Source organism: Thunnus thynnus, chromosome 8, assembly GCF_963924715.1.
Source record: "Thunnus thynnus chromosome 8, fThuThy2.1, whole genome shotgun sequence".
In the NCBI taxonomy this organism is placed as follows: domain Eukaryota; kingdom Metazoa; phylum Chordata; class Actinopteri; order Scombriformes; family Scombridae; genus Thunnus; species Thunnus thynnus.
The window spans coordinates 29,789,062-29,910,957 of NC_089524.1; the positions used below are offsets into that span (position 1 = coordinate 29,789,062).

The 121,896-nt window shown below is 39.9% G+C and overlaps 2 protein-coding genes and 1 long non-coding RNA gene across 6 annotated transcripts; 1 reads left to right on the top strand and 2 right to left on the bottom strand.

Moving 5' to 3' along the window:
- Nucleotides 1–21,490: 21,490 nt before the first annotated feature.
- Nucleotides 21,491–93,727, bottom strand: tgfbr3 (transforming growth factor, beta receptor III). The gene is made up of 17 exons (XM_067597875.1): nt 93,452–93,727; nt 89,109–89,290; nt 70,134–70,321; nt 56,516–56,653; nt 48,740–48,923; nt 46,088–46,250; nt 45,520–45,667; nt 43,100–43,289; nt 42,533–42,819; nt 41,069–41,224; nt 39,418–39,567; nt 38,742–38,927; nt 36,367–36,660; nt 35,610–35,727; nt 30,821–30,859; nt 29,891–29,998; nt 21,491–26,058 (listed from the first exon to the last, which is right to left on the bottom strand). Exons 2-17 carry the CDS (start codon nt 89,167–89,169, stop codon nt 25,940–25,942), a joined length of 2,529 nt encoding a protein of 842 aa, XP_067453976.1. The 5' UTR covers nt 89,170–89,290; nt 93,452–93,727; the 3' UTR covers nt 21,491–25,939.
- A 7,921-nt stretch (nt 93,728–101,648) lies between these two features.
- On the bottom strand, nt 101,649–105,004 carry LOC137188284 (uncharacterized). The gene is made up of 3 exons (XR_010929342.1): nt 104,919–105,004; nt 103,526–103,646; nt 101,649–102,341 (listed from the first exon to the last, which is right to left on the bottom strand). It is a non-coding gene; the product is annotated as an uncharacterized lncRNA (long non-coding RNA).
- Nucleotides 105,005–105,010: 6 nt separating this feature from the next.
- Nucleotides 105,011–121,313, top strand: brdt (bromodomain, testis-specific). 4 transcript variants are annotated; one of them, XM_067597877.1, is made up of 21 exons: nt 105,011–105,095; nt 109,141–109,415; nt 109,658–109,795; nt 109,922–110,060; nt 110,339–110,460; nt 110,866–111,216; nt 111,323–111,451; nt 112,181–112,378; nt 112,472–112,650; nt 112,748–113,037; nt 113,196–113,309; nt 113,424–113,561; nt 115,131–115,166; nt 116,129–116,184; nt 116,283–116,463; nt 116,868–116,938; nt 119,690–119,753; nt 119,847–119,953; nt 120,316–120,506; nt 120,743–120,962; nt 121,063–121,313. In XM_067597877.1, the coding sequence occupies exons 2-21, from the start codon at nt 109,224–109,226 to the stop codon at nt 121,126–121,128; spliced, it is 2,982 nt and encodes a 993-aa protein (XP_067453978.1). In that variant the 5' UTR covers nt 105,011–105,095; nt 109,141–109,223; the 3' UTR covers nt 121,129–121,313. The 4 variants fall into 4 exon arrangements, with proteins under 4 accessions (XP_067453978.1, XP_067453977.1, XP_067453979.1 ...); XM_067597876.1 differs by lacking the exon at nt 105,011–105,095 and adding an exon at nt 105,130–105,441; XM_067597878.1 differs by lacking the exon at nt 105,011–105,095 and adding an exon at nt 105,130–105,441 and having other exon boundaries at nt 119,693–119,753.
- The last annotated feature ends 583 nt before the right edge of the window (nt 121,314–121,896 follow it).

Consider the following 121,896-nt stretch of genomic DNA (forward strand, 5'->3'; position numbering starts at 1 on the left):
TGACATGGTTTGGGTCCACTTATCCCCTTAGAGGGAAGGGTCACTGCAAATCAATACAAAGTTGCTCTGAGTCATGATTTCTATCCTGATGGGAGTGGTCTCTTCCAGGATGACAATGTGCCCATCCATAGGGCACAAGAGGTCACTGAATGGTTTGATGAGTATGAAAATGATGTGAATCATATGCTATGGCCTTCGCAGTCACCAGATCTCAACCCAAATGAACACCTATGGGAGATTTTGGACAGATGTGTCAGACAGTGCTCTCCACCACCATCCTCAAAACACCAAATGAGGGAATATCTTTTTGAAGAATGGTGCTCATCCCTCCAGTAGAGTTCAGAGACTTGTATAGCCAATGCCAAGGTGCATTGAAGCTGTTCTGGCAGAACAAGGTGGCCCAACATCTTACTAACACACTATATTGGTTTTTCCTTTAATTTGCCACCCATCTGTATGTGTTGGTTCAATGGTACATGCATGCACAAAATCTATGTCTTATACTGTACTGTGCATCTGTCAAGCAGCTGAGTGCATGCGCACACTTGAATTTGGTGGTTACAACACAGTTGTATAGTGTAACTGCACTGACCTCAGCACATCAACTTCACAGAGAAATAGGATGTTGTGTGTGTTATCTCATCTCACAGTTTGACCTGACAGCCCTGAAAATGAGGTAATCATAACATTTTCACCTCCAGATAATCTTATTTTTCTCTTTCTTTCTCTTGTACTTGTCTCTTGTCTCTATGATGAGGTCTGAGTTACACTTCACTCATCACCTTTTATGAGAAGAGGATTTGGATCAGTCATCCTCTGGGGAAGCTTGGCTCCCCTTCCCTCCCATTGCTCTCTGCTTTTCAGTCTGATAGTTTGTCTGTGCTAAAGCTGCTGCCCTTCTCCCTCCCCATCCCAGATATTACGCACAGTGACCTCAGCCTAATGTTGCGCAACCCTCACTGCTGGTTCTTATCCAACATAAACCTTTTCTGCCTCTACAGTGTGTTACCGCGGCCCTCTGCGGTGCCAATGAATACATCTCAGGCAACACCAGAAACTACACTTTGTGCCATCTGTAATCCCAGGGAGGTTTCTCTGAGCAAGCAAGAACAAGCGATGGCTTCACTGCCCCCTTTTAGTGAGCAGATTTAAATGATCAATAAACAGGGCTCACATTTGTTTATGTTGGAACCTAAGGCATGCTCTTCCCTGACCTTTCATTATGCTGTTAAATAGTGATCATCATCTGTGGTCTTATTAGATCATTTGAGGTGTTGAACGATGCCACTCCTCTTTTGGAGATGTACCAAGCACAACTGACTAGATGGAAACCTTGGTGTACAGCCAGGACACAGTGGAAGAACATCACCTATGGGGAACCCAGGCTGGTGAGCCAATGGGGGGAGAGTTAGGTCCCCAAAAGTGAGGTGCATTACTTCCTTTTCTGCAACAAAAGTATTAAAGCTAATAGGCCTACTGTTACAGTCAATTTGACTCCTTTTTGCACAGAATGAGAAGGTAACAGTACTGTACCTTCTGTGTGAAAAATATGCTATAAGTAATAGAATAAAGATTCATGAAAGCCACATGTTACTGGGCACCTTTATCTTTAGTCAGTATTTTACTATTAGCAAAGATTTTTAAAAAAGTAGGATCCAACTTAATGCTAACATTAAATGTTATTCAGCTAATGTGCTGCCAAAGATTAGCTTGTTGTATATGTTCATTTTGTGTTTTTCAATGAAGTAACGGTACTGTGACCTTTGTACCCAGAGTGGGAATAAAGGATATAAAAAACATGTTTTTCAATTTCTGACTTTATGTATAGGTTTTGACATTGACAAGACAAGAGGGGTGTTTTCAGTTTTATTCCAGAAGATATGTTAGAATCTGTTTCACATGGTTTTATAGGGCGAACATAAATGTTAGCTTGTCCAACAGGCTAACATCACCTGCACTTTACATTACATCAACCAGGTTGTATTTTTTAGGTAATTTAGCATAGCATATGTTTTACTTAACACACTTCAAGAAAGAAAAAACATCATGTTAATGTTAATTAAAGTCTTAAGCAGAGAAACGTGAGTGTTGTCAAAACTGGTTAAATAAAAAGAAAAAAAGGGACTGCTAATGGAAGAGATGCACATCATGCTGGGGGACCCTGCTCACCTTACGTTGGCTCACATTGCTGGGGTCCCCAGACTTTGCAGTTGAACCCCTCTTAAAATGTCTGGGACGCTCTCTTTGCCACCACAACCCTGACCTGGACATTTGTATCCACTATCTCAGGCAACTTTAGCAGGGGTTCCTGGAGTGTAAACCTCCCAAAATCCCATAAAGAGCAGTACAGAGCTGCTAACGTTAGCCTAAACTCTGATAACATGGCCATCACACAGCGGGTAAATACTAAACAATGGATGTGCTGGACATGATGGAGCTTTTTTTATACTAAACCTGTAATCCTACAACTAGTGCAGTGAGTTAATAATGTGTTCTTTGGTATAAGAAGTCTCTTTGCTCTGTAGCTAGTTGGAGCTGTATATGCAATGATGGCAGTTCATGTTAGAGCAGATAAATACACAGTTGTACACAATTCCTTACACTTTTGTGCTTGTGTTTTTAGTTTTGAAAAGGCAAAGGGCAAGTTGGAAAGGCTAGTTTTTCTTTAATTTGTTACCCATCTTCTTAAGGCGACAGTATATGGATGGAGGGGACAGCTAGGTTTATCTGAGGCTGATCACCAGACATCCACAGCAACCCTTTGGCCCAAACACAGTGCAGGCAAGGATGAATTATTCTCCTCCGTCCTGTCTAGAAGAGACACAGCTCCTCTTCCAGGAGTTTCCCCCAGGGAGTCGCTTCCTCCACACATCTGGATGACTGAGCATTTTTTTTTCTGATCCTTGCACACAGGATTATTAGTATTAATCCGCAATGCAACATCTGTGATTCCTTTTTTATTCCTCCATATTTTTTCTCCCTCCCCTCTCTATGATTTGGTCTCTGCTTACTGGGCTTACACCAGGCAGCCAAGTCTCTCCAGGTTGCAGATGTTTTTGCTGCTCTGTGGGGAAGAGCAGGTGGGTGCTGGATAGAAGGTAAACGGCAGCGTCCAGAAGTAGAGCAGTCTGGGATAATGCCATGTACTGTTTTGAGACTGTGAAAGATTTCAACAGGTAACAAGAAACTGAACTTATACCCAGAAACCCTTTTGCAGTAATTTCTGTTGGACATTTGCTTTCTTCAAACAATGAATCCCTCACAGATAGAAATGGAATAATAAACAATACACCTTCATTTTATTATCTGCAACTCATGGAACTCATTAAAAGGATTTGTTACTCTCTTAAGCCATTTCCTGTTTACTGGGTTAAATGTGAGGATACATGTGACAGTAGTGTGTGAAACTGAAGACAGTTGATGTAATTTCCTATACTTAACACCCTTTAAGTCACATGTACTAAAATGGCCTCAACCTGAAAACATCTAGTTCAGATAAGATGGACTACACATGCACATTCAAATCACAGCGTGCAAAGAAGCTCAACAACAACAGCAGTATTTACTGTGTGCATGAATTAATTGTTCGCATACTGTAGATCAACACTGAATCAACATTTTTTTTAAGTGTTCAGTGAAGCAGGCCCTTCCTCACTCCGTGCAAAGATTGTGTTTAAAATTCGAACCAGGCTCATAATGTCTGGGAAAGCCAGCCAAAAGCCTAATTGTCAGTTGTGGCTAATCTAATGGTCTAAATATGCTTTATAAGAGTAGGGGGAGCTTTTTGTGTGTATGCCGCAGTTTTGATCACAACAGAGCCTGAATCTTAATGATTGCCCATGTGATTACGTTTACCCCTGGGAACGGAGATTTGGTGTGGCCCAGCTACCACACAAGCTATGCTGGCGTCATTAACCATGCAGTTTATAGCAAAGAAGGCCCCTATCCGCTTTGAGCCCACCCTACGCACGCGGTCTGCATTTTTACACGAGACACTACATTTCCTTGGCACCACAGTGTATCACTTGCCGTAATCAGGCTCCAGGCTGTAATGCAGACCTGGGCTAAACTGGCATAATGTCAGGGTTTCACACTAAATCCTGTTAATAGTCATGCATAGCCCATATTTTATCAGCATTTTATCACCCCAACTAAAAGGCTATTTATTGCAGAATCTGATCTTCCTGTACAGATAGCACCTTTCCACTGTTTTCTTTTCTTAGTTCAGTACTCTGTAGGCTTGCAAATAACACAGAGAGTGAGCATGACTAGCTTTGTTTAAAAAAAAACAACACTTTTCATCTTAGCAGCTTTTTAAAAGTCCTCGGGGTGAGTTATTTAGGGTTGAGAGGAGACTGGAGATTACTGAAACTATGTACAGTGTGAGTATCAACACCTTTCTTTTCACTTTGTACATCTTAGTTGGATTGTGTAAGATACTTACAGGGAGTTTACAGTGTAACATTTTTTCCGATGAAGTGTCAGACATTCACTAATAAGACTCTAAGATACTATAAGTACAGCCACACTAACAGCTCTGTGAGGTTGCACTTGCTAACATGCTCACAGTGACTCTGCTAACATTCCAATGTTTAGTAGAGACTGCTAGCACCATCATAGTTTAGCGTGTTAGCATGCTAACATTTGCTAATTAGCACTAAACACAAATTACAGCAGAGGCTGATGGGAATGTCATTAGTATTTGGTCCAAACTATTGGACAAATTAAACTTTTGACCTGAATGGCTCTCAATGAAAAGGTAAATGATCACATAACTTCAAATTATTACAATTCATCCTGAGGGGGACATGGAAGTCGGTACCAAATTTCAATGCAATCCATCCAGTAGTTGCAACCTGCTGGTGATGCTAGAGAAAAAGTCAGGGGATCACTAAATTCAGTAGGTTTCATCCTCTGGGGACCATACATGTCTTTATAAAATTTCATGGCAATCTATTGAATAATTTTCAAGATATTTCAGTCTGGACCAAAAGGGTTGACCAACAAAGAAGAGCAAAGCCACTAACATGGCTAAAAACAACCAGTTCATACAGATGATGGTTGGATTAGAGGGAATATGGGCCATGGTTGCTGAATGTTTCATACTGTCCATGAAAGAGACTTATTGCATTGCATGTGTGAGTAACTGACCACTGAAGCCTCTAGATCAACAGCAAGGCGAGAGATGAAGAGCAGGGGTGATACATTTAGGTCCTGGAGGGCACTGAAGGGGCTCTTGAAGGACCAAAGAAACCCGAAAGGGACAGCAGTGAACCTGTCAAATCAAAGTGGACTGTCCATGTCCCTGGTGACATGGACTACAGAGCCCACTGCCCTACAGTTCTCTATTTGCAGCTCTGTGTGTTGCCTCAAAGGGCTGCTTTGAATTCTCAAGTACACATCATACATACATCAATGTGAAGGCGCATACTATCAGGAAAGATCACAGTGTAGGCCAGACTGACATGGTTGTTCTTTTTAGGTTTTCATTTCATCCAAATGTTGGTAGTTGATTGATCATCAGATATTGCTTGTAATTTAGTCATAGAAATAATAATAGAAATATCACTCATATAAGCAATTCCTCTGTTAGTCCAGTCAGTATATATAAACATGAATTCTTTATCACCATAAAAAATTGACAGTGTTTACATGAAAATGTAAAAATAGTACAAAGCCCTAAGAAAAAGAAAAGAATGAAACAATGTCGATCATTTATGGACAGAAAATGTTCCTGTTTCAAATAATCATCATCGCCAGCGTCAAAATGCAAAGATAATTACACAATGATCACTTTTACTTAAGAAAGAAACTACCAGTACAGTTAAAGTTAGCACAGGTGTACCAAATGATACATGATAGCATGACAAACCTGATGCTTTGTTCTAAATGAGAGTCAAAACAGCATTTTACAAATCACATTGATCAAACATTATGACAATAATTCTGCTCTGATCGATATCTATTCTATATCAATAGTTATTAAACAGTGGATGAAATCATAGGCTACATGTAAAGTGAAAGGGGTTACTCGTAGTGAAGGACCAACAGAGAATTAATGTTTGTTACTGTTTTCAGTGAACATAGTGGAACATTTAGCAGCCAAAAAGCCTGTCAAAACTTTCCTCTGACATTGACAAGCAAAGCAGAGAGGGAGAGTGGACAAAAACACGACCACAAATTAATGCTAATGTTGTTTCATGTCTGCAAAAATGAGCTGTTTGCTAACTTGTTCGCCACATCAACTTTATTTTGTGATAATATGTCAATGTTGTGCTTAAGGCTTGTTAGGCTGTCCCCAAGTGGCCAAAGAAATGAATTATGAAATTTAATAATATCGAGTAGAGTTTTTTACAAATCAGTCGCACTAAAGTTATTACATGCACAAATGTGCAAGAGATGTAAACTCCAAGATCACATTACACATGCAAAGACACATGCAAAGACTGACTCATCTTGTGTGGCACCAACAGAGGAAAATTTGAAAAACTAATATTGGTGCTGCTGCAGTGCTTTCAAATGTCATCTACTGTGAAGGAGAAATGATTAATCTTCATGAAAACAAAGGTAAAAAATAAAAATAAAAAAACATTGCTCATTGCACAACAGGACGTCAGAATGAAAATCATTCATGTCAATGTTCATGGTAACTAAACAAAGGAACAGCTGTAGAAGATTCTGACAGAGTCAAGAGAGCTAACCTTGATGAGAGCAGTGTCCACAATAGCAGTGAGGTAAAAATGGAACTCTAGTGGCCCATTCAGTCAGCACTCAGACATTAGGGATTCAACAAATGAAGGAAGTCTTACAGCCAGATATATTGCAACCCTGCAGTAAGGCAAGGTTGCAGTATACATTTATTGTTAGGAGGAAGGACCAAGGTGTGTTTTCTCTTTGGCAATACAGGGCCACTGGATGAAATGTAGAATGAAAGAAACCTAGCTGTAGGGAGTCATGGGCTATGGAGGCAAAATAAGTGTGATTAATTATAGAAGCAACCAGTTATGTGTTATTGTAAGTTAATGACTAGGTCAATACTTTGATTGAGCCATATGTTTATGGCAGCGTGCATTGGATTTTGTCTTTCATAATGTTAACTTCTTAGGCTTGATCCAGTCAGTATTTGTGAACTTAAATTATGTACCTAGAGAGGTACATAGTTGCCTACATGAGACATATAAAAGGCACTGAACACACAGTTCACTGAACTGCCAGTAAAGACATTTTTTAAGTTTTTTTCCATGAAATTGGGATGAGGAGGCAACTTCCTGGAAGAATCGCACATTTTATGGATGCAGGTGCATGAGAGCCAGTCTGTGGCTGAGGAGAAAAGTGTCAGCTTGGGCCTAAAATATGGAAATCTTTCCATGACCAGAGCAGTGATTAAATAGGAAAGCTTGTATGGGCAGACATGAAGAATTTTCAGCTCTATGAATAATTATGTTACATAAGTAAACTTCAGTTCTTGAATTGAAAACAGTAGAACCAGTGAGTCTTATATAAGTCTAATGGGTCTCATTTAATGAAATGCTATGATTGTAGGCACAGTTTTGATAACTAATAACCAATAATTTGGTTATTGGTTATTAATTTAGTGGTTATTTATTTATTCTCAAATATGCTCAAATATCTGGACAATAAATGGTAATTTGGGATGCATAACCTGATTTCTTCTACAGCTATGTAAATTGTTTTTTCAAGTATCTATATTGTTGCCCTGGATTATAGCACAGGAGAGAAGAGAAGATCAATACCACTCTCACACTATGCTGCTACAGCCCCGTGGTGATTAGCTTAGCTTAGCATAAAGACAGGAAACAGCAAGTCAGAAACATCAATTTGTGGTTTTACAGGGAGTTACATGCCATAATTAGAGGCGTATTTATAACTTTGGACAGAACCAGGGTAGTTGTTTCCCACTGCTACCAGTTTTTATGCTAAGCTAAGCTAATCGACTTTTGGCTCTACACTGAATGAACTCACATGAGAGTGGTGTCCGTCTTGTTATCTAACTCGCGGCAAGAAAACAAATAAGCATATATCCTAAAATGTGGAACTATTCCTGCGAGGTTGCTATGTTTCAGATTTGAGAATTACTTAATTTGGGGTCATCCGATAGTAGTATCAAGAATGACACTGTTGGGCCACTTCACCCTACAACCCCCCAACTCAAACGATCAAATCCTAGGAAATAGAATAATATGGAATTATAGATACAGAATTTTCACTGCAATTGTCTCATTTTTCTACAAACAAAAAGGTAAACCATCAGAAGAAAGTGAGGATAAAAAGTGAGAGGATAAAATTCTACACATAGCAACTTTAATATATTTTAAAAAAGAACTTGAATACATATTTCACAGTAGCAAACAACTCAACTTCTATTATTTTTATATAATAATAAGCTAATATTTGCATATATATATATATATATATATATATATATATATATATATATATATTGTGTAATATCTTTTACATAAGATTTTGATAAGACCAACCTTCCAGGACCACTTATATAAAACTTCCATAATAAGAAGGTGGAGGAAGGTGCAGCTGGGTAACACATTAGCAAATCAACCCAAACACTGTCTGTGTCTGTAATAGTGTTCCGCTGCACACTGCCCAGCAAGGTCACAACGTTCTGCTCTGCATCATATCCGTGTCTGATTTATACCAGTGCTGATGTGTTAGCATGCCAGTAAATTCCCCTCATTATTGGAAAATGCTGAACAAATGAAACACATGTGCATGCTTAATAAACCGAACAGCTGATGTAACCTGACGGTGAGCAACATCCGAGGAGGTCTCACAGGTGCTGAACAGCGCGTGGCGTTTTCATGGACGTCAACTCTAATCCTGTTTGTGTGACGTATTGATCGCGAGGGATTTATGACATTGAGATGAGTTGTTAAAGCTGAGTGCACAGATGCACGCTTCCTACGGGGGTTAATGCTTCATTATCCTATGTTTTAAGGGTGAGATTTTGTAAAGCTGGGTTCAAGCAGACGACAGGAACCTTCACAAAAATGTGAAACCTCAAGACGGTGACACTTCCATAAACAGAGGTCCCTGTGAATAATTTGTTTTGAGTCCTAACCCTGAATGTTTTTACTATGCAGACCATATAGGGTGTAGACTCTCTGCAGGGCAGCAGAGCATGGCTGGATCTGCAGAGCTGGGACAGCACTGTTTACACCAGAGCAATCAGGCCAGCAGGACTTTTATAAGAATCAGTGGGCTTCTTTTAATAAATTAGCATGCCTGCTGCCCCTCTTACTCCTGACAGCTTCCAGAGTAAAAGAAGCAGATATCTCGGTGTGAAAGAGGTTCTGTCTCCAAAGCATACAGAGTCGTGATCCTGTGTATGGGGGCCTCATCGTGATCGCTGTTTATGTAATCCTACCATTGCTGTCTGCAGGACATTGTTGATCTTCAGGGGAACTCAAGAGCAAGTCAAGCCCAGCTGTCAGACTGTATAAACTAGTAGATTCGTAATGAGGAGCTCTTAGAATTGCACGACTTGCTTCAAAACACCAGGAATCTCTGTGCCAATGCTGGAAGACAAATTGAAGCAAGCTGGATAGAAAATGAATCAGTAAGAGGGAGAGGGGGCTTGGAAAAGAGGGAGTAAGAGAGCAGATGGAGGAGGAGAGAAGAAGAGACAAACCATGGCCAGGTCTGACCTAACTGTGACTGAGCTGCATGGAAGAGTCTGTTATTAAGATTGAGAGAAGAGATGAAAACTCCTCAGGGAGTCTTTATAGTAACGTGTCTGTGGAATTTAGCTGGGTCCAGCCAACACTGAGGGCCCCTTTAAGGGATACCTTGACGATTTTACTCTGATATCTTGCTTTGCCAGGCACGTGACCATCATTAAAAAAATATTCCACATTTGTCCTTGAGCTACCCTAAAAACACACGTCAGCATCCACCTTTGAAGCTGATTGGTGCCACTTGCTGCAAGTTTATTATGCTGCTAGCTGCTACCAACTGGCTTTCATTTTAATTCCGAAGATGAGCTGCAACTCATTTTTAAGCGAAATGGCAAAACAGAGTGATTTTCCCTTTGCTATGGTTAGCTGATCATTTAACCATTATCACAGATAACATCCTCACATTCCTCCACACTTTACAATAGCTGATACATTCAAGAAACCTTGGCAAAATACATCTCAGTTTAAATCTACTGGTTAAGTTTTGAGATATTTGTCTCTTAGATTTCTGTCTCCTCTCCAAAAAAAAAATGGAGATAAATGCAATTTTGTTGGGCACAAAGAAATAATAAAAAGGCTTCAGCAGAGCTGCGTGTTTGCAGAAACAATATCCTGGTTGCTTTGGATAATCCACAGAACACACTGTCAACAGTTTTCATTGGAACTACATTCGCCTCAAGGGACTCTGAAGGGATAGTCCTGATGTATTGTTTTTTTCTTTCGTAATTTGGGTGAATGAACTCTTTAACCATGTTATGATTCAGGTGAGCAAGGTATGGCTTTAACAGGCAGAAGAGCAAAAAGCAGAAGGAGCAGCAGAGTTCACTGGGGAGTAGACCAGGAAAAGCTCCAACAACACGCTGGAAACAGAACAGAAAGGGCAATCAAGTCCAAGGGGGCACAAGCGGGCAGGCACAGGTCCAAAAAGACAAGCAGGATAACCAGACAGAGGGCTGGAACACTGCGAGTACGATGCACAATAGAGGATCTGGCAGAGCACTGGTGCTAGAGGGCAGGTACATATAATAGCAGAGCTGATGAGGAAATTACGAGCAGGTGGGAGTGGAGATCAGAGCTGTGTCACTCGCTCACCCACCCTTTCACTACTCCCTAAATAACAGACTCAATAGTTAATTCTGTAGTAAGCAGTAAATTGAGCTTTTGTACACTTGTTAATTGTCATCATTTTGCATCATCACTGACTCAATCATTTTTGCACCTATAAAATGTGGCATGTTGCATTGTGGGATTGTTAGCAGAAAGTAGTGTACATGCCATGGACATAACTTTTTTGTTTCATTGCAGAATTTTTGAGGGCTCAATAGTGGATACATTTACACACTAAATTCGGATACTCAAACAAAATGGTGGGGGGTAAATATAGAATATTATATAGTAATGCTCATGACGGAAGTAGCGTTCGTGTCAACATCCAAGTCCTAATTACAACTCAAGAGTTTTTTGAAAGCTCCAATATATCCGACTGAAAACCAGATAAATATGGATGGCTCTCATCAGAAAAGACCAACTCTGTAATCATACAACCGTCTTGGTGACGTGAACGCTCACGAGTCATTAACATGGGATACTTTCTAATCTCTACCATCCATCCCATATGACATGAGCTAAATAGGGAGTGATTTTGGACACAGCCCACATAACATTGGTGAAAGTAAGAAAGTATTAAGTAAGTATTATTGATATGAGGAGGCATCAATAAAATGCTTTTGAGAATAAATAGGGTTAAATATGGTGAACTTTGAGCGCGGCACAACCAGCAGCCCTTGCTCTGGTGAGTTGAAAGGCAGGGATACACTGGTGACAACTGCTGCACAAGGAGAGAATCTCAGGGTCTGAAATGACAGAGGTTAGAGGCCTCACAGACTGACAGAGAAAACAATGCAGAAAATGTACAAACTTGTTGTTGTAATGACAACCCAGGAACTTGACTATTAACTATCAAACTGCAATCTTTGCAATGGTAGCACTCCCAGTTTTATGACATGATTATCATCATTTGCACTCAAATATTCTGTGTGCCACATGGTGCTGAATGGTGAGTTTAAGGCTAGTTGTCAATATAACAGCATACCTCACAACACACACATGTGTCTCACATCTTTATGTGAGAACACTTCTCTCTGCCTCGGGGCTGCCTCAGGCTTTTTGCACCACATTGTGAAATATGATTTGTCGGCACCCATCCTGACCCACAGCGAGGTTGCTAATCTGCCATGTCGTGTCAGCCTGACAACGAGACAGTAAACAAATGTATCTCTCAGACCTGTCAATTATCAATGAGTCTGATGTGGTATTGATTCTGGTGAAAGACTCTCAGTGAACTGAGACTCTCACTCTTTTTTTGTATCATTGTAACAGTAAGTCAAAGGCAGCATTTCCAGCACTGGTAATTAAAACCAGAGTGTGAATTCTTGATTCACAAAATATTTTGTTATTGCCCAGGAAGCCTAAATCAGTTTGATATACACAAATGCAGGTTTTCTTAAAAATAAAAGGTATATTCCTCTTCTCTCAGTTTAAATATCAGCTGCAGGGTTCTGCAGAGCAGCTTTCCTCTCCCTGCTCTATTTTACTTTTCTCTTTAACTACACCTCTGCTCCATTCACCTTTCAGTGCTGCCTCAGGCTGTAACCATAATTCCTACACAGTCTGCACATCTGTTTTCTGGATGACAGCTTTCACTGATCAGCTGGGGCTTCCACTGGACATATCATAGAAAAGGTGTGTATTTTCTCTGATTATTAGTTGAGGGCAAACATCTGGTTGCATTTAGGAGCAGGGTACTTGGACCGGGCTTATTTGGTTTGGTTGCAGCACAGATTTGAACTTTAGAGGCCTGGCGAGGCAGCCCTCTGTGCAGGATCCTGGATGGAAAAACAAATCTTAATGAAGTCTTGCCTTCCCTTTTGCAACTTGTGCTGTGTGTCGCTTGCGGGCCCTGGCAGCAAGGAGGGCTGTATTTTCATCAGGACGGCTAAAGGAAAATTTTGCAGAAATCACACTGTGTGTGGTTATATGAGAAAGATGCTCAGAGAATTGTTGTCCCTTATGTCAAGAGTTATTTACATGCTTTTGCAAGAATGTATAAACTTTAGGTTAAAATCATTTTATCCTATTTCAGACCAATATGGGTTTGGCTTCATTCTAAAATAGTGAGATCAGATGGACCTCAACTGAAAAACATGAACTGAATGCCATTTCAATGAATGTTGCACCATTTCTGAGTAACAAAGAGAAACATTGTGCTATCACTAAGAACCCAATAATACTAAGCAACCTCACTTCATGGCAAGAGGCCCGTTGACTCCTTTGACTGAAAGGGCACCTATTTAGAAACACACCTCTGTGGACCAACCAAAACATCCCAAACCCTATTGTGGACAAAATGAGAATCTATATATCATATATCATATATATATTTGACAGTTTTCAACAGCTTTCCCAAAAGTACAATAATTTTCCTGCAAACAAACTTTTCAAATACTTTCAAATCAGACACTGTATTAAATCAAATTCCATGGAAACATTTCCAGACATTACCATGGAATCTGCTCTGGAAAAACAACTGTTTAACAGTCTGTTTACTATTACCAGAGGACCAATAGCTTCCATATATTCTGCCCCAGTTATGAAAAACCTTGTATAAAGCATAAATGGAAGGTGCAGACTGGAATAATCTCTATTTAAGTTTAATGTTGATTTGATAGAAATAAATAGAACTATGAATACAATGAGACCTTTTTAAAGATTAAATGTGCATTCTCTGTACATTATGAATGCTAGTTGAGAAACCAAAAGGCATAAAAACGGCATTTTGAACTAGTCAGCACACACACAGGCAGGCACCGTCTGCTGCATGACTGTCATCTGCTGCACAGATGATATGCTTGTTTTGGCATGAAGCCAAATGAGAACGGCAAAAGTTCCTTCTATTGAAAATAAACAGCGGCCGTCCCACTCTATGAGTTTTAGACCAATAACAGTCTTTCAAAAGAGTAGTTAAACCATCACTAAATTTCAATTCTGTCTAGGGATCAATGTTTTCTGAAAAAGAGAAAACATTTACTCTTAGGCATCAATCAAATAGCTAAAAAGCCAGGTACATGCAGCCAGATCACATTATGGTTTTGGATTCTAATCTGTTTATCTGTTATACATATACTTTAAAACTGCCTCCCCAGGTGGTTTGAGACACTTTGGGGTTGAGGCCACAAGTCAGGCAAGTGTAAATGAATGATGTGTCTGCAACAGCCACACGCGCCACCATGCTCCTCCTAAAAAGTTACGACTTTAACCACACCAGCGGAAACATAAACTCCCAACCACCGCAAATGAAAAAAGTTATTTTCACAGGAAGCTGTTGGGTCGATGCAATCAGACCTCTGCTGTGTGAAGGAAGATGTGGCCAGGTGTAAATATGACGTGGATGGAGTGGATCTATCTACAGAGTATAATAGTGAGTTTTTGAGTGGATCGTTGGAAGTTGTCTGCCTTAACTGTAGACTGATGCTTATGCAGTAATTTTGTTGGCTGAAGTCCTCCATTTGAAAAGCAGATAGCAGCTTTTTTCAGATTAGACCAAACAGTACAGATTTAGAAACTAGAAGAGTGAAAGCTGGCTCATTTTTCCCAGTTTGTTTTTGTTTTCAGTTTTGATTTGTGGCTTGGGCAGGAAATCATTTTGTAACATTGAGTACAAGGAGTCTGTTTCGTGTGTGTGTGGACATGCACATGAGCATGTGTACTGTATGTCCTTTGCTTTTTGCTTGCAGATAAAGAAAAAGAAGGGCATAGAAAAAGATATTAACATTAATTGATTGGGAGATGTTTGAAGTATAAAGCTAGTTGTGATTGAGCTTTTTCATTATGAGCAGTGTAATTTTAGGCTACATTTTTTTTCTTCCTGGAAACACTCCAGCGTTTTCCAGCAATAAGTACAAGAGGCTCAAATCTCTAAAAAAAACACACATATGCAGTACCCATGTGCCACAATCAAAACAGAGTTTGCAATTCAGCAAAATTACAGTACAATAAACAGTTTTATGGATTCTGGCAGCACTATGAAAAGTAGCGTAGTCATATTTTTGTGCAACATAGGAACCAGCTGTGATGTGAGGCTAAAGTTAGCATGGCTCAGTTGCGGCTACAGTTTCAGCATGGCTGAAAAAGAATTCCCTCAACAGCAAAAGAATGCTAACTGGACCAGATAAGCACTTGTATTGCTCAATATGTTCAATTTGTTGAAACTCAAATTTAAGAAATATTTCACTAGAGCCAAGCAAGGGAGCCATGTGCCTGCAATGATTCTGAAAACAGTAGGCTACTATGTGAGTGGTGGGAATCCTTTGGCTTACCAGGTAGCCTACAAAGATATGTTAAAGCTCCACTAATCAGTATGTTTTATATTAACAATGGTTCAAATGACAATTAGTAATGTAAGAGGTGTGATTTGTAGTGACAAACCCACTAAAAATGTACCACCCAACTCCTCTATGGAGCTATATTAGCTTGTTTTTAAATTAACAACTGCTAGTGAAAAAGCAGTATAGACACAGATATCCTTTTCAGGAGTTGGTGGTGACCAAAACAGAGCTATAAGGAGAGTGAATATTGGACTTAACATTTGTCCGGTGACCAGAAACACCACTTGTGTTTTTGGTTTTATCAACAATGTAATCTTTAGTTTACACTTGTAGCAAGTAACAGAATTAAGAATGTTTCTTACCAAAATGCAGCTTGGAAGTTGTAGTTAACTCAAATTATGTTTTTATGTAGGCTACACGAGCTGGTACCTTCTACTTTTGTTTAAGAACTAGATATTTTCTAACGCATTTTGTACTGAGCTTCTTGTCCATCAAAGCTGTAGAAGTGCTCCAACTGTGAGACACCTAACATTGACTATGCAGAGAGTGAATGGGACTTCAACTTTACTTTGAAATGGCATCTTCCACTTCACAACTCTAAAAGGTGATAATAACTGTGTGTCAGATGTTGTGTTTTCAGGTTGTTGGGAACTTCCTCTGCCTCCAAGTGGCCAAGAAATCAATTAATGCAGCTTTAAAATTCAAGTCCTTTGTTGTTTAAAAGTATTGAATGAAATTACAGTGCAACAAAGACTTGGTTTGCCATTTGTTAAAACTATTACTTTGACCATTTCCATACATGAGCAAACAAAAAAATGGATATTTGAGCCCTCTGTGGAGGCTAACAGGCTTCAACACCATATGTGGCATGGTTGTTTTTTATTGCTCACCATTTATTAGCACTAAGGGAGAGGTAGCAAATACTGTATGACGGGTGTGACTGTGTGCAGAAGAGCAGGTAGGCTATATTCATTTTCACTAATGACAAAGTTCTGTGGACAGTTTGTGAAATGTATTTTCTGTGTAAACTGGGCCAGAATATGAAGCAATGTCTTCAATGTCTGCCCATTTTGTCCCAGCTCATTGCAGGACATGCTGTTATTCTTCCAACCACATTACAGTTATTTGCCATGGGACAGGAAGAGGTGCTGTGAGGGTAGGTGTACACAGCCTGTTAATCTGGTCTCATCCTCCTCTGATGTTGTAAAGCAGCCAAAAGTTCCAAAACGTCTCACTTAACTTAATTCAAGTAATTATGTTTAGGACCAAAGGTCTGTTCTAAATTAGACCAGCCTCCCCAGCGTCAGCATTTGGAGTCCTGTCAGCTAAAAAAAAAAAAAAAAACAGAAAGCCTCTTCTAATTTGAGCCTGTATTTGTCATGCACTATTGTCTGGGGCACATGCAATCAGTGACAAATTGGATTAGTTTCAGAATGTAAAAGCAAAAACACAAATTTGTGTCCCAGGTACCCAAAGGGGAAAGCTAGAAATGAAAATAATTACATCACAATCTACAGTGTGATGAGGATGAGATTTGTTGAAGAAGTCTGTTACATTATTATCTATAATAAGAGACAGAGAGTGATGTTGCAGTTAACACTTTACCTCCTTTAGGAACAAACCACACAACTTCCATACATCTATTGAACATGTATTCTGATTGGCTACATCATTTAACTGTGGTTAACCCTTTATACAACATCTCCCCCTTTTAAGTAAGACACCTTTCTCTTTTTCCCTTTAGCATTTAACATCAACAAAAAATGCTTTGCGTTATTTTTATTCACATTAATGATACCATTCTTTTTTTGTACCATGACTACTTTAACCAAAACCAAGTCATTTTCTACAGTTTCTCCTCAGCAGCCCATGAGGCAAGACCTTGGGGCTGCTGTCTATTGTATGACAGTCCTGTGAGTGTTCTCCATGGTGTCCATACACTCTGGCCTGGGTGCAAGTCAGGTAGGTAGTGTGCTCTGTGATATTTGTTGTAGAGTCCCTTTTGTTTTCTCTTTCCTTGTGTCTCCTTTCTCCAGAACTGCTTGATCTTGGGCCAGTGTGGAGACATGCTTTGGGCACTTGAGGCAGAGTAGTCCTTAGCTGTCTCCCCATGAGAAGCTATGCTGGAGAATAACCATTCTCCACTGGAGTAGCTCAATGACTGAGTAGAGCTTTAGCATGATCTCCCTCTTTCCACAAACCTTTCACTGTGGCCGCAGCACAATCAGCCTCTCCATTGGCTTGTGGGTATCTTGGGCTGCTGGTTATGTGAGTGAATCCATACTCTCTGGTAAAGTATTTGAAGAGAGTACAGACAGACTGTGGGCCGTTGTCTGACATCAGCAGCTCCAGGGCCCCAGGCTGACCAAAGATGTTCTTCAGAGCCGATATGACTGTGTTGGCTGATGCAACATGAAGATGAACGACTTCAGTGTATTGGGAGAAATAGTCAACCACTACAAGGTAGGTGTTCTTGTCCCAGATGAATATGTCTGTCCCAACACCTTGCCACTGTCTCTCAGGTACAGGAGTTGTCAACAAAGGTTCCCTCTGTGTTGTTCTGTGTTTTGTGCATATGGGACAGTTTCCAACTTTCTGGCTAATGTTAGCTGAAAGCCCTGGCCACCAGACCAACTGATGGGCCCTGACTCGGTACTTGACTATCCCTTGGTAGCCCTGATGGGGGATGTTGAGCATTGCATCTCTTAACAAGCGGGGGATGACAATTCATTGTCCTTTCAGGAGAAGAAGACGTTTTGTCTCTCCTTCCATTAAGGTCCTATACCAGGTGGCAGGTGGGCTTTGTCAGGACAATCATTTCGACAGGATTGGATTAGTGTACTGCAGATGGGGTCTTCTTTCTGCCTCTCTGCAAGCTGCTGCAGTCTAGCTTCAGTAGCTGGGAGAGACTGTCTGATTGAGTCTGCAAAGATTTGGACATCTGCTTCCTGCTCTTCCTCTGCCTAAGTGAGTGTGTGCTCCACTGGCACTCGTGACAGTGTTTCTGCAGTGATGAGCAGTTTTCCGGGCACGTGTACAATGTCATAGGAGAATTTCAACAGTCTCAGTCAGAATCTCAGGATCCGAGAAGGAAGCTCGTCCAGCACCTTAGTACTTAGTAGGAGCAGCAGAGGTTTGTGGTCTGTCTCAATTGTAAACTTCAGGAAAAGCAGGTGCGATTGCAGGCCCTCACATGACCAGGTCACTGCTAGTGTCTCCTTTTCAATCTGAGCATAGTGTTTCTCAGCATCAGACACACCTCTGGAGATGAGCACAACTGGCTTCCAGTCGCTACTCTCTGGCCAATTCTGGATCAGAATGGCCCCAAGACTGTCAGCTGACGCATGCGTTTCTGCAATTGGTGAGTATACAGCGAGGACTCTGGGTGAGCTGAGTTCTGACTTCAGCTACTGAAAAGTCTCTCCTTGTAGTGCTACCCAACACCAATCTGTCCTCTCAGACAGTAGATCTTTTGGAGGTTGTGGGAATGATGCTATGTGAGGCACAAACTTGCCCAGGTAATAAGCCATGCCCATCACTCTTCTGATGTCGGCAACACAGGCTGGCTCTGGCATTTCCAGAAGGGCTTTGACCTTGCTTGGGTCAGGGTTGACTCCCTCAGTGGTGATGCAGTGTCCGAGGAACGTAATTTTGCTTCCGGCAAACTCACATTTGTCCTCACTCCTTGACAGCCCCTCCACATTTGTGTCATCCATAGCTGGAAATGTTCTGGCGCTGCGGAGATCCCAAACAGCAGCCTATTGAAACAGTAGCGACCAAATGGGGTTATGAAGTTGGTCAGGAGAGCGCTGTCTTTGGTCAGGAGAATTTTCCAGAATCCTGATGTGGCATCCAGTTTGGTGAAAACTTTCACTCCTGAGAGCATAGCTAGTGTGTGATCCACAGCTGGTAGTATATGTCTCTCCCGTTTGATTCACTTATTCAGGGGTGTCAGATCTACACACAGCCTGAGTTTCTCCTTTGATCTCGCTTTGGGCACAACCACTAGGCTGGCACACCATGGAGTGGGCTGAGTGATCTTAGATATCACTCCCATTGCTTCCATGCAATCCAGTTCTGCCCTGACTTAATGCCACAGGACTCAATGTGGGGCAGACAGGGCAAATGGTGTGGCCTCTGGCTCCAGTTCACTCTTGTATGGCTCCTTCACCTTCCCAAACCTTTGAACGCCATGGGGTAACTATTTCTGATGTCTTCTCCCACCTGAACTGTGTGCACCCGTTTTACAAGAGTCAAGGCCTCAATGGCTGAAAGTCCCAACAGTGGTTTCATCAGTTCAACCATCACATAGAAACTCCAGTTTTCCTTTGAAGTATCCTCTTACATCTAGGAGCTGCCTGTCCAGACCATACAGGGGTATCCTGGGTGGCCGCAGTGTCCCATGCTTGTCTGTGGAGTAGTGGTGGCTTGGAATAGCTGTAACTCCAGCTCCAGTGTCTAATTTGAACTCTTTTGTCTTTCCATTCAACTCAAGAGTTTCTTTCAACTCACGTTCAAGACTGTCAGTCTCAATAAGCACCTCTCCATGAGAGGCGACATTTTCCGCTCCATGGTCTGCAGAATCTTCTGTGATATCATAGATGTCACCAGCTTATCGACATTTCCAGGCAAAATCTCTTTTTTGTTTGCGCTGGCAACATTCTGCATCTTTGGCGGGGCAATCCATCATCTGGTGATTTGTTGCATTTCCACATTTTCCACAACCCGTGTCTCTGTTTTTATTTTCTGGCTTGACTTGTGAGCTGTATTTTTATCCTTGTGTGCCTCTCTGAGTCTGTTGCCTTGCACTTATTGCATCTAAGTCCTCTGACTGCCTCTCATTTAAGCTGCCACGTAGTATTGGCTGCTGCTTCTTTATTTCCTCACTGTGACGCACTCTGGCTATAGTTTTGAGTAATGTGAGTTCAGGATCTAACTGCAATGACTCAGACAGTTTTGCATCTCTTAGGCCAAGAACAATCCTGTCTGATCAGTTCTCCTGTTAGATCTCCAAATGTACAATGCTCAGCTAGGCTATGGACAGCAGTAATAAATGTACTTTCTCCTGGCTCTTGACTGGTGGGGTCAGTTGCACACTGATAGCTGGAGCTGCTGCTTGTGCTGGCTGGCTCATGATTTCTGTCTTTCACTGAGGTTTTTCTGTTTATTTGCTCATTTACGTTTGTCTGACTCACAGGCTCACATGCCTGTTTCCTGTGCTATTCTCCAACTTATCTTGGGCTGGGCTCACTCTCACTTGTTTTATGGTTGGTCAACTTTTTTTTTTTGCTTCGTTGACACTGCTAGCTTGTTTAGCCTGTTTAACTTACGTTACTCGCTAATTCTGTTCTTCACACAGGAGGACTTGCAGTTGACTTTTTTCGGCTATCTTGTGGAGGTGCATCCTTCTCCTCCCCTCTGGTGACTTCATATCTTTTCTGACACCATGTTATGTTATTATCTAAAATAATGAGGCAGAGACTGAAGTTGTGGTTAGCTAGTTTATGTCTCCTCGGATGGCAATGTAAGACCCGCCCCTACTCTGCCTCTGATTGGCTCTGACCCTAATATTCTTACCTTAACCCTTCTCCTCGTGCCTAAACCTGACTTACTTAACCAAAGAAGGTAACGAGTACTAGTCAATCAGAAGCAGAGTAGGGCGGGTCATTCAGTCACCATCCTTGGAAAAAGAAATTGCTTGTGGTTAACACTTTACTTCCTTTAGAATCAAGACACAGAACTTTCGTATATCTGTTGAGCATGTATTCGGATTTGCTAGAACATTTAACTGTGGTTAACCCTTCATACAACAAAGTCAATAAAATAGTCACCAGTTGGACAAGAGTCTCATAGCATGAAGGGTCCCTCAGTGAGGGCAGTCAGGGAGAAAAAAAGAGATAATAAAGATGATAAAGAGAGTTAAACAGATGTGACATTACAGAGGGCTAGAAGGAATCAGAAGGATTTGGGACATGTGGACCAGTCAACCCAAACCTGAGCTGGCATAAATAAAGGCAGCTTCTTTCTCTCATACTATAATCATAGAGCTTACAAAATACTCCAAGGCATGCTGCTTACGGCCGTCTCCAAGGAGCCCTAATCAAAAGCAAAGATGGAGTGAACGCTGGTGGGGAGGGGGAAGACATAAGGAATGAGTGCACGACTGCACTCATCGCAGTGGTCTCCCCCGGAAAATCAGCCAGAGGTCCACATGGTCTGTATCATGTTATGAGCTCACCAGAGACAAGTCATGACTTCACTGCAACAGAGCCAAGCCTAACACATCATTAATACAGCTCATTGTTCTAAACCAAATACATACAGGAGGTATCCACACATATACTGTACCCTCACACATGGCAGAAAAATCATGAAACAATCACAACAGTCTTGTGAATTATGATGTAAAATTTATTGGGCATAATGGATATACAAATATCATGCATATTTACAGCATATAAAAAGACCAAAAAAACAAAACAAAACAGGTAACCAACACATTTACAACACCCAGAAAAGGGCACTCTTGGCATCATGGGAAAGTGCAAACTCTTCATTGTTTGCTTTGAGATTGAAAAAAGAAAAAAAAAACTGCAATAAAACCACAAACAGGTGGGGGCCCCTAATCATCCAACTGCAATATAATCTACAAGCATTTACACTGTTCTTGAGTTCAAACATAGGCACACACATACAGACACACAAATTGTACACAAAAGACACATTCATAGAAAAACACGAGGTAGTCAAATGGTTAAAAAAAATACAATCAACATCTAGACATATGGATCTGTGCTCTGATTACAGCTGTTCTGAGTTCAGCATTAACTACAAATCATGAAGTGAAAGTCTTTTGCTCCTTCAGCACACTTATTGTAACAGTGCCAATATTGTGTAATACAGCATCATTATTTCATATTGATAACTTATTATCTATACTTATTTCTTCATGGTCAGGATTGGGGAAGTGGTGGAGCTTTTCCCAGCATGCACTGGGCCAAAAGGAGGAATGTTGATACTTGAACAACAACTCTCATGAAACGTATCGTTAGTTTGAGTGAAAGAATATCCCCAAATGAGAAGATTAGATCCAGAACATAATTTGAGGCTCGGTCGCGTAACAGCATGACACGAGGGGCGGAGGGGATAATTACATATGGGAGATGGATTTGCCACAGTCGATAAGAGAAACCGCAAAACTACAGGAATGTCAAAAACCCTTAATCCCACAGTGACCGCTGATTATAGGCTGAGGCACATTTCCACTCTGCAGGACATGGATCTTTCACTAAGTATATTCTATATGCAGTGGGAGAGAGTGCTGTTGTTCACAATAATTGTGCTTGATAACAGCAAAAGTGCACTACATATCAATGCTGTATATGTGGAATTGAGTTTCAAAAGGTTTGGGTTTTGGCAGGGGACACACCTGGCAAGAAGCCCAATAAAACAAACAAGTTCTAATGTTGCTCTAAAACCAAGTGGTTCTAATACAACTCAAAATTTATTTCTCAAGTGTTATTGAAAACAGTTGAGTTTCCAGAAACACAATAACATGATAGCTGGATTTATTCCACCCTCCATTCTAACTGAATACATTTACACTTAATATATATTCCACTTCCATATTCCAAATTTGGCTTAACTGCTATCATCAGTGATTGAGCAAAAATTATTTTAAGGGAGTAAAAATAATTGTTGTGACAACAGAAGGACCAAACAGCATTTAATTTGGGATCTGGGTTTCTGTTATTTGGTGATAACTGAATAAATCACTGATTTCATGTGAAACTACATGTAATTATTTACTAATATCAGGATAAAAATATAGTTTAATACGCATTGTTACAGCTTATCTTCAATGATATGAAGTTTGTATTTAAGATATATATTCAAATATATTAATTTCTGATTCACTTCATATGAAACTATTTGAGTAAACCTATTATTTATACAACATAGTAATCAATCTGCAACAGCAAGAATGAGCCAGTATTGCCAAGTGGGGAATTAAAAAAAAGATCAGATGAAAAAATGATAATATTGTTTAAACAAAACATTATGAGTTGTATTCCATGTATAGAAGAATAAAAACTTGCAAGTAATGCTTTGTTTAAAAACGATTTATATATTGTGTTATTATAATTTCATAACATGTTTTATGACATTCCTTGATAATGAAATATACACATATGTCTAATTTATAAATATGTATAAAATGTTTCTAGATGTGATTTCTTTTTAAATTTAGGTATACATATCTATTTTTCAAATTTTGTCAGGAAAATGTTTACTTTTGACTTTTTTTAGTCAGTAAAACAGACTCAACATGTGATTCTTTTAACAATGTGCTGAATAATTTTGTATATATTTCATTTTCATCAGTGAAAGTGTCGTAAAAACATGCCTGAGACTTTTATGAATAAACCAAATAAATCCCCCACAAACGTGTGTTATGAGCACATCCACAATTCACAGTACTTACACACATAGAAGACAATAAATTTCTCTTGGTAAATATATTCCAAAATATAATTTTATACACAAATATATATATTTATACTCTGTTCCCTCTGTAGAAAGCTTTATACATGTTTACATAAGAAAAGAATTTAAAAAATCAAAAGCTTTGAGATAATATACATTCTGTTTTTCTTGTTACTCCTTACTGGAGACACGGTTAAATTGTTACAGGGAAACCTCCCTCTGCAATTCAAAGGCCCCAGTTTGTCCCACACACAGTCTGACAAAAAGAAAACACATACAGGTTAAAGGAAGGCACTACAGCAAACATTCATATTATTCTGAGACGGTGGGGTAGTCGTGGTGTTGCAGTTTGAGGAACACATTGGCAAAACATGAAATTATATGTCCATAATGATGACCTTCAGCTACAGCTTATTCTTTCTAATCAACACATTGTCAGTGCCAAGATTTATACAAAAATAGCTGGGATAAGAAAATCCATATCCATATATATTTGGCTTTATAATGTAATAAAAGTACTCCTCCTCTGGCTCTATCTGATAACAGGACAACTGACTGAATGTGTAAAGTATAGCTGAAATGATTATTCCATCAGTTGATTAGTCAATTAATAGAAAATGATTATGATTTTCATAATTTCCAGACATTTTATAAACTAAATGATTAACTGATTGACCAAAAAAGTAATCAACAGCTTAATCAATAATGAAAATTATGTTGAGTAGCAGCCCTATTGTAAAAGGACAAATACGTGACAATGATTTGAGGGTCATGTCCTTAACTTATACCATATGTTGATCCTGTCATTCAACATTGTGGTTCAAATTTTATCACTTTTAAAGTACACAATAGTATTAACTTGCAAATGTTAATCCTGTCTAATCCAGACAACAGAATCCAACAGCATTTGCACACACTCTGCATCATAATATTTTTGAGTATTTACAATATTTACAAAAAATATACATGTTTTAAAAAAGAATAATTTGACATTTTGGGAAATAAACTCATTCACTTCCTTTCCAAGAGTGAGATAAATAGATTGATACCACTCTCATGTCTGTGTGTTGAGTACAGAGCTGGAGTCAAAAGGATTAGCCTAGCTTAGCATAAAGCACTTAGCACTGGAAGCAGGAGGAAACAGCTAGCTTGGCTATGTCCAATGCTTCTAAAGCTTGCTAATTAACATGTTAAATTGTGTCTGTTTAACCCGTGCATAGACAGAAATGTAAAACAATTTGTGTTTTTATTCTTTAAAATGTTGAACCATTCCTCTGAAAGCAGTTTCCAGCCTTTATGCTAAGCTAGGCTATTCCCCTCTTGCATCCAGTTCAGACATGTGAGTGGTATCAATCTTCTTGTCGAACTCTTAAATAAGTATATTTTCCAAAATGTTGAACTATTCATAAATGAAAACTGTTCATATAGTAAAAAGGAACCCATAATGCCCCTGTGAAGTTGAAAATTGAGACTCAGACCTTAGCTTAGACCTAGATCTACTGAAATGCATCACTATAGCTACGGTATAGACAGCACATGTGAAATATGTTTTACCATACTGTGTGTACAAATCTATATTGAGGGCAGATTGACTGAAATTAGTACATTATACAATGTGGCTTTTTATCAGCATGTCTTTCACATTTTTCTTTCACATTTTTGGCATTTACTCTTCTGAATACATTCAATACCTACACTGTTTCTTATCTTTTTAAAGTCATTATCTCACTGTGTGTGAAGATGATGACTTCCTTTCATACTGCACTTTTGTCCGAATGTTAATAGTGGTTGTTTTGCTCCTTTGCCACCTCCAGGGTTGCGTGTCATAAAGTAATGTGCTACAGTCCAGCCATAAACATCTCACTTACTAATACTGACATCACTGCTATTGCTTTTCCTTGCTGTTAGAGTACACCTGCTTGTTACAAACAGCCTAAATCAAACCTTTTAAGGTCAAAACAAAAGGCTGTATGGTGGAAAAAAAGCAGCATTTGGATTGTAGAGAAATGTCTGGTATAAACTCACATTTGTTTGTTGTAGTTTTAGTAAGATACTAGATATGAGGTGAGGCTGCCAAGCTGAGTCTCACTACTACTGCAGACCAATAACACCAGGTCAGCACATTAGTCGGCACACGCTTGAAGTGGCACAAAAGGAATTTACACAAGAACTAAAGGTGTTATTGTGTGTTTTCTTCTTTTTTTTATAAATCACACTTCTTTCCTTCCTATTGCATCCCCAAAATAAGTCCTTTCATCGAAGGAAACTAGAGTCCACAAACCGGTCCCTGTGAACCGTCCGGGCCCTTCCTGTGCCATGGCTGGGCTGCGTGTCCCGCTGGGGTGCCCTGGGCTATGCCGTGCTGCTGCTGGAGCAGGGTGTGCTTTGTGTGCTGCCGATACTGTGGGCTGCACTGCTGTTCTCTGAGGCGGGCTGAGACCTCTGGACCTGCTGTGTGCCAGCTGTCTCACCTAGACATAGAGCAGGAGAGAGAGTGGGGGAGGAAGGGATGAAGGGATTGGACCAAAAAATACAAAAAAAAAAAAAATTATAAGTTCGAAAAAGCCTGAGGTCAGCAAGAACATGACAAATCGTTTAGTTAAAGCGACAAAGTGAACTCCTCTAAGACTCCGGAGCTTCCTTTGTTCATCTGTACTCTTACATATTGAAAGAAAAAATGCACTGTGTAATCTCCTACAGTTTACTATGACTGTCCCTGCTTGACATAACCTTTATACTGTACAGCCGTTAAAATACACTTCATGATTCTAGTGTTTTGTGTACAGCCTTGGGTAGACAAGTTCATTCTTACTCAAGCAGAAGTAAAAAAAGATAATTTTTTCAGTGCAAGTAAGAAGGAACAACTCTGGATTTCATCTGCCCTAACTTTGACCATCTTCAAGCATGATCTGCCACAGATTCACAAAGTGTTTTGAACTACTATGATCCAAAAAATGTCACCTCAAAAAGCCCAGACAGAACCAGTCACATCCTATCTGACAGATGATATTTTGAACAGAGAGAAATGAAAAGGTTTCCCGTTAGTAGAGTTCATTTCTTATGTTATCTGGAATCAATTAGCTTGGCTTTAGCAGATAAAGCAGAACAAACACAAGAACAAACACAAGACAGGACCTTCTGACTACATCACAGACCACTGACTGGTTTATTGTTCTATGTCTAAAGCCGGGCTCAGACTACAGGAGTTTTGGGCCGATTTATCCCCGATTCACCCCTCCCAACAATCGGAGGAAAAAATCTGGTCTGGGACCTTGGTCAGTAGGTATTATCTGGTAATATGAAGGGTTTACAGATCCAATCTGTATCTCATTGGGGCCATCCCGATAATTTCAAACATGTTTGATATTTAGGATTTAAAATCTAGATGATTAAGTCACTACTTTCTGAGAGGGACCACAATAGCAATGAGATAGACAAGTCTGAAAGGAGACGGAGGTGAATGAGAGGACTTTTGAAATGGCGACAGTGAAGAAACAACGACAAGCTGTTGTGTTGGACGGCTGAGATGGAGGAAAGGCTTGTCGATATGTGGCAAGAACACGACTGCCTATATAACATGTCTTCCAAGACATATCATAACCGTACGGACAAAGAGTAGAGCTTTAATAAAGCAAGTTGTTGCACCATGTAAGTCTCCATTTTGTTTACATCTGCTTCCCTGTGAGATCACATGAGGTGGTGCATTGCTCCTTCTAGCACAATAATCTTAATAATATCCTGTAGTGTGATGTGCCATTATTTTTGAAATCTTGTAGTGTGTGCATGTTTGAAATTAGAGAGAAGAACATCTGTGAAGTTTCTCCTTATGTGCATGATGCAAAATGGGTTAGGATTTTGAAACTCCTGTCGTCAGAGCCCGGCTTAAATAAGCATCTCATTTTGTAGACTCTTGGGATCCAACACTTAAAATGAAGGGGCAAATGAAAGTGCTTACATTGTTTACAAAAAACGTCTCTGTCAGACAATGAACAGCTTTTGACATAAAGCCAAGTCTGTGTTTAATTTGAGATTCTGGCACAATCATTACTGCAGTCTGCTCCATGGTTGCTTCCTCGCTATAATACACCCAGAGAACTAAAGAGCAACACAAGAAAACATTCATTGTCTGACAAAAATTATTCTATCTATAGTTTGTGCTACAAGTTCTGTGTCTTTGTTTATGTGTAAGTGCTTGCATATATGACAGGCATATGTGTCCAAAGGCCATCTTGCATCCCACTCCCTCTTTAGGGCCCCTTACTTCTGCTAATGTTTACCAGAGCAGAGCTGCCAGAAGTCTTTCCCTCACAGGACCATGAGCTCTACAAAACAAAGGGACTTGGATTCACCTAATCTGTCTGAGGAAATATAAATTCCCAAGTCCAATATTATCTTTCTAGATAGGAGAGATAGAGGCCACTTTTATGTCACAGAAACATACTGTGTATGAAAACTCTGTATCCAGTTGTTGCAGTAGATGTCTGACTCAGGGACAGTTTGCCTTAAAGGCACACTCTACCAATTTTATATATAGAGCATGTAACAGAAAACCTGCTTTACAAACTGGGGGTGTGTAGTTAGAACATTTACTCAACAGTTTTAGAGTCTAACAGAACATGGTATATAAGAAAGAAAGAAAGAAAGAAAGAAAGAAAGAAAGAAAGAAAGAAAAAGAAAGGTTTGGATTCTAGAGCAGATCTGTAAAAATTCTCCTCATGTTTGTGCTGTTGTCAACCTGTTTTCACAATTAGTTCAGATTTTTCATTCTTCTATTGGTTCAGCAGTTGAGCTGAGGTGGAGAGCAGATCTCTTGGCAGAGGTGACTGCAGCCCTGGCAGAATGCAGACTTACTGTATGTGCCAAGATAATGAGCAAAATGTCAAATAATATATTGTGGAGGTGCCTTTTACAGCATTAATACTTCTAATTCCCTTATAGGGAATTCAACTGTAATGGATACAAAAAAAATACAATTCCACTGAGCATATGTCATTCAAAAAGGGGAAAAGTTTCTCTCTTGAGAGGCCAGGAACATCGTCCTCAGACCCTGAGGGGAAAGGCGCAGCTCTATTTTCATGTTTCACCACTCTGGTTTAAAATACACTTATATTTTTGGAGGTTGTTTTGGGGGATCTACATTCTTGGGGTTTACATGGAGCCGCCAATATTGCCATGTAAGGTCATTTCAGACGAGATGGCATAACACATCCATCTATCCATCTATACAAAGGCCTATTTTAATAACATCACAGGATCATACCCCTTTAAATACACCAAAGTCTTGGCCATGTGATTTTTTTTTCATAACTAGTATCCCTACACCTGCTCTCTGTATATGCTTGCATTTGATGATTAATATCTTGGGAAAGCCAGACAATTACAAGGCATGTGTGCCTTTGTTGGTCATTCTAGGAAACTCATAAAGCATAAATAAAGTGGCTGTCTCAAGAGGAGCCAATGCCAATATTGTGATAAAGATAAGGGCACTAAAATCTGACAGCTGATCTTTCCTGCTAGAAGAAATTCTGTTCAGTAAACAGTCATAAATGTGACTGAGCATGGCTTAAGTTTTTAACAGTTTGTCACCGTTCTGACAAGTGTCCGTATCGCTGCTGCATTTAACTATGAGGGAGGATGATTTACGAATCCAGCCCTCCAACACTCTCCAACTCCAAACTGTAAACTTAAACACTCACATTGTTATATTTTCTGAGAGCCCTGACTTCTAAACTCAAACATCCTGACCCTGTGTATGAAAGAAGTCCATGGAGAACACATCAGCCACGGGGCAACGGGTCAATGGTATGGCGGGACACCAGTCAAACAGTCAGGCCAAGGAGAACAGGGCAGCTCTATGCAGCGCTGAACTCAGTGGACTGCTGGGAGCGCACATCCTCTCAGGGGTCAGCTGGGGTCAGCAGGCTGGGGACTGATGGGGAAGGTCTTGGCATCTAATGGACAGATTGTGTGTCTTTTCCTGTGAGCGCCCGCTAAACCCAACAAGGGGAATTTCCAACTCGTCTCCAGCCATTGTACTGAGAATATTTGCTGACCACTCCGCAGCCCCCCCAAAACATTCAAAGGCAGGAAAGAGGAGAGCTCTTGCTGCTGACCAACAGGATATATTTACAGTAGAGGAGTCAATATGTTATTGTGAACTGGCCTCTGTCCGCAGCAGGATGTTTGGCAATCCCAGCGGCACATTTCTGGCACTGAGACGCTTGCACATTCCTTTGCATCTTATCTTTTCATTAATGTAGAGAGGTGAGCCGGGGGCCGTGGAGCAGCAGGTAAAGGACCTACCTGTGTGCGAGTAGATAAACCACAGGGCTCCGGTCAACAGAGCCCCAATCACAAAGGCTGCGAAGGCGATCCCCACCACTGTCGGAGTGTCTAGCACGTACATTGTGCCTGGAAAACAAAGCAGCACACAGTTCATACTGGATAACATGACATACAACACAAATGCTACGGAGTCCCAAAGTGTTCAATATCAAATGAATAAATAGAAAGTTATGAAATAAATAATCACATAAAATACATAAATTAACCAATAACTTGGTAATTAATAAACAACAATAAACAGTCTTCTTTTTAATAACATTTTTGGGTGAAATTTTATAATCCTTTTAGACAGCCAAAAGATAGATATATGACAGAAAATCATGAAAATATGCAACAAAGGTGCACCTTAATCCCCAGGCACCCAGTGGAATTCATTTATATTTCATTATACATGATGTTCTTATTCAGACTACAGTCTGTTCAATTTCATAATGTCACTTTTCATGTCAGTGGAGCTGTCACCAGTCACTGCTCCTCACCTTTCAGCAACTTAAATGCTAGCCAACTAACTAGCTAGGCTATGTTAGTATAAAAGTGAAAGTAAACATGTGTAACAGTGTAAACAGCAGCAGCACGCTGGTTAATTCAGAGTTTTCTTGGCAGCGTTTTGATTCTAAAGATGTTCCTCAGTGAAAGACACACAACTATGTGAAGAACAAGGTGATAGAGCTAGCTAACTAGCTGGCAGTTAGCTAGCTGGGTTGCTGGGCTGGTGATTGGCTGAAAGGTGAGATGACAGGAACTGGTGACAACTCCACTGTCATGAAAAATGCCATTACGAAATAAAAATATCTATAATAAAATAAAATGAATGAATTTCATTTTGTTCACTTTGTTTTTATGAAAATAAGAAGGATAAGAGTCAAAATAATGTAATATGACACTTACTCTCAATAGGGGGATCTGATGGGCTTGGTTTTGGAGGAACTGCAAAATAAAATACAATTTAATTTTAAAGTATGTTGACCATCATGTATGCTAATGCACACTATACATTATGAACATAAAAAATGACACAATACATGTTCTTGGTCAGACAGAGGAACAGCAGGTTGCTGATGTTGCAGTGTGTTGATAAGCGATTCTCTGTGGAATCTGATACAGCCACCTAAACCAAGAAGATGCTGAAAGAGCACCTATTCTGTAAGCTGACAGTGTCCTAAAGGACGAACCTACTGACTCGGACCGGCTCTGCTTAGCCATTTATTTCAAGCCATCTGGAAGGCTTTCAAAAGCGAAATTAGCTGTAATAATGTCTTTACAAACAATACAAAGGCGCTTGTGTACAGGCAAACTCAAGAGCGAGCCTGGTACATGTCCAAGACTCCGGCACAATGGGTGCTATTCTTAGAAAGAACACCTTTGAGTTTTCATCTCGTGTAATGAATGATGACAGGTCATCAGAGAAGACTTTAATTTCAGAGGGGACGATGGCCAGAGGACGTCCTCTCTGACACCCTCCTCCCCCAATCCCATCGCTCCAGTGTTATCTGTCCTTTGTGACTTGTTATGTTAAGAATGCAGAGTGGCCATTAACGCTTTCAGTCCCACAAGCACAAAAGAGAGGAGCAGCATACTTTATATAGGCCTTACTAAACTTGAATGGTTATCAAATCTCAGTGTACCTTTTCAAATAATGCTCTGCTGGAATTCTGACTTTTATTCGCTGCTTTAACAGAACCAGACATCACCCCTGAAGTTCAACTTATGACTTTATGTTTGCAGCTTTAAACTGTTGCCAGAGCTGGAACAGTCCTGATAACTCTATGAACGTCATTTGTTTATGTGAGTATGCTTGCTATGGAATGAAAGAGCACTCCTGCGTAATGACTTGTTTTGGTTCAACTTTGACCTTTCCTCATGGAGTGCAGAAACCACTGATCAAGCCTCTGCAAGACTCTTGACACTGGAAGTCAATACTTTTAAAGCCAACTATAGTTCAACTTGACGGTTCAAGGCTTGTTACTAAAATCAGCTCAGCTCCATAAAGCCATTAGCACCACATACAACTGAAAATATGCAGTGGGTTTATAGAGTTATACAGAAAAGCATTTTTTTCATAGGTTTATACTTTTTTAATGGCCATAGCCTGCTGAGGCATGAATCCTAACTAATGCACAAGTAGAAGCATCCTTTTTTGAGTTTTAAAATGATAAGTTTTATGATAATTTTTAATTATAAAGTAAGCTACCTGACATCAGTGAATACAGTTGGAGAACAAAAAGCCCTTATTTGATGCATCATCACATATATTTATCACAGAAATCAGCTGCATAGAAAGATAAGCAATCTGTAGAGTCAACATACCTAAAGTGCATATTTTACACGCTGCAGTTTTAGCCTGTCTACTATTGTTATGCACGTACACCACACATGTGCCACACCATATATAACCTGCTTAATCGAGTAGGTTTTGTATCTTCTTCCTTAAACAAAAGCAATACTATTTTTACTAGGGTACTAATATAATCTATACTGCCAACTGCCAACTTCTCAAAGAAATGATATTTTCAACTTTTCCTGAACACTACCAGATCCATAAAAAAAGGATACAATTTATTGATGTTGTGAAGCAGTAAATCTACTTTTGATGGCAGGGCTTTGAGGCTGTTATATTTTTCCATGCACCAAGTTGGCCACAAGTGGCCCTCTTTGATTTGTAGATCAACTTCAGCTCTTTGGGATGCAGTCCAGTGCAGAACTGTGGCCCTTGAAAAGGCTGCTTGTTTTGTTTGCCATCCTAGCATAAGAGATGGCTTTGAAGAAGAAAACATGGCCTTTGAAATTGAGATTTTTTTTCACTGTGTTTACGGCATATTTGTGTTTACTTAATCTGCTCCATGGAAAATAAACCCGCAGCATTGGCATAGCGGTGTAGGCAGTCCACCCTGCTGCCTAGTTTGGACTAGCTCAGTTTGCTCACTCACTCATTACTGCACATTTCACAGTCTCTGTTCACTAATATCCTCCACTAACATCAACACTGGCACTTCCCTCAATGACTGCATCTAAATCTCTGCCTAGCAGTGAAACCCAAAGGTTATGAGTGTTCAGTTAAAATGTAATAAATCCACCCATTTCAGTTCAGTGTTTTCCTGTACATCTCTGACTACTCACACTATAGCCTGTCGGATACCAATATTAATAATTGAGTTCTCAATATATCAACTAGTATTCGTTTTTTAAGATTGGCACATGATATAAACAAACATTTTGATAAGAATCCCTTAAATTTTGCTCAGAATTGTGACCAACCAACACAAGTACTGAGTGTATCGCTTCAGCTAACAATTCGTTTTATTATCAATTAATCTGCTGGGTGTTTTCTCAATTAATCAATGAATCTTTTGGTCAATAAATGGTAAAAAATGCTCATCACAATTTCTCTTAGCCCATGATCACATTTTCATATTGCCTCTATTGTCTTACCAACAATCCAAAAGGCGTTCAGTTTATTATGATTTAAGAGATATTGACATTTGAGAGGCTGGAACCAACAAATGTTTGGCATTTTAAACGACGGAGAAATTTGTTGCACATAAGTTTCTAAATCATTTCTAAATATATCTAATCGGGCTGCATGATTGTGGTAAAAATCAGTATCACGATTTTCTCAACTGATATCAATACGTTTGAACAAATACTTTCCTGTGCGTGAGTGTTATTCTAAAACAGATAAAAAATGATAGCTAATACACAGCTCACCTATAGTCAGATGTAGCCTGCAGCCAAAACACAGAGAGCTAGTCCAGGTATGAAGTTAGGCTGCTTTCATTATGTTTCATCCTTTGTTATGCAAACCATTTTTCCACCTCCTTAAGGAAACCAGTCTGTAGGCTCAGACTGTTTATGATGAGGTAATTACTAATAAAAACAGCCTGTCAGGCTCATGTACAATTCAGTTAAGCATTTCTGCCTCAACAGAAACTTAACGTTAGCGTAAATTTACAACAGGTAGTACAAACAGGAAGTACAGCGGCAGGAAGGTATTGGTTAGTGTTAGCAAAGCATTGTTGCATCTCCCTCTACATAAAATGACATGAAATGGCATAAAAATAGATGATAGACTTAATCATATATACATTTGTGATGTGTTAAGTGGTTTTAATAATTTGCATTGTTACTTTTGCTTGCAAAGTAACAGAAGTGCTTTTGACTGTCTTCATTGTCTTCCACACAGCACACAGACAATTTATTTACGTTAAACAGTGTTTTTGTCAGAACCGAGGCTGGATACATTTATTTGTTCTTCCTCATCATCGCTGTGTTCATGTGATTCCGACACCTTTTTGTAATTCCTCAAAAACTTTTTTTTTTCTGTCACCACATTTGCCGCTGTCTCTCACATCTTACATTTATTTACATCCAAGTCCCATCCCCCTCTTCCTGTGCACAGTTTGTAACATGGAGTAAGTTGCTACAGCTTAGGGAGAAACTGACTTGATGAGATGGATCTGACTGCTAATGCAAACACAACAGAACAGTTAGAGGCATGAAGCGAGACAGTGATGTTGATATGATGAATCCTGTAACCCTATTTCACTTTTTAAAATAGCGGTTTCTGGATTCTTATCGGCCATACTGATATATCGGTTAGGCTCTAGCTCGCACTGATTAAAATGACATGATTTATAAAAAAACTCATGAATCAGTAAAGTTGACTCAAACTGACCACAGGTCTCTTGTTGATGTCATTGCTCAGAGGGGAAGCTGATTTGAAAAGTTCTGGCAGTCCACCAGTAATTGGGCACTCATGATATCACTCCATCTCAGTTTAGGTCATAATTAGTAAAATGTGATGGTGGTTACATCAGGCCCCCCCTCAAGGCTGCTCCCTCCCTCTGATCACACTCACAGCCCCCGAGAATGCGCGATACAGCCAGTGAATGAACGAGTGACTAAATAAGCGATGATCCAGGGGCCTTTAAGCGCTGGCTGGATTCCCAAAGCCAACAAGAGGACCACTACTCCCCTAACACACACACATACACACACTCCTCCCCTCTCCCCCTTTCTAATGGAAAAGGGAGGCCACAGTGAAGGTCCTAAGTGAAAACAACTGGAGCTCAGTGCTGTATGACTCCTCTTTTTCCACCTCTCCCTCAGCATGGACCGGTCCAGAGCAGCCGAACTGGGCCTCAGCGTTAGCACACTCCCCTTTACTGCGACCACATGCTAGTATGTACACACGCACAAAAACACACGCGTTTGTGTACAGACAGTTAATGTTAAAAGACACATGAGCGCACAAACCACATGTGCATACACACAAACACACCTGCGTACACATTCACACAATCTCACACACACACACACTCACACTCACACACACTCACACACACTCACACACACCGCAGTTAATGACGACCAGATGTGGGGAAGTGATGTGCAGTGTTCTGTGGTTTCGGTTTTAATCTCCAAGTACCGGACCAAGCTTTCTCTGGCTCCTTTCGCCCTCAGACTGGCTTCTCACTGTAATCTTTATCACACTCTATATACTCAAAACAATACAAATCAGAGCTTAATTTATAAGGTGTAGTGCTGATGGAAAAATGGAAACATGATTGAGAGTGACAAGAACTTCTAAGACCCATGTGCATCTCACTAAGGCTGAGCTCATGGTGTAAGGTCTACAGTAAGTAGGTGTAAAATGTGTGTTTATTAACACTTGGCTAACCTGGCTGAACAGATCCATTCACCACAACCAGCGGCTTGGTAGACGTCTTGGTGTTCATCATCATCGCTAGGATATTGTCCAAAGTCAGGGAATCACAAGTTTCACTGGATTGTACGCACTGTGAGGATAAAAATGAAAGAATGTGAGGATTGAGAACTTTTTACACTTCTGCATTTTCCTACTGAAGATTTTTTTTTTTTTAATAAAAGCAACAGAAAACATTTAAATATCTCAATCTCAAGTTAATGTCTTCTGACCTGACTAAAAGTATAAATGTGGAAATCTAACATATGACTCACGAACCTTGATCATAATCAGAATATAAGAACTCATTTCTCTTTTGTAAATCAGTCTCAGATCATTACTCCCTCATTACTTTGACAAGTTTTTTATTCAAGTAAAAAGAGGAAAAAGCAAAGGAAAGAACTTTCAGGAGACTGTATACGTTGGACAGATAGCACAGTGAGAGAAAAATGAAAATGATGGCAAAGACAGATGCTTATTTTGTTCTGCAGCTGGATACTTGGCGAACGTTGCATCGATTCATGTTACCTGCTTAGCTCTGGGTGCAGATCTGATACTTAATGACTCAGGTCAGCCAGAGTAAAGATGCACTAGAACACTGACTTGAAGTCTTCTCAAACAAACACTGCTAATACTATGTGGCTCTGGAGGGACTAAAGCAACTGGCTTCTACAGTAAAATCATTAAACACACAGAAGAATAAATGTAATTTGGAGATGGTTATACTGCATACCGGTGGTAGTCTTTGGTTGCTTTCAGATCTTTTGGCGCACAAAGACATCTCACAGTGCAGGAAGAGAAGGGACATGTTGAACTTTGAATTGAAGGTGAAGCTGAAACTTTTCTTATCCATCTGGGCGTGAGGGACAGGAAAGTCTCTCTGAGGATAGTACTTGACCGAGTCATCTCTGGGGCAGACTGTCTCAATGAGAATGTAGTCTGAGGCCACGCTGGGGTTGGAGTTGGGAGAAATGAAGCACGATATAATGGTGAACCCCAGTTCCGGATCTGATGCGGTTGATGTGACCTGAGGCGTGTGAGAGAGAAGAAAAACATTTATTCTTCAAATACAAATACCATTTGTCTTGTCAAAAGCCTTTTCATGCAAGGAAGAGTGAAGCCATGACTGACTGACAGTCTGAGTGATATTGTTTCTTATTAACAATTTTGGCCAGGAATACAATTCAACTAGCTTTTTTTTCACACCATGGTTGTTTATGCTGCTCTTACGCTTCAGTTTACACAGAATATTGCCATTTTACGCCTACAGTACTTAACTGTTTAGTTCACTCTCACCACTTTCTTAAAGCCTGTTTCTAGCTTTCTAATTTAGCGATAAGTTGGTAAATATAGCAGAGCATTAGGCAGCTGAAGAGCCAGATATTTCACTCAGGAGTTGTTGGAGACCAACAGAGAGTTAAAAGCAGGATGAATATTGGACTTAAAGGTGCAGTGTGTAAGATTTAGTGGCATGTAGCAGAACAGACTTGGCAGAAATAGAATATAATATTCATCAGTATGTTTCAATTAGAGTATAATCACCTGAAAATAAAAATCGTTGTGTTTTCGTTATCTTAGAATGAGCCCTTTATATCTACATAGGGAGCGGGTCCCCTTCCATGGAGGCCGCCATGTTGTGCCGCCATGTTTACTACTGTAGCCCAGAACAGACAAACCAAACATTTTCACGGCCACTGTAGGTTCTCCAACATGCTTGGAAGGAGGAAGGTGGGGGGTATTGCAATCTGCAACCTCACCGCTAGATGCCACTAAATCCTACACACCTTTAAATGTATCAGTTGGCCAGAAACACAACTCTGAATGCTGCTCTGTGTGTATGTTGTTCTGTGGGCTGGATGTGTAAACAGGCAACATGTTAGTCATATCAACTTTATGAGGATGATGACATGTCAGATGTTGTGTTTACAACTTGTTCCACTTCCCAAAAGTGGCCAAAAAGAAAGCCTAAGTCTGTGTATACTGCAAATTTTGAGTTGGGCAGGTGAGTTAAAACGGGAATAAATAAAAATAAAAAATAAAATGATAACTCTCTTCAAGAGAAACACCTGGATTAATTCAGTCTTCAGCTAAAGGACAAATCTATTTCATCCCTGCTCACCTAACCATCTGTCACAATCTAGCTGTCATTGTGAGTGTCTGGAAACCACGGTGAGGACCACCACTTTGATATTGACACAAGACAGAAATTCAAGCAAATGTCTTCAAGTAGTATTTCAGTCTCTGTTAGGATGGTAGTAATATCCTTCCAACCACAAGACAGTCCCCTGAGTTATTATTTCTGCTCTGTCTCCCTTTTGACCATCAATGCCAATGTTTTGTAATGATGGTATCCTCATTAGAAAGGTCTTTGCCAGAGTGAAAAACAGACAGACATATAAAAAACAGTATTTTAAAGAGACAGTAAATTATGCAGATTATGACTTATAGTGTATAAAAGAACTCGAGTTTGTATAAACATATAGTGCATTTACAACAAAATCTCAAATGTGCACAGTTAGTGAGGGGGGAAGTTTTTGAACAAAGTCCCTTTATGAGCATCAAAGTGCACTTGTGCACCTTTTGGCCATTGCCTCAGGTCAGGTCGCAGCACAGTGTGAGCTCTGAAGAGAAGGTTACGCCGAAGCCTCATACACAGACAACTCTTTGTAACCTGCTAGTTCCGCGTCCACACTGTCAGTGGAGCATCTCCCGCTGATATCATCATAAATCACCTCTTCAAAGGACCTCATGGTATGAGTCTTTGCCATCTCTTACATGATCTCTATAATTAGTGTTGCAAAACGAGTATTTTGAGCCAGCTAGACAGACAGGGACACGTAGAGAGAGAGATGAATGAATGTGAGGGGTGAAAGTGAGTGTTAGCTTTTTAGCCCCAACTAGACAAAATACAAATTGACCTCGTGGATGCCACACTAAGAGATCAAAGCAGCAAGAGCTAAACTCCCAGACAGAGTACACACAGCATAGTTTTCTCTGCTGTTATGAAGGTTTTTAATTTGGAGACATAAACACAAGTTGTATAAGACAATGCTGCATTAATCTGTAAAACACACATGACACGTAATGTATTAGAGATGCAAAGCATACCTCCACAAAGACTTGCTGATTTTGTGCGACGGTGTGGAAGGCCTGGCGTGAGGGGTTGTTGATCGGCAATGTGTTGTACAGCTCCATGTTATAGGTCATGTTGTTGACCGGTTGCTTCGCTGGTCCCGGTACAATCCTGGGAAGTGTATCGTGGGTTTCCTGACTCTTTCGGTACGTGCAATTGAACTGGGAGGAGAATAAGACAAAGCCAAGACAAATATCAGCAGGGATCTGACATCAGATTCCACCACACAAGCACCCTCACCCTGCATGACTGTGTGTCAGTGTTTGACCACATTAAGATAGACCAAAAAATAGGGAAAAAACATCAAAGATACTGTATAAACAAGAACAATAAGTGGAAGACAAGGAATGGATGAGACAAAGGAAAATAAGTCAGCAGAGGGATGAAGATGGAGAGACTTCAAAATGGAAAATGTCAAGTCAAGTTCACAAAACAGACATCATGGAAAGACGGAGAGATTGCAGGAACCAGATGAGTCTTTACTAGCACCAAGGGACTCTGGGAAATGGAGTGTCTTTCGGCTCTGCATGATTAACATTAACATAGAGATGTAGATGATCGGTGGTCTTGATTTGTCAAGTTTCCCCTTGCATTGAAGTGCTGTTCTCACAATGACAGAAATACAGTGATACAATGAGTCAACTGTCTTACCACTATGACGGACTGGTGCTCTATGGGCTCCGTAAATGTCCTCTCTAACTCCACTGTGTCCCTTGGGAACAACACGTCTCCAGATTCCAGATCCTCATACTCCAGGGGTCCACCACTCCCATCCTTAGTCTCAGCATGACTTATCAAGACCTGTAATCCACAAAGGAATCCATTACTCAAAAAACTCCACTAAGCCACAGTACGTGAAGGAATAACTTTCACAAAAATAATTTCCAGACTTTTCTTTTCAACAGCTCCAGTTGCGAGTAGTGTTGCTTCATTCAGGGTGTTCAATAAGCCAAAGACACAGAGATTAGGATCTCAGAGAGGGGTCGCCAAAACATTCTGCAACCAATGAGTTGGATTTAAAATGTGGGAATGTCCTGTGGCTTTAGCAGTGGGACTTACCCTGGACAAACACATAAAACACATTTCTAATTTCTCAATAGAGAAGAGGCACGTCAGGGCTCCGAGACAAGTACATGTTGCTTTAAGAAATGTTTGATTTATTGAGGTGAGAGGACAATCTCAATGACACTGACACTGTTGCACTCCTGTCTGCACAGCATGTTAGATGACCTGCCATTGGTGCCACTGCTGAACTAAAACGACATATCACAGGACAGAAGAAATAACAGAGAAAACAGATGATCTTTGATGTGTAGGGACCTAGACAATGACAATGAATCTCTTTTAACCAGAGGTCAGAGGTTTTCTTTGCATCCAAGTGCTAACACAAAAGATGACCTTGGACATGCGCCCAGGTTTTCAGTCTGCATTGGACAGAAAATGTGTTGTTCTAAATTTCTCTCACAAAAGATTTCAAAAGGCTGGGGCGGAAGTGATTCATCCTTGCTTGTTAGAACAGACACACTGAATGCATTCCACAATAATGAAGATAACTGGGGATGTCAGATGTAAACGTTGAAGCCCATAAACCCACTCAAGAGTTCACCATAACATGAAAAAGTTCTTAAAAGTCAAACTGAAATTTAAATTCTCACTTTTTGTGTAAGGAAATATGAACTGCAAATATTTTTTCATTTTTCAGAGGAGGATTAATCTGTTTGTGGACATATTTGTGAAAACAGCAGGTGTGAACTCTCTCTATGGGCATTTCCCATAGCAGCGGTTGAATGACATTTGAGAGTCGGCATTGCTAAGAAACATGCCTTTCATGGTGCCTTACTGACTCATACTCCTGTGTAACCTACCAACGCTGATGATGTTTTTTCCCCCTTTTTCAACAAACACAGACTACGCAACAATATCTGTGCCAAAGCTGGTTAACTGCCTGCACCATTGGAACTGAGGTGATGTAAGAAGCTATCTTTAGTACCCGCCCACACAGATATCGGACCAATCAAATTATCAGTACTGACATTGTCAGTTGGACCCAAAAATTCCACTCAAGGACAAAATTTAAAGGTGCCATCAAATAAATAAAACTTAAATTTCTTCTTTTTGGTAATTAACAATTTTAACCAAATACATTCACATGTCAAAACATGTTAAAAACGCTTGCTTTATATTTACATTATAAAACTAGAACTCTAATGCTCAGTGTGCCCACTTTTCATGGTTCATGTTAAGCAGCTATATTGCCACAACCTATTTTAAACTAAATTGTAATAACAGGTATTATACTTACAGAGTTGATGTAAAGGGCCATTGAGCTACCCTGCATGGGATATACGGTGGTTTGACAACCAGTCAGAGGAGTTTCCAGCGTGTAGTGGGTGGCATTGACTGTTGCTTTGCATTCTGGGTCTTGGAGTGTGAGGTTGGCATGAGCAAATCCGTTCGCCTTAGAAAACATCAAAAAATGGCAGGATTGGATACAGATCAAAAAAACTTATTAACTCATTTTCAGAATTGTAAAAAACAGCAAAAAAAAGTGGTTGTGTGAGATTTTGAGTTCCCAGGAATAAACAAATCCCACAAGGTGGTCCAACTCCAACCCCAGCTTCTCCTAATTACAGTCTATGCCAGTTTCCTTTCTGTGATGTGGGCTGACTGCGTTGTCACCGTGGACAGACGCCAAATGTTGGGAACTGTCCTATTTGCTTCAATGTCAGCCCATGTATAAAAGTGAATGAATCTTTTTATTTAACTTTAGTATACCTGAAACTTCCTGGAACCAATTTATCTTTATTTATAGCTATATATCACTAAGGCTGGCAGCCAAAATATTAATCCATTAGATTTAGATTTGTGATTTTAAACAGTTTATTAATTTGCAATTATTACATTGACCATCATGCTGATGCATGCATATGTTGGATGCTTTTCAGATAACAACAACATAGCAACAGGGAGGTCTATGTTGCAATTTTCTAATTGCGGTGCAGAAAACATCCTTCAGTCCCCTAATTGGTCCAGACACTGGTATTGTCTATGGGTGTCCTCCTTGTTTGTTGTTTTCTGTTCTTTTTGTCATAGTTTGTCACATCAAGTCTGTGTTGCATGAGCAGAGATGTAAAAACAAAATACCCCAAAGTCAGTCTGATTGATCAGACCAAGAACGATTTTCAGACTTTTACCGTACTAGATGAAATGGACTCTGGAAAATAAACATTGAATTTGTTGCAGTGGAGAACATGCTTCAACTGTTTGTTTCTGTGCTAAAACAATTGATTGATCAATTAGCTGACTGACAGAAAATTGATTTATTTAATTCAATTTAATAATTAATAGTTACTAATAAAGTACCTATAATTAGGCTTCACATATGCTCAGATTTGCCTGCTCTTCGTAGTTTAATATCATTAAGTGAATACTTTGGGGATATTTGATAGATGATCAATTGTATTCATCTTATGAATGCTATTTATTAGTTAGCTATTATTATTATTATATTGTTATTAGCTAGTTATATTAGTTAAAATACATTTTTTTGTCTTCACATGTACAGTAAAGGGTCCCATTCCCAGGTATTTTTTGTTTTGGTTTTCCACATTTCTTATGTTGTGTATATTTAGACATGTGTTAAGTGTATTATATGTGTTGTTTTGTGATAGAGACAAATTTAGATAAACTAGAATAATCATTAGTTGTAGCTCTGTATGTCCTGCAGGCAGGATCCATGATAGATGAAATCATGCACTCCACTCACTTGCAGGCTCTCTTTGTCGATGCTGACCACCATCTTTGTTTCTTCGCACTGCACGCTGAGGCCGACGCTCAGAACACCCTGGTGCTCCTCTGGCTCTCCGTTCTCCCAGGGACGGTCATCAAGGAGGGAGGGCAGCGGCAGGTGGGGCAGGCCCTGAGAAACAGGTGGAGGGAAGGGAAAGGGCAGACTGGAGCGCCGTGAAGCAGTTCCTGCTCCTGGATGAGGACTTGAGTCACGCAGGATGGAGAGCTCTGGGGGAAACATGCTGTCCAGAGGATCCACCACATCTGGAAGTCACACAGTCAGTCAGAGCCTCATGAGGCTGATTTTACAGTCATGGAAATTATACATGACTACAACTATAAAACCATTTCACAATATCACGCTAGTTTCTTCATAAGAACAGTGCAATACTAGACATGAACAAAATTGTAGCAGCTGCTAAAATGTATGTCTTGCATATTGTATTTTAGCTGTTATTTAACTTACTGCAACACACTGTTTCTTTTTCTGCGACATCTGAACTTATACAGAGTGGAGTATTCAGAGGATGTTTTTTCAGATTACCTGGCTCTCTGAGCCGGATATTGAAGTGGTTAGCCACAGGAGTGCTGGTGTAAGACGTGACTGGACTATAGCTGTGCTCCTCTGCCCACTTGATCAAGGCTTGTGACCCTGATGGCAAGTGCTGCTTGGGGGATTTTGACACTTGCATCAGTTTTTCCGTATTTGAACTAACACTCACGGTGTCAGAGGCCTGTGGAAAAGAAAGAAGTTTCATTTATTTTTTTCTTACTGTATCAAAACTCACAAATTGTCATTTCTAAAAGACCATAAATTTAAGTCAGCTCCATTAAGATCATCAGAAACAAAAGACATGACTTACTGTATAGGCATTATCACAGATAGAACTTCAAGTACAGTCCTGCATTTTTTCTGTGTCAAGTGTGAATCATGTGAATGAGTGTGAGGTAATGGGCGTGTCACAGCTTGATCAATTCTGAGAAACCATACCAAACATGTTAGATTGCTCCTAAAATTTGTGTCTTGCCCGGCAACCCTCCCTGTGTGAGGGAGTGAGTCTTTCTCACAGCCATTTCCCACACATCCAAGTCTCTTGAGCAACACTGAGGAGAACCCACTTTCTGACAGACGCGAGGGTTCAATTTTATGAGGCTATCATATCGCATAGTTGACCCACTCCCAACACTTGTTGCACAAGCACCGCATCCTGTGTACCACTCACTGAAAATCACAATGTCAGCGTTTTGGGATAATAAAAACAATATCTTGTCAACATGTGCTGTCTATGTATTAAATGTTGGAAAACCTCTGAATTAATGAAACAATGAAACAATCCATCCAATTGTTTTCAAGACCAACGTGGTGAACAGTCTGACCAACAGACCAACATTGCTATCCATGGATCTATGCTGCTAGAATGACTAAAAATGCTAATCACTCATTTCAAATCTTAATTGTTAGAATTTTTGCTTTTCTCAGTTTAAGATCATTGTCAATTCAAAATCTTTGGGTGTTGGACTGTTGGTTGGGGGAAAAAAAAGATATCTGAAGACCTCATCTTTGTTGCAACTTTGTGCCATTTAATAAGCTAAACAATTAATTAAAAAAATAATCAATTGCAGCAATATTGAAAAATGATAGAAGCAACTGTTACTTATGTGCCCTACTGTGAACATAAGTAGCAGTTATGAAACTGCTTTACTGTATAAAGTGCAATAACTGTTTATGCATAGAAAAAAAAATCTAAATTCCAAATCCAAACTGCTGTGTGTTGTAGAAAGTGGTAAGTGGATATGAAAACATAAATCTGTTGGGTATATCTTCACCAAAGGCATTACCATCCATTTGTGCTGTTCTGTAAGTTTCACAGGCGTTGACCTGCATTACACTCACACAACCTGACTGACTTATAGTACAGAAGTGACGGGGCAGCTGTACAAACACACTGCGCCTGGCAAAAGTGCAGTGTCATGGCTGCAGCAGCCCTGTAGGAGTATCAGCATTACACACTGAGGAAACCCAGAGTCCCTTGCCTCCACTGAACCAGTACAGGACCAACAGAACAGAGAGGTGCACAACAAATGGGCATCAAGGATCAGCCACACTGTGACTACTAAATGTCACCAGAATCAGCAGAAATTAAATGATTTTGGGAACCTCATAATATTGGTGAGTTTCTTTCAGTTTTATTGCACTTATTCTTTTGCTCCAGAGACAGGGTTTAAAATTCCAACCATAGAGCAAGTATGGTGGCTGGACAGAAGCCAGTTTCCCGTTGACATGCTCTACAGTTACACTATTCTCCCAAAGTGTACATAGGTGTCATTTTCTTACAGTTCCTAAGGGTCCTACGAGATGTGAGTAATACTAATGAAGATTTAATATCAAAACTGTATACTCATGCCCAGTGCTGACATGTATGAAACCACATTTGTAAGTAAAGGGCACTATGATATATTGCAGTAATTAGCTAACGCTTGTCTTTTGTGTGTGGCGAGGAGGTCCTAACAGCTCGCAGCTTATGTAAGTGCCTGAAGCAAGCGCTGCTCATAAGTCATATTATGACTGATGGTAGGCAACTTGGGCTCTATGTGCAGCTAAAGCTCTGCAGTAGCCTTGGCTCTGAAAATATGTGATGCCCCAACCACTCTTGCCTCTGGCTCTCTGAATGTGATGACAATCCCCAAAGCCGCTGCGATGAAATTTCACAGTTTCCTCCTAACCTGTTATCCCCACCCTTTCCTGCAGTGTGGACCTGGCGCCAATTCAACACACGTCCCAGTTTGACAAATTCTTTGGTCACTGGTGCAAAGTGATTACATCTCTGTCTGTGACATGACTTGTATGCCACTGTGATGTGTGATAAGACTATATAAAATCTCAGTGGTGAAGTCTGTAAAGGTAAAAAAAAAAGGATATTTCTGGATGGGAAGTTTTTGACTGCTGTCATGCTGCCAACTTACCACTACATCCAGTCTGCCAATCACACCGTGGGCCTTGATAACCCAGTTGACAGACTTTGCGCACTTGAGCAGCAAGACGACATCCCGATGCAGTGGGGCATCATCCTCCATAGGCCGTAGATCTACTATGACATCTACCTGGAATGCACTGCAGAAAGAGAGAGAGAGAGAGAGAGAGAGAGAGAGAGAGAGAAAAAAGAATTCTGGATGGTTAGGTTCTCCTTACTGTTATCGTGCCTTCTGTGTCTGGCCAACTAATTAAAAAGCTGGATGCATACCCAGAAAAAAGGTAGACATGTGCACTACTGACCAGATAGCGCTCTGGTGAGATACAGCACAGCTATCACTACATTCCCAGATTTGTACAGAATAATCACTCCACTGGGGGAGTGAGGAGATTATCTGGCAACCTGGACTTTGAGACGCAGTTTTGAAATATCTTTCTCACAAGAACACCAGTAAATGTACCGTCCAAAACAAACCCCACAGAGATTAGTGAGAGCATCTTGACCTCAAAAATAAACTATGACAACATGTATTCTTTGCTTTGGCTGCTTTGGTTGCTTACCTGCTGGAGTTCGGGGCTTGAAGCTCAATTATGTGGACTTCTCGGTCTTTGTCAGGTCCAGACAGGACACAGCCCTTTGATGCCTGTGACTCCACGTAGCCCCCCAGGTAGTTCAGAGACAGGAACTTGGTATCAATCTTGCAGGTGTCAGAAAACACTGGATCTGAAAGTGGAGATGTGTTTATGTTACTGGTTGGGGGTTCTGTGGTGCTATTTTGATCCCCCAAAGGAGAAATACGGCTTGTTGTTGCTCCTCCACCACAGAGAGGTCAGAACGAGAGGGCAGCTACAGAACAACTACTGGCAGGAATTCAATGTCCTGCTCACAGATACTTCAGTAAGTTGGATGTTTGCTTTGACCCTGCCGTTCCAGCTGAAGAGCACTCACTTCTCACTTTACTAATCAACCCTGCAGCTGGTATTCCCATTGTCTTCCATCCAAATTTAACTAAGCCAAGCCCTGTGTTGGATGAGATTGGGTGTGCTCTGGCTGGCATGACCTGTCTTCCTATCAACAGGGAAATTTCTCTTCTCGTTTTACGTGGGAAAGCTAAAACCGAAATTCCTCCACAAGAACAGGACAATAATATTCATAAACACATTCATTCAAAAGTTCTAGTGTTTTTCCTCCGCTATCACAACTGTTCAAATATTCGTTAACTGCTAAGAAAGCACCTTCACAGAACATGAAAAGTTAGTCCCCTTCTCAGCACTTGGAGAAAACACGAGACAGATGCTTCCTTATTTGGCAAACAGAGCTTTGGACAAAGTGTAAACTGTAGGTTGGCACCTTCCTCTCTGGAACCCTTGTGGCACTTTAAAAAGCTGAGATGAGACCTTGAGCACGGGCCTGGTTAGGAAGCAAAGTGAGAATCTGTCTGCCTTCATGAAACACTGCTAAAGATGTGAAGGACTGGAAATCTACAGCTCCTTGCTCTAAGTATACATCATGGCACTCTGGGCTTTTGCCAAACCACAACCCCTAATGACACAAACGCTTGAAGGTTGTGCAACCACTCTGTTCTCCGCAGTAAATAGAGAGAGAACTTATCACCAGCAGTAGTGGAGCCATTACTTCTCTCCAGACCTTGTTTTATTTCCATGCAGTGAAAGATGCTCATTAAAAACAAGACGTCCTGTCTGAGAGCTGATGCACTGTGAAGCTGAACGTGCTGTCTGTTCACTGTATAGACCGGCCAACAGAAAATGAAGAATTGAAGGTTCACGGCTCAAACATGTGTGAAGATCAATCATAGCCTCCCTCGAGAATTCCCCAGTGCTTCTTCACTTCACACACACTCCTCCATAAACCTTCCTTATAGCATAAATTAGAGAATGATAGCCTACCTCCTGCTTATTTATCACAGATTTTTTTCCACTAAAATTTGGTCAATCTGTACATGCCCTCAGCCAGATTTTTAACACTTATTTTTTGTTGTTTTATTGTAGACTTATTATCTGTGAAAACTGTGGGCATAACACCACTTTGTCAAGGAGACTAATGACAGGCATTTCCAAGGATTTGAATGACATATTGCCAGTGACTATCTGCCCATCTGATAAAAAATAAATTCACACTTTCCAAAGTCTAGCTTCTAGCTTCATGTTTTAGTTTCTATATCTTTCAACATCTCTATTTGTCTTCCTCTTGCACATAACTACACATATACAAACAGATATAAACACAGTAGTGATAGTCTCAGGCCTGACAGTTCAAACAATGACTCTGATGTCTTTTTTTCACCACTAGCAGCACAAGCAAGCTGGTGACACGATACACATTCCTGTTGCTGTTGTCACACTGTTCTGTTGACTGACCGTCGGTGGTGGTAACACACAAAGGGAGTGAAGAGGCCTACAAGTTAGCAATCACGGATATGAACATTGCATGATTTAAAACATTCTGAAAAACTTTTGGTTTTGTAAATGTTTGATGAGCAACATTTTGATGGAGATGTGTTTATGTTTCTGGTCAGGGGGTTCTGTGGCGCTATGTTGATCCCTCAAAGAAGACATACGGCTTTTAGTTTCTCCTCCACCACAGAGAGGTCAGAGCAAGAGGTCAACGTCTTTGTTAGACCTCAAGGACAAACATAACTTTTGTTTCTGGCCTCATATTGCTTGTTTGTCTGACCAACAGTTCAAAACCAAAAGATATTCAGTTTACTATCACATAAGAAAAGCAGCAAATCCTCACATCAGAGAAGCTGGAGCTAGGTCATTTCTGGCAACTGTGCTTGAAAAATTTGTTAAATGACTAATCAATTATGAAAATAGTTGCAGTTCATTTTTCTGTTGATCTAGTAATTTATTAATCCATTTTGTTTCAGCTCTGATAAAAAAGAACATGAGCGTTAAGGAAAGAAAGTATTTGTTTATACATTCTGTGAACTCTCTTTTTTCGTCTGGGGTCATCATTTTTTAGGCTGTAAGCAGCCACAACTCAGAATTACCACGAGTAGCCTGTTTAAGAGTTCGGAAAAGTTAATGTCTGTTGAGGGAAGGAAATTCTTTAACCAGAGTAGTACATGTAAATCTGTAGCCAGGGCTCAAACACAAAGCTAAGTAAAGTTCTAAGAGCTGAAGGGGACTGGGGAGGCGTGCCTTAAGGCCTAGAGCTATGTTTGGGAATTTTGGGAATCTAGTACACACCTTCTCCAACTTTGATGTAGATGTCTTGAGTCATCCTGAGCTCAGAGAAAGAGGTGACCGCCCTGTACTTCCTCTGGGCCCAGTTGAGGAGGTGCTCATTGCCATGGGGAAGGATCTCCTTTTGGATCTGGCAGGAGAGGGAGAAGTTTCCCTGCTGAAAGTGGACCTCTGAGCCTTCAGATACCTTGAGGAGGAGAAAACGCAGGAGTGTTAGAGGACAAAAGAGCTTCTGTGATAATGTGGATAATGTCGTCAGTCTATACAATTTTATTGACATTCAACAAAAAGCGAAAAAGTGAAAAAGTAGACTGTCTTCATATAAAACGAAATCATTCAGGACTCCGCCAACAGCAACCTCTTAGCTGAGAGTGATATGCACATAAAAGTCAACTTTATTTTACACAAGAGATGTAAGATTGTAAAATGAAGAACCTAGAGGCAAACTGAAAAAAAGAGCTCAGCCTTTCCAAAATTAAACCCTCTCTATAAACATTGGTGAAACCCATCCTTCACACTCCATCCCAACCGTTATTTCAAAGCTTCTACAAATATGCTCTGCGTATTTTTACACATGTTCCTCTACACAATAAGGTGTCTGGTTTCCACTGTTTACACAGTGTACTGCGTTATAGTGCGTCATCACAAATGTGTAGGTCTATGCTTCAAGATGGCCACAAGGAGTAACAGAGCAGACATGAAAATTTGACAAAGAAAGACAGACAAACAGTCAGATAGGAGGGCGAGTAGGTAGGAACACACATTCATAACAGGTAAAACGCTCACACACAAATGGTCAAGGTGCACACTAGTACTCAGGGGTTAAACTGCTGTATAAAAGCACCTTTTGAATATATCCAGATATTTTCAGAGGACAATAACTTATTATATTGCCATTTCTGCACCCTTTAGGATCACTGAATACTACACTGATAAAAGGGGTGGTTGTTGTACTGCATCCAGCTGTGAAACGTAAACAGTCACAAAGATGAGGGAGAAGTACTAAAAAATATGGAAGGTGAAGAAAAAATGATTTGACAGGGGAACTGGCGTGGCCATATTTAGAAAGGACCACCCCTTTGGCACTTAATGGAGCTCAGCCCATATGCTTCATTTCAGAGAGATAAACATTCACATGTGCTGAAAAACCTACTGAACAACCAAATGAGTCCAAGCACAAGGTCTAGACAGCCTACCTCATTTTATTTCCAAGCTTGTTTTTCTTACTCCAAAAGGTATCCTCTCTGTATGCACGAGCATTCAGCTGAGACCGCGCCAATTAAAACATTAAATCGACAAATCCGTTCGAATCCAAGAGGAAAACATATGACTGCTTTTGAATGAAGTTGTCCCTAAATTGCAATCTTGCTTTAATGATAGTAGAGTAATATCCCTTTGGGGTCTTTAGGTTTTTCCGACATAACTATTCAAATCCCCTCATGTGCAACATTTGTCTGACCTCTGGACGCTCCTGTTGATGTTCCTGGCATTGTCACCAGAGGCAGTAAATACTGGGGCCTAGGAGACAGACTCTGTCGAAGAATTCAGGTTGATTTCATTTTTAGTGTGTTCACTACGGCAAGAGGGAACGGACAGAAAGATGGGGAAGAGGAGAGAGGTGGCGCCCTGAGCCAGTGAGGGGGGCTGGGGTTTCTTTGCTAACCTCGCCAAGCTCAGCAGAGTTTATCAGTTTAATTGTGGGAATACGACTGTAATTAGTCGCAAAGAATTAGAGGGGAAAGCCTGAAAGCCAAATTAGCTCCAGGCCCTCCAGAGCTCTGAAAACCTCAGGAATTTGAAACGGGGAAGTGCGGTACCCACTCTGGGCTTTAACAAACTCTCTCTCTCTCGCTCTCGCTCTATCTGTATCTCTCTCTCTCGCATGCCCAGTTTAAAGAGCAAAAGGACTTAAAATGCTGGAGAGCAAAGAGCAATTTCAGTCACAGGTTTAAACGGGATATTTAAATATATGTAAATATACTGTACTATATTGCATACTATTTGCATGAGCTGTCATTCAATACTCAAATAGTGTTATGATTGTTGCTAATATACTCAAATAAAGCATATAAAATAAAATATAAGACAAAGGTCTTACAAATTCAAAGAAAACCATTACAATTATAAAAGTCAGATTTATTTAAAGCATAGTGTGCTTCAGTAAATCCGTTTGGTTTATTCTCTTGTTAGGAAACTGCTAAAGACCTTAAAGATCTTTGTGTTGGATTCATGTGACCAACCAGTGCTTGCAGCAAAGGTCTCATGTCTATCTAGAGCTCTTCTGAGCTGTAAGCAGAAGTCCTTTGCCAAGTAAAGCATAAGCTCACAATATGAAAACAGAGCCCATCTCTTAGTAAGCAATCTATTGGTATTACTGCCAAAAACTGTTTTGAATGTAGATGTTGTTAGCTGTAAAGACCCTGTAATGTGTTCTGAACTTTAAATACAGGAAAACTGGATATTACCTCGACTTACAGAGGAATTTCCACAGACTTGGCAGTTGAGAGCAAACGAAGAATGTAGAGAAGAGCGACATACCATAGGGACTGAAAGTCCTGCTTTCATGTTTGTAATGCTAGAAACTCATGTACTCATGTCCGTAATGGTATTTGCAGGCGGGCATGTTACTTCAACAACTCAAATGTTGACTTCAGTAACATAAAGTGTCAGTTCAGTAGTATATCTCTTTATAATACTAATGCACTGTCCTTTAAATTGAAAAATAAACTTTTCTTCATTATCTGTTGTGATAAACACACATCTGCCACTACTGAGAACCCTACATGGACCAAAAACATTTAAAAGTATGTTTCCTGTCCTTTCTCCCTATAAGCATCAACATATTCAAGCCATATGTGCAGTAAAAAAGGGGAAAAAAAATGCCAAATGTTTGAGATCAATTATCATCAAGCTGTAATCCTCCACTCAGCTCTCACTGAGCAACACCCTGAGCATGGGAAATCGCAAAAGGCTGTTTGGAAATTAAGAGGTGTTGCAAACGGCAGAGGGTGATGGAAAGTGCAAGAAGGGTTGATAGATATAATGAGAATGCTGTAACTCTCTGGTGATATTAATGTGATAAATGCTTTTGTGGCTGATTTGATCTTCTCTCTTTTGATGAGATATGGGAGTTAATCATGCCGCTTGCTACAGATGTGTGTGTGTTCTTGTGAACTGGCGAGCTATGTTGCGGAGAAAACAATACCATATGTTTCAGCGCCACTCTGGAGCGTTCCTCTGCCATGCCTGTCTCCAAATAAAAACCAATAGTGGCTACCCATGGTTTCCATCAACAATTACACTGAGGAGAGCGCTCATGTGTGTGAGAGCGATGGAACTCATACACAAGCCTTCAACTAATGAAAGAAATACAGGAGTGAAAAAGGCACAACTTGGCAAACAAACAATAGGCAATGCGAGCCAACAGCAAAACTTTACAGTGTTGTTCCATCAAGAGTCATAAAACATTTGCTCCAGATCAAGCCTTTCAAGCAGAGATGCAGCACAGCCCTCCTCCCCAAACCCCCCGAAAGGAAATATATACATTTGGCCACAGAGTCAACACAGCCAAACTGCACATGTGTCTCACTTTGAATCCCTGTGTCCCTTGGTAAAACAAAATTTGGCCTGATTTCAATGTTCATATTTCATGTCAATTTAGACCCATGATGATTCCTGCCTGCTGCTGATTGACAAAGAGTACTGGAGAGGACGTGTTTTACAACAAAAGTCTGGATTCTGGCATTTTAAAAGCCGGCAGGGTCCAGTGGCCAACAGTAACAGTGTGTTCAGCGTCTCTGATGCCTTTCCAGGCTGCCCATCTGTGTCCACGGAGCACAGAGTATAGGGACCAGGAAACAAGGACTGGCAGGCCCGATTCAGAGTCCAATTAGCCCCAGGAAACAGAGTGAGGGAGGTCTGGCGGCGGGTTTCTGTTCTGAAACATTAAGTCCCAAAATCTGTTCCTCCTTGACTCAGTTATTTTACGCTCTCATCACAGCAACTCCTCATCTTCACCTGAAGCGCACAGCGCAGATCAGAAAGAGTGGGAATTGGCAAGGTGACTAATACACCAACGTTTTGGCATCTGTGATCATTGTACATACTTGTTGGGTCTGATGCAAGTTTTCAATTTAACTGACTGCTTTCCGAGGTGATGTGACACAGCAAAAGTGTAAGGAATGGATTTAACGGTGTGTTTATCAGCTCTAATGTAAGCTTCAATAATTAGCGTGTCTGGCTAACTAGCATACTACCTATAGTAGTATTACTACTATAAAGCATTACTTCCAAGTTTGTGGGGATAGTAGTTACATTAAAAAAGCACCATTCATGATAGCACATTCACTGAATGGTATTTCCCCACTATGTGGAAACTGATTTAGGTTAACATTCACAGTTCTGTCCTGTTCGTTACTGGATTATTATTGGCCAGTGTTACCTGAGACATTTGCCAAACACATCAGTTAGTTCTCATTTTAAAAGCCCTTTCTCTTGTAAAAAGAGAAAACACATGGTTTGAAAATACATACACATACACATGTATAAGCTAAGCAGCCAAACAGGGTTATGTTACAATGAAATAACAGTCTGATCTCACATTTTCCCTCATCACATGTAACCGACTTACAAGCTTTACACTGCAATAAAAGCAGTGTCTTCTACATGGGATATCAACCAGTGAGGATGCTGACTCTGTGTCTGGAACATGCAGCTTCAGCCTCAGTCTTTTAGCATTATATCATGTATTTAGCCATAAAATGCAAATTTAATATCTTTCGCAGGGTTCTTTTTTTAAAACGAGTTAGCTGGAAGCACTAAAAAAGACAACCAGAGATAATGTTGTCAACCAACTCATGGAATGAACGTTAATGAATGTAATTAGCTAGCCAGCCTCGGCTGATCAAATCTGCTGGTGATAGTTGTTATTGCAGCAGACAAACATCAACAGACAAGAAATGCTTTTGTCTGCTTTGAGACCAATCAATGTGTGTGATGCGTTTGTTTCAAAAAATTCAAAACTGTCAGTGTCAAGTGGTAAACGTGAGAACGGGAAGCTTGACAGGTGTGGCGACAATAAATAAGGGGGATGTTGAAAGGATGTTGCGTGGTATTTCAGTTTCGTGGTATGTTAAGGAGGTGTCGCTGTGGAGAGAACCTGAGAAGAGGAGCAGCGTCTGGGACTCCTCTGGGTTATGGCCATGCGGAGTCAGGCTGGTGAATATACCAACAGCTCACACTGCCAGAGGGCTCGGTGCTGTCACTCAAAACACAAAATACTTAACACCTACTGTAATTCAGCAGAGGCCCCTGCAGTCAGTCAAAACCATTAGTTCAGCTTTGTCTGACTGCAGGGGCCTCCTTCTTCACTTCTAAGATTCCCTTTATCTCTCCTCACCCCACTTGAAAAACCGCAACTATGTGTCAGACAAGTATCATACTGAAGGGCCAACAGGGAAAGCTAATATCTCACTTTTGACTCAGAAAATATATTCTTGCTCCAGTCAGATAAATGTCTGCGTAGCTACTGTAAATTAATGAAGACACACACTCCTCTAATACTTTATCATTTAAAGAGTCAATTCAAAGCAGATTTTTTTTAATATGAGATAATGAAGACATGAAAACTCCTTACTCTGCATAAGGACTGATCCAACACTGTTAGACACACAGCAACAGCGCCGCCTGTACTGTAGATTTTAATGATGGTTGTCAGCTGTTTCCTGTCTGCCACCACTGACAAGGGAAAACATTTACTATGATGCTGACCTGCTGGTCTAAAAAAAAAAAAAAAAAAAAAAAAAAAAGAAAAAAACCACCCATCTCGCTGGCTACACATTATCACAGCTTAAGAAAACACAAGCAGGCCAGATGCACATCCATCTGCATGAAACGCATCCATTTCTTTTGACATGAGAACATTGCCATTACTACAGGAAATAATAATTAAAAGGAATATTTGGCACTCGTGCCTTGTGTCTTTGGGTTGTGGATTTATCTGAAAGCTATGATCCCACTCAAGCACGAGAAAATTATAAAAAGATTGTTGGAGCTGTCCATTTCACCTCACTCACTGGTTATCAATTTTGCAGGGACCTCAAAAATGTTTTATGGGCAGAACAACTGATTTTCTAAATTTCTCTGTGAATTCTCTTCAAAGGAAGATTTATTTGGATGCTAAGTAAAAAAACTTATCCTTTAACCATTTCAAGTGTACAGTAATCACTCTTGATGCAGACGTGAGGATTTACATATATGTCTGCTTGATGAAAGTCACACGTCAGATAAGCCAAAAAAAGTTTCAAAAAGTCTAGAAGACTCACATTTTTACTCCAGCTGTTCTAAATGTCAAAAAAACCCTGAGCCAAAGAGACTATTTAAGTGGAACACAAAGCTCTTTATATAATGTGTGTGTGCGCATGTGTGCAGATGAGCCTGTGCATAACACGGGGATTTTGCAATCAATGTATATTCTCCTCTGTGTCACATTTGCTTTCACAAGCAGGATGTTTTGCGCACGAGATGTAAGCAAGAAAACACTCGACCACATATGGAAATAATTTGTGTACCTGATACTGCGTTCTTGCAGAATGTTGTGGTGTTATCATACAGTTGAAGATGATTACTTCTTGGAAGCCAAAGATGCAGAAAAGCCTTCGGAGCATATAAGGAAAAAGGAAAAGTCTTCGTAGCAATATAGTATAGTTAAGCCACGGCTGAGGCTTCTGGGTCTTATTTTGCTATGATTTTCTCATGTGATACACAGGCTTTGAACAAGAGCACTGAAGCAGTCCATTTTTACATTTTTTATTAAGTTTCCCAGCGAGGCCCCGTGGTACCTTTACTAAATATGGCTGGCTCTCCAGGGGACCTGACTCCAACTAAACTGAGATACTGTTCCTCCCTCTTCTCTTCTTCTTCTTCTTCTTCTCTTCTCCTCGCTGGATTGTAACAAAGACTTCTTGTTTGAATCAAGTTGTGTCTTGCACACATTACAAATTTGGATCACTTCACACTGAAGATTGGACACTAAAAGATTCAAACCAAATCAAAACCAATTGATGACACACATTACTTCAGTAGATGAGCAGATGCATCAGCGGAGTTTTAGAGGTTTTAGTGTTTGCTACCACGCATTCCCCTTTGTTAGGGGTTTTCGTGGTATATGGATACGCCCTGCCTGATTTGAACAGCTGCCAAACTATCAACAGGGCTGTTTAGAGAAGGGAGGGAGGCAGTGGGGATACGGCCTTGTGCTTTTTAACACAAAACACGCGAAAACAATCATTTTATCAGGGAGTCGAGTGTGAATAAAGCTGACAATGCACATTTCATCTTTTTTTAGATACATGAACTTTTCACCATGATGTGAGGGAGTGATACTGGCTTGAATGTGGAAAAACATTCAGAACAATCATATTTGTGTTCATCACTATATAAAACTACGGCCACAATTATTGTGTCCTAAAGATAAATGGAGAGAATTTATTTGCACAGTTTTGAGAGTATTACACAGCTGCAGCTAAATATGTACACGTAGATTAAAATATGCATGGGTATGCAGAGATTGAAGCCACGCTACATTAACTGTAGTCAAGGTTAAACTATTATTATGGAAAACCTGAGTGTGGAAAGTCCTCCTCTGCAAATTAACATCATTTTTAATATTGTACTCAAAGAAACGGGCCAGTGAAATGGGAATACAGTTTAGACTGTGAGGAAATGAATACACAGTTTTAGGAAGTAGGATTTAAATGGTTTTAGTGATGCCGGACTCACATGAAAGGTGCGTTTGATGCCCGGGGCCAGGTTCTCTGTCTTGATCTTCCAGATCAGTGGTTGGGGGGAGTTGAGCACGAAGACCAGGGGCTTCTGGTGGCGCAACAAAGACTGGATGGGCTTCAGATGCAGCTCAACCTGGTAAGGCAAAAAAAAAAAAAAAAAAAAAAAAAAAGAGACAGAGATTGGAGTCACATAAAGGAACAACATGCTGGTGAAACAGTATCTGTGTACTGTGGAGGAGATAAAGGCAAAATCACTGAAATTCACTTCAAGATCAGTCGCAGCGCATCACATGAACCCATTTCACACAGCTACACCGTTGCAAATGTCAAAGCTTTGATTTTCTCATGCTCACTCAATGTAAGCAAAAATATCAGCCGATAAACAGTTGCTATCCTGGTGTAATTGCAGCGCTATAATGTTGTAGATTGTTCTTCTTTATCAGGCTTTGTGGTTGTTTATGTACTCACTTTGCTGATAAACTCACAAAGACGGCATGCTGTGTTTTCCCTAAAAGGCACTTGCTTAGCTCTGATATGTAGCCTCAGCAGGATCTGAACTTTCACACAGAGGAGTCTTTGTTAGCAGAGAAAAAAATAGTAAGTAGCAGGTCTCTGTTACTATCTTTACAGCATGCAACTATGCCTTTGGTTTTCTTTAAAATACTTTTTCACAGTCTGTTTGTGAAAAACAAACCAAACCATGTTTTGGGCTCTAAGCTGTTGTTTCGTTGTTTCCGGTGTTGCATTCACTGAACCCAAACTCATCTCAGGCATCTAGCTTTACATCATCATTTTTACAGACATGCATAGCTTTTAAATAGTACTTTATGACTGATGAACACTGGCCAAAACTTAAAAATTGTTACAAATGTCATCCTTTCACATTTTCTCTCATCTCTCTCAAGCTTTGATGAGAACTGATAGTCTAGAAGGTATGTTGGTCTGTCTGACACTCTTCTTTAAACTTCTCCCCATTTGTATTCCCACACTAATCGCATTAACCCCATGCTCTGTGTCAGTGATAAAAGTCTGTAAATCATTAATTCATCCCACAAGGATTCACATTATATGATATAATGATCCCTACAGAAACTTAATCAGTCACGGCTGGCAAAAATATTGGCACATTTGCTTTTTACAATAAATGCAGCTCTTGTGTTTCCATTTAAGCTAATAATGGAACAAACTATCTATAATCGCAACGTTAGAGACTGTAAAAATGAGTTGACAGTTTAATATTAGGGATGTCTGAATGAGTTAGAAACATGAAAAACTGTAGAGAACATTCATACCATTCATTTGTGTGGATGTGGTTACGGTGAGTATATTATCGAGACAGAGATATCATTTTTCTGGCGCTCTGCATTTCTACTACGCTCTCTTTGTTTCAATTATTATGAATCATACAAACAATACTTTATTTTTTTATAGACTGCTTTGCAAAAGGACGAAGTAAACAATTTATGTAATATCTGTATACTGTTAACCAACCTACAAAATAAAACTCTTGCTGTTGATACAGTGTATCTACATAGTGACATTTTTCTTTTGTGTGATTAATAAGCTCTCTCCACGCTGTCTGTACTATTTACGATTGGCCAAAGCGGCAGAGGAAGCGCCTTTCTGTATCATTACTGCGTTTGAAAAGACAGACTGGACTGTGTCTTTTTGCTGTTCAGCAGAGTGGTGAGTCTTTCTCTAGAGAAGCAATCTAGGGGATGATCACCTGACCGGCTCATTAGTAGTTGAAAGTGAAGTGAAGTAATCATCTAAACAAGCTAGCTCGTTAGTGTAAACTACTGGCAGCTGGCACATAGTGAACAGTACTCAGAATCTTGCGGTTAAACTTTTAAGCACATCATATCATTGTTTTAAGCTTATCGTGTTGAAAGCTCTGAATAAAGACCTCGCTAGCAGTGCAGAACTGTAAAGATTATCACTAGGGTCAGTCCAATATCAACACAACAATTACACTGTCTTACCGGTATTTTTTCAGTATTGTCAGTATTAGGTGGCCACTTTCGATTGTAATGATAATATGTGTTTATATGAAAATCATAAACTATAGTAAAGTATACCACTGATGCAATGTGAATTAAAGTGGTCATTTTTGCAGCAGGAAACAAGGCAAATATAAGAGTTTTTTTTAAAAATCCTGGGAGGAAATCAACAACAAGCAGCTGCATTGTTTTATCTGATTTCTTTTATGTAAAAACAAGATTATGTGTAACAAGAAATGTGATTATGCTTGAAACGAACCTTAAGCCAATACAAAAAAAATGGAAAATTGGACATCTACAATTCCATGACAACTTAGCAAACTCCATCAGCTGATGAAGATCCTACGATATCATCCAAAACTCCAGAATAGCTACTAAACTGACCTTCAGGTGAGATTGTGAACTGTGAACTTGAACAAACTTACCATATTCAGTACAGGCTTTGAGGTTAATTGATAGACAATAATGATAATTTGAGTTGCAATATTGGTCAGAAAAAAATGCAACTAGATGTTCTCCTAAATTTGTTAACTGTCAGTAGGCAAGAAATGAACAAAACCTCACTGTATCTCCCCCTCACACACACACACACTTCACCAAGCCAACTGTGTGCTAGATTTCTGTCTAACTCTGTGGCAATTTATTCTACACAAGAAACTGTGAATTCTGTCTTCTGACAGACACTACTCTGTGTTCAAAGACTTGTCACTGTGACACTACATAAAACCATATAATGAAAAAGAGACACTGGCAGCATATACAGAGGGAACATGAAGCATCAAAGCCTAATTATCAGTCCTCCACAGATGTAAGCCCTAGAGGAGAGGAACACAAACGAGAGTGTTTAGTGATGTGGTCCATGAAAGTGCTGCAAAAATCATTAAAAAGTCCCTCAGAGACAAGAAAATGGAAGAAATTACTGAACACTTATCTATGAGGCAAACTAGATGGTGATTCAGAGACTCTCTGCTGTCCTTTTTTCTGCATATTTGCTTCCCTCTCAGCCTAGACTCTGGAAAAAGTCTGTGCATCACACCTCTGGGAATAACAACAACCAAGATATAATCATACCTGGCTTGGCTTTAAGGTCCTGGCTTTGAGAGATGGAAGAGAGAGGCAGAAAAAGAATGAGAGTGAGGGAGAGAGTTGTAAAAGATGAGGAATTTTAAACCCAGACAGAAACATTTCCAGAAGACGTGAGTCACCTGAAAACACACGCATAAACAGAACGCTAAGGAGATGAAATGCCAAGAGGAGCTGAGAGTGAAAAAGGGAAAACTGTGGTGATTATCTGCTGTTATTTGAGATTTAGCAAACAAACACTGATAATACCATCTTAATCTAAGTTGACCAGAGCTGGGTTGCATAATGTAAGCGATGATCGGGACTCAACAGCAGCTGGTGCTCATCTCTGCCCACAGAGTTGCCGTCATGAGGTTTGGTTAGACTGGTATGCATAGCAACAGGCCTTGTCACACAGCCAGGGTGTGGAGAGAAGAGGTGCAGAAACACCAGGCATCAAAGTACCTCTAATGGTGTTCGCAAGGATCAGGTGGCACTGAGTTGTCCCTGGTGCAGTTACCGTCAGAGGGCCTTGCAGAGAGGGTCTGCCGGGGACGGGAGGCCACGCCTGATTGATTATCAGGAAGCTGGCACAGGGATTTGGGGTCCAAGGTCCATTACAGTTATGGGCCGCATTTGCCAGCAGCCAAGGATGGAGGCTTGTCTAGACCTATCACGTTACTGAAATTAAACTCCACACAAGGGACGACAGCTGTAGCAGGATAAGCAAGGCCTGTCACACAGCATACCATTAGTGGTGGTAGCATGAGTAAACAATGGAAATGTAAAAAGAAAACAATACAGCATCAACTTTAAGCTCTAAATCAGCTCCAACAGCAAACACATTGCCAATTGGACCAAAAATACAAATGATAAATCAAACACAAGACTTTATAGTATAATGACACCGCGTGGTTAGATTTAGAAGCTATTGATGCCTGTGACAGTGTAATTGTAATGGGTGATTTGTTTGTCCTGTCTTGAGCATGTGGTTGCAATTTCATGACCTTCCAGGTCAGCTAAAATACACTTAGTCTCAAGTGTGTTTCATAAACACTGTGTATCAACATTGTAATGTGATACTTTCATAGTCAAATATTGTGTCCAGCGATGCAGCCAGCATTCATCCTGCAGTCAGGGTTCAGTACCAGTGCTGCTTAGTGTCCTTGCAGGAAAAGGGAGTTTCCTTTATTGACAGAGCTAATTAAGTGCCTGATGATCCCTGGTGATTCAGAGAAAACCCAAAACATCCTTTAATTAGCCAAAAAGTAAAGCTAATCTAGGAACACACTCTCCCTCCCAGGAAATAATAATCAACTTGAGAAAGACAGACGGCACAATGTATTCCATGACATGAAATATAAACTTACTGCAGTGTCTGAATAATAACAATGACTGGCTTACATGTTTAAATGGGAATCATCATGCATTCAAAAAGACTGATATCCAAGATTATAACAAAAAAAAAAACAACTTGACAAACTAAACTGGATAGACAGCAAACTGAACCCTGGAACATTGTCTTTTATTGCAAAAGTTGAAAACAAAGAAGGCTAGCTAAGGACTGAGCAACAAAAGGAGAAAGGAGCACTGCCTGGAACCAATCATGCCGTGTTATCTGATGTGTGTGTATGCGTGTGTCTTGTCTGTCTGGATCTTGGTTCTTTCTGGATCACTGAGGGTGTACAGCGGGAAAGAGAGCTGGGGCAAAGGAGCTCGGTGACGGAGTGGAGGCGGAACAAAACCTGTTGACCGCTCTTATCAGTGCCACCCACATATTTGAGCACGATGGGGATACCTGGAGCCTTTCCCCTGTAGTGTGATGGTAATCAGTCTGCACTCAGCTCAACGCCAAACTGCAGAAGAAAAAAAACAGCCCGAAGAGACGTCAAAGTGAGACGGGGCCTCCGGATAGGGATCTCTGAGTGATATGGCAGAATGGCAGGACATGCAGAAGAAAACAACACAGCATCGAGGGGGGGGGGGGGGGGGGTCAGGAGGATGGACTGAGATTACACTGTAAAAAAATTAAGGTCGAACGGAATAGAAACTAAGAATACTACAATACCCATAGGCCTTTCCTGCTGTTGCTATGGCGAAGAAGCCAGTCAGAGGCATAAATCACAGTGGTAATGAATTTGAAACACTTTGTCTCCAAAGTTGTAAACAAGACGCACTTATGTAGTAGCTATATTCACCCAAAAGTGACACAGAAATTAAAACCGATTTGCGCTGCGGATTGTAAAATCAGCTTTCTCAACACCAGAATCTTTAGCTTCCGCCTGCCGTTAGCGGTGCATGTGACTGCCTTTTAAGCATGGTTTCTTTCTGAAAAGCACCTTGGGAGTTGTAGTTAACTTCTACCCCAAATTTTTTGTTGTCCCTTCAACTTTTTATCAACGCATCAAATATTTTCTCATGCACTTGTTTATCTTTTGTACTGATGATTTAACTGGGAGAGTTTCATGCCATTCCAAGCCGCAGATGTTCTGAAACTGTGAGGGACTGGTGAGGCAGACAGCCTGGCGAGTTCTGCATTGAATGCACTGCATGACAGACAGGAGTCACACAACGTCACTTTCGTTGATTGAAAATGTTAGTCAAGGTGAAACGAGCAAATAATTCAACAACCGTGTGGTAATGACGGCAGAGAGTTCACAACCCAACTCGGCTGCCGAGAGAGTGATCCGCACTCTGAGCAATCTATGGGAGTTTTCACTTTGGTCTGAATCAGTGGATGAGTTGCCACTTTGTTGCATTTTTCCTTTGGTTGGGTTTGGTTTCACAGGGCAAACTTTCAAGTGAACCAAAATGTATTAACAAAAGCCATGCGGGAGCTGTCACTCTGTTCATTGGTCAGGAATCTTGTGGGCTTGGTGGGGGGAGAAAGGAGAGTTTGTTTTTTAGAAAAGGCAGATAGGCTACAACATTTATAAAGGACTTGATTTTGCTGCTTGCCTTTGTAAAACAGAAAATAAAAAGAATGTATGAACTGTAGCACTCAGGAATATGAAGTGTATTTATTCCACACAGGAGGGTGGATCAGTAAAATGGTCTTTGAACATATTTTCTATCAGCAATAAAGTGTACTAATGTTATTCCTGAAATAAACAGCATCTCTCACTCTCTCCACACCTCTGTGGTGCTGAAAGATTCACAGCAACGGCTACTTTTCAACTGTTTTCTTATTATTCATATTCTTATTCTCAATAATAAGAATAATGATAAATAAAAGCTAAATCAAGTGTTTTATAAAAGGTGTATCTGCCGTTTCTGACCATGAAAACTATTTGCAAGTTGGCTGGTGCCCCCGTGCACTCGCCCGATATATATATATAATCTGGCAGTCATTTGGGCCATATCCCAAGCCAAAATATATGAGCAGAATGTCACATTTGAACGCACTTCAAGGTAACGTCTGTTCATGTTTGGTAATACGTTAGTAATCAATATGAATATTATCAAACCTGTATAAAAATAAGGCTATCAAATAACATCAATTACAAATCATTCATTTGATAGCGAGCGAGAGAGAAAGAGAGAGAGAGAGAGAGAGAGAGAGAGAGAGAGAGAGAGAAAGAGAGAGAGAGAGAGAGAGTGGTCTATGGTCTTTAAATGGAGTTTTAGGGTAGAGGACGTTATTTGATTTTTTTATTTTGTAATGTGTAGGTATGCAGATCTTTTAAAAGACATGTTTATGTTGAAATAAATATACTTATAAAAGTAGTTATGTCTCTTGTTGTATTGGTTTGCCCTCTTATAGACTTAATGCGCAAAATAGGTATTCAATGTGTTTTTTTAAAAGGAATAATTGTACATCATTTTCAGCCAGTTTTGACAGCCCAAGAACTGTATTTCAACTAGTCCATATCTGTGTGGGTTGGCACTAAAAATAGTTTGTAATATTACCACTATGCAATATTAATACCATATAAATACCAACAGGGGATGACATTAGCTGTTGCTCAGTCCCCTCTGTGATTTCAGCACTCCCCATGTAACTCTAGATTTGCTCTGTGTTGTGAGACAGGGCAGTACAGGACTACCTGTTGCTGCCTGCAGCTGGCGCTAGCTAGTTTGTGTGTTTGTCCCATGTTATAAAAAGGAGGGGGCTTTGTTCAATGTGGGATGAAAACACATGATTGTGTGGGAGCTGCTGTGTTAAAATAACATAAACAACAATCAACATCTCATGTGAATCAATGCTAATGTCAGCAAGCCAAATAGTTTCCACTTAAGAGTGGAAAGCTCGCCTACAGTAGCTTTCTAGCTTCCACTTTACACCATTCAGTATTTGGGAGGACCGCTCATGTTGTTCAGGGACAGGTGTCTTAAATCACATAATCATCACCATGTGGGCTTATTAAGAAAGTGGGAAAAAACATCTTGTAACATCATTTGTGGGTTAAAAAGAAACATTCTCCGGTCAGTAGCACCATGATAGTTTTCAGCACGTCTCCTAGCAACACCCTTGGTTGTTGTTAACTGCTGCCAAGGGAAACGCCCACACAGAGGGTTGAAGTGCAGACGCTGATTCAATAAACAATGTCCAAAATTGGGTGCATCCCCTTTTGAAAAACGGAAAACTGTGCACAATAGATGGAGTATTGTTGTATTTTATATTTCCTTACACAAAAATGAGGACAACTCAAATTTCAGTTTGACTTAAGCCCTTACATCCCTCTACCTTTATAATAAAATGTATTCACATCAGGGGCAGAGAGAGAACTTCTTGGGGGAAGATAAGTCCTAGTGAGTAAAAACTGTGTGACATTTGATAACAGTATAAGGACATACAAAAGGCCAAAAGGAATTTTAAACAAAAACACTGCTGGCTTTGTGTGAGCTGAACTTCTATAGTGTGAGCTTGACTCATATCTGACACTGTGCTCTCGCCAGCTGTTTGTGCCTGGTGAGCTCCTCCAGCTAGTCACTCACACAGTCAGAGATATCAACGAATTCCAGCTGATAAAACAATCATCTGCTCTGCCTCACCCTGATTCAGAGCCAGTGGCAGTGTTTGATGTTTGCCTTTGGTAAACTGATTAGAGAAAGATGGCCGGCTCGAGATATCACCGGCCCCTTTTGTTTATTTTTTACCCTGTCATCCGACTGTATGCCTCTTTTTTGAGTTGCTTATTTTTTTGTGACACATTTTTGCAGCCACTTGGGGAAACGCCACCATCCGGAGTTTGCCACAGTGTAAAGCTCTGCATCAACACAAACGCGGTGGTGGCTTGTTAGCAGGGTGCAAAAGGCCACTTTGGTATGTGACGGAGGGAGCATATGGAAAAATGTTCAAATTTGATACCTACACTGTTGAACCAGAGCTGGAGTAACAGAAATAACCACTTTAGGGTGAGGTCATTGTTTTGGTAGAGTTTAAGTGGCAAAACACCAACACCTTCAGGTCAATAGTCAGCTCACCAAAATATATTTTGCTCCCATGGGACTTCAAATCTTGGATGAAATATGAGCAGTAAGTTTAGTCTGCCACACAACTCACTCTGACTGGAACTCTCATTTGTTCTCTACTCCACAAGATTAGAGCCTTTTTATATAATGTAGTTGAATTTTGTGATTCCAGCTTACTGCCTTTCCAGTCTGGCCTGTCTCTCCTTTAGAGGCCCACATGGGTATTACAGAGGAGAAGGGCTTCTGTTACTTTGATCAGGACCACTGACGCTAAAGAAATCATCACTCTTTATTTCAGCCAAATGTGAATAACACTTAAGAAGCAAAAAAAAAAAAACACTATCCAGGCGAGCCAGTCAGTACTGGTCATTTTATAGAGAAAGAGTTGGGAGTCTATGAAACAAACAGTCCACTTTTAAAGGGCATGTTGAGTAATAGACCAGAGTATGATAAAAAAAAAAAAAAAGTTTGAAATTGCACGGTTTTTAAAGGAATTGTCTTGGGACAGGCGCCATTTCAGGTTTTACAAGAAATGAAAATGGACTAAAATGCACCAGTGTACCACTCACTGGTCTACCATTGCTCCATGATTACCATCAGCTCTAGTATAAAATAAGAAACAGGAATAACATAATCAACTTTTTTCCTGAACTACCCACCAAAATCTGTCTCCAAAAAGAAATGGAGGCCATCTAATACTAATGGGTCAATTGATTCTGGAGACAGACTAAAATCTTGTAGTTTCAGGTTGACTCTGCTAGGTGCACCTAGCATAGACATAAATTTGTGATTTTGGGCAATGTGATGTACAGTATATCATGAAACCTGACTATAGTATTCTTCAAAACTTGCACCTAAACATGTCATGAAATCATTACAATTACAAATGATGATATAAATTTCTGAATTTATCAGTATAAAACTAACTAAATTCTTGTTTTACCATGTTTCCATGTTTCAGTGCTACAACAGTAGGACTAAACAGTCACGCACCAGTGGAAATTATGGACAGTTACCAGGCAATTAGATACTGTACTTGAGCACAGTTGTCAGGAAGCTGATTGTAGTCAATTGATTCAGCAAGAGAAAACTTGCAACCCTAAACCAAATTAATTATTTTATGTTGACACAAGAGCCTAACAGCTGTTGATACTCATTATTTAAAAGAAGCAGCACCTAAATTAAAAACAAGTGATTCCAAAGATCATACTTTTATCAATGATAGAAAACAATCATTATACTCTACTTTTAATTAATTAAGGACTGTCGTACATTAACGTCAGCAGATTTGAACACATGGCTTGTACACCACATGGGTATTTCTAGCTTTAGGCTTCTTGAAAGAGTGATTAGCATACTTTCTCCTTCTGGTCTGTTATTCTATGGTCACTCCAAGCCCTGTAAATGTGAGTATATGCCTGACGAAGCGCTATGCACAGGCACTACTGAGGTGTTCTGTTGCACTTAATAAGTCAGCTTTGGTGTGGAGATTGGCCAGGAGCCAAAATGTGTATTCTGAGTCAGGTCCAGCTGTGCATTTCTTTCTGTGGATAACAGTTCATACCCTTGGTTAATACCCATACAAAATGGGTTCAATGGTGCAGGCAGGAAACAATTCACTGCTCTCACGTCTTTACGGAAAATATGGACAAACTGCAAGCCGCAACTTTCACACATAGATGTGAAAGCGATGTGAAGCAGGCCTCACACATTGCAGCTGCAGGATGTGTGTGTGTGTGTGTGTGTGTGTGTGTGTGCCTGTGTGTATATAAAAGTGCCTGTAATTCAGCCTGTGATCCCCCTTGTCTGTATTAGCCCATGCGCACAATGCGTAGTAGCAGATTTATTGCCCTACCTGGTCAAGGCTTTGCTTTGCAGTCACTTAGTAAAGAGTCACTGAGGCACATCGTGTTCTCTCCAGCAGCCCCTCGACCCAGACAGCCAGTCCAGCACAACCAAAGCTCTGCCACAGGCACCTCTTGTGCTGCAGGCCATCGTTCAAAACATCCAAATACAGTCTGTTCTGTGGCCCAGACACCACTTCCTCCCCCAACAGGAGAGGTGAAGAGGAGAGCTCAGAGAAAATCTACATAATCACAGACTGACCGGGCACCTCTCTGCTGACTTAGAAAATAAGCAAAGGATACATGTGCCAAAGCAAACAGGGGAAAAGACCCATTACTGAGAGTGAAATCAATTGCACGCTTCCAAATCTGCAGACTGAAATGGACTAAACTACAAAAATTAAGAATGTGCCCCTCTACGGGCTCAGACACTAACTTTAATACAACATTCAAGTTTGAATTTCTTACCTTTTCAATTTATTCATTTATTTATTGTATCTTATGTTGTACTATTTTTATGGTCTCATTACTTTAAAATTTTTACTCTTGTGAAGCACTTTGTGACCTGCTCTGTGAAAGCTGCTATATTAAATAAACTTTACTTACTTACTTACTTACTTACCTCCACTGAGTATTTTATTGTTTACGGTCCTGAGCCCCGTTTCCCTAAAGCATCTTAAGGCTAAGAGGATCTAAACCCATGGACTTGCAACAGGACACTCACCCGTCTCACAGAACACATACACTTCCATTTCATCAAATCAAGGAAACATGTGTGATGGGCAGCTGGTCCTGAGGACAGTGACAGCTGAACACTAGTCTGAGTTGGAAATCTTATCTTCCTTTTGATGTGGATTCCCAGTAAGAAAAGCTATATATTTAACCATATTTTTCAAAAATCAGTCAAGGAGTTCAACTGTGCCTTAAAAATAGAGACAAATTTGTCTTATTTCACACGCTTTTAGGTGAGAACATCCCTCAACAAATGTGCCTAATTGAAGGAATTTCAATGTTTGAGATCTGTGTTGTTTCAAGGTGTATTTCTTTTTCTACTGGGTTGTGTATGAATATCATATGTAGATTATCACCACTTCCTGTCACAAAGGATCAGGGGCAGAATGTACCAATGTGACCACAGTCTGACGCACTGTGCACCCACCAACGCAGTTCTGTTGAAGGCTAAACTTGTGTCCCAACAGGCTGATGTGTACCCATGACTAAGGTGGAAATGCCATCAAGCATCGGAGCACGAGTGGGCAGAGTGTCCAAGTGTCCTTTAGAGGATCTTATCTAATCACAAGCAGTAACCTCCAGTCACAGAATGAGCTACTACAGGGCCACCTAATCTCAACCAAAGCCAGAGTGACCTTCTGCAGCCAAGGCTGTAGGCAGGGGAACGGACAGCTGGATTTCTGCCTCCTCCACATAAGTTCTCAGTTGACCATGGAGGTGGTGGGTTACCAAAAGCTAGGTAGGTTGATGTGAAGAGATAGATTTCACAGATCCTCAAACTAAAGATTTTACCAGGCTATCTGCTGTACAACAGTAATGCTTTGAGTGGTCATTGTCCGTATCAGACGAGTTCTGACCCACTGGAAAAACTCTGTTTGGTTTAGGCGCCTGGGTAGAGTGTGCAGGAGGCAGAGCATGACGCAAAAAGTACGCTGTGGTTGTAATTATGCATTTTTAAGCTTTTCATCAGAGATAAAACAGCTTTTATCAACACGCCCACTCACTCACTGTGAATTCTCCGGAGCATTCACTGCTGTATTCACACATGGGCTCAATCGGACATTACACAGACTTTGTATTAGGGAGGGTAAAGTCCATTTAATGTTCATTCCGACTGATACCTCACACATACAGCTCCCTCCAGATAATGTCCAGAAAATTTCAGGGTTACAATGCATGTGTGAAAGGAGCTTTTGTTAAACTTCAGTACTTCCCAATAACAGATGTGATTTTTTTCCACAAGCAATTTTTTTTTTGACTGTTTCTATTGTCTTCTTCGTTTAAAAGTTAGATGCATAAGCCTGTGCTAACTTGTTTTTTTCCTTGTACGTGAAACAAATCATTCCATTCTCAATAATTATAACTGGTCATCCACCGTGCAGGCAGTGTACATTCAAAACCACTGCCATAAAGGAAGAATACAACATCATGAAATCAATATTAATTATGTAATTTATCAGACGGACTAGAATGCGTATCTTTAAGGCTACTCATGAAAAGCAAATTTTGACATTTCATATTTTGTATCATGCAGGGAAAAGTTGAGAGGTCCTGTAAGTGGACTTGTATAGCTTCAACTCATCTACATTTCATTTAATACAGTGATCATGACGGATTTCAACAAAAGACAAATCCTTCTCATTGTTGTGATCACAGAACTCATGTGCATGTAGTAAACCTTCATAATCACTACAGATCCACTGAAACCAGAGAGTAATTTCTTTATTTACCTGCTGATGCAGCACACTTACACACTTTCAGTATATGTGTTTGGCCTCGGGAACGTTTAGACAGCAAAATTGCTATGGCAAGTCTATACATGCTGCTTCTCGCACTGCAGTTACTGAGGGGGATGGGAACTTGGGGCAGTTTAAAATCCAGACACAGCATTAACGAAGGCCGTGGGCACATGATTCATCTTAAAACTATTGCTAACTTGGAGGAGTCCTTCCATGCAATGTGCAGTACAACACCTAAGGACAGGGAGTGGCTTTAAAACTGACACCAACCTTTGAAACACTATTCGAAAAAGTGCTGACAGCTTGAATGACTCCACTAAAGAGATTTTGTCAAAACAACTAAGTGGTTGGAAAATACTCACCACTTAAATGACTAATCTCTGTCTTCCTTTTTTTCATCCACTAGAAAGTTATGTGTCAGATGGGCTGAGGTAAGCCCATAGGGACTAAGTGGATCTGCGCAAATTTTTCATATCAATTTCAACTTCGGTGAAATGTTGCGCCGGTGACCAATAGCAAGCCATCTTGTCAGTACTGACTTTTGAGGGGACAGAGAGCCAAAGAGTCTATAATGGAAGAAGCTATCATGGCTTATTAGCTGTGTGTCATCGCAATCTAGCTAACTGACAGTTAGCTTTTTTTGTTCATCAGCAACAGAAGTTCACCGTCACTGGGATATTTTTAATGTAATGTTGACAAACCAATACACAACTCTATTTATTTTGGTCCAAGCTCTAATCTTGACTGGTTTTGCTTAGGAGTTATTTATGGTGCTAGAAAATATAGCTCCAGTTTGGTATCTTTTACTAGCGATGACTCACTTCTGCCTGGGTGTTGTCTGGTCCCTCTGGAGCAAGTCCTCTCAGGTTGATGATGTGGACCTCCTGAGGGAGGTTGGCGGTGCCCCTGCTTGCACAGCCTGACAGGGCAGTGAAGCTCTTCAACATGGCCTGCACTGGGTGTCCCATCCCCACCGGCAGCAACTCACATGGGCTGCGAAATAATGGCCCTGCGGCAAAGAAAAGAAGAATATTGTAAGAATCAAATGCTTCAGTATGTTCAGGATTCAAATGTCATGTCTCACATGATGCTAACTTTTATGTAATTCATATATGAGCACTTGTGCACAATAATATCCCTTGGCCAAGATTACGTACAGCAGGAATGCAGTCAGTATTACAGTAGAATAAGAAATAAAGCCTTCTTCTGGGAAAAGTGGAAATGTTATCATGGTGTAATCTTTCTTATTGTTGCAATGACCTGTAAGGAGTGTACTAATGACATACAATATCTAGTTTGAGATGAGTAATTTCAATTCCAAAACTGCATCACATTTGATGAGCTGCATGTTTTTAAGTAAAAACTCATCCTGAAAAAACAACTTTTGACCCTTCTACCCAGTCCTCAGTCCTCTATAATGTAAGTTCTTCCTTCAGAACAATGTAGCGTCATTCAGTCTGACCATCTATAGGCTGAGTAATGTGTGAGACATGTAATCTAATCAACACACAGCTTTCCAATTATGTTCCCCTTAAGGCAGTTTCAGCCACTTTATTTTCCTTGAACGGTCAAATTTGACCTTCCCTAATCACTCAGAAGGACAGCCAGACTTCACACTTTAAGTGCACTTTGACTGTAAAGCCTGTAACTAACTAGGCTATTAGATGTGGCCTTCACTAGTTGCCTTGGAGATGTGACAAGCTCCTGGACAATTTGAAGTGGCAAACCTGTCAGCATGGTCTACAGTAATGATCCAGTTCACACTGTTCAACTCTCTACAAGTCATTCTGTACAACTCACTGAACAATCAAAACATCTGAGCAGGCTTATTCGCGGGTATCACAAAACCGAAGATATGAGCAAATCACTGTTGCAAGGAGTCCTTAAGAGGGTCACATGTCAGAGATGGGGATTTCCCCATTAAATCTCCATGGGAAAGCCATATTTCATGTTCACATTCACTTGTTTTTGTTATTCAGGCCAATAGTTATCCTACCCTTCTTCCTCATATCCTACAAAGAAAACATATTTTTGTTGCAGCAAATGTCAGAAGCCCAAAGCCCTTTTACACTGTCAGGTACAATGAAGATGATACTGGAGGGACAGAAACCTGCGGAAAGACCCCAAGGCAGCTCTTTCCAACAACTACAGAAATTTGTCTTAGTTATATATTTTATTTTAGTTCATTTGAGTATCATATTTAAACTCCAAATTAATTCAGGTTAAGGCAATATGATTTGAGGTCAAATGAGTGTTTTTTGCAATGTCCATGTTGTGTACGACAGATCAAACTGTTCATGAATTTGCGTTCATTTCTAAGGGAGAAATTTCTATTGGTGAATGCCACAAATTCTCTTAAACCTCTTAAATGTGCCACTTAAGAGTAAATCTGGGTTAGGGTTAGGGTGAGCGGTTCTTGCATGTCTTTGTTATGAAAACTTACAGTACATTTGACAGTGGGAAAATAAACTAGTCAAACTAAAAAGTTAGCCTTTATTGGCCTCTTATCATTTTTGTATGTATGAGTAATGTTATGCGTTATCGTATCTGCATCAGTCACAACAAACGGTTAATTATCTGGTATTTTCATTAGTCATTGATGCATTACTAGCAAAAAGCGTTACGGATGTTTTACTCTCTAGAGTCACACACATCACCGCAGCCATGACTACAAAAAACAGTGACAGAGTTGGTTAGTTAAGCAGAGCAGCACCAAGCAGGGTGTAAAGACACAGCAGTCCAGTCTGTTGCATCTCTATCTGTGTTTTAGTCAGCTTTAACAGTTTAGTGATCTGTGAATGCCTGGGCTACTTTAGTTAAACATAGATTGATTTATGTTTACACGACTGCACTTAACATTCACATTTGCTCTTGCATGATACGGCATTTCCTTTTCATCAGCCGCAAGCTTTTCAGGTGGTTAACAAGCTTCACCACAGCCTGAGATACGTCTTCAGTGTAAACTTCCTTTACATTTTACATCCATATGACCCACTTAAACACATTCGGGGTGTAACTTACACACATACACAAGAATGCAGGCGTTTCACATGAAGTCAGGGGGGGCACAAAAACAAGGCGCTGAGGTTTGAGTGAGGTACCAAACAGCTCTTTTCCATTAGAAAGTTGTGTATACTATGAGAATGTCTGTGGCCAGGTTTTCCTCGGGGTCAGAGCTTGTGTTTTACCCCACAGCCTTGTGCCAGCCAAAGGCCTGCTCACATTTCAAACACATCACACTAAACATGCAAGGGTTGCCAATAGCAATCAGATGGAACATTTGGAAATAATTAAAGTCTAAGTGAAAGACAGTCAGATAACAATGTTAAATTCTCCCCAACTGACTCAAAAAACACTGTGCCTCAGCAGTGGGGTACAAGCTAGGGGGGAAAGTTTTTTGTTTTTTTATGCTCAGAACACATAGCTATTGTTTTCTCTTTCCTCACTGTCCAATAAGCCTATGTTAGATCAGCACAAAGCCAGAGATCATATATGGCATACCTCCCCTCTCCTTGTTGTGAGAAAAACACAGAAGCTTTACTGTTACAATATTTGTCTCTTGAGACAGATCCCAAGCCCTTGACAGATGTCTCAGCATGGACTTTGTGCTGTCTCTTGTCACTTGCGAGTTCACTGCGAGCTCAGAGGGATTACTGAAACGCTTATTGGGAGTATACATATATTAAAACATGGCAAGGTCTGGCAATAGCAATAAAAAGGACAAGGCTTAATAGCAAAAACCTGTGGTGCATCAGTATTTCAACCCCCACCTACCCCCCACACTGACTCCCCCTCCCCTCCCTCCCCTCCCTCCCTTTTCCTCCCAAAGGACCAAAACCCAATTCCCTTTCTAGCCATGTCATCACGCCTCACTCCCACAAACACGTCTGAGGGCACTCCAACTCACTTTTTCCCCTCACACATGGAGAATAACAAACAACAGCCAGACAAACAAAGAAAAACGTAGTTCTTTCTGGGAGACTGCCAAAAGATTACAATACTTGTTGGGCAAGAATCTGACTCTTTAAATTGCTTAAAAATACAAAAGAAAAGAGAGGCATGTGGGAGAAAAGAGTATCACATGGATAGAAAAGTAGGACATTTTAAGTTTTCATAGTAATGTTTTTGCCAAGCCTAAGAGAGGCAACATCAGTCAGTCTGTCTATTCAATACTTTGATCAGTTTTTGTTCAGATTTCTTGCTGTAGAACAGACTTTTATGAAATTTGGAAAAGAAATCCATTCTCCCCAGACGATGATTCCTAACTGTTTTGGTCACCTGCTGACCTTTCATCTAGCCCCACCATCTGGACAAATGATCCCTATGACCAACACTTTGGTTGATCTCCAACAACTGTTTGGATTTTTTCATATCTTCAGTGCAGTCTCATGGTTTCCAGAGAATAAATCCTAATGTTTTGGGGATCCCCATACTTTGAATTTCCACTTGAACACAGGATTTATCTAAATCTTAAATGGACGTATCATGTACATTTCCAGGTCTATATTGATTAGGTGGGGTTCTACTGGTGTATCTTAACATGATATACAGTTTAAACTCCTTATTTATCTCATACTGGCTCTTTACACAGTCCGTCAGTTCAGCCTCTGTCTGAAACTGGTCGTTTTAGCTCCTGTCTCTTTAAGGCCCCCCTCCCAATGAGCCCACTCTGTTCTGATTGTACTGGAGGCCACATTAAAAAATAGTAGTAGCAGCACTTCACTACTATACATGAAATGGAAACTTCTCAAATACATCAAAACATTTTTGAGCCTGAATCCAATCCGAAATATGAGTGGACAATGCAAACAACACATGTAAAACCCTTAGCAACAAGGGCTACCAATAGACAGCCACTTGTTTATAATAAGAGCTGGATAGGGCGCCGCTGCTCAACCTTGCAGCCACTTTTTCCCAGTGGTCACTCGCGGTATTGCAGCGAAAAATCCCCCTGCAGTCCAAAAAGCATTTTCCCCATAGACCACCACTGTAAAAGAGACGCCTGTAAAACTGTTGACTGTTGGCTCTTTCTATTATGAAATTTTGATCCATGGAGGTTTTATATTTGTAAAACTTTCCTCGAGCTAAGAAAATCAATTTAAAAATCGGTGACGTCATCACAATGTAAAGTCTATGGGCCGAGCAGGAACTCGCGGGCAGGGCCAGTGGGAGAAGCACTGCACATATTCAGTGGGCCGCATAGCGCAGAAGCAAACCCGGAAGCTAGAAACTTTTTTTGGCGTACGCGCTAGGCGAGCAATTCCAATAGGACTGTTATAATACATCCATCGCTGATATACCCAACAATTTGATGTCATCACAAGGAGGTGGTGGAGGTGTAGAAGTGTTCAGGGCAGGCTTAAGTTTGGGCTTTTGACTGACAGGGAGCATTTTTACATACATTCACCTCAAGTTTTGGACCGTTGACCAAGTTTGTGTTTTTGAATTGTTGCAGAGTTGTATGACATGATAATATCATTTCACATCACATTACATCCATTGTGTTGAACGCTGCAGCCTCAAGCTGCATTATTTTGAGAGGTTGTGCATTTTTGTGTTTTAGGATTAAACACAGTCACCAATGCTTTCAAAGAACCATTTATGTTTATTTTATTACATCAGAGTGATAAAAGTCTCACACATATTATTCATTGCAAATGACTCAACCATGAGCTATAGGGACTTAGTTTCTCTATAATGATCTATAGTTCGTCTATGTGAAAAAAACATCCTTAGAATCTTCAAAATGATTCAGAACAATTGACAATAGACATTCACCTGTCATGTAGATTTTCTATCAAGTTGAAACCAGTTCTAACCCCTCACATATGCTATTGCCATCAGCATACAATCTCCATGGACAGATATGTTATAGTGAGGGAAAAAACGCTTGCATCTGTTGGACTTGCCGCAGCTTTGTGTCTTTTGTCACCTTGTCTGTCTGCCTTTCTCCCCCGCTTCTGTCTCCCCACCTATCCAACCATCTTTCTGTTTCCCCGGTCATCGATGGAGTACAGATTACGTCCTGTCCAGCTGCTACTAGTGCCTTTTCACTGGCCAGGCCAAACGCCCACAGCAGAGGAATGAGAGAAGCTGTTGTTCACTCTGCGTGAAAAACAAGTCCAGCCTGAGCCCCCCGAGACTGTACGGCAAATACATCCTTAACCCAACAGATACACTTAAATCTGATGGTCAATCTGCTACCCCATCTGTAATTGCAATCTCTAAAATGCATTAAGTCTCTTTTAATGAGATGATAAACAATGAGAAATTTGAAGTAGCAGCTGTATTTAAGATGCATGGCAGAGATTGTAAATCCAACTTTAGTCTATCCAAACATTCAAATCCAGACATTGTGTCCATCCAGGCACTTTTGTAGCTTGTAGCTTACCACAATATTGTGGTACCACTGTACCAAATTACAAACTAATATCTCCAAATCTCAGCAAATTACATGACAATTATCTATTATCAAATGAGCTGCAGGTTTTTGGAGCTTAACATTCATTTTGAATATACTGGAATAAAGTTGTGAGATGCTTAATTTCCTCAAGATCTGGCAGAATCTGATCTGTGATTTTTGAATACTGTACAAATGATCCTATACCTTCATTTTACTCTGCATCAATCTCAATCAGTCAACCATGACAAACTGACCCTAGAACCCAACTACAGTAAAAGGCCGAAGAGCTCTTCTTACCCATTTCTTAACTTTAAATCCTGATTCATTTTATACACTGGAAACACATAGGACTCTGTGTTAGGCTAAATCAGCAACAGACACATGGACCACATGTTAACATGGACATGACAGCCAGCAACATGGCCCATCAGGCTCTGCCCTACTCCAACTCCCCTGCATGCAGGGCGCCGGCTGTGAGGTGAAATCTGTTCACAATTCACACATCTGAAACTATGATTATTAGGGTTAAAAGTAGTTTTTTAAGATGTTGCCTGGTATTTGAAAAGTTTCAAAGTAGGATTTGACAATTTGAAAGTAAGAACAGAATCTCTTTAAATATGTTTATGAAGTGCAATATTTGCAATTCTTCAAAACTTTAAATTTAGTTAAGTAAGAGTCTCAGAAAAAACCTTGCAGAGATTCAACACACTCTTTTCAGAGATTCAAATCTGCTCTTTCAGCTTTGTATGCTGGGATTTCTGACACTGTTTTGACAGCAGAAAAGATATGAAACTAGACTGGGTGGTAACATAGTGGTACCATCCACTGACCCTGTGTGTTAGGAGATGCTCCTGTGTTGTAACAGAGCTCAGTGGGGCATTTTTGACAGCTGGCATACCTGCAGCAAACAAACAAAGGATCATAAATAGATCAGGCTTTACATAAGCAGTGGGATGCGTCAAAACGTGTTTGTATCCAGAATCCTGCAGAACAGCTTGGGACATTATTACATCCTTACAAACTACCCACTCCATCCCAGTCAAAAGGTGAAAGGTGTCAGAGAAAGTCATAAACAGACAAGATGCTGTGACTTAACCATTATCATTGCATTTATGAAGACATTTATGTATTTTATCAGACAGGAGGAATTTCACAAGTTCTATTTCAAAATTAGACCTTCAAAGTGAAAGTGGAAGGCATCAAAACTGGCAACAAACAGTACAGAGTGACAAATGTCATGTGTAAAGACCAGGTGTACTGGTGTATGAGGACTGTGGTGGAATGTGAAAGTTTTTTTTTAGCTTATGTGGAAAAAATGACAGACTTATTCAGATCATAAACTTCCCTCACCACATTAAGCTGCTTTGGCTGTGGGTGGGCACAGTCAGAGACAGTTAGTAAGGCCCCCGTTGGAATTGCCCACTCTGCCACTTTTGTCTGATACTTAAAGATAAAATGTAAGAGCTGAAAGAGGTTTAATTTTCAGTATTAGTGAATTTAGTTGAAGTAACAGTTGAATTGAAAAAGCTGAAAGGAAGTGAAGTAAAAGTGAAGCACTGGGGGGAGATGATATCAATCAAAGCATCAGTGAGAAACTAAGTTTAACTCCTAGTCAAACACTAAGAGATGAAAGCAGTGGAACACGTTGACACGTATATGCTGAAAGCAGTTGAATTGCCATTTGGAGAGTGAGATGAAATCAGTTGTAGGGAAAGATATGAGAGCAGTTGAGCCAACCAATCATCATCATTAAAAAAACACACATTTGAGAAGCTGGCATCAGAGAATTTTGGCATTTTTTTCTTAAAAAATTACTCAAAAAGATTATCAAAATAGCTGCAGATTAATTTCATCGATCGACTAACCACTTAATCGTCAAATCATTGCAGCTCTAGTTGAAATGTTGGTGGTAAAAGTAGTTGAAGTTTCAGTTGAAGTGCTGGAGTTCAGTTCAAATGTGTACATTGCAAGCAGCTGAAATATCATTGCTATTCACATAAATTCAACTTAAAATTTACTTTGCAATAAACACATAGGTTCATTTCCTTGACTGAACAGTAGCACGTTATTTTAGTATGCATCGGTGACATTTTTAACGGTGGTCCCTTCCTCCATAGTTCATGACCAGGATTCCCGGCAGTGTGACTCATTCTGTACAATGAGTAAAGGACATGAACATGAAACGCTACCGCCAGTGATTGATGTGAGCCTTAACCTACTTCTTTTTCTCCTAACCGCCCCCAGTTAAATGTTTATTTCTACGGTTATACCTTTTTTGGGGATTAGCACCAAATATACACAGACTGATTCTAACAGCAACACTGGATATGGCATTACAAGACCATGCACTAGAGGAATTTATTTTCTGTAAAAAGATATTGATTATATCCTTTTATTATTATACATGGCCTAAAATGCATTTAAGCTTGACTGTGATAGTGTTAGAGGTAAGACAGGAAGTTAACGTTGTAAATCCAAATTAAGGAGGGAGAAACTGTATAAATACGCTGAAAGGCAACACACTTTGAATTATTTCAACAGTGTGAGATCCAGGCAGTGATGTCACTAGACACTTTTCATACTTTTCAGCAAGCTCCTTTTGGACTATAACCTCCTTTGTGATTCAAGCACTCTCTTAATATCTCTTTCAGATGTTTTGCTAAAGTTCAGAAGACGTTACATAATGTGTGATACAGTGAAAGAACTAAAACTCCTTGTCTCATTTTCACAGCTTTCATTAGAGCTTCCTTCAAGTGCAGTCGCATCATATTTCAAGGGTAGAAAATAATCACTATATGAATTGACATTATGAAGATTACCGGTTCCTGTAAATGATGAGTCTGGATCTGTTATTTTCAAGTGAGAAAACCAGCCACATACTTAAAAAATAATTGCAAAAACATTGGTGAAATTGGATAAGAGAAGAATCACAGGATAGATAATCAGGATAAAAATATTTGAGGGCCTGGAGGTGAAACAGAAACAATACTATGATGAGTTTGTAATCCTCTGAAGTGTGTGTCTGTACTTTCAATGAATGTATCCCCACTGGCAATGTTTTGAAGTGAATACTTTACTCATCATGCGGGCTGTATGATGTCATATTTTCACACATATTATAGCGCTTGTTAGTCACTATCTATGATTACTCCACCAACATAATGGATGGAACAAAAATGATTTCTCTGAGAAGATAGTAATAAATAATAAAGTAATAAAAATGAAAAACTGGTGGATGCAAACAGTGTTATCAGTATCGGAATTAATCAGAGCTACAACAAATTACTATTTTCATTATTTTCATGCTGACAAATATTTTCTTAATTAATAAATGAATAGTTTGGTCTTTAAAAGGTCACTGAAAAAACCTTTACAAGATTTATTAATCCCCAAGTAGATTAATCCAACCAACAGTCCAATACCTAATATATTCAGTTTACTATCACATAAGACAACAAAGAGCAGTAAATCTTCAAAATTGAGAAAGTGTATCAGGGGACTGTTTGGAATTTTTGCTTGAAAAGTGCCTTCAAGCAATAATATATTACCCAAATAGCTGATGATTATTTGTCTGTCAAAGAGTCATCAATTACTGAAATAATACTGTAGTTTCAGCTCTTGATAAAATTATCCACCTTATACTGTGTTATCAAGGCTTCTGTTGCAAGTTTTAAACTCAAGTTTATATATATTTATTTTTATATTCAGAACTGAAGGGCTACAAAAGTAGGACCCTCCCTGTGAGGTACATCGGTCAATACAATCTTCTCCTGTCCTACTAGAGATAAACGCCTCTGTTTCCAAAGAATGCACTTTGTTGCTTTCCACACTGTGGCACGGAGCCAAGATTTGAGTACAGGAAGTGATGTCAGTCTGTGTGCCAGTTAGGGACAAATCTGATATTCCCACAAAGCCATTTCCGAAGATAAACAAACAGAACCTTCCCCCTATGTGTGTATACACATCCTCACATGTCTTGTTCCCAGTATCCTTCAGTGGGCAGGCTGATTGTGTTTCTTCAGATGCATAAGAAAGTCAAAGGGGTGAAGAAAACTTCACTGTTATCAACACATGCTTCATAAAACATACAGTACGCTAAGATTCCCTATATGAACGTACAAGCAGATGAGGAAAATAATGAAGCTTAATACACACAAATACACTTGTCTAACAATGCAAAGATATAATAAGGCCAACTTAATTACAATAAATACAAAGTACTGCAAAGGGGCCTCTTTGTTTCAATATATCTCCTCCCTATCTAAGATATCCCCATTCCCATATGAACCACAGGATTAAATGAATCCTCTGGCCTCTTTTGTTTTCTACTGCAGGGCACATTTCCCATGGACCATGAACCACGCAAACGAGTTTAGGGAATGTAATATTCTGCCCGCTTTTGTTTTCCTAGGGGGCTTTGGACTAAAGAATCACTAGCTCTGCAGTGTTGACACTAGCGCAGCCCACTCACCCCTGAACCTTGAGCCACTACTACAGGAAGTGAATAAAGCCTTTCATAAGGGTAGTGTAAGTTCACTTCACTGGCCAGCCTATGAAAAGGATTTATCTCTTGACTGTAAAATTGGAGGCATAAGAGGAGGAAACTGGAATAGGATGAAGGAAGGAGGGCAGGGGTGAGCTTGAACTCCATTAGGGAAGTCATAAACTCCCCCATCAAAGTGTGAAATCTTAAGTCAGATATCCCATCTGTACAGTAACTTGATATCACCCAAAAACTTTTTATTGGAAGGTTCATCTGCCATAATCTTGTCAGCTGACATATAATTGGAAAAACAGTTAAAAAACAGTAGATTCAATGGATCATACTTTACCTATGTGGGAGATGTGGAGCAAGTATGGATATGCAGGCAAAGCTTCTTCCAATTCTTAAGTATGTTAACAGGTGTTCAGATGATAAATAACATCCCTGTGGATGTGAATCCAGCAGTAACAATAAAGGCACTGAATACAAAGAAACAGTGCTAGTAAAAATGCATCTCTCTCGTTTAAAAGCAGCTTTGCTCTGTGTTGCTCTGCTGGTGGCATGATATTAATTGCTAAATTGTCTGATTTGCTTCATTACCACTTTCATATTGGGCCATTAAATATGAAGCTAGAACCAGGAGACTCAGCTTGCTTGGTCAAAAGGTTAAAAAAAATTAAACAAACAAGAAATAATATGCTAATAGTTGCTAGTAATGAGCGTTAGAGCTGAGGGTAGGTGGAAAAAGGTTATTTTGTGTTAAAAAGTAATGTGGATGATAGCTGGCTACATTAGCTATCTTAAGTCACAACTGTCCTGTAAAGTGTGACCTGAATAGTGAAACTACTTGCACACGACAAAGTTTACAGAACTGTAATGGCTCCTGGTGTCTGGTGACCTGAAGTGGCTAGCTGACTCTGGCTACATCATAGTGAATTTAATGGTCCCATCTACAAGAGGGACGGACTGAAAGAAGACTGTATGCACATTGATCTGCTGTCTTGGCTTGTATTTGTTGACGGGGCATAATCTCTGGTTATGAGCTATGGGAATTGACTGAACAGTCTGGATTGTACTTTGTTCAATCGGTTCCTACCATGTAGCCGGGTAGCTAATGCTAGCTAGCCAGCAGTCTGCACATATCATTCTCATGTCATGTCCAAACACAAACCGCAAATGTTCCATCTGAGCTGAAACTTGTTATTAAACTGGGCATCCTTGTATATTCAGTTGAAGCATGTCGCACTGACATTCCTTAGCTGTATGGGATAACCTGTATCTTTTAAATATGGTTAGCGAGAACAGCCTTGCAGGTGGTGCAGGTCTTTTGTTGTTCTTATCCAACTGTCTTGCACATTAAACCCTAAAATACAATGTTCCACCCATGTTTTACATTTCCTGCATTTTGCAGGGAAAAAAAGGTTGAAATCATGAATTGTCACCAGGTTTTGTTTTGCTATATCACTCAGCCCTAATATAAAGATACATGACTTATTATATTCTGTGCACTGAAAGGTGAGTTAAACACTTTTCTGTTACTGACAGTGAGTCCAGTTATTATTCATCTGCCCTGACAGATGAAGCAGGCACCTGTTGGTAAACCATCAACATTAGCTGAAAAAAATACTTGACCAATTCCCGAGCAGCATACGAAGCCCCAGGCAAGCAGAGAAGGTAGAAGTGGGTACATTTCTCTCTACCTCTGAATGCAGACATAAATCAGAGGGCTTTGAAGAGACGGATGACATGGCTAATTCTCAGAGGAACACAGGAGCCACTGTGTAAAGTGAGACAGCTGGGAGAGACCAAGCATTTGTGCATATGACTAAAGACTTTACTGGCTGTGCTACTACAGTATGTCTTTACTGATGGGTGCTGACATGTGCTGTCTGGACCTGCAATATCAAAAGACAAAAAAGTTGTCAACACAGTCACAGAACAAGAACTGGCTGTTCGAGTGTCCGTGAAGTAGTAAATGGGTAAGATCAGCTGAGAACATTTTGCACACACTGGTCCAGTATCAGTAAAGTAAAGCAACTCAACTAGTGACAAATGTTAAGCATGAACAGTTTTTCTTAATTCTCTGTTAAGGAGAACCCCATACCGAACAACTACTGTCACATCCTGAGCTAACCCAAAACAAGTGAAGGCTTGGGTGGTAATGGCAGAAAAGACTGTAAAATGCATCAGTAGAAACAACAGTGTAATAACATTATTACACCGCGGTTGTGTGGGAAGGTTTCCACCAGACTGCTGTATGACTTTGTTCAGATACCATAAGAGGACTGCATCAGCAATCAGCTCACCCGGCACAGTGCAGTGCTTTGACGAACTGTCTTTGCTGGTTAAAAGGGGCAAAGTGAGAGACATTGCTGTCCTGCTGCTCCAAGGGCATATCATTCATCAATCATAGATTCCTGCAAAAGCCATGTTCTTTGACAGCAGCTTGGCAGGGGTTTGGGAGAAGCAGCCACTTCATCTATGAAGATTCAGACCCAGTAGGGGAGGCAGGGAACTGAACCCCGAGGTCACCATTCTTGTCCTTCTTGATGCTGTCCTCATTTTGCGTGTGTTAAAACACCGGCCTTGCAGGAATTCCTCAACATAAAGTATTAAATATCATCTGCTGGCAGTGATGAAAAGTCACTGGTGGACAAGTTCAGTTTTACTGAGTTAGTATCTTTAAGCCTGCATAATGTAAAGACGTTAGCAAAAATGTCGTAGAGCTTACACAATAATGTAAATCATAATGCACTTGCTTTTGAAGGTTTATAATGTCACATTTATCCACTTCATGCCTAAAGAGACCACAAGCAACAAATATGACTGCAAGCATGCTGATCTGGATCACTGGTAGAGTTACTGGTAATCAAGATGAGCCATATTTAGCCATATCGTTGTAATCTAACATCCAAATTGAAATACAGAAACACACCCTGGAAAAATCAGCAGATAAGTCTTGGCTTGCTACTTTGTTAGGGGAATGAGGAAGGGATTTCGCTAAATCAATAGTACCGAGCACATTTAGGGCATTGATAGATTTTTTTTAAGGCTACATCAGTCAAATAGAGCTAAAAAAAGACGCCTTTGTTCTTGTGATATTTTACAAAAACACCATCACTCAGATGTGATAACAGGAGCCTTTGAGAACCAGCAGGTTGCCATCAACAGAAAGCGAAGAGTGAAACAATGCTGGGCCTTTGTGCCAGTGTGTGAGCCCGGTGAGAAGGAGCCAGAGAGGTGAGAAAGGGCAAAGCAGACAGCATTTTCACACAAGCTGGAAGAGACTACATTCCACTGGGCTTCTTCATCTTAAGAGGAGAGAGGGTTAAGAAGAATGACTTGTCAAATGCCATGTTGCCTTGTGTATTAACATGCACAAAAAGACATTGGGAGGGCCTCTTTACTGGACACTTAACAAATGGAAAGTGTGATGAATAATAGGTCGGTTAGAAAAGTCAATAGACAATAAAAAAAAGCTATGAATACAGTTTCATTGCGAAATACAAAGACAGCAGATAATATATACATGATGTTGAGGAAATGATTCATTTAAAAAAACTGGGGAACTCCTGACTTGTGACAAAGAGATGTGCTGCTGAATTATAAAGTGTTTTATTGCTTTCAGTGTTTTCCTTAACTGTGTGCAGATCTGCTTCAGAAGAAGAAAGGAGTAGGCTAGACTCTAGCTATCATAACAGCTTATTACAGCACTTTTTAAAAGATATACCACTGCAGCTGATGCTTATTTTATTCCTACAACTAATCAGACCACAACTGCTTTCTCTATTAATTACCTGAAATCTATCAAATTTGAAAAAAAAAAGAGCATTTCCAAGTGTGTGTGTGTTTGTGATCTAAGGAAAATATCTGTTATTTAAGGCTCAGAGAAGAGCCTACTGTCATTTTTTGGAAATTTTCCAAAGGACCATTCCAGAATTAGGACATGGTCTTTCAACAGGACTCATCTGGTGGAAATGGAGTGGGGAAGGTTAGGCCCCAGGAGGGACTGGTGTGATGAAAGACACCACCTGGAAGCCTTCAGCGAGCATCTTATTCCTTTGGAGATAAAGAATCATGCACTCAAAAGTTGGCACCTCTGCGAGGTTATTAAGCGGATTAAATTCTAATGAACTCACACTCATGACGGTTGAGAAACAAAAATCCATTAACATTTCAGAAGAAAACACACATTTTTTGTCTCACTGCTCCTGAAGGTTATCTGAACAGAGGGAGTCCGTTTTTTTTTTTACTATTACTCCTTCTTTCTTCAATGAAGTCACACTCCACATAACTCTTTTACTCTAACTCTCCCCAGCTCCAGTGGCTTTTTTTTTTTTTTTTCTTCACAGGGCTGTGAAACACAATGGAAAACGCACGATCACCCCAGCTGTCTCCCATTACTGACTCTAACCGAAATTATTTACACGCCTGCTTACTGGAACTATGGAGAGGGAGAGGGAGAGAGAGAGAGAGAGATAGAGAGAGAGAGAGAGAGAGAGAGAGAGAGAGAGAGAGAGAGAGAGAGAGAGAGAGAGAAGGGGGGTGGGATTCAGTTTACTCCTACAGATTTGCGCAAGCATCCTCTTGACTGGAGGCTGACGAGATATGATAGCCCTGGATGAAGATACGAGTCCATCTGTAGAAACCTGTCTGCTGCGGTTCATTTAGGTGCTCCTCCTCGTGCGAGAGAGAGTGTGTGTGTTAGGTAGAGAGAGTGACAGATTAAGTGAGTGGGAAGAGATTAAGGAAAAGTAGAGTCATCTTTTAAAAAGTTTATCTTTACCGCAGGCCTGCTTGTAAATCCACATCAATCAAAAACAAATGTCTACACTGCTGTTAATTAAACTGGCTAATACTGGGGTGACCTTCATTCAATAAGCAAGCAATATAAACAAACAAGGCCAGCATGGCTGTCTCCTCTTTGACAGCACTGTTAAGATAAAGGCCTCACCATGGGGGGAGAACAGACCTGTAATTAGACACACACGGGACTCCCGTTGCTATGTAAACATCCCAACCACTCTGCCTAGCAGCACACTGCCTCTGTGCTGTGCTGCTCCGGCTCCTCACATGAATCACAGGGCAACATCTGGTTTAGCATGCTGGAAGGGACTTTGTCGGTTTGGCACGCTGTACGTGTGTGGAGTGTGTCGATTTGGACCAGACGACCCACGCCTGCGCCTGCCTCTCTCCTCCCCCCCCGGCCACCCCACCTCTCAGATTACAGCGGTTGCACAATGCATTTTGGCAGTCCCACTCTTGCTGGCCCCAAGAAAGCATTGTGGATATAAAGACGAACCTTTTGCTCAACTGTGAGGGGAAAAACATTACAACCGCTTTTGGCTTTGTAATGACTCTCATCTGCCAAAAGTATACAAAAAATGTAGACAAAAAAAAAAGTTGTTTACTTTCCAAAGCCCCTACATTTGAACATATGGACTGTGAATATGAGGACAATTCAATTCCTTTTTCCAGTTATTGTTTCGTTTCACGATACGGTTGTTAGACTATGTGGTTCTACAATGAATAGCCGAAGACAGATTCGCACTAATAGCTTCGTCATTCATCAAGCCGCCCCATATGTAAAATCAGGAAAGGCTATAAGAGGAGAAAGTACTTCTGCACTCAATTATGCTGCTGGTGTTTTTCAGTGAGCCACCAGCCCGGCGTTGTGCCTCCGGTATAACCAGCATCCTGCTGGAGCTGTTCCTGGCAAGTGCCTCAAATTAATATCTGGCATTGCTCCTGTAAGACTTCATTTGACTGCGAAACTCAAACTCTGCCTAAAAGTCCACCATATATCCTTCACAAAACAGCAGTTCTGGCAAGTTGAGGAGAGACAACCACAAAATGGTAGTAAGGATATGGGGAGGAAAAAAAAAAAAAAGGTATAAACAACAAAAAGTAGAGTGAAGCAGCAGAGCAGAGACTTGAAATATGAACGTTAAGGTGCTTTCAGACTGACTTTTAAGAGTTATGGGAGGCCCAGATCCTGGATTGCATTACGCTGAGAGAAGACTCATTGCAGACTAATCTAAACATTACGTAAGAGCTCTCCTGACAAGTTTAGAGGGCAGATGTGACTGTTTACACAGATGCTGCGAGATGATAGAAATAGACAGAAAAGGAGAGAGAAGTGAGAGATAGGCTGAAGTGTTGGTGTGCGAAAAAGAGTTGATAAAAACTGATAAGTCAAAAGCAGATATGAGAATCTTCTTCAAAATGGTTAAATGCGGTTATTAGCCTGCATTTAACCTGTTCAACAATCTACTTCAGAGCATCGGAAGATTTGTCCATAAATCAAGAAGTACACATGCTGCCAGTGTGCTTTGGAGGAAAGGGCATTGGTTGTCTAACTGTAAATATATGTCCCTTGTGTCACAGTACAACAATGCATCCTGGTGTATGAGGAAGAATTTAGAGGGAAACTTCATACGTGACTTCATTGTGTTGGAGATCCTGGCATTGTGGGAGAAATGATGTTTGCTCTACCCACAGCACATACTGACTACACTGCTATTGTTTGTGTAAAAGTCAGCTCTCTGGAGTGTGGTCCAAGCCTCGGGAGGATACAGAAGAACTTTTGAAATAATAACCTATGGCGGCAATCAGACTGAAAGCATGAAAAACGCGAACCACACTTTTTTGGAGACCATGCTAGCATGCCTCCTACTGGGTAATTATTCCTGTGCTGCCACAGAAAAACAACACGGGATGTTGCAGATTAAAGCTGGAGCGAGTTCAGCTCCTAAGTCGTACATTGTGAAACCAGCCTTTATAAACAGGACATCTCAAAATCGGAGAAATAGAAAAGAGGAATGTACATTCGATTCTCAGTGAAGTTAATGCCAGATTGTTGCCAACTTGACAGATTTTGTCAGGCTAAGGTCTGCTAACTGTTTAGTCAGTTATTATAATATTTGGGCCATCATGTTACCAAGCGACGAAAACCACTGCTGAATTTTGAAGCCAATTTAGATGTTACAGCAATGACAGTTTCCTCCAATTACATCTACTGGCAAACCCCACAACATATTGAATGTCCGCCCACCACATATGACCACGACCCAACTTTTCACAAACACGTCCCAGAAAGGGAACAACATTTTTCCTGCAATAGGAAATAAAAATTGTAAGTAAATAAGCAATAAATGAGCAGTTTTTTTCAAATTCTATCAGACTTGCTCATGTAGTTTTTTATAACTAGCCAAAAACAAAGCCAAAGTGGTTGTCAGAATCTGGCTGCTCTTCAAATCTGACTGGCCAGTCTTGGCGCCACTGTCTTTGTACACTGTTGGCAGTTTGACTGACACATCATACGTCACTGAAATCTTACAAAGGTTCAATGTGTAAGAATTGACCATCTGATCCAAACAGATAGGGCATACCCCTCCCGTCCCCCCACTCTTCCCCTAAAACGCATCACCCCACCACCATTATCACTCTCTGAATATAGCGTATAGCAATCTGTGCTATGGCGTTGTCAAGATATCAAAATGCTATTGCTATATTGCTGCCATTTTCCAACACAGTAAACCAGTAGAGACCTCATTTATTGATATGATATTTCAATATCAATCCAGCTTACTACAATGAACTACGACGCCAACTGTCTCATGCCAGCTTTCACATAGTTGGTGCAACCCGGTGCAGTTTGTCGGATCAGCTGAGATGGCCAGCTGATGTCTCCCCAGCCAGCGTCTGAGCAGCAGCCGGCTGCTCCGACAACGACCATTTATCTTATCTGCCCGTCATGTTTCATATTGTATTTCAGTGGACTAAGGACACCATTGAATGGTTTGGCACACAGTGTACTGGAGCAAGAGACTGAAAATAGTGCCCCCCGCTTTCTATGTATTCAAACGAGAATCTGTTTTGGAATCAGCACCCAAGTATTGTGATGGTACTGAATCGGGAGATAAGCGTACCGTCCCAGGCCTACAAAATCAACACTGTCATTTGTTACGACCTTTATTTTTCACCTTGTGGTCCATTTGGTATAAAATTTAAATCCCTACGGACACTTACATCTGTCAAATCATAATTTTTTTTCATGTATGTGCACAACACTCTAAAGGTGCACTCACAAACCATGTACGCCGCACCGCGCACGCTCTCCATCCTCTGCCACATCCTCTGTTTTCCAGGGAAAACTCTGAAGGAGAACAATCTGAAGAGATAGAAGTGACTGTGACAAAGTAAAGTGAGCGGTAGGGTGTCACAGATACAAGTCTCATCACTCTAGGAAACTGTCACTCATGCTCATGAGTACTTGTTGTTGAGTATAAAAGGTCATAAGTAACATGCACATTCCTCAGAGTGAGAGGCACAGTATTCCCCTTCAGTTAGATAAGGTCCATGGGGTGTGTTGTGGCAGTGAATGACATCATCCAGAGCCTACATTATTTGATACAGCACCATGTTAGCACACATTGGTTTCCTGTATTCATGTTTGTAGCCATTTTATGTGTTTGTTCACTCTCTCTCTCTCTCTCTCTGGTTGGCCTGTTCAACGGCTGTAAATTACTGGATATCTGGCAGTACGTCAGTTCATTCCAATCAGTCTGACAGATACATGTAAGCCTGGTGAGTGTTTGCATTCTGAGATTGAACTTGTCAGCAGTTTCTTAAATGTAAATCCCCCTTACTCACTACTCTGACAAGCACTGTCTAGAAAGGCATGTTGGGAGAAACAGTGGAAAATCCCAGAGAGTGGGCAAACGTGACAACACAGGACTGCAAGGTTTAGTCGATAGTCGATATAATTCATTCCTGACATTGGCTCCTGCTAATAAAAATGTAATTATCTAATTGCTTTTAATGCACATAAACAAACAACAATCATGTATAGTAGTGCAGCTCTATTAGTTTCACATTTTAAACAAATTAGCAGTGAGAGAAACTTACCTGCAGATGCCAGGCAACACATTGCAAGAAGTAACAAAGGAACAGTGGATCTTCGAGCCATTGTGTTATTATCCTGCAGCTTCCAGTGTAAAGAAGGTGGGTGAACAGGCCTTTCTCCTGCTTTTCAGAAAAGGTTTCCCTCTCTATGAAGCAGTCTACAGGAAGTCAGCGACAAGCTCCAGCTGTAAAGTGAACAAAAGTAGGGAAAGTCAACCAAAAGAAGCAGGTTGTGATTCAGCGTGGACAAACAGTGGGGAACCGGGCTCTGCTTAATATACCCTGTGGGAATGATGAGATGAGACAAGAGCAGCATTAGTTTGTAGACCAGGGGATTAATCTGGGAAGGTTAATTGGGGGTCATGCATGCTTCAAAGGACTGTGCTGCACACACCTTCCCATGCCCGCGGCCGGTCAGAAAGAACCCTCTGAGGAGTGTGGGACGGCTGACTGGCTCGCTGGGTGTGAAACACTTAGGAACATGCCACAGGTTATTAACGCACTTTAATTGAGAGCGTCAGGAAACACTGGATGCTCCAGTGGGGTCTTGAGTAAGCAGCTTAGCACCACCATGCTAACCAGCATGACCTTGCCTAAAGCTTTAACTTTTCTAATTTAACCCCAAACACTGACCACCATGACAGTGCAAAAAATGCATGCACTATTATACACTGAGGTCCATAAGGTTGTGATGTCACAACTATACGCTGAGTGTTTTCCCTATCGTTAGCTTGCAGGGGCAGCCCGCCCCTCCTGAAACAAACAAACTATGTTTATTTATGTTGTTTACCTAATTTATGTGTACTTGTTTCATTTGAGAGTCTCTATTGCGTTTTGCTGTCATTTATGGTTTCTCTCCTCTGCTCTGCTCTCTGTATTTCACCGAGGGCGGGGCTTAGTCTCTCCACACATACACACACACACACACACACACACACACAGAGTGGAGCAGAGGAGAGACAGACAGCAGAGGAAATGCTGCACAGTTGTTGGATGTCAGGAAGCTAATTTGTCATTGCACAGCCTTCCAAAGGTTGGATAACATCATCCTCAGCGGTGGTCATCACTATTTTACCAGTGAGTTTAACCCAGAGCCCTGGTTTTAATGGGTACATTAAGCTACAATCCATTACCTGTGGTTGGCCTGGGTGTACATCACTCAGAAAACAGTCAGCCAATCAGAAGAGAGGGGCATTGAGCAGACACAAGACAGGCTGAGTGAGACAGAGGGGTTGCATCCAGGGCTCGTACAGCTGTAACTAGGTGTTTTTTGACCATAAATACATGCAAATGTTTATAAATAGACCACAAGAAGCAATATATTAACCTGGGAAAGGGGCATAATATGACTTCTTTAAGGATATCACAGCAGTTGTTAGAGGAATTTTAAAAACTGTGTATTACATGTGTTGTATTAATCAAATGAGTGATGTCCTCATCAAGATCATAATGTATGTTTCGTATTTCCCCCCATTTAACCATTTCATGTAAATATTTCAGTTGTTTGAGTTAAGATGTCAATGTTTGTCATTTATGCACAAGGTAATTGGAGCTGGACTGGATTGGATGGCCGTGCCAGTCAGGAAATCTTGATTTGTAATCTGAGCCTCACAAATGAACCATGAATGTACCATGAAGATTTAAATGACATTCATATGAATAGTGGGTCATTTGTTTAAAGCCACTATCAACACACTCATGATGTTGTATAGTTCTAAATAAAACATATACTGTATATTCATTTAATTTCCTTGGCTGCCACGCTTCAAAAAGGCTTACAACAAAGTGGAAAGACATCAGATAGCGAGACATCATTGCCATTGCATCAAAGCAGTGAGCTGTGATGATCAGACTCCAGATAAGACTAGAAAAGCAGAGGATATTCTCAACTGAATAAAGCAAGACAGCAAAACAGATTAGGCATATATAGCTGACATTCTGACAAACATTAACACAATTTGTCATTTTAGGGGCTATTATTTATTCTAAAATAATTAAAAAGCTTCAACATCATAATAATCTCCCTCAATGTTTTTACAAAGACTGAATAAAGCATTCAAATGTGAATCATTGACAGACTACATTGGTATCAATTTATTATTTTTGGCTGTGGCTATTTCGGTTTAGGCTTGCTCTGCAGCGACAAGAAGCAACACCTTTTTAGAAAGGCAACAGAAATAGTAGCAAATGAGTTCTCTGAGTCATACCGCATTCTTTATGACATCAAAACTGCAACTGTAACTTCTGTAGAATGTGACGTTGTGTCAAACCCATGTGGTAAAAGTTGCATCTGAGACTAGTATAAGCGTATGTGCCAGATGTGCATCTATCTCGCTCGTGGTGAACCATAGAGGGTTTATGGGAAGTGATGCACAAAGAACTAAGGTGCATCACTCTGCAGCGCAAGCAGCTGCACAGGACAAAAGGGCCTTTCACTGTTTGGCAGCTGGAGGGGCTGGGAAGTAATTTTGAAAGATCATGACAAATATTACACTTTCAGCTAGTGAAGCAGAGCCAGTGCCCTCTGTTTGATTTATGCCCCTCCTTGACCTTCATCTCCTCCCTGACTCAAAGGTAAACTGTGTTGCAACAGCTTCTGCGAGGCAAAGACCAAATCAAAGAAAAGCGATGTAAAGCTACTTACTCTTCTGTTGGGTAGAAGATTGAAATATCTGATGGACAAATATTCTGAAAGACCACATAGAGTTTTGAAAAGTTTTATCACTGCTTTAACTAACTGTTAAAGTTCAATTTAAGGCATCACAAAGCTTATCCATTGACTATTCAAACATGTTTTGGGTTTTGTGTGTGGGTTTTACTCCAAAAGCTCCAGCCACGGTGCTGGTTTTGTTGCAGCAACACTCAAATCACCTCATGTGACTTCTCCTCAACCCTGACCGTCTAAGCCGAGCAGCTATTTCACCCAGAGAAGATCTGGAAAATGCATCAGAACGTGCAGACCCCAGACTGAACGTACTGCACATTACTGAAACCGAGCTGCATATTTGTGGTCACTTCAGTGTTAAAGGCCTGGCTTACATCTGTGTCATCACATATGCATACACTGCAGTTAAGTGTTGTTACGTCCAGAGGGCATAGGCTATATGTTCTCGTAATCACAAAGCCAGAAGTGAAGACAGTGATACAACTGCATGTTGTGGTACATGAGTAAGACTTACTAATCTGACACCCGCTTGCTTCGTAAGTCTTCTAGATGTTCTTGTGATCACATGACCTGATGAGTGATATTAAATAAGTACTTCTCATCTTTCAGTGTCAATGTGTACAGGCACAAGACTGACTCACTACCAAACCTACATCTGTTTCCATCACAAAAATACAGCTCTGAATGAGGTATGATATGCAAAAAACATCCTGCACACAGTTTAGACTCTCATACTTGTAAATGATGTGCAACTCAATATTCATATGCAATACTCTTAATACTGAGTTTATGAGACTTAAGGTCCTGGTGCATCATATAGCATGCTCTAATAAGCAAGTATAAGTGTTACCATCTAATCATTAAACAGAGCTGATTGGGTAAGAATGGAGGATTCAGATGTTCCAGATTGAAGTACATTTTCGATTAAGATGTGAGAAAATGTTGAAATGTGCCGATACAATATAGACTACAGGGTTAGAATAATACATGATGATAATCTGTTTTAGGTTAGTGTAAACTTTGGTGCAACACATCAGAGTAAACACTGTTTAAAAAGTGCTGATTAATTCAATTAATCTACGCTGCTCTTTCTCCAGGATCCAAAACTGTTACACACTTCATCCCTTGTCACAGCAAAACTCTGACTGTCATTAATGACAACAAATACACAGCAACACAGCTCTTTCATAACTGACAACTGTCGCTGTCATGAGTAAATACAGGAATACCTGTTGATTTTGTTCAGCGTTTAATCTAAACTGGCGCGGCTGTGCTGTCAGTCACGTTTCATCCCACAGGAGCTCCTGGTTACCAACAAAGGAGCGGAGTGAGCTACACATCACGCTGTTCTCTATCTGAAGGGAATCCCTCTGTATGCGCTGGATACGCAGTCTGTTTACATGTGTTTAATTCACGCTTTTTAAATAAAACATGACCTGAACAGTGGATATCAACATGAGTACCTATTAGCTAACAACTCTGTAGCTTCAAGAAGGAACGCTGCATGTCAACGGATTCAAGACAGATGTTAAGTTAACGCAGCGAGCGCTGTAAATGCTTATTTTTACAGTATCCTTAAACACGGTGCACAGTGACAGTCTTCTGATAAAGCAAATTCTTCTAGAAACAAGCTAAGTGGTAACTTTTCAAAGTGTTAGTCCTTGAAAGCTAGCGGACGTACCATGCAGAGTCTCCAGAAAATGTCCAAGTAAACTTGGTTGAAGTTTAAAGTCGCTCTTGGTGGATGCGGATAAATCAGAGTCGTTCCTCTCTCGGTTGGACGTTCACTCCATTCCGTTGTTTTGACGAGGAAGCGTGGACGAAGTTGACGCGATATTTTACATAACAGTGGAAAAACAGCCCCTCTGACTCTAAGTTTTAAACAGTTTACTATCTATCTGCTTTTTAAGTGAGGGCTTCATCTGGAGGCGGCGCTTGGAGGGAGGAGGCTGAGCTGTGCGCGAGATGGGCCGTTGCAGAGCTTCCCAATGCGGGCGCGCGGTCTCCTCAGGGGTCCCTGCAGGAGTGTCGGGCGGACCTTCACTCAGCTATTTTGACCGATCATACAAATATTAGCCCAGGTTTAACAATTAATGACTGTATACTTTAAAGTTTTGGCACTCAGTCCCCGTTTACAGTGCAGACAGATGTGCAATTCTATACAAAACTTGCAAAATGTTATTGTATAGGGTTGCTGTAGGTCACTCTTATCACATAAGGGCCCATGGAGTGATCTGTATCTATATGGAGGTTCTTGATGCCAGATTATGGGAAAGTCTGGCTAAGGAATGAGTCTTGTTGCAAGTCATGCACACTTAATTGCAACAGCTGAGCACTTATGATGAGCATCTGTAGCTGCAGAAAAATGGCTTAAATATCTGTTATTGTTGGAAAAAGTATAATGGGGACAGAGGAAGTTAATGGAAACATAGTAACATAACACTTGAAGTGTAAGTAACATTAACACACTCAATTACTTCCAATTACTTAAATTACTGCACTTTGAACAAATTTGAGGCATTTTTACTTACTTGAGTGTATTCATGTTATACTACTTTATACCTACACTTCATTACATTTCAGGAAGAAATATTACGTGAGGTGAATATATTTTTTACTTCACTGCATTTATTTGACAAATGTAAGTATGAGATACTTTGCCGATTAAGATTTTACAAGTTGCACTGTTACAGATATAAGTAGGGGAGACCAGGGACAGTTGTAACATGGGATGGTTGTAACACCTTGAATTCCTCCAATCAGAAACAAGCTCCAGTGATTACACTGACTCTACACATGCTCAGTTAGATTGTGTTCTAGCTTACAAAAAAGGAGCCACATTTGAAACTCTCAGAGAAAGTTACCAGCGAAAGTGTTTTTTTGAGGTAAAAAATGTACTTGTCTAGGAATCCAAACAAGTATTATTAGAATCACTGTTTTGTAAGCTAAAAACAGAAATGGCTAACATGTGTCAAACTAGCAGTCGAGCTAGTTAACATGTGGTGAAAACATGACTGGTCATACTGGGACGGTTGTAACACCTTGTTGCAACCATCCCTGAACCAAGTTTCATTTATATTTTAAAAACCTAAAGGCCTACATAAACTAGACAGATAGATAGATAGATAGATAGATAGATGGGACAGGGGAGTCCCACTTCCTTTGCTGGAGACAGCATCAGATTGGCATTAAACAGGGCAAATCATTCAGGACAGTGGCCAAATCATATGGCATTTGCCATGTGACCCTATACTGAGTGTTGTCCTCAAACTAATCCATTTTGATTTATTGTTTAAACTTTTTTGAGGTTGTGTGTTCTACCCATTAAATAATTTTCTTGCATTATAATTTGATGGCTTCCCCTCTTTTTTGTCATGTAGTGTGAAAAAACATATTCATTATTTAAAAAAAAGGAAATGAATAGTCACAATAACACAAATGATAAATAATCTTTTTCATTTTTTTCACTTTGGCTGCAACCAAAAATGTACACTATCAATACAAACATCTTTGGCATTACCATAACAGCCACCTGTGCTTACTTGTGATTCTGATTCATTCTGTATAGTTCTTTTTTAACATTGTTCAGTGTTTAACCATAGGAATCACCTCAGCGTGACCAACAGTGATAGACAGGTCAAACTGTGCTCGGGGCATGCCCCTCATATTACCATAATTGACTAGCACTTCTCAAATAATTTTCGCTCTCTTCCCATGACGAATCTATACAAAGCTCCCTGAGTTCGTCTAGGCTAGCTTGGATATTTGCTCAACAGTTAACAGACTCAGAATACACAGAATATGTCACCCAACACAGTTTCTGGCTTCATTCTGCATTTGCTGATTAAGAAGTGTACTTTGCTGTTACTCAGGGTAATTCGGAGTGGTGTCTGCGTAAAGGCAAGCTGTTCCTCTGGCTACCCTGTTTTTGCTTACCGGTGTGGCCAGTGACTGTGTAACATTATACCCTCCAGCTTACAGTACGCAGTTAGCATGGGTTAAACCCCATGTGTTAGCACTACTGACCAACAGGCTAACAGCGCATCTAGTGTGGTTAAATATCTATACAATTTTCTTCCTTTCCAGACATATCTTCAGCCGCCAAAGGGTCGGAATGGAAGGCTAAAAAGGCTGCATCATACGGGGTGTCCATCTCGGACAAGGACCCTCACCCCATGTACATGGGCGCTAAACATGCTCAGGGATTTCTAGCTTACCACCAGTCATATTCCCACCGGCATCAATGCCAGAAAAGATTCTAGAAAGGAGGCTGAGAGTGGTGGTGGCCAGTAATCGGGACCCATGCCTGTCAGGAGCCACCCCAAAAGCCACAACCAGCACCCATCAGCCAAGAGCCACATCAAGCTGGGCGGACATGATAGAAGCTGAGTCCAAGGACATATGCCTTTTCGAGACAGCTGGGCAACAGACTAACCAGCAGCCTCAGTCAGAAAACCCAAGGCCATGGGGCAAAGACTCTGCAGTGGCAGCAAGAAACTGACCCTCTCACTATGGGGAAGGGAAGAAGAAGCATGCAACGTAGCACTCCTACTGCAACTTCTCCTTCTCCCCCTTCCACAAAGAAAAGAAGGAAAATGGAAGTGGAACAAAACCCAGAAGTTTGTTGTTCAGAGACCCTGGTGATTTCCAGTTTTTCAGGTGTCCTCTCTTAGTTTCTCTCCCTTCACATTCAAGAGGAGGAGAATCAGGGGCAGCAGGTCACAGTGTCACCAAACACTTCCACCCTGTTCAGAAATAACAGAAATAAAGCTTGCATTTTTACAGCCAGGCCCAGGGCCAAGGGCGAATGCTTCCCCAAAAACAAAATAAAAACAAAACAATGTCAGGGCCCCTAACCCCCCGCTGGTGGAACTCATGCTCCTTCAACGTTCCCTCCAGGTCCCGGAGATGACTTGCAGTGCGACTACAAGGGCCCACTTCCTGCCCTGGCAGACCAGTGGTGCGCATGTGCAGTTCACCCATGGGTTTTGTCCACTATTTCTCAGGGTTAGAGACAAAAGTTTGCTATGAAACCACTCAGATTTAACGGTGTGTTAGTTACAGTAACCGAGGGGGATTCAGCACGAGTCCTAGAGGATGACATAGCATCCCTCTTAAACGAGTGATCAGGGCTGTCCTGAGCGAGTAAGCTCAACAGGCTTTTTACTCCTGTTACTTCCTTATTCCAAAGAAGGGGATCTCATCTTTTCACCCCATTTTACATCTCCATGTGTTAAACAGACACCTATGAAAATACACATTCAGGATGTTACCACAAAGTGCTCTGTCATTCAATCCAATTGGTCTTTTGGATACATGGTTTCACATTACCATTTATCCTGCACACAGAAAGTTTCTCAGGTTTGCCTATCAGGACAGAGCCTACAAAAACCAACCCATCCCTTTCAGGGAGTCATTAGCTGCCTCCACACACTTGCTGAACACCCATGGGGGGGTGTTCAGCAAGTGTGTCTCCATTAAAGAACAGTGGCATCAGAATTTTCTCGTACATAGATGACTATCTGATATGCTCCCACTCGCAGGAACAGGCAGTCAGGGATTCTGCTACAGTGATAAATCATCTCAGGGATCTTGGGTTCAATATAAACTGGGCAAAGAGCCGAGTAGAACCCACGCAATGTACAGAATACTTGAGTCTCAACATAAACTCCCTCTCTTTACGAGTCACACGATCAGAGGGGAGATTAGCGTCTCTTACACACTGTATCTCCCTCTTCCGGCTGGGAAGTTGTATCATTCAGACTATGCCCGCGCTTGCTTGGACTCATGGCTTCAGTGATATCTGTTGTACATCTGGGGCTTCTAATGATGAGGTATTCTCAGGATTGGGTTGTAGCATCACACCTGTGCTCACGCTGTCCCCATAGCTGCAAGGTGAAAATAACACCACTGTGGGTGGTGGCTCTCTGCCAGTGGAGGGACCCAACAGTTCTCATGTCAGGTGTCGCACTGGGGATGGGGTCATCCAGGGAAACCATGACAACAGACACATCCTGGATGACTTGTGCTAGCGGACATCAACTGCCAGGGCTACACTCGCTCACTGCAGTTACACAAGTTAGCTCAGGAGATAATCATCCAGCAAGCTCCTGTCCCTTTGAGTGACACAAGTGCTGGGAGAAATACAACCAAGCACCTGTAGATCTCTTTGCCTCGCAGGAAAATACTCAGTGTCCACTGTCTTTCAGACACCTCTGAGTGTTGATGCTCTGGCCCACCCATGGCCAAACGTGCTGCTCTATGCATTTCCCCCTCAGCCTAATCTCCCCCACCCTAGCCAGGGTGAGAGAGCATGGCTTGTCGCAAATGATAGTGCCGCCCTGGTCATCCAAGCATTGGGTAGCCTGCAAGAATTAATAGACAAGGGGAAAGCCTTTTCTACAGTTAAAGTGTACTTGCTGGCGATCTCAGCTTGTCATGAAGGCTTCAGGGATAAGCCTGTGGGGCAGCATTCTTTTTTGTCATTTCATGAAGGGTGCATGCCTCAAGCTCCCATTTTCCAGGCCCCTGGTTCCTCTGTGGGATCTGTCTGTAGTGTTGGACGCCCTCTCACAACACCCGTTTGAGCCTATAGAGGTGGTGGGTATGAATTTTGTTTCACTGAAATCAGTATTGCTCTTACTTTTAACCACAGCACAGCCTGTGAGTGACGTACAGACTTTGTCCATCCATCCTTCCTGCAGTTTACCCTGGGGCTCACCAAGGTCTGCCTGCAGCCCAACCTGGTCTTTGTGCCTAAGATGGTGCAGTCAGCATACAGATGTCCCACACTGGAGCTTTTGGCTTTTCACTCACCTCTATTCTCCTCAATGGAGGAGCAAAGGCTTAACACATTATGCCCGATGAGGGCTCTGCATATGTATATGTGAGTAGGACAGCAGGGTTCAGGAAAGAGGGCCACTCCCCATAAAGGCAAGCCATTGTCCTGCCAGAGGCTGTCCCACTGGAGGGTGAAGGCTATATCTCCGGCCTATAGATGCAACAATGCAATAGTTGAGTGATTTTTTTTATGTACCTTGCCAGTTTCCCATTTAGCATCAGTAGAGAACTGTAAGAGCAGGGCTGACTGGTTTGCACGCATCATTTCATCCATATCTAACTTTTGGGTTTGACCATTTGAGACGAGATTAGACTTGGGTCATGGGTTTGCAAAAACATTATTATCTTTTTTGATAATACTCAGTAGTGCCAGAAAACATATCTTTACAAATACAATAATACAAATTTGATGAAGATGACAGTAAAAACCTTTTATTTATCCATCTATTTTCAGACATCAGTAACTGCTGTACTCCGTGCAATATTATGTTCACTATCTACGATAGCATGTACAAAATTACCTATAGTTTGTAGTTGGGGCAAAGGGGAAAGTCTGTTCAGGGGCAAATGCAATAGTATAACTACAAATACATTTTAGAAAGCACTTTTATCAGTTGTTCTAGATGTAAAATCAGAGTTCCAGTTTTAGTTATCAGTAGAGGTTTGGGGGGAAAAAGTATTTCACAAGCGTATACAGATAAACACAGTAAAAAAAAAAAAAAAAAAAACATAGTCATAATAACACATTTGTATTGCAGAAATGTGCTTCATTCCCCTCCTATAAATCATCTTCTGATGCGCCCAAATGATCTGACCCTGTGATCCCCCTCCATCACATGGAATATTTTATTAAACAATTTTGTTTAATAAAATATTCCAAAACAAATAAGACTTGTTTTTTACATGCTTATCATTTTTAATGGGAAAACATGAAATAGGTGGGGGGAGGGGGAAATCAGGCAATCACAGGAACTAAAATAGATCATACTCATGGGCAGTTTCCATTCTACCTGATTTGAATGCCTTTTCACAAACTTATATGAGCATGTGAAGAACATGCAAACAGACAGCATCAACCATGAGACTTTACTGCTGTAATATCTTAATATCTGCTGATGATATAGGTATATACTGTATGTTCCAGTACTGGTAATGAATATGCATTTATTATTATTTTCACTGAAATACTTTTAAATGCTCAACCAAGCACAACCAGAATAGTGACAAGTTTACATGTGATATTGGTATGGATGAGATCATTTGGATATTTTATGTTTTTTGGGGGGTTCAGAGAAAGGAAAGCACATGTTACATTACAGTACATTCATCTGGCAGCTTTTCTTCAAAGGGACTTACACGAAGTGAAAAAGACTATATGAATCCTTTTCATTCCTTTTGTACATTATGGCTTTTGATTTTAGTTAAGAGTAACTTTTCATTTCAAGCTTTTCATTGTGAACATAGCACACGGCCGGATATTATTAGCTTTGTAATCACAATACACATAAACATCAGTTGTGCATTTGGCTTTTCATCCATTTCCATATTTAAATTTCTGGTGGCTTTTACTATTAGGATGTGAAATATTTTGTGACTGCTCTCACAAGACATTTTTGTCACATACTTTAATTTCACCACCCCACAACCCTAATCACAAGCACTAAACTGTGCGCAGAATGATTTCTCTGTGTGAGATCTCTCCTGAACAAATACTGCATTGCTTCACTGGGATATCAGATTTCCACTGAAAGGGAGATGCTGTGTGACTGGGTACAACATAAATGTCAGCTTAGTGATTTACCACTAATGAGATGGCACCTGTGACAAGAGGGAAGGAAACTTTTGTTGTGGAAAACACATGGAAAAAAAAACAACAAAAAAAAAAATACCACACTGATATGCTGCTTTTGAGAGTTGACAAGGAAGCGCTCAAAGGGATCAAATTATTTTACATCTCATACATATGCATGTCTCAGTTAAAGTGTTCTACTTTGTTTATTTACACTGTGTTAGGGTTGTGAATACAGCTGAGATGAAGGGGAATAGAAAGCGTAACAGTGCATCAAAGATGCGTGCAATCTGAAGCATCTTCACATTCCATTAATGTAACTCAAGTCTTTGAGTTTGTATTGACCCAGTTGATTGCTCTGGCTGTCAAGTCCAACATTGCTCTGTCAGAGCTATCATGACACTCAGTGCAAATGCCACCAAGTGTTAGCGCATATAATAACAAATGATCTCAGTATTAGGTTGGAATGTAATATGAGAAATAAACTATGGTGCATTTCCAGATAATTTAGACATGAGCACATGATTCTCATGTAACACACATTACATGAGAATCATTTTCTAAAGAAATTGTCCATTTTCACTGTTGATATTATGGGTGTATTTGCTAATATGCAGAGTTTATGCAATTACTGTATGATTTTGATTGATTTTGCGTGCTCAGTTTTATATTTTTGTTGCACAGTGGTATTTGAAATGATTCACTCATCAACCAATCAACCATAATGCAATATACTTTTCAGGCAGCACTCCACCAATATTACATGAAATTCACTTACCTCATTACTGTAAGTACTACTCAGCCTGTTAAAACAGTTATATCATTTCTTGTGTAGTTTTGGAGTGCGCTCTCCAAAGTTTGAAAAAATAACCCTGATGATGTTAGGTTTGCGCTCGAGGCTTAACATGTATAACTGAAAGCCTGTGTTACAAACCGGAGGTTTGTTGATGGAAAGATGTTGGCATTTAGGAGGCAGGGGGTGTCTAGGGAAATACACTATACAGTTACATTAACGGAAATGTACGATCCAGTGTTTTTAGAGCTTGACCCGTACTAGGGGACAAAAAAGATACAGTATATTTTGGTGCTTTCCATTTGACCGTTCTTTTTTAAGTCTGTCTCTCACAAGTCCCCCAACTTCATGGAAGTGCAGTTCCAAACTGTTGGAGCTTTAACATCTTATAATGAATGCATGAGGAGAGCAGTGAGAAAAACAAACTGTAAATAAACTGTTAATAATTATTTTACTGTAATGTGTAATTGTGCTAAGATACCCTATGATTGCTAAGTCATAATTTTTAAAAAAGCAGCATAGCCTCTCAATGCAAGGCTAATACATTCACTTATGTTACATTCTCAAGTCATATTGGCATGTCAAGTTTATTTGTATAGCTTTCAACCACAGAAGCAATTCAAAGTGCTTTACAGAAGGCACATACTGCAAATGCATTAAAACCATTTTTAAGCCACAATGAAGGGAGAAATAAAATCAAAGTAGAATAAAATGAAACACGTTTTCACATATATTTGGAGAGCACAATCTGATAAAAAAAACAACTGATATGATAAAGAGTTATTTTACTTTGAATCAGGTTGCAGTGATCATTGTTAATGAGTAGAATAACTTCTGATCATGGTGAAACTGCCTTTGCTTTGTCCCTCTTCCAGAGAGGTCCTTGGGACACTCTAAATATTTGATTTGGGCAGGGATTGTTATTGGATTGCTGCTGACTTGAGTTGCAGGGAGTTATCAGATGGCCAGAGTGGAAAGGGATTCACTGCCTCATGCTTTCTCAATCGCATAAAGGCCACGAGTAAAAAAAAAAAAAAGACAAACTCAACATTAAAACTCCATTTTACTCCAGCTGGCTCTTGGCATTACACCATGACTTTGAATGGCACAGGACAGTCTCTCATATGTTCTCACTTTGATTTCAAATACCTATCAGTAGCAGAAAAGATGAGATGATTTTGTCTTGTAATGCTGGGTTTTATGCCTTAAATCATAACAGACACACATCTGAATCCTATTTAAGTGTGGACTTTTCTTTTAATTCATTTAAAAACTAAACCACATGCCAATAGACCACATCTTAAGTTTTTCTTAAAAGACTTCCCATCTTTTATCAACAGCACATTAAACTTGGTCTCTGGTGATACTAATTCAGCCAATTATTAAACAATTCATCAGCACCTCTCCCACCTGCTGTCTATTCTAGAGTCTTACATTTCCTCCTCTCTCATCCACTGTATCTAATAAGGGCTTGAAAAATACCAAAAAGTATGGAATGTGCTCATAAATTTGGATTTTCAAGGGCGTTGTTGTGTATGTTGAGAGTAGTTTATAATGCAGCACTTTGACATGGAATGATAAAATTGTAAGCAACACATTCCATACACTCATACACAGTATTAGTGTTATCGTTGAGTAAACACAAATATGTGGATTCTGTTGCCCTCTTATGGATGATATAGACAGAGGTAATGTTGAGACAGAAAAGCCTGCTGCATATGTATTTTTAGGTATTCTTTACTGTATGAGTCAGATAATCAAGTAGTAGTAGTAGCAGCAGTGATGGAAGAAGTGATCAGATCCTTTACTTAAGTAAAAGTAGCAACACTATGATGTAAAAATACTCTATTACAAGTAAAAGCCCTGCATTCAAAAGTAGAAGTATTAGCAGCAAAATGTACTTCAAGTACCACAGGTAAAGGTACTCATTATGTATGAAATGGCCCATGTCAGTTTGATATTACTATATATTTATTACTGGAATAATTATTAGTGATGTGTTACTGTGTAAGCAGTATTTTAAAGTTGCAGCTGTCCACAGAGAGCTAATTCTAACTACTTTACCTACTGTTGGGTTGTTAGTCTGCAAAAAAGTATCACATTTTATAAAATCATTAAAGGCTTTGTACAGTATGTACAATCTAAAAAGTGACTAGTAATTATAGTAATTATTGCTGTTAAATGAATGTAATGGACTAAAAAGTACATTATTTCCCCCTGAAATTAAGTAGAAGTATAAAGGTTGAAATACTCAAGTAAAGTAATTTAAAAACACACTTGAATACAGAACTGAGTAAATCAGTATCAGCGGTCAACTTTTCTAGTTCACTCACTTGTTTTGTGGAGTTTATATTTATTCTTTGATAAACAAATATCCCTTGTTACTCCTCACATTTGGACCATCAGCAGGCAGGGCCTTTTCCTATATGACCTCCTCCCTCCTGAACAAGCTTCCTGTCATTGTCAGGGGAACAGACACTGTGTCAGTATTTATTGGCAGATTCAAAACTCATTTGCGACATCTGACAATCTGGCTCACAGTCCATTCATTTCCTTGTCTAAACTTCCCTGCACTTTGTGTGCTGGTACTGCAGTCTGCCATGTTGCATATGCAGTGCTCTCATAAAATGTACTAATAGTGCTCTCCAGCTCCAGGTGTGCATGAAAAATAAACTGCTTTGCAACAGTACAATGCTAAATATAATGTAGTTGACTGTGAACTGTAGGATTTTCAGGGGTGCTTCTATGACAGACTAACCTTTCCTAATCCTAATATATTCTACACACCTTCTTGCATTTGCTTTCATGAGTTAAATAACATTGTGAAACATCATAAAAAGAGTTCTCTCATTGATGAAAAACTGAAAATATTTCAGTCAATCACTTTAGGTATGAAGAACACAGAGTACATTCACATTCCACAAGCTTCTGGCATGAATCACACATTTTTGCTTATGGCTCCATCTTGTGGACAAAAAGTGTTTCTGATGAAGAAGAGGGTTTTAGTTTGAAGTCTAATATCCCCCTGTGAAGTATTGGCTGTTTTAAAAGTGTAATGTTTTCCAACTCACTTTAATTGGCGTTTTTAGAGTGAATATAGAACAACATCTATGTCTAAGTTGCTGATGTTAAAGATTTTAAAAAAAAAAAAAAAAGTTTTTAAATTACTGAGGTAAATTCAACAGTAAATGGAAAGAATCCAGCCTTTTAAAGACCATTGTGTAAATATGAGACCACAACTGCTTGCCTCAATGTGTTCAAATAACCGAGCTAAATTGGTTCAAAATCAGCTGTCCATTTATGTATATATATATTTGTTTTTTGTTCAGGGTTCCAAATTTCCAGTTCACAGGAAGTAATCTTCTGCGTAGTTCGGGTGACCCTCGTAAAGTCCAACTTCACCACCTCGTTGTAATACCCTGGACTATTGGACTAAGCTACTTGTGGGCTCTCGCCTATAGTAAGAAAAAGTCTTATTTAAAAAAAGGTGATTCTTCATACCGACCAGACATGTTCCTCCTTCAGTCTTACTGCATTTTCCAGCACATCAAAATCCGACAACATCTCGTGCAAAGCAGTCATCTTTATAGCTTGGGGAATGTTAAGTCTAGTTATTGCTTAAAACGTGTAGTTTCCTATAACCCGCAAGAAGAAAATATAATGGTCGTATATCATATAATTGATGTAGTAAGTTTTTCTTGATGGGTAACGGTTGGTAGCTTTTACCTGTTCAGTGAAACCACGTTTTCCGCTTCTGGATCAGCACGTGAAATCACCGTTTCCGTTCCCGTGGAGCCGCACACACTTCACCCTCCTCCGGCAGTCAGAGTACCGCTTCCTGGCCGCTGACATGGTCTGTCTGTACAGACGAACACTCAAGACAAGTGACATTATTTACAGGAGGTTTGGTGACTATCAGTATTCGCATCGATTCATAATGTTCCAGGATGCTTCCGTGACGTCGAGCTGTTGCATTTTGCTTTGGAAGAACTCAGTAAAAATATTTACCTAATGATTAAAAAAAAACTAGTTAGGTGCAAATTTGCTGGTGACACAGTGGGTTGTATTTTTATTTTTTTCGATGAAAGAAGTTGTTTCTGTGCAGAAAAGCAAAGTGTAGACGTGTATAGGTGGTGTTTTGACCAATCAGTCGTGGCGCCAGCAGCAGAAGGGTATAAATGTGAGGCAGTTGCCGTAGAGACGTCTGCCACTGAGGAGTTGAACGCAAGAGCCGGTGATATCTCGGAAGGTAATGTTTGTGAAACGCTATGTTTGCCAAACGTGTACTTCTATTAAGGTAGCTGGTGTCATTTCCACTGCTCAAGTCAAACATGTGAGCCAGCTAAGTTAACATAAGTTGGTAAGGAGCCCGTAACGTTAAATGTCGACCGCATTTCAATACATAACTGTTAACGCCTAGCTCTACGTTAGCTGCGTTAACGTTAGCTAACGTTACGCCAGACGCTTGCGTGAAGTGATTCTTCAGTGAAAATGCCCCTGATAAGACGTGTCGGGCTTTATTTTGTTAGGTTAAACAATATAACTGACAGCTGTGTAGTTTATTGTTGTGCCGATATGTCAGTTAACTAGCAGTCAGGCTGAAGTTGTGGCGGCTAAATTCGCCTAGCAACGTTAGCATTTTTCATAGTGGTTACCAAGAGTAGCTGAATGTTACTGCGTAGGCAAACGTTACCATTGTGCCGTTTACGTAAGTCGTCGGACGTTAACGAAGCTGTTGCAGTGTTAAAGCGAGGCTCTGACAACAACTCAGTCCGTTTCATTTTTCACAATTCACCCGTGCCCTTAGCAATGTGGAAGCTAAATGCTAAACTAACCGGTGGGCGTGTTTGTGACTTCACGTGTTGGCCCGAGCAATGTCAACAGTGCAGCATGCAGCCACGCTTCTTGCTCTACACCGCCACTGATGTTTGTAAAATGACAAGATAAAGATAAAGATAAATTGGATGTCAAGCTGATCTTTAGAGAATTTACGCATCTCAGTGCTTAAACTTGTCCTTATGTTAATGCAGTCATCAACTAAATGTTTAAGATACTGACATCACAAATTAGTGGATTTTAAATAAAGTGCTCTAACAACACAACATTAAAAGTAGTGGCAGGTAAAGTGATGGGTGTGCTTTCATATGGCGTGAAACAATACAAAGGCATTGACAGATCGGTTTGGTGTTACATCTGCTCAGGACAGACCTAAATACAACCACACTATGTCAGGCAACAGTGTGTTTGCAGTAATGGTTATTATTAGTTTATTGTGAGGGTGTAACAGTAAACAGGAAGCTGGATAAGGTTTGAAATCATCCTCTTGTACTCTGTTTGCTTCTGACATGTTTAACCTTAGCTTACTTTATCCTAGATTATTTGGTTTGTGTTGACATGCAGGACCAGGTTTTGTCAGTAGTGTTTTCAAACGGCCAAACCATCAGAGCTAGTATGTTTCAGAGGGTTTATACTTACATTTGTGTGGTTGAATGGTTGTCTGTTGGTTGCCTTCAAGACAGCGGCTGCAGAAGTTGAAAGTTTTGATATCTTAGATATGCTGTGTACACTGCGTACCATGCTCATTTTCATGTCATATACATTTTGTCTACTATTAGGTACTTTATGTTGCCCTTATACATAAGCTTTCCCCTTGACTATAACCAAACTTTTGTAGCAGCGATCTTCATGTTTAATTAAAGACACAATCTTGATCGATCAGATTTTGCCAACCAGTCTTAATTAGATTTTCCCGTTAGACTTTTTTTTTTCTTACTTTTGAATATTGGGCATAAACTGAAGAGTGTAAGAGTTTGAGTTTATAACTGAACTGAGTCTATTTCTGGATAGCTCCAAACAGAAGACAACCTCCCACATCATGCTTTTACAGTAGGAGAGAGTGATGCATTATAACATTGTCTTGTGTTTGGTATTTTTTGTAACTTTTAAGGTCTACAACAAATAATTTGTATAATCCATTACCTTATGTTTTCAAATAACTTATTAATCGCTTCTATGAAATGCCATAATAATTACAATCACCATGATCTTAGCAAGGTCATGACACCCCAAATGATGTCTTTAAGTTGTTTGTCTGACCAACAGACAGGAAACCTGGATACAGTAATCATTCAGAGCTGCAACGATTAGCCAATAAAACGATTTAGTTGCAGACTATTAAATTAACCAGCAACTATTTTCAAATTCTCTGATTCAAGCTTCTCAGATGTGAATATTTTCTGGTTTCTTTAGTCTCATGCAGTAGTAAACCAAATATCTTTGGGCTGTGGACTGTTGGTCAGGACAAAACAAGACATGTAAGGAGGGGTTTGGGAAATAGTGGTAGACATTTTCCCCCATGTTCTGACATTTTATAGACCAAGTTACTAATTGATTGAAAATAATCAACAGATTAATGGATAAAAGCAGAAATATTTACAGGTAAGAAACTGGAACCAGTAAATGGTAGTTTTACTTGATAAATGACTTCAGCAACAGAGGAAATCAATGAAAACAGCCAATGATTATTAGTATGTTCTGTTGATCAATGAATTGAGTGATTGTTTTCAGCTGTAGTATGTCCAAAAAGGTCAATGTTATTTTTTGTATGATAGAATTGTGAACATCAAATACTACATGTATCTACAATCTAGCAGTTGAATATTAAAACGCCTCACATACATCTTGCTGTTAGTGGCTGAAGTGTAGGTCATATGCTACTTGAAGTTCATTAGACAGGCCCAGCCTGGGCTTCTCTGGATTTATTATGTATGAAAGTATTGTCTTCACTTGTCATCTTTTTGAAAAATAAAATGGAAATAAGAAACAGAACTTGCTATGTAAATTATTTGGGTTGGGTTACAAATAAAATATGAATAATTTGGTATGTGTGAAAAGAAAATAAATCTGGACATTGAAAAGATCGTTGTTAAAGTGGCAGGAATTACACTTATGTCCTCAATGTAAACTCTTAATTGTATGGCCCCACTTTTTTTAACCTGCCTGGGTCTTAATGAATTTGACTATTTGCATCAATAACATAGATGTAGTTTGTTATCATTTAAAATGGCTTAGAAGAAGAAGAAGAGCAAACACCAAGTATATAATATCAGTTACAAAGATCTTTGTTAAAGAACAAACTTGAAATCTTAAGTTTATTCAGAAATGTTTGCTTTCAGATTGCAATGAGTGGTAATTAGGAGCATATACAAAACATCCTTCAGAGTTGGTTTATTATGCCTCCAGCCTACACAGATACACAGTAAGATAAGCCTTTAACTTGGCCTATGTAAACCATTTTCCACATAATTACATGGCAGTGTCTGTGGGGCATACTATAGTGTTGTAGTATGACATATCCCCTATTACTCTTTCAGTACTTAACCTTTTGAAATATTGAATAGAGCTGAAATTCTGAATAGTACAATTAGAGATGCTGTAGATGGCAGCATTACCCATGTTTAGTAGTGAAGATGCTTCTCTAGTTAGAGGCAAGTGTTCATCTCTATTTGACTGGCTTTGAATATACTGTCAATGCTCTGTGAATTCTTAGGTTTTACATAGTTAACCATGAAGCAGTTCAATGCATGCACACATAAATAAGGCACATCCAGTTATCAAAACCACCATGTGTTTAATAAATGAATTAGAATGGGTAACAGATAATGCCATTTTTACTATCTCTAATTTTACTGTAGGTTATTATGCCTCCATGCCGTCGACAGCCGTGAGCAGAAGCATAATACTGTCTTAACATGCTATGTGATAATTGGTTTTTGTGACAGCAAATGAATGTTCTTACTGAGAGCCATGATTGTACAATTGGTTCTGTCCTTCAGATTGTTGACATACAGTAAATATTCTATGACTATGGACTAGGTGTCAGCATTGAGCTTGTATTAACCTACAATCTTACTGAAGCATTGGAAACTACTCTTCACTCCTTGTTTAGGAAAATGTGTGATGAGAGCTAAGTTGCAGCAAGCCATACTTCCGACGCCATAGTTTCCCTCTTCATGGCCTTTGGACAACACAATGTCTGATGTGAAAGTCTGTCCAACTGTGAGTGGAAATCCCCCTCCACCTGAAGTCATTAATCCCAAGGCCCCTGGGCGTGTGACCAATCAGCTGCAGTATCTGGAGAAGGTGGTGATCAAAGCTTTATGGAGGCATCAATTTTCGTGGCCCTTCCGCCAGCCTGTTGATGCAGTAGCTCTGCGTCTGCCAGTAAGTGATTCAGTTCTCATCAATTGATCGATTGTAGCATCAAGTTCTGACTCTAAATGTATTCTTGAGATTTAGTTGTGAGTTGTTTTTTTTTTCCCCCTAACTCGTCAGTTTAAGTATTCAGTGTTTGAACCTAAAATTAAATCTTACACACTACGTCTTACTGGATGAGTTAAATAAGGCTGCAATCTGGGAAAGAGAGACCGGTGTATTTATGTCAATACCTTTTGTTTTTTTTCCAGGATTATTATACAATTATTACAAATCCTATGGATCTGAGCACTATTAAGAAGCGTCTCCAGAACAAATATTACTGGCAAGCACTTGAATGTATAAAAGACTTCAACACCATGTTCACCAACTGCTATATGTATAATCGGGTAAGAGAATGTTGTTTTTAGTGCTGTGTATGTACAACTGCAAAGTGAATTTTAAAGTGCACACACAGAAATAACAGTCCTATTGAAAATAAGCTGTGAGTGACGTTACATATTTTCTGTCCATAGCCTGGAGATGACATTGTACTCATGGCTCAGACCTTGGAGAAGCTTTTTTTGCAGAAAGTTTCCGAAATGCCGAAAGAAGAGCGTGAAGTTACAGCAGTTACTACAAAAGACCCAGTGAAAGGGAGGAAGAACAACACAGGTATGTTGCAAAAGAACAGATGCAGGCTGATATTACATATTATTTCTTTTGGCTACAGAACCTTAAATTATTGGGTTTGTATTCATCTTGTGGTGCCTCATCATCGTTACAGATTAATTTGAAAATGAGGATTAAATCCTTAAAATACCCTCAAATATTGCCATGTTAGAACATAAATCTTGCTGTAACCTCTGAACAGTAATTGTGCTGCTTCATTCTACTATTCAACACTGTATCCAATTCTTACACATGTACTCTTTTTACCTCTTGTCACGCAGGTGTATTAAAGCAGAGATCCCTTATGTCAGAAGTTGTTCTCCAGCAGACGGTGACAGTCATCCCTCCTGATGTGCCTCATTCCATCCCACCCATCCAGCTCTCTGAGCAAATTGATGCAACAGTAAGTATTTGAATGGTTCACCAGCAACTTGTATATTATATTTACTTAAGTTATGAAATTAACTGCATCTTTTTAAGAGTGTGGTGATGTAGACAAAGCATAGCAGGCTCAAACTTTGCGTGTAGGTGACTGAATCCTAACAGGAGCTGAGAGGATTATTGTTATGAGCTTGTAGACATGAGGCTCCTCTACCACACTGAATTATCTCTGTCAAAGATACGGATTGATAATGTTTCACAAACTTAAGACATTCATAGTATTGTGTCCAGAAAAGCATGTTAAAGCACATTGTGCCTTGAACCCAACTTTTAAATGCCAAAATGTAAATGAATTGTCTCGCTTTTTGGTCTAACTTACTGTGATGTAGTGATTTACTGCTTACATGCATTTTTCTATTTAATTTAGATCAAAAAAGGTCTTAAGAGGAAATCAGACCCCACAACCTCCACCACCTCAGCGATCACCAGCAGTGAGACATCTGTTGCTGACCGTCATTCAGCACCTTGCATATTATTGTCCAGACGAGGCAGTGGAAGGCCCATCAAACCTCCTAAGAAAGACTTGCCTGCCTCTGAGGGCAAGAAGGTCAAGCTGTCTGAGCAGCTGAGGTACTGCAACGATATCCTGAAGGAGATGCTCTCAAAGAGGCACTATGCACATGCGTGGCCCTTTTATACCCCTGTTGATGCGGTGGCTTTAGGCTTGCACGACTACCATGACATTATCAAACAGCCTATGGACCTGAGCACCATCAGGGTAAGTTGATTATGATGCATAGTTGGAATATATAACATTGTTTTCAATATAATGTAATATACACAGTGTAACACTTTTGTACTGACTCAAGATATTATTTCCTCAGAAAAAAATGGATCAGCGAGAATACGCAAATGCAAAAGAGTTTGCTGCTGATGTCAGACTGATGTTCTCCAACTGTTACAAATACAATCCACCTTCACATGAAGTAGTCTACATGGCAAGAAAACTGCAGGTATAGATGATCTTTTCTGTTGCATTGGACATCTTGTTGGTGTTGGTACTCAGTGCTGACTGCTGGCACAGGCAGTATAAGCATATATATGAAAAAGTGCCCCCTTTACAAACATTTCCATCTGCTGAGACTGCATAAGCTGTTTTCATATCTTGTTGGCAGATGTGCACACCTCACCAAAATCACCCGAAAATGTCACTTACACCTGTCGTAAAAATCTATAAAGTTCTTTTTCAGTTAAATACCTGACGCAGCAGGAATGTGTGCAGTGTTTTTGATGCAGACAGTTACCTTCATTAAATATTTAAATCTTCTGATACACCAGAATCTAATGGTAATTGACCTACCATTTCTCTACACAGATTCCAACTTTCTACAGTAAGATCTACAATTGAATAAGATCTACTCTCAGTTCCAGTCATTAATGTTACTTTATATTTAGTACCAATTCAATAATGAACTAATCTTTTTTTTTTTTTTTAAATAAAAAGACTAATGTCAGCCCAGTTAAGATACAGTCGGCAGTTCTGCATTAGGAAAACATGCATGAAGCTTTAATGCTTTAATATGTTTTGCACTGTGCTCCTCTGTGTTTTGTATAATATGTATTAAGAGAGAAGTGTCAGTCTGTAACTGTTGCCCCGGAGCATCCATAAGTTGAAACATTATTAATATTATACATATAATGTCTGTTACTGCTGTAAAAACATTTGTATTTTCCATCGACAGGATGTTTTTGAGGCCCGATATTTGAAGGTTCCACAAAAGCCAGATGGTTGTTCCGTACCACGTCAGCGAGTTGACAAGGGAAAAGGAGAAAGAGTTCGAAGTCCATCAACCTCAGCAAGTTCTGAAAGTGAAAGCTCCTCCGAGCCAGAAGGTTCATCAGAAGAGGTGGCCATGCAGTTGGCCAATCTAGAGGAGCGGGTTGGTATTCTACATGGCAGTAACAGACAGTGAAAATGACATTTTGGGATTTTGTTATTCACCTCAGTGCATCTTATTTAATTGTGATTTCAGTTGAAAGCAGTAAGTGATCAGCTGAAGAGACTTACCCAAGATCCCCTGATGAAACCAAAGAAGAGAGAGAAGTTGAAAAAGGAAAAAAGATCGAAAGAAAGGGATATTGCTAGGCTGAAGTACAAATCCTCAAAATACAAATCTATCGTAGAGAAAATGACCAACAAGAGCTCTACTTTGTACGTACGCTTCACTTAATTCTTCAATACAGTAATGTAGAACTGTGTTCTACAGCTTATTCTGTTGGTAATATTAGATGTTTGTATGTGTATGTAGGTGTGGCAACAAACACAATATTCATGGAGTACCCATAAAATGTGAGGCTGAGGTTCCATCAATACCAATGACTTACCAGGAGAAAAAACAGTTGAAATTGGACATCGACAAGCTGCCTGGTGACAAACTGGGAAAGTTGGTGAATATCATTCATGCCAGGGAGTCCTGTCTGCGAGATTCTGCTCCAGAGGAGATTGAAGTTGACTTTGAAATGCTCAAGACCTCCACACTGAGAGCTTTGCAGAGGTTTGTTGCAGCATGTCTGAGGAAATGCAACAAGAGTATTAACAGTAAGTACAGTTCAGTCCTGCTCCTCTAAAGCTTTCCCTTGTCTGCAAGTACAGCTTTGTTTTTTTTGTTTTTTATCAGATTCAATTTGTGAAATGAAAGCTTTCATAAATTATCTCTACTATGATAATGGAATGTTATTGTCTCTTCTCTCTTGCAGAAAAAAAGCCAGTGAAGCCCACTGAAGGAATGCAGACTGGGAAATTAAAGGATGCTGGAAGATCTCAGGTTGTGGGTAAAGAGCAGGACTTGATTAAAAAGAAAAAGCCTGTAGGTAAGAACTGAATGTTATTAACGGTGTAACTGTCACAATTATGCTTCTACGTGTGAGTTATTGGTTGTAAAAATGACATCAATTTGACTTCGACACTTTGTTTTTTGTTAACAGCTAAAGTCATTGCGTCCCCTGACCTCAGCTGCCAGTCACGCCTCAGTGACAGCAGCAGCAGCTCATCATCCAGCTCTGACAGCAGCAGCAGTAGTAGTAGTCATTCTAGTGCTTCTGATAGCAGTGACTCTGAATCAGGTTAGCTGCTCTCCTCAGCACTTTGCCCTCACCTACCTTTTGTTTTACCTTCCCCTCTCTTCTTTTAAAAGACAGAAGCCGTGGGTAAAATCTAGCTGGGTGGCTTACCACTACATTTAAAACCCTATTTCTGTTGGTTGCACACCTAATATTAAATTGTTAGTATTTTTTTACATTCATCACATTGTGTTCATTCCTTCACCCACACTTTCTATTATTGGTTTACACTGAAAAGATGCACACATCTGTCCCAATGACTATTAAGATTATTGTAGCAAAATATTTGATAGCTCAGGAATTTTATCTTAGTGTACATCAATGTATGTCTGGTATGCTGTGTTATTAGTACACAGCATAACATCAGATAATAAGTGAAAGTAAAAATTAAAAAGTAACTTAAAGGGATAGTTCAGATTTTTTTGAGGTAGGGTTGTATGAGGTGGTTATCCATAGTCAGTGTATGTTTGGAGAAGCAGACAGGAGAACAGGCAACAGAAGCTAAGCAATGTACTGCTGTGGACACAGCCAGCAGCAAAACCTATTTAGCCACCTAAAAAAAAAAAAAACCCAACCAAAACAAAAAACCATCAGTGTACACTAAAAATGTAGTGCCAAAGGAAAGGGCTGCCTGGCGGCAAGGTAAAGTGGTGACATTTTTTTTTTTTCTAAATGTAGTGTACACTTAAACTGATATTGTTTTTGTTTTTCTTCTTCTTCTTTTCTTTTTAGGTGGCTAAAATGCATGTTGCTGCTGGCTCTGTCCACAGCAGTACATTGCTTAGCTTCTATGCTGGTACTCCTGTCTGCTTTTCCAAACTGGGGGGGGGGGGGTAATTCACTACTGCAGATAATACACTGACCATGGATAACTACCTCATACAACCCCACTTCAAAAAATCCAAACTATCCTGTAACCCAAAAGTGATGTCACCGTGTATTGCCACATCCTGGAGTACACATTAGTACATCAAGATGAGAAGTTGAACCACTGTAAGTCAACAAAAACAAGATTTTCAGATACTGTTAAATTGCTCAGAAAACATCTGGTCCCATATTTATTAAATTAATTAAAGTAAAGTTTTCTACTTAGAAAAATAAAAGTAAAAGTCCTTAATTTTTAATACTCCTATTAACAAACTTAAAGTCCATGTAAAACACTGATAAATATTGTACTGAGTTTATCACACCACAGAAAAATGTGTTATTAACCACCCAGCTAAATTTGAATGATTGAAAAAATCGCCAAATATGTAAAGTTAGGTTTCACAATTGTGGAGAAAAATAAGCAGCATTGTTTGCTCTGAAATGCTGCTGAAGGCCTCTGAGTTAACAGCGCTGGTGCCAAACTCCTGTATAAAAATACACAATTGATAAAATAATGCTAGTCACGCCTCTACGTCATAGAGGCCCACACAAAATGTCCTGAACACAGAGATGGTGAAAAACAGTTTAACACTCAAACTCCAGAATTCAGTAGTACATAGTTCAGTCTTTTCACATGTTTTCAGCAATTATTTTCTAACATATATAATGTGTTTGAAAAGAAATCTCTCATTTTCCTTTACACAGACTTTAAGAATAAAAGCTATTCATCAGCACAGAGAGGTGAGCACATGACTTCAGAGACATATTTTGTAGTAATTCTACAAAATATCATTGGTCATAATGAAATGTTAACTGAAGTAATGTATAGTTCAGTAAAGCCTGTTTTTTGCATTTGAGGAATAAACTTACATTGATTTTAATTTACAGTTATTTTCCATGCATCTTCATTATCTGTACATGTGATACTAAATTCTGCTTATGATTTGTTGGATTTATTCTAGCAGCAGACTTTTTTGTTCTTTTGCTCCAGTTTGGTTTTCTTTTTAATTCCAATTCACTATTATCTTTTTCTCTGTTTATTCATTGTGAATATATTGGATTTTAATTAGTTTCACATGTTAATTGCTACCGGACAAAGAAGTAAAATTAAAAAAAAAAAATTAAAGAATGAACAATATGGCAGATGCAAGGTAAATCAATGGCAAACACACTAATTCTAGGCAGGTTTTGAATATGTATTGTATTAAACTTGGAAAAGCAACAAACAGATAGTCAAAATATATAGTTGGTATGCTTACTGAAAAGCCCTTGACTTTTGAGTGTGCTGTTGATGTGATGCAGTGCACAAAGGAAATGGAGGAGCTATTCACAGCTGGAAAAAAATAAGTGATAGTGACAGTGCAGAAACAGTTCCAGGAACATCTCAGAAAACAATAGATTACAATTGAATTTTTGATGAAAACATTTGCCATATCTTTGTTGGCTTTAACTGGCAGTGACATTGTGAGTCAGTTTGATTACCTTTGCACAGTATTTGTATTGCAATATTTGCTACTAGAATAAACAGTGTAGAATCTTGATTTCGTATATACTAACTGTAAAAAATGGTATACTATGAATATTAGTATGGTATACATGCACTAAGCACTTTATTAGGAACACCTGTATGGTTTAATGCAATCCAATACAATAGCTCTGCCAAAATCTGTAGTCTGTGAATGATTAATGTTCATGTCTTTCAGTGCCAAAAACAAAGAAGCAGAAAGGGAAGGACTCTTGCCAAAAGGTTAAGACAAAGGTAAATACATCTACTTCTTGATAGTTATACTCAGAACTGAATCATGTTAAGACAAATGCTGGTTATAATGAAATATAAGAATGCAATTTCTTCTTAAGTCAAAGGTGACTCGCACTGCCTGCAATAAGCATATACTGGAGATGAAAGATTTGTCAAAAGCCCCAGTCAAGACTTGCCAGCCTCCTCCTGCTCTGCAGTCCCTGCTAGCACAAAGTAAAGGCCACTCGACACAGCCTCATGCAGACCAGACGTGTGATGAGATGACTCTGTCACCTCCAGGTAATGCTTATTTATCTTTAATTTCAGGTATAGAAATGTACAGGATCTTTGTGTTAAAGCTGTGGAAGAATCCCTCAGTAAGCTTTGGAAAAACTGAGAATAGGCTGACATTTAGCTGGCATGGGGAAAAGTCTGCACTTACAACTTATGTCAACTTAAAGGAATATTTTTTTTAATTTTTTTGTTTGTTTGTTTGTTTTTAGTTTAACCATTTGAGACCATTTAAATGGACGTTTGTGCTTGTGTATTCTTTTAAAATTTTACTACCCTTTGTTGTGCCTTTCACTTGATTTTGTTTACTCTGGTCTTAAAATGGACAAACTAATGCTGATTCAGCTTTACTGTACAGTGACTCTGGGTGGACGTGTTGAAAATCAATGTGACTGTCATTTATTGTTTGACAGATTTGTCTGCCCTGTTGTCCCCCATGGCATCGCCAGGAATTTTGCTAGACTGGGCTGCCACCAGATTTGAGGTGCTTCTAATGAAACGGCAACACACTACACCAGTGGTTCTCAACCTTTTTGGTGTCAAGGACCCCAAATTGATAGACATCAGGCTGTGGACCTGTAATTGATAAGATGTAGTCTCAGTGATCCCCATCTGATAAGATTTAATCATTAACTTTCTATATTGTAGACTGGCAGATTAACAGTGGAGAGTGTGAGACCTATGAACATAATAGTCATTCTTATACATTCTGTCATCGGGCTAACTTCTACTCAATTAAATAACAGTGAAATTAAAATATCCCCCATTTTTCTGGGGACCCCCTTGAACCACCTCAAGGACCCCTGTGGGTCCCCAGAACCCAGGTTGAGAACCGCTGCTCTACACACACCATTTGCTATTACTGTTAAAAAGACTGAAGTTTTTAATAAGACTGGGCGAAAAGTATTAATAAGATCACATAGATCAACTTATTCACTCATAAAGGTTCTATGTGTAATTTCTGCCTCTTTGCTGATATGTTGTATAATTATTCAGTAGTAGCTAGCTAGAACAGCCAAGGAAGGCCTTCACAGAGCAGCAATAACAACTTCAGCCCACCTGCAGGGTTTTTACAAGCAGATGAGCAGAAATCTCCAGATCAAGTGCATCACAGTTATCTCATGTTTACTATAATAATAATCATTTTATTTGTGTAGCACCTTTTCATACAAAAGAAATTACACGCACCAAGTGCTTCACATCAAGAAAAGACATAAAAGACATATGAACATAAAAATATGTAAATGTACATAAGATGAGAAATAAAACCCTTTTGATAATGCTATTAAAAGGGTTAAAAGGGTGTTGTGATTGTAATTTGAGACTTAATAAGCGAAAGCTCGAAGTATTTTGCAATGTGTAACAAAAGATGGAAGATAAAACCCACTGGCACATAAAATAGAATACATAATAATAATAATAATAATAATAATAAAGTAAAAACATATATATAGATTGTATAAAATCAGTAAAATTCAGAGCAGACAGAAAAGCTAGTTAAAGGCTAAAGTAAAGAGATAAGTTTTTAGCTTTCTTTAAATAATATCTAGTGAGCTGGCTTCCCTGTTATCTATCAGTAGTGTGTTCTGTAGCCTTTGGGGTGTAACTGACAGAGGCTGCATCCCCGATTTTCCTTCGACTGTTGTTGGGAATCTTAATAAACCAGCATCAGATGATCGCAGTGTTCTTGAGGGCAAATATGTAACAAGGGAGTTAGCAATGTAGCTTGATCTTAGCCCATTAAGGGCTTTATATGTAAAGAGGGGGATGTTACAGTTAATTGTAAATGTTACAGGAAGCCAGCACAGAGCAGCTAAAGCTGGACTAATGTGCTCTCTCCTCTTGGTTCTGGTTAATAGCCGAGCTGTTTTGAATGAGCTGAAGTCTCTCAGTGGTTTCAGGAGGCCAGTCAAAAGTGCATTACAGTAATCAAGTTGGCTTGAAATGAAGGCATGAGTTTTTCTGCATCTTTTTGATTTTAATAAATGGTCTTACTTTAGCTATGTTTCTAAGGTGGAAATGATGATGTTAATGTGGGACCTGAAGCTTAGATTTGAGTCTAAGATAACACCAAAACTTGTAACCTCAGATTTAATCTGGAGAGTTAATTTCCCCAGATTATTATACATCATTTCTGTTTGTTTACTCATCAAATGTATTTCATAAAAGCAGAAACACTGCACGTATAATGTTTAAATGGTCTGAAAATGGTCTGAATCTAAAGTGGATGTGCTGCCTTATGCAGTTGTTCTGATTTGTTAATGCTGCTCAATGCAGCCAGTCAAATGAGTAGTGCTTAAAGGTGTACTCCAGTAGTCAAGTTTTGCATTCCCATTGTACTGGGGGGTTTGCAAGAGTCCGATTTGAAAAAAGGTGAAAATTGCAACAGGGGCAGAGTTATCCTGATTTTTAGTTCATTTGAAGTTTGAAAGTATGGGTCAAGCTCCAAGAGCACTACATACCACAATTCCCATAATGCAACTCAATAGATTTTTAATTAAATTTTCTTTTTTTTGTTAGATCCTCCCTGTTTGAAAAACTCCACAGTTAGTAATTCAGACTTTCTTGTTATAAATTTGTAGGCTTCATGACAACATCAGGGTTATTTACTGAGACATGACAAAGCTCCTGCAGAGCCACAGTTGACATCATCCAACTGTTGTTGCATGCTATGCAGCACTCCTCATGACAAACAAACTGATCTTCATCTGAGTGCTTTTAAAGGCATATCAAGTCTTTTTAAGCCCCAGCCACATTAGATGTTTTCACTTATGTTGGCTGATTAGACGTCTTCACACCTCTTTAAGGACTGTGTAGGTGCACACACAGTTGGTGACATCAGGTCATTCTGAGCATCACTTCACCAAACTTCAACCTGAGCCGAGGTTTAATCAGCCAGGGATTTTAGCAATTAAAGTGTTCCGGCTCTTTCAACTTTCAGTGATTTAGTTGGCATGCATCTTGGTACCCACTGTGACATCATGTATTTATCTCCAACAACTGTGTGAATGTCAACAAATTTGGCTCATTTGTTTAATTAGATTTTAGTATTCAGGCTCTATCAGAATCACAAAAAAATGTCTAAAAAATATGGATTGATTAAAGGTCTAAATACAACATGACCTATACCATATTCTCACAATTCTATTTTTATATAATTGTTTGCTTGGTTGGATCTGAATATTTTCCAATGATAGCTGCATTGCTAATATCAAAACTACATGTCACCTTTCAGCAGGGCCCGGTGCTGTCCCCTCTGACAGATAGCCCACTGCAGTCCAAAGAGGAGACGAGGCCCAGTAAGTCACTTGAAGACTCTAGCTTTGATATCACATTTTTCTAAAATGACTAATACTATTGCTGAACACTCATTTTAAAAACCACCGTTCTAGATTTCAGGTACCCTGAAGATTTTCCTGACAGTCAGGTTACTAACGTGCCTTACACCAACACAGCAAGTAAATCTGCTGATCAGGAAAAAACCCAACTCCCCAAAAAGGTTAGCTTTGTTTAACTTAGTATACTTCTCCTAGAGTGTTGACATGTTTTCCTGAATAATTGAAGAACAATTTTGTGGATTGTGACACTAAGGGTGGGTCACTCAGAAACATGAATTAATTTTAAACTGAGGACTACAGTTAAGTAAGTTTTGGTAAAATCAGCTTTCTGACACAACTTATATTCAACTGTAGCTTAACAAGATCAAAGATAAATATCACTGTACATAATAAATGGCTGTATGTGAGCCATTCAAACAACAGACAGCTGTTCCCAGGAAAAAGCCCCAAATCAATGAATGCAGCTTAAAACATGATCCTTTTTGCTGTGGTAAATGTGAACATGGCCATTTCTTTTGTTTAGGACATTGTTCTGAAAAATGCTGAGTCTTGGGCAAGACTGGTGAGACAGTCAGTCAACTCAACTGCAATCAAGTCATCAAAGGAGAGCTTCCAGCAGTTCCGTAAGGCTGCAATAGAAAAGGAAGAACGTGAAAAAGCACTGAAGAAGAAACAGATGGAAGAAAACAAGGAGAGGGAGAGTCCTGAAAAGAGGTATTCCTACACATCCAGATAATGCTTTTCTTAAGACGTTCCTCTGATTTTTTTATTTTTTATTGTCATTTTATTTTCCAGGCTAAAATAGCAGCAAAGACTACATTCTTCAGTGTCAGTGTTTAATTCCAAGTTTTTGAATGGAAACTGATACACAAAATGAGTATTTTCTTAGAAGTTTCATGTCTGATTTTAAAGAGAGCAACTTTCACATAACAAGGACATTCTCCTTTTAGCCTACCAGGCCAAACAGAAAAAAATCCACAACCTGCTAAAGAAGATCCTGATTCACCAGAGAGCATTTGCACAGAGGTCACCTTAGATGTTCCCGAAGATATGGAGCCGCAACAGCCAAAGTCTCCCGTGGAAACACAACTTCTAACCACACAGTCCTCGGTGGATCGGGAAAGAGAGATGGCCCGCAAGAAGGAGCAAGAGCGTCGCAGGCGAGAGGCAGTGAGTGTCCATGTTTTAGTGTGCTTTTTGTTTTTCTTGGTATTATTAAAATGCCATTTTACAAATAACTGTTTTGTGTTTTTTCTTTTTTTCTCTATAGATGTCTGGTATTGACATGACTATGCAGCGGGACATCATGACTACATTTGAGCTTAACCTGGACTGAAAATAACCTGGGATTTACTTGAAAAATAAGCCCCCTGTGCAAAACTTCTATTTGTTGTCTCAGTGAATAACTTTCCCGGGCACAAGAGACAACTTCTCTACAAGCTGATGTATGTTCTTGAGTCTAAAATGTTAATTGTGAAAAACATTAAATAAAATATAAACGGGTCTTGCCCTTAATTTGTATTTGAAATGGTTGGTAAATGTCTGCACTGATGCACTCTTGAATTTGGGATGATCGGGTGAAGCACTGTCATAAATCAAACCTGAATCCTGCATGTTTTTCTGTTTGTTTTCACATTTGAATGAGTCCTCCTACAGTTGACAGTTGTGCATGACAAGCTGATTAATGTGTCCACACAGTAGTTAAGATGCCACTTTGTTGTCATGTTTGCTGGAATGTGCAGTGTTGTTCTAGTTTTGCAGTTATCCAGTCAGTGAACCCTTATCACCATATTTAAGTTCATCCTGACTCTAAAATATATACTGTTGACAAAATACTTGTTTATATGTACACGTTACATGCACTCATCCTGTGATTTATTTTGCTTGTTTATTTTTCTTTAATATTTTGGTTCACCAGTGTTTACAATGTGGGATTGAATGAATCTCAGATCCTTATTTTTCTTGACTACTTGAAAATGCCATACATGTGTTAACTGTACATGCACTGCACTTTGTTGTTCATACAGTTCTGGCTGTTCCAAAGTTGTTTTTGGACATTATCAGCATATTCTGTATGTTCCAGTTTGTATATGCTAAAATAAAT

Coding starts and splice junctions, on each gene's coding strand:
- tgfbr3 (XM_067597875.1), bottom strand. CDS start 89,169: ATGGCTCGAAGATCCACTGTTCCTTTGTTACTTCTTGCAATGTGTTGC. Junction 56,654..70,133: donor CAGACAACACCCAGGCAGAA/GTGAGTCATCGC, acceptor TTGCCTTACCAG/GTTGAGCTGCATCTGAAGCC. Junction 41,225..42,532: donor TCGACAAAGAGAGCCTGCAA/GTGAGTGGAGTG, acceptor ATGTTTTCTAAG/GCGAACGGATTTGCTCATGC.
- brdt (XM_067597877.1), top strand. CDS start 109,224: ATGTCTGATGTGAAAGTCTGTCCAACTGTGAGTGGAAATCCCCCTCCA. Junction 113,562..115,130: donor TAGCAGTGACTCTGAATCAG/GTTAGCTGCTCT, acceptor TCCTTTACACAG/ACTTTAAGAATAAAAGCTAT. Junction 119,954..120,315: donor AAACCCAACTCCCCAAAAAG/GTTAGCTTTGTT, acceptor TCTTTTGTTTAG/GACATTGTTCTGAAAAATGC.